This window comes from Cannabis sativa, chromosome 2, assembly GCF_029168945.1.
Source record: "Cannabis sativa cultivar Pink pepper isolate KNU-18-1 chromosome 2, ASM2916894v1, whole genome shotgun sequence".
Classification (NCBI taxonomy): Eukaryota; Viridiplantae; Streptophyta; class Magnoliopsida; order Rosales; family Cannabaceae; genus Cannabis; species Cannabis sativa.
Window position 1 is genome coordinate 7,425,458 of NC_083602.1, and position 117,057 is coordinate 7,542,514.

The window sequence follows — 117,057 nt, forward strand, 5'->3', positions numbered from 1 at the left end:
ATATATATATATATATATACGTTAAAATAGTATTATAAAAAAATCTAAGGTGGTGGTGGTATCATTGTGTGTAGGGAAGCACACGGGGCGGGGAATTAGCGGGGAGTGCTCTCCCCGTCTCCATCCCCGTTAAGGATTTTAATCTCCATTCCCGTTTATTTCCCATCAGGGACGGGGCGGGGACGGGGCGGGGAATCCCCTATTGTAAAAATAAAGTTTATTTTAAAAATTTAAATGTATATTTTTTTAAAATTACATAAAAGATAAAATATTACATATTATTTACAATTCAATATAGTAACTATTATACAAAAACACAACTTCAAAAATTATAAAAATGATATTAATATACTAAACAAAATACAAACGCATATATAAAATATAAAATATTAATAAAAAAATAATTAATAAATTAAACGGGTCCCCATCGGGGCGAGGAGTGTCATCCCCGTCCCCGCCCCGTTTAACATTCGGGGACAAAATTTAATCCCCGTCCCCGTCCTGTCCCCCATTTAGACAGAGAATCCCCGCCCCATTAGGGGCGCGTTCCCGCGGGACCCCATTCCCATGGAGAAAATGTGTATCCCTAATTGTGTGGGTAACAAAATTAATAATAGTAATTGATTCTCGTGCTAGACTTGTTTGTAGAAATAGTATAATAATTATGGACTACGTGTTAATAGTGTATTTTGGTCAATTCACTTTCTAAGATTATTGTAATAATATAATTTATTTATTAAAATGTAAAATATATATTATAATATGTTTATATTTTTTGTGTGTAAAATATATTTTATGTATAAAAGTTATCTCAAATTTAAAATATTTTTCAAGAAATAAGTTGAGTTGGGTTATATAGAATGTGTCCAACCCATAATTATATAGTCTATCACTTTTAAGCTCAATGAACTATGATATACTCTTTAACACAATTTTTTGCTTAAAAAAAATAGTATTTAGCCCATATTTTGTGCACCTCTAATTATAATTCTAATGAGAACTCATGAGGTATACGATATGGGTGTCATCACTTTTCTTTACAAGAGTTAATTACAACAAACAAAACATACCATAATTAGGGTGGATTTTTTTTTTAATTAGATTTTGACATTATCTATCACTCAATCCAATTACAATTAACTATCTAATTTAAAATCAAACCTAATCCAATTATAATTAGATATCTTTGGTCACCCTAAAATTTTATTAGTAACTGCATATTAGAAAATTGATAGCAACCTTTCAAAAAAAGAAAAAAGAAAGAAATTTGATAGCAAAGTTAAGAATGGTTAGTTAAGTCAACAATTCCTTCTTTCCAATTCCCATTGCTCATTTATAGCATTTGACAGCGTTAGTACACGTTTTCATTTATGAAATAATAGTAAATAAATAACTGTTCATTCAAAGCCAAACTTTAGGTTTTGTATTTTATTCTTCTGCTATAAATGTACATATAGAAAACAAAACTCTCACATTTCTTCTAAAAATAAGTAATAAGCACAGTGTCCCATGTTGGGTTAAGGTCAGCTGGCTGTTAGATTCTTTTTGACAAAAATACAAACAGTGTTATTAAATTCACAAGTCAAATACAGTACACCATTCTGTGTTGTGTTATGCTGTGGTTGGGTTGGCACAACACAACCCTCCATGTGTTCAGATCCAAATAGTGACATTTTGCTCAATCATCTTCCTTTAACAGCCAGTTGTTCACAACAAACACTATAAATAATAACACTAATACACTTACACACACACACGTGTCCCCATAGCACTATAAACGTGTTCTTTGTTAATAAGCACAACAGTACTAAAGTGAGATAGAAAATGTAATTATGGTGAGAAACAGAAAAATAACTCAATAAATATGCGGTGGAATGAAAGAAAGAACACTCGTCCGTGACACTGTACAGAGAAATAATTAATATTTTCATTTACTCTCAAAGAAAGAAGAAGAAAGAATTTTAACAACGACAAACGTGCTAACATCTAGGGCAAATCCAAGACATATTTTTGTATTTATATAATAAATATTATCGACATTTTAGTGAACATGACATGCAACCTTACATATATAGATGGGCCACCACAACTAAAAAAAAAACAGCCTTGGTGGGTAAGCCTACTGCAGCCATTGATTTATATGGAATAATAATACCTCTTTAAATTGTCGGCTACCAGCTCATGACTCTTTTACATCCACTTTCTTGGCAGATTTTCCCGGTAACTTTTTTTTTTTTTGGTTATGGGGTTGGTGAAGGTAATAGCAATATGAAGATTTTAAGTGGGAAAATGAAAGACAAGAAAATAATATATGTGAAAGAATGAGCTTCAACTTGGTTTCTTCATTAACCCTGTTCAAACTTCAAGGCCAACAATGTTCACTTACATTGGTTTTAAATGTTCTTTTTCCTTTTTTTTTCTTTTGGTTTTGCTGTCTTGTGAAGTAAAGGGAATGCAACCAAACTCCACCCTTATATATGTACAAAACACCCTTTAACAAAAGTCTAAAAAATAAACCTACTTGTGCTACACCATCCGGATATCTAATCTAAGGAAAACAAGAAAAGAATACAACTTTAACAAAAGTAAAAGGTAACTCACTTGGTTGCTTATGCTGCCTCTTCTTAATTCTTGCCTTTTCTACTTCCCCCCTATTATCACTGTTCTTTTAATCCCACCATTTGGTTTTTTCATAAAATCTTATCTAACTCTCAGTTGAAACTTCTGGGTTACCTGGTTGTGGGCACCTCTTTATGCCTCTTCCAAACTAGATTCCCAGTTTGAAGATCCAATTTTCTTTCAGCTCCACTTGCTCCGCAGAGAAAAGAACCAATATAAATATGCACAATTGACTTCTTTACCTGAAGGAATAAACGAAAAAACATAATTCATTCTTTGAGTTGATAGAACTACAATAAGGATTAATGATTAAAACAAATTTGAAACCACAATGTTAGCATTCCCTTGGAACCTAGGCAGTAACATGAAAACATGAAGATAAAGCTAATTTAAAATAAAATTGTGATTCGAGATGGAAAAGATAAGGGGAATTCTTTGAGTGACAAAACAAAAAGGGCTGTTGTAGAATAATGGGGTAAAGCATGTAGCTCTTCCACCTAACATTGCATAGACACTAGAATTTTCAGTAGGCTACGGCTATCAATTTGCAGGCAGAATAAACAGAAAAGCACATTTCACATTTCTGCCTAATAGCAACAATGCTTCCCAATCAACAAATAATTCAGATATTTTTAAAAATCTATATACTCAATGAAACATATTATACTCAAATTTACAAGAAAATTGGACAAGAAAAAGAAATGGTATTTATATTTTTCTTGGCTTAAAAAAGTTTAACCAACAATAACATAATCCCTTATCAGAAAAGGGTGCCCTTAGTTACTTCAAAATGAGACCTTGGTAAGATTCTGGCACCATATTGCATACTAAATTTAAATTCTTTCAGCAAAAATCATCTAGTTATGGCCAAACACATGTATCTTTCTTTTAAACTAAGAATTCTCATTTGTAATACTACAAAGAACTCTGAAAGAATCATCAAATTTATTGACAGATTCCTGTGCCTCTTAATTAATAAGATCTCTCAACTTAAACTAAACCAATTTCATCCATGAATTGTTAAAGATCAAACAATCACAGTTTCTGATAAAAACAATTCCCATTTTACAACTTTTTCAGCTTGAAACATACAACAAGAAATCCAAATCAAAAAAGAAAATGCAGAAAGTGTAAAGATTTTCACTTACCAGTTAGCCGGGAAAAAAATTCAATCCCGGAAAATGGCTTTCTTGGCTATATCCATCAAGGGTTTCAAGCAATCCGGCGAGAATTTACGAGCAAACAAGTAAGATTCAGAGTGATTAGATTCTCGAAGACGATGAATAAGCTCCGGCGACACCTCAGCCGCCCCGTAGGTGTAAGGGTGGCCCTTGGTCGTACCGGTCCAATTGACTCGAGTCAATGTGTATTGAGTACAGCCATTCGGATCCGTCATTGACAAAAGAGTCGGAAAATAGTGTTCTTCTGGGTAACATTCATCTTCCTTATAGCACGGCGATCGAAACTTCCTCCACAGAGTCCGATCCTTGACCACAGCCAGAGCGTGCCGACGAGTCAGAACGAAGAATTGAGATCCGACACGGAATTGGTCGTAGGGCACTTCCGGCATCATCGCAAACCTTCCTCTAGCCGTGTAACGCTTCCAGAGATTTCGTGACTTTGAGAGAATCTCAATGAAGCTCTTGTACTTGGCACGTACGCCTAGCCGAGTCAACTCAGCGTCGGTCTCAGCCGACGACGAATCGAACGACCTGGAGACCAGTAGGGAGTGGTAAACGTATCTGAACGAGTGGAGAGGCACGCAGTACTGGGACAACACAGCGAAAAAGACATTGGCCGGATCATCGATGATGGCGGTGGCAAGTAAACGGCGCGTGGCGGATATAAGTGTGGCAGAGGCGCGGTATGTCCGCTTGGCGGGAATGAACCGACCCTCGAAAACTCCATGGGGACGCGTTACGTTGACGGTTGGATCGGCGTGGACATAGATATTGTAAAGATGAGAATTTCCTTTGAAGAATTGATCCCAAAGAGGAGAAAAATGGAGGTCGGAGTTGGTAAGGAAAAGAAAAGCGATCTTGCGCTTTGGATTAGAGCCTGTGGAGAGGTGAGAAAATCTGGAAGGGTTATTGTTATTGATGCTGTTAATGGCAGAACCCGAAGCCCGATTGAAGAGAGCAAGGTCATCTTGTTCGTCTGAGGGAGATATCAAGACAGGGCTCTGGGGTTGTTGCTGAAGCGGAGAAAGGAATCTAGGGGCGAGGAGGAAGAGGATTGGAAGAGAGAGCAAGAGAGAGAAGGAGAGAACGAATGGGGTGGAGAACATTGAGCCCGTAGCGACGAATCTCGACGCCCAGGCGGCAAATGTGCATGTGGGTTTCACGACTCTGGTGTGCACGGGGGTAAGCGGAGGGTCTGGAATGGTGAAAAACGGAAGAATGAGAGACAGAAAGAGAGGGATAGTAACTGTCTGTGTGGGGGAAGAATGGGGAGAATGGTTATGGGTGATTTAAGGAGAATGTTTGGATCGAGGGAAAATTTATGAAGGAAAGAAAAGTTGGAGTGGGAAAATTAAATAAATAATAATAATAATAATAATAAGTAGATGAGACTTCTCAGAGTTACAGATTTCAGATGATGAAGACGATAATGGATTTTTAGGGATTTGGGATTTTGATTCAGCTTTGGCCCTAACCTATTCTTTACTTTCGCCGTTATAATTGACGCCGTTAAATAACTTTTCTTTTTCTTTTCTTTATGCTAACTGTACTTTCCCTTTTTTAGATTTTTTTGCCCTTTTCTTACTTTTCAAAGGGATATTATGTTAGTATTACCCTATTTTATATGCAAAATTCATGAGTAAACAGAAAAAAAAAAGATTATTAAGAAAAAAAATTGGCAAAAAAAAAAAATAACAACTATTGCGTGTATTATGATGAAGCCAAGAGGAGTTGGTTCTATCTATTTACCTAAATAAAAACTAAATCAAACTATAATGTTGTTACTTAAAAAACTATAAGGTTGTTTTTTAAAAAAAAAAAATCTATATTGTTGAATTAAATTGGATTTGTTTTTCTGTTACATTTGGAGAATTTATCATGTAAACAAAATCCTAGAAAACGGTTGATGTTGATTCAAATTCCTAAGAAAAAGATAGTTGATGTTCCATTCCATGCATTCTCAAATTAAAACTATTGATAATGTTGATCGTGTTAGTGATATTCTTTAGAGTTATTTGCTGGGAAATTATTTTATTTTTTAATTTTTTATATTTAATATTTTTATTTGTTTTTGTGGTTATATTTTTATATATGAAATACATGGATAGAACTGATCTAATCCAACATTTAATGGATATTGGATTGATTGGATAACTGAAATTAATTAGATCGGATCGGATAGTAAAATCTAACATCCAATATATAATTGGATCGAATCTAGATAGACCTTAAATATATTAGATTGTCGTACTTTGTGCCCTAAATAAAACTATTTCAATTTAATCTTTTTTATTCAATTATGAATAAAGAAGCAAATTTAATTTTATTACTTGTTTAATGTGTTATTTGGTTCATGTGATCATTTATATTTATAAATTCATCTAAATCCTTATCACACTGATATTCTTGTTTATTGTGTTGTCAACACAGTGAAAAGTAATCAAGATCGTGTGATTAAATGTAATCCTATGATTTATCAGTACACAGGGTTTAACTGATATGATAACTACAACGTAGTTTACTTGCACCTTGGATAAGTGCTATGTCTTTTCAGGGCATTGGTTAAAGTAATAAGTTTGGGTTTGATGTATGGAGTATGCATTGGAAGGGACCGATATTGAACTTGAACTAGATATGATAAACTTACCGTAATATCTATTCAATTCAATATCACCTAGTTGATCCTAGATCAAATGATCTCAATCTTGAGATGGTTTTGCATTATTTGTGTTCTTTAATCTATTAGTTAAAGTCGACCAAATGGTTCTTCCCGTGACGTATAGGTTAAGAACATGGTAGTTCAATTGAGTGGGAGCGCTAATCATAGATACGGAATCTATAGCTTTTATCCGAACATAGAAGTGAAATGATAATTTTCTTCGAGCTTACCTAAATATAGATAAATGATAGAGCGCTCATTTTAGTGATTATATTAGCTCACTAAAATATCATTTATAGGTTGCTAAGTATTTTAAGAATAAAATACATTGAAAGCGTAACGGTAATTTTGTCCCTACTTAATGTAAATCATCTATAGAGGATCATTAATTATTAAGATTATAAGATACAATTGACAGCAACTACTCTTGTCATCTGAAATCTACAAAAATAAAGAAACTTGAAGACTAGAATGAGTCACTATGCCATCAATAGCCATTTCAAATACAATGTGTATAAAGTCATGTAAAGTTGATTATGTCATTGCTTATTTGGAAAGAAATTGCAAAAAAAAAGTATTACTATTACGAAAAATTTAGTTCATTTTGTTTTAATTTTCTTCCATAAATATATCTAGATACTTTAAAATCAATACTTCCTTTCCTTCTAACTTTATTTTTAAGAAATTAATTATTTTTATTTATTTATTTATTTATGATACAAGTATCTTATGTGTCAAATTAACATAATATAACTAATTGTGACACTCTTAGGGCCAGTTTGATACAGCTGTGCTGTGGGAAAAAGCAGCTATAGCTGTAGCTGTGCTGTGAGGAAAAGCAGCTGTACCAAAACTGTGAAAAAAAACTGAGCCGAGTGTTTGGTAAATTATAATTTTTAAAGTGCTGCGACTTGTTAAGATTCTATTATAATAATGATAATATTTTAATCTAGTTCATTATAATCACAAATATATATATAAAAAATATGTTTATAAAATTTTTATTTTTTATATATTTTTAATTATTTTTTTCTATATTATAAATTTATATGTATTTGATAAAAATAATTTTTAATATTTTTAAATTATATTTTTATCACTTGTAAAAGATAAAATTACAGTTTATAAGAAATATAAATTGATATTATTTGTTAATAATAAAAATATGAAATATGAAATATTTTTTAAAATACAATAAAAATTTTGAAATTTAAATATTATTTATTTTTATATATTTTTTAATTTTAAAAAATATTTTAATTTTTTATAATATATAATATATAATTAAATAAATTTTTAGTAAAAATAATTTATTATAGAGTCTTTTAATCAAAAGAGCTTTTTCTAAAAGTTGGGTTGTGCCAGCTTTAGCTTTTAGTTGTAGTTTTCTCATAAATTCTTCAATAAGCTATTTCTTAACTGCTTACCAAACACCTTTTTGTCACAGTTTTTTTGAAAAGCAACTTTTAGCTTTTCCAAAAGCTGTGCCAAATGGGCCCTTAGTTGTGGCATTTTTACACATATATTCTAGATTGCTCACTATATTATTATTTAGAAAGGTATTAATTTCCAATATGAAAATTTGATATTATTATCTAACATTTGATATTCAATCTATCATATTATTTATGCTTATTTTGTATAAGATGATATTGATTGTGACACTTTCAGTCTCAAAAATTATAAGGTGGGACAAAGTTTGGTTCAAGTTATGTAGAGTTGTTTTAAATTTTTATTGTTTAGTTTTTGTGCCACATTTATATCTTTATTTGTTGTAACTTTATGATGTTTATTAATAAACAATAGAAATTAATAGTAAAGTAGTCATTTATTTATATTTATTTACTTTATTAAAATTAAAAAATTAAAAACTTAATTAAATAAGGGATTAAAGAAAAAGAATACTCCTCCCACTATTTTTCTAAAGAATGTCATTATTAATAACTTCTATTTATTTTTATTTTTAAAATTAAATATACAATGGCAATTTTATCCATTTGGTACACCGTGTTGCATTGTAAGTATTGTGTTGAATTATTGTTTTAGTATTATTTAATACAATACTATATTTGATATTAACTTGTACTAATAAGTTGTGTAAAATTATAAATTCCTTATAATAAACTCGACCCCAATCCAAACCACGATCTGGACTTGGACCTAAACTCGAACTTGGATCCTGAATCTCGAATCTCGAACCCCAGACGCAGGTCCATGATCTAAGGCCCGGGTTCACCGTGTAACAAAACTTAATAGAATAATCACTTTACAACACTATGACTAGTTCGATGACTAATTGTAACAAAACAACCAGAAAATAAACCAAAGTTTGTTCACTACACTATATTACGTCGTATTACAATGTATAATATTATATCAAATTATTATGTCATATTTTTATATATTACTAAATTTGGTATTGACTTATGTGTATAAAATATATAATTTTTTGATAATCATAATGTAACATAGTATTATAGTATTATGTAACAATATGATATAAAATATAAGTATACATAATATTATACAATACAATATAATCTAATTCAATGTATTAAACAAATCTTCAAGGAACGTGATAATACAAAAATTATAGTTAGACAGATAAAAATATTAAATAGCCTATTTATAGTGAACTTTTTAGGTAGAAGAATCATTTTTTAACCGCTAGTTTAAGATCATTTTTTATTTATAGTACCTAGTGAAATTATGTACTAATATCTTTTATACGACAGATTTACATTTACATTATATTTAGACATCCTATCGGTTTTTAGAAAATTTTGAAAATTTTAAGTGTTAAAAATAAAATTTAAAATAATAAATTACACGAATATACATGTATAACTCACTATTTAAATTTAAGACCATAAATTATTTATAAAATTTAAAAGCAAATAGGATGCATACTCCGCCATATTAAAAAAAGAGTAATTTGCGGCATAAATACCTAAGTTTTATGCCGAGTAGCAGATAAGTACCTAAGTCATATTTTTGGCGGTAAAAATACCTTCCGTCACTAGTGTGGAACTTCCGTAGGTACCTCGACGTTAAGTGTCAGATCAGTACCTATATGGCACGTTGTGATTGGTCCAGGTAGATTTATTTTTATTTTTTATTTTAAATAATCATTTAATATTTTCAAAATTAATTTTAAATTATAAAAAATAAAAAAAAAAATTTCTCTCTCTCTCTCTTCGTCTTCTTCCTTCCTTCTTCATCTTCAGTTCACTGCTCTCTTTCTCTCTCATCGAAATCAAAATGCAGACCCCCTCTCTCTCTCTCTCTCATCATTGTCGATATCATCAATACCCGTAGTCCTCTTCTTCTTCTTCGTCTGGTTTCTAGACCCCATCAAGTCGCACACCCAGATCTGCCCAGGAACGATGGGGTCATTGCTCTTCTCCCTCATCGGCGTTGGCCTGCGAACACAGTGCACCCTCCTTTTCCTCTCTTCTCAACAACTTGCGAGTCAGAGGCTTGAGCATGAAAATCCTAACCCCGCAGCTCAAGTTCCCTCTGCTCAATTTCTCCCTCTCTTATCTCCTTGCCGGATTCAATGGCGGAATCGCCATCGCCAAACTCCTCTTGCGAGAAGACGAGGTCTATCACAGAATAGGTCAGATCTGGATATGGGTTTGGCTAAATAGAAGAAAAGATTATAGAGGTATTCGTTGCTTGATTTTCTTGGCCATTTTTTCTTCTGTAAATAGAATATTGAATAATGATGAACATATGATGAAATGTTGCTATTTATTTGTGTATAAATCTGAGTATAGTCTGTGTAGTTGTAAAAAATTTGTTTGAATGCAACAAGTTTGAATCTGAAATTTATTGGTTTGTTTGTAATTTTTGGGTTTTAGATATTTATGGATTTATTTAGATTTGAGATTTTATTTGTTTATATAAATTTATTTTATGAATTTTTGAAAATCGATGATGAATAGGGAAGGAAAATAGTGAGTTGATAGAGATAGGGTAAAATTGGTTTCTGCGTTTGAAGTTGGATATCAGGTTTTGGGTTGAAGTTGGATATCAGGTTTTGTTCTTTTCTGTGTTTCCATTTTGATTTCGATGAGAGAGAGAGCAGTGAAGATGAAGAAGGAAGGAAGAAGAATAAAGAGAGAGAGAGAGAGAGAATAAAAGAAAAAAAAATATTTTTTTATTTTTTATAATTTAAAATTAATTTTTAAAATATTAAATGATTATTTAAAATAAAAAATAAAAATAAATCTACCTGGACCAATCACAACGTGCCATGTAGGTACTGATCTGGCACTTAACGTCGAGGTACCTACGGAAGTTCCACACTAGTGACGGAAGGTATTTTTACCGCCAAAAATACGACTTAGGTACTTATATGCTACTCGGCATAAAACTTAGGTATTTATGCCGCAAATTACTCTTAAAAAAACAATTTCTAATTTTTCTATATATCTATAACTAAAAATGTCTATACAGGTCTTTCAAAAAAAAAATATCTATACGGATACATAGCTTAATAATTCTACACTTTTTATCACAAATAGAAAATCTCAAGTTCGAATCTCCCCTCTAAAATGTATGAAAACAAAATGTGTATACGGTAGTGGCAAACGTGATACACCAACCAAAGAATTTCTTTATGTATTTATATATATTTATATATGTATATATTAATATATATAACACTTCTCAATTAATTACCACTACCACTCTCATCCCATACAAAATTTTGTCTAGATGAAACATAAGTACAAAAATAATACTACCAACTTAATTAATACTGAAACGGACAGCTCTGAAATTTTTACATTTGAAAAACAATAATAATAATATAATGCATAAATATAATCACATAATTAACACCACAAATATACCTGGTCATCACACACCAATACTAGCTATTCTTGTTCCCTTTGACAAGCTTAATCCTCTTGACACCGCTGCACCTTAACCACTTAATATATTTGTACAGAAGTGAATGTAATGTGGTTGAATATCCTCTTATGGTAGGTAGCTCAATATGTACAGCCTCAAACAGCGGCATCAAAACCAAGAAATAGCATGAGATTATTTTTCTGGGGGATATTTTAAGCTACGCATCCATAGTTTGCAGGACAGGTTTAGAAGGAGTTAGTTCCTCTCTTCTATTCGGTTTCGATCTTTCCTTCCCGGCCTTCTGAGAATTGGGTGTGCCTTTAACAGCACCTCTATTGATTTGCCTGGCTGCTTGAGCGCCGGAACCTCCCCCTGATCCAACCAAAAGCAACAATTAAACGGACAATAACAAGAACTAAAAAGGTTTGACTCTATTACAATTATATTCTAAAATTTTTTTTTTGAGTTTTAAAAATTAAAAGTACTTATTGCTTTTAACTATCTCATTTGCAGGTTTTTTTTTCAGTTTTTTAGGCAGAAGCAGTTGCTTTACTAGTAGTAGGTTTGCGTTGGGCTCAAGATGTGGGACTTCCCGTGAAGAGGGTTTTTTCTGATTCACTTTCTTTGGTCTCAGCTTTGGAGGGTCAGATAGTGTATTTGAATGAATTGGGAGTTATCTTTTCTGATATCAAAGTCATATTGTCTAGTTTTCCTAGGTCTCTCTCATATTACTTTAATGTTGAGGCCCATAAATTGGCTAAGCATGCTCTTAGGATAGACAATGAACTTTCTTAGATGGAAGAAATCCCCACCTACTATGTAACCTTTGTTACTTTTGTTATTTTAACTTTTATCGGTTACCCAAAAAAAAAAAAGTAGACTACAATGTTCTCGAGTAGGTGACTTGAGAAATGGGAATATGGAACCGTGTCTGTTATGATTGTTATGTTCTAATTTGGAGACTGCAATTGGACATAATGTATGTATGTATGTATCTGTGTGTAAATATATATAGGGAGAGAGGCAGGGAGAACAAACTCACTGTTATTTGGTAGAGATAACCTCTTCTTTGCTTGTTTATCAGCTTGTGTGGATCTCTCTTTTGGATTGCTTTGAGATCTCGAACTGACAGCAGGTTTTGAGTTTCCTTCTGCAGTTTGATCTTCTAAATGTGGCTTGGATTTTGGCTTGGGATGTTGTGTGTTGGAAGGCTCAACTATGGCTGCTGATTTGCTGGGCGATGAACTGCAGCCATCAGAATGAGCAGCACCAGTTTTCTGTTGCAAAAGATTTGAGTGCATATTTGTTGTAATTGGCTTTTTCCCAGCAGATTTTAACTGGGATTTGGTTCCATTTTTGCCCTCAGCTGATCCATTCTCTCGTACCATAACTCCATCTGTAAGATTTATATCTAAAAATCGGTTTTCCCAAGGGCGAACCGCCATCCATCTCTCTAACCAGTTCCATCCCCAGCTGCTTTTATCTGGTTCAAATCCAGAAGGAGCAGCCTGTTGTCTAGATCCCGCTTGCCACTGCAGGCAGAATGATTTAAGCTCAATGATATACGGTATACTTCAAACAATTATTGCAAGGGGTAAACAACTCTAGTTTTTTAGCTTGCTTAGAATTATTTATTCTAATTGATCCCTATACTAAGCATGAAGAAATCATTAGTTACACATCAAAAAGGTAAAGTATTTCATTTATAATTCTTATTTCTATTTCAATCTAGCCACAATACTATTTTACAGCATTTTCACTTATGTAAATGAAACCCCAATCCCAAATCTTCAGTTAGAGACGCACATAGAAGCCTGATGCCATATCCTACAAACATTCTCTGTTATCCTTCAAAATTCATCTACATCAGCTATAAGAATGATACTAAAGTCTAAAGTATAAATGCATATAATTTCAAATCACCCACAGAACCTAGTAAGTGATAGTAACCAAGTAAAACCATGGGAAGGTATTTTAACTTTCAAACTGATAGTTTCTTAATTCAAAAATGTAGAACATTGTGATTTAAAAGCCTAATACAACAGATCATACTGTCAAAAGGAAACAGCTGGCTACAGAGTTTCGTTGGTACAGCAAAATAGCAGCACATTTGCTGCTCAATGTCTCAACATTACATGAATGTGCAAGAATAACACCACATTCATAATAACAGCATAAAGAGAAAACATGTAACTATACATATCCAAACCATGATATTCGCTAAATCAATTTATGCACATTACAGTAACATTTAGCAAGACTATTAAACTGCTCATACAACTGAAAAAAGATTGGTCTTCTCACCTGGTGAGCCAAAGCATATGCCATTGCTCGTTCTCGCTTAGCAGCAGCTTCCTGTCTCTTTAGCAATTTCGTTTGAATCTGTTCAACAGATCCTACACTGTCACACCAACCTTCCTGCACCACAGAGTGATGTGTAAAATGATCAACTGATAGACCCATCATTTGTTTCAAATACACTAGAAGGGAGACTCAGTTGAGTGTGTACTTTGTACTTGTCTCGTGCTTGTGTAAACTAATAGATAGTGGCTTACTGTGTCTGTTGGGGGTAGTTAGTTCATTCGTGAGCTGGCATTAATTGTATTTTGTATGTATATAGAAAGTTGGTTGGCCTCAAGGGAAAATAATTATACAATACTTGAGTTGTTAGTTTCCACTTGTTTGCAAGTGAGGGAAGGGAACTCTCAAATTAACATGTACAACTCTCAAAAGAAATGTAATTTGTTTCTAAAAGGTTTGAAGTTTAAGTCACAGTTTTCTAGTCTCAAGAAAAATATAAAGAATTCAATTTTTACATAATCTTAAATTAACATTACAATTGTTCCAAAAAAAAATTCTTATCTTACAATTAGAAGTGATGGAGTTACCATTTAAACTATCTATAACTAAATTAAATATACATTATTGTGTGTAGTTTTAGTGTCTCTAGCATTACTCAAATATAAATTCAAAAGTAAATTGTAAATTTATTAGTATTTGCTTCATTTTTTTGTTCTCACCTGAAATCTTACAATTTTGATAATTAAGATAAGCATGTTTTTTATTTTGGTCATGTTGTTTGGTATTATTGAAATACATAGTACTTGTGACTTTTAACTAAGGGCGAAAACGGACGATTTGATAATAGTCAAAAGAATTATATGACAGAAAACATAATCAGGTTTTGCTAACATTTTTCAAATATGCAGTTTTTCAGTCAAAATTTTACAAAATACAAAGTTTTCTATGATATAATCTAGCATGTTTTTTGTTCTTATGAAATCAATAAAGTTACCAGAAACGAGGTAGGTAGGAACCTTCCGTAGTCACTACTAATGACAAGTCAAATAAATTCAACAGTTAAATAGTTTGAAACCAAATTGAAGAAAGTTGGTGTATAAAAATTCCTTACACATGTACATACAGACAAACACATACATACATATAAATGTTTCTTACATGTGCTGCAATATTTTAGTTTTAAGAATATAGTTCGAAGCAGCAAGTTGTTATACAAAAGTTGTTGTTTCTATCTATTTTTAAATGAAATTCAACTATTTATATATATAAATATATATATTATATAGAGCCATGAAATGTAAATTTTAACTCAAAATACATATTGACACTGCATACTTTTTTCTCTTTTATTTTAATGACTTTTCTAAGATGCATTTGCGAGCAAATGAATGAAGGAAAAACTAATAAAAATAACATAATGGTTTTCACTAAAACAATGAAAACAACTAATATATTATTAAGTATAAATATCAAAAATATTTTACTTAAGAAATTATCAAGAAATATTGATAAGATATCATAACAATGAGCATGTATAAAAATTTTAATAGGTAAAAGAACATGAAAGTATATAAAAGATTTATAAAATTTTAAAAAGCCAATAGCATGTTATAAATCTAATTATATACTTTTAAATATTATTGGTTTTTAAATTTAAGTATCTACTTGCTTACTTCATTCAAAGAATATATTCTTAATGATGGCAATTTCAAAAGTAAGCATGCCTGACTATGTAACAAAATTTGTATATATTTATGCACATATGCACACACATTCGAGGAACAAACCAATAGTTTGAAATTAAAGTATCCTCTTACTAGATTTAGTCATAATAGAAAATTATCTTTAGTCAAGAACAGACCATGAGACCTCCCTTTCTTTCAATAGATTATATCATAAATGTAACTAATAACACAAGAATAAAAGGTTACTTACTTCTATTTCTCGCACATGTGCTTCATTTTCAAGTTGTTGCTGAAGTTTTTGTTGTTCTGTTTGGCTTTCCAATGCCATACGAACACGCCTTGCTCGCACACGAGCTTGTACTCTCACTAAAGCTTGCATACAGCGAAGAGTTATGGCCGCCTGTTTTCTCACTGCGTGACCTCTAACAAGAGCTTGAAGTCTCACCAACCCTTTTAAAGCTCGTAAAGCTCTTCGAGCCTGAATTATTTAACCAAAAGTTCACAAGAGGATAACAACTGTAGCACAGTTTTTCTTATAGCGTTTCAATGATTCGTGTTCCACTATAAAAGCATTCTTGCCCAAGTTTATTGCCAAAGAGAAGCAAAACAACAATCATGGAAGACAGTTTCTTGGAAGTTTAAAGGAAACATGCGTTACAAGGATCATGATGAACGTAGTAGGAAAACATTTAAAAGAATGATTTCAAAACAAAGGTTAGTCATAAATAAACTCCAAATATTCTGTGTGATAATAACAAACTTTTGAAGTTGAACTAGGAAACCAAATGTTGGAAGAAATAACAGGCACATTTAACGTAATGTAACTGAGGTAATTCTTTCAGTAACAGGAATACTATAATTTGCAAATATGAAATTCACAACAGAAGGAAAATAATGCTTAACACATTTGATATTTCAACCTGTAAGACAGATTTCACTTTATACAGTCTCAAGCACAGATTTCACTTTCAACATCTTCTGATTTATGTACCTATACATGTGAGTGTAGAGCCAGGCCCCACTTTAATTTTAAATATATTTTATTTTTTATACATTATGCTTATTCATCCCTCACATAATGTCATAATCACATTATAGAATATCAACTTTTTTATTTTCAAATATTTTAATAAAGATGCATCAACAAGAAGGAAAGATAGAAAGAACCAGATGATATAGAGTAAGAACCTCATACCAGAAAACCGCGAAAAGCTGTTTGAATTCGTACTGCAGCCCATTCTTCCCTTACGTTCATCTGACTCTGTGCTGTTTCATGTACTGGAAGCGAACTAGAAGGGGAAGCAGCTGTATCGGGTTTCATTTGAGTACTACTGTCTTTAACTGCCGGAGCAGCATTTGGATTTGTATCACATTGAAGTTTGTCACAGTCAAATTCAACAGAATTCTTTCTACGATGACGAGACTTGCTAGCAGCCCTCTATAATAAAGGAAGAACAAGATAATTAAATGGAATCACAAAAATAAAGTAGAACTACAGTAACACCACATGTTTTATAAGCAAAGACGTGTTTAGCCAAATTAAACAAAATTCTCAGTAGATATCATCACACTTCTCATGTCTTGTTTAGCAAAGTACTTTACCAATAAGTTGTTCTGCAACAAACCCTGAACATTAGTCCACTGGATAATACAGTTATTGAAAAGAAACAATCATTCTAAAAATAAATTGTTCGCTGCCATTGGTGGGGAGTGATGAACTCCTTCAGTTTCTAGTTCATGCTACTCTTTATTTATTTATTTAATTATAATAACGGTAACTGCATTAGAGAAGGGGGGACAATTGAAAAACATGGTGCTAAAAATCCAAATAGCTACCCAAATTAACTTTTTTCCTAAGTTTCTTCATAACTGCTATTATGAAAGATCGTATATGTGTAAATTATTAAAGTCAGACCGAGGAATGGTAACCCAGTAGGGATTTGGAACCATATATATTTATATGGAATGCCACTTTTTTTTAGTCCAATAGATCAAAGTTTTGGGATAGGTAGCAGGATGACTAGTAGATTTGAATAGGATTCTTAAGCTTGATAAATTTGAACAAATCAAGCTCATTTTCTAGATTTATGTGTTGATTGAAAAAGATTATGGGACAGTGAATCACATTTTTGTGCATTGTGACTTTGTAGCATCCTATTGTCAATGTCTCTTCAGAGAACTTAGCTAATGAACCTTCATGCTGTTTTTGTAGAAATTCTAAATAGAGCTTTTGTCAGATATATTTGGGAGACACAACTCTCTCAAGCATGAGTAGCCTAATGTAAGCATTATAACAATTGTGGTTTCAACTAAATTTCTTAGCATAATAAAAGCTCAGAAGAACTAGTTAAAGCAGAATGTGTTGAAAACAAGTAAATGTTATACATACATAAGATTTATTCATTATACACTGTATGAAGCAATTAGAGCTAGAGACAAAATGATACATACATTTTCATCCTTCTCTGAAGACTGGGATTTTTCTGTTTTCTTCAAACCAACCAATGCTCTTATCCATTTCCCTGAGACACCCATATTGGCAATTACTTAAGCTCAATGGAATAAAGATCTGCCAGAGAAGAATAAAATCTGTTTCAGTCATACTCCAGAGCCAAAGGAGAAAACACAAGAGGAACGGTTAAAAGGTGAAATAATTATCCTTCATGATTGTTTGCTAATCTTATTATTAAAGTATTAAACGTTGTAACAATATTCCACAGAAGACGTCCTCAACAAATGACTGTTGAAGAAAAAAAAATACTAAAAAAGTATCACACACACCCTAAAATGTTCATTAGGACAGGCTTTGGTTCTAGACAGATCTGGTCCAGAAACCTAGAACAACTATTTGACAATTGCTGAAAATAATTCATACTCGGACATGAAGTAAGTGAATCAATATGAACCCATCATAGAATAAACACATAATTTCATAATATCAAAGTCAGAGAACAAATTCTTCTTTGTCATTTTATCACACACTACATTTTTTAGAAAAGAGAAAGGATCCATAAGTCTACATGTAGTGTGTGATTTTATCACACACTACATGAACTATATGGAATAACTTCTTCTGAACTAGTAGCAACAAATCCACATTGGATAGGTAAAAAAGAAGTAGAGTTTGCAAGCTATGTAGCTCTAGAGAAACTTTACAATGAGATGGGCAATGCCATTCAACCAGAACTTTTACAGACGTTTCCCTAGATCAATTAAATCTTTATTTAGTTGACTTAAAAATGAACTAAAGTTGGTTACCATGGTAGGTTCCAGCTATTAAGATTTCACAACCTGCACTAAGAATTCATGACTTCTGTAATTAGCATTGAGTGGCCTCAAAAAATCAGTTCAGTGTCACATTAATTAAATGCAACAACTCTTGGTTTGATTACATATGTGGTACATTGTCTGCAGCTTGATCAAGTGATCATTGAAGATAACAAATCATTTAATAAGGTGGCAGAATCTTCATTGCAGGACAGAAGAAGGTTATTTAACATGCTATTATTAGACTAGAGAATATATCTTGAAGTACTAAGTACACTTAATTATGCTTGTGGGCCATTTCATTTACTCTATTAATGTTAGCTTAAACATATCGCAATATTAATTATAGCTTTCAAATATGACCATCAATTACTTGCCTATTAAATACCTCTATTGTTCTACCATTCAAAATTTGACAAATCAACAATAGTTACATAAATTTCCCCTCTCAATCTCATGTACTTATTTAAAAGCACATCTCCATACATAAATGGAAATGATGATTCGTCAAATGTTAAGTGGTGAGAGAAATTTGGACATTGAAGATTTCTTTTTATTTATTTATTTATTTTGAATGGGAGACTGAAGATTTCCATCCATTCTATTCTATATGTGCATTATGGTATACTTCCTTTCAACATACATACTTAAAGAATTAATAATAGTAAGGCACTAACCGATGAAAACTCAAGCATGGCTCTCAGGTGTTTAGGCGTGAGTTGTGTGCAAGGAGTGTGGGCTAATTTAACAAATTGATGACTGCTAAGTCTAGGAGGGTTCATGGTTTGGTTTGGTCTGGATTTTTATTTTTTTTCGAACCGAACTAGACCAATTAAATGCTCAAACCAATCCACTTAAGAACGGATAGGTTTGTTTCGAAACCGTAGTTTGTAATTCATAAATGTTTTCATATTTTTTACTGCATTATTTTTACTTAAAGTTTATAATACGTAAATAACAATGAAAATAAATATTCTTAACACAATGTTAAAGTAATTATCAATATTATACCTAAGATTATTCATAAATATCAATATTCAATAAGAAAATCATATCAAGTATGTATCAAGAATTAGGTGGTTTAGTTTGGTTTTAACCACGAGCAAAAATTTTAAAGTTGTGACTGAACCAGAGAATTATAAACAGTCAGGATTGACCAAACCATTGACACTGGATTCATTTGGTCCGTTCTCAAATAGTTTGGTCCGGATTAATTGGGGTTTGGAACCACGAATTGCAAATTATACAAACAACCCTAGAGTGCTAACTCTTTCTTTTAAAAAATATTTATAGAAAGCTATGAAAACATGTAATCAAACCTCAAAAATTGGAGTACAAAATCCAATTGACTGATTTACAGATTGTTCCCTTATTTTCCCTCTGATTCTACTAGGAAGAAAAAGTAGTGCAGTTTCCTATTTCTGAAATTTTCCATTTTTATTTTATTCTCCCCTAATTTTGCCTCTAAATCAATTGGTTAGTTTCCTTTTCTTTTGAGCCGGAGTTTTCCCCTCAACACTCTACATAATCATTGTAGCCCAATTTTCACAAGTTCATAGAATTAATTATCTTTTGATATTCCTTCTATCATCGCAATAATCAACACGCAATGCCCATTATCAAAATCAATCATTAGTGAAAAAGTTATACATGAAGAGAACATGATGCCATAATGTGCATCCAAACTGCTGGACACACAAAAAGAAGAGTGAAAATAAAGATTACCACTAACTAGTTACCTATTTTAACATTAAATCAAACAAGAGGTAGAGAAGAAATGCGTATAATTAACTTAAGACTGAAAAAAGTTGAAATAAAATAATAATAATTATCTTTATTCAAAGACAAACCTCTCAGTAATGACATCCAACTGAGTCTGGGTACTGTAAAGCAATCACTTCCTCTACAAATAGCAGCCAGGAGCACAAACTCTCTAATTTCTTTGCAACCCCCTAATATCTAACAGACTGCAAAAAGAGAAAATAATGTCATAAGATAACACTGCTACAAGAGTCCAAACAATTCAATTATTCAAGGCCCAAGTGCAGCCATGAAATGCACCAGAGCAAAATATCAAAGACAAATGAGTCATTTCATATTGACAGACATTATCCTATTAATTCATATTGAGAGAAAGTTCCCAAGTAAACCACGTGTGTTTGAACTAGGTCCAAAAAATTAATTCTACAGAATATCACAAAAAAAAAACCTTTTCGAATCCAATCATGGGATGCATGCCACAAGACCCATCTACAAGCATAATCCAAATTACATAAATAGAGAACTACAGATCTCATAACTTCCAGAAAAAATATTAATTATAATAAGTACAGAACAACTGTATAGATAAACCATGAACAATTTAAGTCAACAAGAATTCAGAAGAAAACAGAGTAAAGAAAAGCTTCAATTAACTCACATTATGGAGAAAATACAGTTACCACTATGAGAAACCCATATGGAAGATTACTTTAGAAACCAAGATAGATCAATGAAAGCCATTTCAATATACCAAACTATGTAAAACCCATGAAACCTAAACTCAACACTATAAATTTTAAAAATACAACGAAATTCAAATTTTTCTGAATTTCCCACTAAAATGCCTCGCTCAAACATCGAGAAAACAAAAATAGGAAAGTCGCAACACACTTTTAAAGAGACTTTATCTAAAAAGAAGCTCAAAAGCAAGTTATAGTGGACTGAAAAAACAATGCAGATCCATGGATCAAAAGGTGAAAAAGCAAAATTCACCTGAAACTTTATATGTATATACAAAGAAAAAAAAAAGGAGTAAAGACAGTGTGGTGGAAGTGAATCAACAGTGAACCAGAAAACAATGGTGAGCTAAAGGCTAACCTCTTGAAACCGTTGATCTACTTATAAAGTCAACATCTCATTCTCCAACTTTCTTTCTTGAACAAAATTCAAACTTTGAGGATCAGAATTTGATTTGATGTGATTCAAAGCTAGCTGAGGAAATGTGGTTATGAAGTTTATGAGGTGATAAAGTTGAAAGAGCTGAGAGAGAGAGAGATTGAAGACGGTCATTGGCTAACGTGCGCGGCATGTGTATATAACATATACTTTTGACTAATTAGAATTTTTACCATATATGTGTCAAATTATGTTCTTATTATCCTATATTTTTTGGATTACGAAACGACATCGTATGATTTGCAGACTGACGTGTCGTTATCACGCATGAGTCAATCACGGGAATGCCTTTTCGTTTCACCCACCGAACGGTATTTTTTTATGATTGATTTAACCCACGTAACACGTGTTGCTTTGCGCATCTGGCGCATGTTAGCACTTACCTGAACATTTTATTTATTTATTTTATTGAAAAGGCTTACCTGAACATTTTTATATAGGGAAATAGAAATATTTTTTCATAGACAGAATTTTAAAAATAGAAATGTTAAATAGAACAAGACAAATTAACTTTCTTTATACCAAATCAAACAAAAAAAATAATATTGACAAAATTTAGAAGCACAACCTAGTGGTACTAAATAAAAGAATCAATTGTTTTTGTCTTATTAATTAAATAAAATAATATCTGGCTATTTTTTAAAAAATTATTAAACATTAGGTTAAGCAGCATTATTATTGAGAGTTCTTTCTTTTGCTTTCTCTATATTTTTTTTTTTGGTTGGTGGTCAAAAATTAATAATTAAATTAACTGCTCTTATCGTAATAATATATTATCTTTTTGTTCTAAATTAAAAAAGAAAAACAATATATTCTATTTGACCCAGGACTAATACAATTTCATATATTGGATATGTAATGCAATAACTTGAGAAACTCCAAATAAATATAGCAATCATTGTTTAAAATCGATTAGACATTGCTTTTTCTTTTTTTTTTCTCTTTTAAAAAAATGGATATTGTTGGTAGACTATTTTAACAATATCTTTCAGTTTGATTTATTAGTTGTCATAATTTAGAAAAATAGGATAACCTCAATAATGGCTTATTCAATTTGCTTGTTTCAATTAATATTCAACTCAAGAGTTATCAGCTTATTTATTATTATTATTAAATTCGATTGACATATAATTTGTGTTATTACTTATTTATATAGTTAAATATTATTTTGGATTTAATAATTATTTTGGTTTTTTTTATTTTTGAGAAATTTTTAATATTATTATAAATCAACAGTCATTTACAATAATAGAGAAAATAAGATAAAGAATTTATCTTATCCAATATACATCTTCATCCAATTCTAGAGTGTACTTTGCCAAGCCATGGGCAGCTTTATTAGCCCGCCTACGAGCATGAGTAACAGTAACCTTAAGAAAAGAGGATAAAAGACAACGAACATCATCGATTAGATCATTAAAACATGATAAGTCACTATGAGAAGAGTTCAAAGCAGATGAAACTTTTAGTGCGTCTGTTTCCACAATAGCGATTGACAATTGGTATTGCGAAGCTCAATTGAGACTATGAAAGAGCGCCTTTGCTTCCATTTCATCACTTCGAAAGCATCCCTGAACTTGTTTGGAGAGTGTAGCAATGACGTCTCCTTTGTAATTGCACACCACTGCTCCAATTCCTAATGTCTGATTCTTAAAGTTTGTTGCAGCATCTACATTCATTTAAGCATGTTCATATCAGGAGGCTTCCAAATGATATCATCCAGGGGCTGTTGAAGTTGGACAATGTCATCTGCAGCTGAGATGTTCGGCTGGTGCCTCATTCCAGTTGTTGTCTGCTGGTGTTGGTTAGCATTAAGTCGAGCCTGTCTATTCTGGAACTCTCCAACTTGCTGACAGTTAATTCGGCCAAGAGGAATCACTGAATTTGGAGTTTGTAACCCATGTGACATGTGAGTTATCAGCAGTTTGGTTTTGGTCATGAAATCCCTGTTGGTGTGGAATCTGGTGCGTGGGATCTGCTTGGTGAGATTTAGGGTGCTGCAATTTTTTGCAGGAAATGCCTTTAGCACTTCTATAGTGTTCTACGTAAGTCAATGCAAAAGATGCAATTAAAATGGGATCTCTTTGTGAGCCACCATGAAGTACTTTGTTTATATCATTCAAAATGCTCCACGTTACACATATTAGTGCTTCAACATCTGCTTTTGATGCCAAATGTATCAGATAATTTCCATTAAACATACATTGAGCATGGTGATAATCAATTAGAAACTTAGTATTTTTCCAAACAGCCTTGGCAGATTTACATGAGAACAAGGCATGTCCAATTGATTCCCATGCGTATTTACACCGAGAACATAAAGCTGAATCAATGACTTTTCTTTTGTGTAAAGTCGTGGCAACTGGTATGGCATTTTGTATGACTTTCTAAGCAAATATTTTCACTTTTGGTGGGATTTGCAATGCCCAAAAGAATTTCCACCAGGTTTTGTAGTCATCTGAAGACGATTCCTGGTCCTTCTCCGAGATAGAGTTCGCAAGGTGAAAGCCTGATTTAACATTGTATAAGCCATTTGTGTTATGATGCCATATAAGCCGATCATTTGACTGGTAAAAACTCAAAGGGATAGTGAGGATTCGGTCAATGTCAATTTGAGCAAAGTCTTCATGTAGTAGAGGCAAATTCCATTCCATAGTATCAAGAATGTAAGTCGATACAGGCGTAGATGGATCACTAGTATAGTAAATTGGCTTGAACTCATCATGTCCTGGGATCCAAGGATCGAGCCCACTTCTGACATGAAAGCCATTACCAATCTTGTATCTAAGACCCTTAAGAAGTAGCTATCGGCCCCAGTGTATTCCTTGCCATGTTAAAAATGGTGAGTGACCTTTGTGAGCTTCCAAAAAAGAGTTTATTGGGTAGTATCTGTGCTTCAAAAGTCGACCTAATAGTGAGTTCGGATTGTCGAATAACTTCCATGCTTGTTTTGCAAGCATAGCTTGATTAAAATCAACAAAAGATCGGAAGCCCATTCCACCTTCAAACTTTGATTTACAGAGTAATTTCCATCTTTTCCAATGTATCTTGGATCCATCTTTGTTAGTGCCCCACCAAAAATTGGCCATCATAGATTCAATTTGATTGTAGAAACCCATTGGCAAGCGAAAACAACTCATGGAGTATGTAGGAATAGATTGTACCACAGCTTTCAAAAGAACTTCTTTTCCTCCAATAGAAAACAGTTTTTCATTCCAAGCATGTAGGAGTTTCCAAATTCTTTCCTTTACATTGATAAATAACTCCTTTTTGTTATGACTTGAATATGTAGGAAGACCTAGGTAAGTCTCATGACATTCACAGATTGGCATTCCCAAACTTTGGCTGAAAAAATTCCTTACATCATTTGAAGTGTTGGAGGAGAAAGACATGATTGACTTGTCGGTATTAAGTAACTGTCTTGAAGCTTGATGGTAGACCTCCAATATTCTTTTGATGGCTAAAGCATAACTATTATTTGCATGACATGGGATATCGACGGGCACGCCTTGTGAGCTTCAGTCCCAACAAATTACCCAGCTGCTCTTCATGGTGAAGTAGCCTTGATAGTCCTTCTGAACAAATTAAAAAGAGATATGGTGACAACGGCTCGCCTTGCCGAAGTCCTCTTGTTGGCCAAACATTATCCACAATTTCTCCATTCAGTTGAAATGAGAAGCTATTGGACGATAAACATCGCATAATGAGAGAGATCCATTGTTGAGCAAAGCCCATCTTTTCCATTACCGCAGACAGATAATCCCATTTAACTCTATCAAAAAGCTTTGCTCATGTCAAGCTTGAGTGTTGAGTAACCTTTATTACCTTGTGTCTTGTGTTTGAGATGATGAACCAACTCAAAAGCAGTAAGAACGTTGTCAGTGATCAAACGGTTTGGAAGAAAAGCACTCTGATTTTCAAATATCACCAAAGGTAGAACATCTTTAAACCGTAGTAGTAACACTTTAGAGATCAACTTGTAGATCACATTACAAAGACTAATTGGTCTATAATCCCCCATTGCTTTCGGCTTCTTGACTTTTGGTATTAGAGTAATGATTGATTTATTTAATCTACTCATATCATGGCCTTCATTCAATACTCCAAGAACTACTGTAGTGACATTCGAGCTTATATGATCCCAATAATATTGATAAAACATTGCAGACATACTGTCACTTCCCGGGCTTTTATCCGGACTCATTGAGCGAAGGGCATCCAACACGTCTTTGTCAGTAAAAGGACGCAGCAGTGAGAAGTTCATTTCATCAGATACTGTAGTGGGAATAGCATGAAGTACTTGATGTTACGAAAATTATGGTTACTACGCAAGTATACGCAATCAAGTAGTATCTCACGCAAGTGAGGTCGAACCACAGGGAATCGGACTAAGTACTACTAAATTATACTTATGATTCTATTTGGTAAAAACAATACTTTTTGCAATTTAAAGAAAACAATTCAGAAAATTAAAAGAATAAATGAAGATTAATCAAGATGAGAGATTAGGGAGGTGAATCCTATTGTTAAGTTACCAATGTTAATACCTAATTGCTATCCTTTTCTCAATGTGAATGACAGATTATGAATGAACCTAACTCTTTTCAGATCTTTTAGGTTCTAAATCTCATGTTCTCTAATTAACTTCTTAATTAAATCAACATGAAATCAGCATTAAGCAATAATCTTATTGTCAATAAGGCTATGTAAATACTTTCGTTTCACATCAAAACATAGACTATCAAATTTTAGCATTCTCAATTCTCACTTTTCAGATTTCGAATTGAGATCATTAAACATGTAAAAGGTGATCAATCTTGCACATGGAATTAAACACAAATATAGATAGTATTCACAACCAAGATGGAGGAATGGCAATTATTTATTAACTAGGCATAAACTTAAACAACATTCATCATCCTCCCTTAATGGGAAATTTAGCTCATAAAAACAATAAAAACATCCATGATTAAATCTGAAACAAAACTAAACATAAAAGAAAGAAATAAGGGTAAAAGAAAGAAACTAGAAAGTGATATCGCTCCGGGTCTTCAAGATAGCTTCCTTTCCACCTTCATCCACTATTTAGGTCTATTTCTGCTTAGGTTGACCTTCTGAGTCGTATTCCTTATATAAGAATGAAAGGTGTGCCTCCAATTGAGAGAAAAATCAAAATTAGGTCAAAAACCACGATGTCCGTACCTAGTCGCGACTAGCCTTTAAGCTAGTCGCGACTATAGTCAAACCTCGAAAATCCAGGGTTCTGCCAAAATGTCGAAGTCGCGACCAGAGTCGCGACCACAGAAAAGGGTCGCGACATGGCTCATTGGTGGTCGCGACTACTGACGTCTCTTGAGCAGATTTCTCTGATTTTTTTGCCAATTTGTCCCGTCTTTTCACCAGTTAACTGGATTTGAACTTTGATACCCCGGGAACCTGAAACAATGAAAATCAAGCGTAAAACCGCTCCAAAAGACACCAATAGACGAGAAAATGCTTACTTTTCAGACCCAAAACATAGGCTAAATATAACCTAACACTTGCTGCAAGGCTGCTACATTGGTACCCGAAGCAGTGAATAAATCACCAAAAAAGGTGCAAATTATTTCAGTCATTCCTTGCTTTGAACCTACTGCAACACCAACATCATTGTGCAACATTTTAAATGTATTGTTGGACTTCCTTGAAGACGCATAAGCATGAAATTCTTTTGTATTCTCATCTCCACATTATAGCCAATCAATCCTAGATCTTTGTTGCCAATATACTTCCTCTTGTGATAACAATTCATCCAAAGTATCCTCCATTTTTTTCATATTGCACATGGACTCATTAGTTCGGACTTGTTGGTTATTCAGGATTTCCACTTCTTTGTGAGCAGCTTTGATTTTCTTCTTGATGTTGCCATATTTGTTGTGATGCCACTGTTGGAGAGAATTGGAACAAGCCTCAAGATTAGTGCAAAAGTTGTCTACGATTGTTCCAGTCAAGTTTTTTTTCCAATTTTGCTGAATGATTTCAGTTGCTGCAGAGTCGGACAACCACATTTTTTCAAACCTGAACCTTGACAGTCTTTTATCTTCATGCTTTCGATAAGCCAGGGGAACTACTTCAACAGAAATTGCTCTATGATCCGAGTTGTAGTAGTCAAGGTGTTTTGTTGTAATCAGCTGAAAAGAATCTTGCCATTGATCACTAATGAAACACCAATCAAGTCGTTCTTTGATAGCAATGACATTGTGGCGCCCTTTAATCCAAGTGAATGGATCACCTTCGAAAGGTTGCTCATAAAGATAACAAGAATCCAACACTGATCTGAACTTGTCCATTTGTTGCTCGTTTCGTAAAGCCCTACCAAGCTTGTTTTGGTTAGAAAGAATTTCATTGAAATCACCAATCACTAGCCAAGGCATCAAAGGTGCAACATCCTTACATCTCTCAAGGAGTTTCCAAGTATGGATTCGTTTGTGAGTTTCAGGTGCGCCATAAAAGGCAGAGAAATGCCAAGATTGCCCATTATCACACTTCATGTAGCAGTCAAAAATATTTATATTATAATTAAGAAGAGTTACATCAACATTGTCTTTCCATAACAAAAGTAAACCCCCACTTAACCCGACCCTAGGTACTTCTAAACCATTAGTAAAACGTAAAGCTTGACGATAACGAGTAACTACATTACAATCTAATTTAGTTTCCATAATAAATAATACATAAGGAGCTTGCTCTTTGACAAGCAAACAGAGTTGTCTAAATGCGCTAGGATTTCCCAAGCCACGCGCATTCCAGCTTAGAATTTTCATGGCTGGTTGCGGGGCTGTGAAGCAACCTCCGCAAGGTTGTCAAAGGAATCAGATGGATCTGCAGCAGTACCAGAAGCAAATCGATTCATCTCAGCATCAGTAGACAAATTTGAATTTGAGGAAGTAGGTTTGGGACCCCTACAACGCTTTAGAGCCTTTCGCATTGACATTTTTTCAGGAAGTCTCTTTGAAACTCGATTTGGTGACTGGTTTTCTTTACCATATGGAGCAGCAGTAGTCATGCAAGTGGTGGAATCGGACATGATAGGAGCATTAGTTGGTTGACAAGCCATGTTTGGTGCAATGTTGAAAAGGTTAGTTTTGTTTGCATCAGGTGGATATGTAGCAATATATCCCAATGGTTGTCCAATGTTTGGCATGAATATTTCAGACAGATCACTCTCATTTGGAGATGCTGGTAATGTATTGGGAGATGGTGGAATGGTGCCAACCTTATTTTTTCCTTGAATCAGTGAAGGTGAGGCTTCAATAGTTGTTGCAGATGGTGAAAGAATAGGCAACCCATGACTTTGAGTACTTCCCTGATTCCCAAGAGCAATTTTATGTTTATTTTTTGAACCAATAAAATCAGAATCATTCTTAAGAATAGGTGGATCCATGCCCACTTTTGTCTTATTTTTTCCTACAACATCAGTAACAGTTGGTGTCACAGCCATTCTAACATCATTATGAACCAGAGATTCAGTGTTCAAGGTTGTTAAATAATTAGATAACATGATCGCCTAAGAAAAAATTGACTTGATTTATGATTTTCTTTTCTTCAACTATTTATGTTTTTAGTGTGAGATTTATATCTCTACTTGCTATTTGTATCATACATATTTATCTAAATATTTTTTTTTAATTTCTACTTGATTTGATTGCAATAATAAAAAATAAAAAAAATTGAAGATTCAAGTAAACAACTTATTTTTTTTATCATACATTATAATAATAAACATAAAGTAATGTATAGAGAGAACAAGCCAAGTAACTAGTTATTTTATACTATTTCCTCATATTTTTAACTTTTTTTTTTTTAAAAAAAAAATTTATAAAAGAATTTTTTTGAAAAAAAAACAAACTTTCTTGCAAAATTGTGCTTTAAAATCCATAAAATTAAAAATTCCTCCAAAAAGTTGTGCATTTATCAAAAACAAAAAAGAACCTACATTAATAATAGAGATAATTACATGAAACACTATTTTTTGTGAAAATAAATATATTTTTACGTTTAAATATTTTTTTTTACATTTTTACAGTTTTCTATAGAAACAACACGAAAACATTAAGAAAATTACATAAAAGTAACATGAAAATAACATCTAAATAACAACAAAAAATAACAAAAAAATCAACAACAAATTAACAAGAGTACAATATAAAAAGACCGTATTTTCTAAAAATAAAATCAAAAAAATTGTAAAAGTATTTTAAATTCCGTAAAACCGTATATTTGTAATTATTTTTTTTGTTGTTGTTGTTTTTGTGTATTTATGAAATAATTTAATAATAGTCCAAATGAAGCCCAATATGCTACAATAGAAAATAAAAATATTTGAAGATTCAAGTGGACAACTTATTTTTTTATCAACAGGAATATTATTCATTATACATTATAATATCATAAACATAATAGCTTACAATAAATGTATAGAGGGAACAATCCAAGGTTAGGGATATAAACAAGATGGGAAGGGGTGGGGATTGCTCTCCCACCCCCTTACTCATTTCCTAAATTCACCTCCATACCCACTCCAATACCCATTTAATTAAAGCAGAAGCAGGACAATTATTACCTAGCGGGAGAATGATTCTCATCGAGTACTCATTATATTTATATATATTTTTTTTTAAAATGATGTCTCAAATAGATTTTTTCCTTAAAAAATATCAAAATTACTAATTAAAAAAATAAATATAAGTAGAATAGTGTGTATAATAAATGAAGTTAGTAAATATAAAATTGATAATCCAAAATAAGTAGTTAAGTGTCATTTTTTTTAAAGCAGTTAAGTATGATTATTAATATGCATCACCGCAAACATTTTCATGAAAACTGAAATGTCTCATTAATGTAATCAATAAAAAACCTAAAGTATGAATTTTTTTTTTGAATGAAAAATATGAATTTATTTTAATTGTAATAGTTAAAATTTTAAAATTTAAATATATACATATATCAAATCGGAGCAGGTTCGGGACGGGTATCTATTCTCCCGCCCCCGTCTGGAACCCGACTTGAGTATGAACATTTAAATCCATACCTGCCCCCAAATTCGACCTCCGCCCCTGCACCATTAGGGGCGGGTAACCGCAGTTACATGTACCAGTAGGTATAATTGCTATCCTAACTAGGATAACTAGTTATCTTATACTGTTTTTCTCGTATTTTTCTTTTTTTCTTGAAAGAAAAATCAATAAAAGAGCTGTTTCGAAAAAAAGACTTTCTTGTAAAATTGTGCTTTAAAATTCATAAAAATAAAAAACCCTCCAAAAAGTTGTGTATTTATGAAACAAAAAAGAACCTATGTTCATAGTCCAAACAAACGAAGCCCAATATGCAGCTAGGTCTTCATTTCACGGCCACACTTTCAGTCTTTCACTCTCCCTCTCGCCACCACCTTCTCTGCATCGTCCTCATTCCCTGATACTGAGTTACACTCAGAGCGATGTGGAGGTCAGTTGTGGCTGCAAGAGCCTCTCTTTCTAGATGCTCAGCTCGTAAGTTATCTTTCACTAATACCCACACCTCTAAAACCCTACTCCAATCTCCTCCACCCTCTCTTCCTAGACCCACTAAACCCCAAAACCCTAGATTCTTCTCCCAGCTTTCTCAATCCTCCAATGGCGATGTTCCTGTTTCTCCAGATGCAGAGGAGTCTCCAGAGTCTTTTGGCGAAAATGATAGTGCCCTGGCGAACGATTTGCAAGATTCAGTGAGTTCTGATGAAATTAGCAGTGCCCTCTTGAATGGTTCTGCAAATGATGAATTGAATGAGCAATTTTCAGTGAGTAATGAAGAAAATGGTGATACCCGAATGGAGATTGAAGAGGGAGTACGTGAGATTAATGTGGAGCAGTTGGAAAATCTTTTGTCTATTCTTCAGAGCAGCTTTGATGGGTCTTTAGAATCGATTCTTGAGGAAATGAGTTTGGATCTAAATGAAGAGTTTGTGTTAAGAGTGCTTGAAACCCCCAATATTTTGGGTGAGAATCTGATTAGTTTTTTCAAGTGGGCTTCGAAGGAAGGATCAGAGTTTAAAGTAACTTCTCGTGCTGTTGATGCACTTGTTCAATCTGTATGTTGCAATCTAAGGAAGAAAGATGCATATGCATTGTGGGATTTGGTTAAGGATATTGGTGAGAAGGAAAAAAATGTCATCATCACTGTTGAGAGTCTCAATGAATTGATTGGGTTGTGCTCAAAGTTGGGTAAAGCAAAGGCTGCTATGGAGATTTTTAACAAGTTTGAAGATTTCTATTGTGAACCAAATGCAGATACGTATTACTTCACAATTGATGCACTCTGCAGGCGCTCCTTCTTTGATTGGGCTTTGTCCATTTCTGAGAAGATGATCGATTCAGGGAAACTCCCAGATGCTGAGAAAGTTGGTAAGATCATTTCCTGGTTTTGTAAAGGTAAAAAGGCTAAAGATGCTTACTTGATTTATACTTTGGCAAAGGAAAAAGAGCTGTACCCTCCTGGCTGTTCCATTAATTTTTTGATCAGTTCCCTTTGCCGTGAAGATGATAACGTGAAATTAGCACTGGAAATATTAGATGATATTTCTGGTAAAGAAAGGAAATACGCTATTAAGCCATTTTCTGTTGTTATTAGAGGTTTGTGTAGGACTAAAGATGTTAAGGAGGCCAAAAATTTGCTTCTTAAAATGATAGCATCTGGCCCACCTCCTGGAAATGCAGTTTTCAATTCAGTCATTCATGGTTTTGCTAAGGCTGGAGATATGGGAGAGGCATTAGACATTATGAAACTGATGGGAAAGAGAGGCTTAAAGCCAGATGTCTACACTTACACTGTTATTATTAGTGCTTATGTCAATGGAGGTCAGATGGATGAGGCTTGTAAAATCTTATCACAAGCCAAAAGAAAGCATTCTCAGCTTAGTCCTGTGACTTACCACACTCTTATCCGCGGTTATTGTAAACTGGAAGAGTTTGATAAGGCTCTAAAGTTGCTGGCTGAGATGAAAGATCATGGGGTACAAGCTAACACTGATGAGTACAATAAGTTAATCCAATCTCTTTGCCTTAAAGCCTTAGATTGGGAAACAGCAGAAAAACTATTAGAGGAAATGAAAGAGAAGGGCTTACATCTTAATGGGATTACTAGAGGCTTAATAACAGCAGTCAAGGAATTAGTGATTGAGGAAGTTGAGGCTGCTAAGACTAGTAGTATAGAGGCCTAATTATTCTCTGGCTGCTGGAATGGGAATGGCCAAGTTCAAAACTACAGTTACTCTTGTGTGTTTAGTATTACATCTCTCAAATGCCAAAAAATGAAGTCTTTAACTTTCTTTCTTCAATGTAATGGCTTTTTTTGCTTGAACTGTATGGGAAAGCTTTGTAGGTATGTGCCCAGATGTTAGTAGTTGGGTGGATGTCCTTGCAAGGTGCAATTTTTTTCCCCCTACCTTTTCTTATTCATTCGTTTCTTAATCAGACTAAGAAATAATTGATGAAGTGCTACAATATTATCAAACCTTTTACACAAGATTTAGTGTTTTAGCTGTTAAATAACTTAATTGTTGATTTTGTTAGTGTATAACTTGCTTCTGCTATATCATGAGCAGTTGTTATATAGGTATATGCATTTTCGTGGGTGAATAGAGTCATGGATTTTCTCAACATATATTGTTTTGCGGTTACTTGAGAAAAATAGTGCTTGGGGATGTAATATGTTTATCTCAAATGGTAAAGTGTAAGAAAAGGGTTACATGTTTCTTAGAAATGTAGATTGCTCTCTATGCTTATAAGTCGATAGATATACATTTAATATTATTAGTTAAATCGGGTTGGATAAGTAGTAATACTAATCAGATCAGATTATACAATGTTATTCTTGTAAAGACTGACTGCTTAATTTTAATTTAATGGATTAGCTGATAATTAGGGTTAATTATGAATTAGAATATTAATTGTGAGGTTATGCATTTGTGGAGATCTATTTGAATTCAAAATGTGCTATTTATGATATGTGTGAAATTTTTTGTTTTTCGTATTTGTGTCTAGTAACAATGGAATGCGATGTTGGACCATTAGATTAGAGAGTCACGCTTTCATATGGTTTAGAATTTTTGCAGTAGCGAGCCAATCCTTATAGACATCGAAAAATGTTGGGAATAGTCAGAGTTTTGGAAATGACCAAATTACCTTTAGGTGTTATTAAGCTTTTGGATTATGTTAAGGGGGCAAAATGGTCATTTTGGAATGGAACCTTTTTGTCTTTTTGTGGGCATTAGTAATTGGCTAATTATGATTTTTGCTTTCTGAATTTCGACATATACCAAATCATGCCCCCTGAACTATTGAGATTGTTGGATTTAAGGATTTTTTTTCAATTTTAGTAAAAAAGTCTAACATGAATGAAAGTTCAAGGGCCATAATTTAATACATGTCAAAGTTCGAGGCACATAATTTGGTAGATATTAAAGTCTGGGGAGCATGGTTTAGTACATAAACAATTACTGAAATAGTAAAATTAAATGAAATTAGACAAAAGTCCTTAAATTTAACAATCTCAATAGTTCAGGAATATTTTTAACGACCTTAAAAGTTCTGTGGGCATAATTTGGTACATGTCAAAGTTCAGGAGGTAAAAATCTTAATTAGCCTTAGTAATTTGATTTAAGAATACAGAAGAAAAGAATGCTGAAAACTTTATTGAGAAAGCCTCCAGTATTGATTTTGCTCTCTAAAATTCGTACTCCTTGATTGCTTGTTGAAAATTAGGACTGAACATCAGGCGGGTTTACTGAATTTCAGGTTCGTGGGTTTCGGGTTTAAAAAAATAAAATCGAACTCGGACCCAAATAGGGGTCAGGTTGGCGGGGTGGCGGGTTTCAGTTAGTTGACCCGGTCAACTCTTTAAAAAAAAATTAATATTTTATTCAAATAATTATTTTTTTTATTTTTTTATTTATTAAATTAAACATATATAATATAACAATTTGTTCATTAAATCAACTATTGAAGAAAAGAAGCATTAATGAATCCAAACAACTAACAACTTGTTCATCAAAGTAAACTTCATCTGTATGTTCATGAATCATGATAAAAGTGAAAACTAAAATATTTTAAAATACAGCCATATCCATAGTAAAAGGTAAAAGGAAGTTGAGGGTTTTTTAGTTTAATTCTTTTTATTTTTTAATTAATATATAAAATGTAATAAAAAATTAAAAAATATGTATAATATATGAAATATGCAGGTTGGTGGGCGGGTTTGGATTCAACCCGAAACCCAGTGGTCCTAAAAACTTAACCCGCAAACCCCCCGAAAGGTACCGTGTTGAACCCGACCTGCCTGAATATTTTTTTAAAAAAAAATTGCGGATTGACTGGGTCTGGGTCGAACCCGCTCAAAATGTTCAGTCCTATTGAAAACTATTGAAGTCCACTTCTTTTATAGCCAAAGAATGATAACAAAAAAAGATATAAGACCCTGAAAATCTATTTTTTTTTTCAGGATTAGGAGGGGTGGGCCGCGGCATGAGATTTTCATGATTCATGCCTAGGCATGACCCCCTTTTATTTGGGTAGTGGGTTTTCTGCTGCATCGACTAATAGTATTTTGACCATAATTCTCTCGATATTGTTCGGAATTGGACGATTCAAGATGTTTTGGAAAAATAAAAGAGAGATCTAGAACTTTTATGCTTTGATTATCTCCAAAATCTAATCAGAACGTAGTTTAATTTAAGCTTGAAGTTTCAGCTTTATTTTCTTGTACAATTTTCTCTATTTTATAGATCATCTTTTTGTGAGATTTGACCAATTTATACATTCCAAGTGTCGAAACCTGAAATAAACGAAAACAAGCGTAATTCTATTCCAAAAAATGATAACAAAGAAGAAAATTAACTTTTAAAATAACACAAATAATAGGCTAAAAATATCCTAATAACAGACTTTGATATATATCAAATCATGCCTCTCTAACTTTGAAATGTACTAAATCATACCCCCTGAGCTTTCATCCATGTTAGACTTTTTTTTTTTACTAAAATTGGACAAAAGTCCTTAAATCCAACAATCTCAATAGTTCTAGGGGCCTTTTTAACAACCTTAAAAGTTCAAGGGGCATGATTTGGTACATGTCAAAGTTCATGGGGAAAAATTCCTGATTAACCTATTTTTTAAAACAAAATATAAAAAAAATTATACTTTTATTTTTGTGCGTAAAAAATTAGAAAATATAATTGTTACCAAACGTCACCTTTACTTTTTTAATTTTTTAAATCACAAAAATGAAAGTATTTTTTTTATTATTTTTTGTTTATGATAAATTAAAATGTGTTTAATAACTACTTTTATTTTTATTTTTGAAAATAGAAAAATAAAAATGTGTTTTGTAACTACTTTGCCCCTTGAACTTTCGACAATATTGATTTTGGCCCCTAAAATATACGATTTGTTAAGAATCTCCCTGAACTTTTACATTTACAGAAATTTAGTCCTTCTGTTAGGTTCTGTCCTATTATTCCGTTTAAATAATGACGTGACTTTGTCAATTGGCAACGTTGCCCTCTAAACTTTGACAACTATCAAATCGTACCCCCTTAAAATAAAAAAGAAAGAGTCAATATTTTTTTTTAGTAAATCTTAAAAAATTAATTTAGATCTTAAAAAAATCATTTTGAATGATTAAAAAAAAATAAAAAATAAATTAAATTTTAAAACTAATTAAGCGATATAAAAAAATTATTTATATTTTATTAGAAGATTCATTTATATATTAAAAATTCAATTCGTAAAGATTAAATTTTATGGTAAAAAACTTGAGTATATTTTATTTTTATCAAAAAATATAGATTTGTTTAAGTAACCATAACATTTTTTCAGTTTAATTTATAATATTTTTTCAAAATAATTTTATATTTTATTGAATTTTAATTATTTTTTATTTATTAAGATATGAGTTTATAAATATAAATAAGTTTGATTTTTTTCTTCAAAAAATCTTAGTTTATTTAAATTATTTATTAGATTCTTAATAATTTTTATTTAAATTATTAATTAAATACGTGTTGATAAATAAAATAAAGTTTGAAAATAATTTTTTAAGTAAACTTAATATTTTTATCCGATTTTTTAATAATTTTATTATTTTTTTTTGAATTAATAGAATTATAATGGCTTTAAAGAAATAAAATATTACAATTTTTAAATTATTCTTTTTAATAAAAGGGGGAAATTTTTTGTATTAGTTAAAATTTAGGGGGTAAAACTACTAATTTTAACGGTCAAATAAACAGAACATCATAGAAGGGGCATAATTATGTAACTGTTATATTTTAAAGAAAATTTTTAACAAGTCGTATATCTTTAGGGGTAAAATTAGGTAGTGCCGAAAATTTAGGGGTAAAAATACTAATTATTTATTTTAAAAATAAAAAATAAAATTGTGTTGAGTTATGAGGCTAGGATCCTAGGTAAGGAGTTCAGGGTTAGGTATAAGGAAGGAATTTAGTTCGAGTTCGGGAGGTGGACTTGAGTCCAAGTCGGGGTCAGGTTCAGAAGCCAGAGCAGGGTCCAGGGTCATATTTATGCATGAGTGTGACATATATATAGGTTTTTTTTTGAAAATATGATTGCATGTTACAATAGTACAAAACATACTAATGAATATTCCTAAATTTATTTACAAATTTCAACTCATCACAAGTATTCATATTCATGAGGAATAAAAAAAATGCCTAAAAGATATCAGTGGTGCTAGACACTACCTATATCGATATTTGAGTCTCACATAATTTAATATAATAAATTTTATGAAATATCACTAACTATTTTTAAGACATTTTTCATAGTGGTATTAAATACTACTAATGTCTACTAACAATCGCTATTTGCTACCAAAAACGTGTAACTCCTTTATAATGAATAGGTAGGATTGGTACAACAATACCACACATTTTTTTTTTGGAATCATTGAACAACATACTATCACTATTTAAAAAAGAGATATTATTAGAATGCGGAAGTGTATGATTAAGGTAGTAGAATAGGTGAGTGTAAAATAAGGTGCATGATTCCATCTCAAAATCAATTGACAATAAAAAATAGTCCATACATATATATAATTTCAACGTATTATTAAATGTGAAATTCTCTAACACATATTACCATCTGAATAAATATAAGGACAAAAATCATAATAGTTCATAAACTTTTTGTAAACATATATGTCATTTTCTTGTAACTGTCACCTATGACCTCCATATGTCAAAAATACTAAAATCCTTCCAAATTTATGCTTTTTGAAAAGTACATCATCAATATGAATTACAAAAATTCAACAGATCAATCGATACACGTTTCATGCTTGCTTGCGCCTCTCACATGTTTTCTATTTCTAGTAATTTTATGTACACAAAAATAGGAATAAAAAAAAAAATAAAAAGCAAAAAAGAAAGAAAGAATGAATGAATGTTATGAAGATGGATAAGAAGAAACCAAGTGAGAAGGAATACATTTAGAACTCTTCCAAACTCTAGAATGCAACTTGAGAATCTCTTTAGCTTTCTCCTTAGTCTTCAAACTATTCTCAACTTGTAAAACCAAGCACAACTTTGCCACAATGCCCACTTGAAGCATCTCTTGAAGAACCCTACAAGTAGCTGAGAATCTACAAACTGAAGAAAGTATTCTCACTGCTCTATCACTCGCCACGTGCGAAACCCGAAGAATCTTCTTCGAAACCACCGCCATCCCCGCGCCATGTCGCAACAGCTCGGCCCGGCCCTCAGCACAGCTGCAGAGCTGATCCAAAACCACAAGTGTCAGCTCACAAACACGCTTTTCCGGGGCATCAAGAAGAATCTCAATCAAAACCGAAACCGCCCCGCCTTCTACCGCCTTGATCCGGTTCCTACCCCATGGACAGATCTCCATTAGGAGCTTCAAACTAGCCTTGGACGCCTGTTGTGATATCCCATCTCTTAAAACGCTCACAACCTCCTTGAACAGTTGGGATCCAATGCTCATGATTCGAATCGGATCAACCAAATCAAGAATCGATTTGAGTAAAACTACTGCATTAGCTCTCGATTGTTGGTTCCCACATTTCAAAACACTCACCAACGAATCAACAATGTCAGTAGAACTATCGTTCGTTACAAGATGTTTTAATAATGTGTGAGAGCTTTTGATAACGAGAAGGAAAAGAAGATCGACGGCGGCTTCTGTTACCGCCATCGAATCGGTTCGATTCTTAACTAAGAAAGCTAAGAATTGTACCGTTCCTGCTGCCTCTAAACACTGCTTGTTTCTTTCGCTTTGAGAGGCAATGGTTTTGAGGTTTTGGAGGCATTTGAGTTGTGAATTTGGGGTGTTTTTGGCTTCTTTAAGGAGTTTAAGGATTTGGGATTTATCGATTGGTGATTTTGGGGTTGGAATTCGTTCTATGCCGTATGATGCGTTGAAAGTGCACCATGATTGGATCAAACGGCGGAGAGTGTGGTTGGGAGTGAGAATTAGATCTTGATCGATGAGAGGCTGTTTGGTTACAGGGCAAGTGTTGTTGTTGCATGAGAATAGCCAATGCTCAATGTTTTGTCGATCGTAGGTGATCCCTGTTGAAACGGTGACTGGATCTCTCATGAGTTGGAATGAAATGGGGCAAAGAAAATCCGATGGAATTTCAACTTCAACTTCAAATTCATCCATTAGTGGTCTTCCTAGTTTTGAATTGTAAGGAACAGTTATGTTGAAGATTGAAATATATATTATGAAGGAATAAGGTAAACCATAGTTCAAGTTGTTGGAAACGATAAAGTCAACACACGGAAATTGAGAGGTAGATAGAAATTAAATTAATTAATTATAAGGGAATAGCTTTGGAAGAAGAAGAAGATGGGGAAGCTTAATTCGAGGACTTTTCATTATTCAATATTAAATTAAATGAAACAAAGTAATAAAGAGATGTAATTGGGGTCAGCGTCGGTGTTGCAAAGCCTCCAATATAAATATATATATCTTCATATTTCATTGGACCATGTTGACTTTGATTCTTATTCTATTGAACCTATTAATTAATTATATTTGTTAAATATCAAACATTGTATTGCTTCCTTCTTCCTTCCTTTAATAATCTAAAAATTATTAAAATACCACATACGTGGTTCCATAGTTGGATGGAGTGCTAATACATAATTTAGCTCATTTTTATAAAAATAAACTCTAATAATAGTGTATTAAATGGTCCAATAAATATAGCACATCCTAAAAATTATACTAAATTTAACATAAAATATAAGATCATCTCTAATAGGAGATATAAAAGCGGAGCTATATTTCACTAAGTAATATTTTTATATTAATTTTTACTATTGTGCTCTAATACATAATTATAAATCTTAATATAAAATTTAATATGTCATTTAATGTTCATTTAATAATTTATTACAAAATTATAAAATAATACTAATAATGCAAAGATAAATAAAAAATTTAATAATAATAATGTAAGTCATTTAATGTAAATGAGTTTGTTAATTAAATATTAAAAATGACATAAATATAAAAGCATAACATGTATTGTGATATAAATTTTATATCATGTTATGTAGTGATCTAAATTCGAATAACTTTTTGTTATGTGATATATTTACATCACAATTTAGTACACTATTGGAGTAAAGTTTTAACAAAATGAGCTATATTATTTTGCATCTGCATCACTCATTTGCATCTCTATTGAAAATGCTCTAATATGAACCAAAGTTTACACCATAAATATTATTTTTGTATTTACTCTTTTACCACTTATTAATGTAATTAATAATTATTTACATTTTATTTATATATTTAATAGAATTTTTATACACTTTAAAACTTAATGCTTTTGTTGACTTTTTTTTTTTTTTACATTTTTTTTATTAAAAAAGCTAAATTTTAACCCTAATTATATTAGGAGTGTTCATAAAATTAGTCGATTCAATTCAATTCGTACGATTTAATCCAATCCAATTCGTAAAGTATGGATATCCGCACGTGTGCTGATTAGATTGGATTAGAAAATTTAAAATCTGTACTTGTGCGGATTGGATGTCGATTGATATGTCAAAGTAACCGATCCAATCCAATAATCCACACATATTTATATAAAAAAAATTATATATATACAATTAATATTTTAATGTAAAGAAAATAGTAATTTAAAAGTTTAATACATATAATACAATTATGTTTTAAAATTTAATAGATCAAATGTATATTCTACTCATATATATAATTTTTTTCTACATAAAATTTCAAATATAATTAAATATTTCCTTATATATACAATTTTTTTTCTTCCTTTAAATTTATTATTTGTTATTTTATTTATTTTAATTTGTTATTAAAAACATAAAATAATAATAATTTATTTTATTTTGTTGCTAGTTATGTGAAAAAAAATATTTTTTTTTTATAAATATTAAATAATTTAATATTAAAAAGTAACTAATCCAAAAAAATCGATCCAATCCGTACTTTTATAGATTGAATTAGATTAAATTTGAGCTATTGTGCGAATTGGATTTGATCTAAAATATGAAATTCGCACTTAGGTGGCGTTTGGTTGGAGGTAATTAATGAAATGGAATGGAAATAGAAATGAAATAATTTTCTTCTATTCTTTTGTTTGGTTGCATTTTAAAATATTGGAATATCATTCTAATAGGATGTCCTTTCCACTATTTTGGTAGAATAACTATTCTATTTTAAAATAGAAGGAAAGACCATTCCAATGTAAAATTTGAAAAAAATTTAATAATATTTTTTTGATCAATTTTTTTATGCATTTTAAATTTTATTCTATTACATTCTTATTCTAATTCTCATTCTCATTCCCATTCTTCCCAACCAAACACTACCTTATTAGTGCGGATCAGATCGATGCACTATGAGCAAAATTGTGCAGATTGAATGGGATGAAGTGCTCAAGTGCACCCATGGTGTCTTGCCTAGCACCCTTGCGAACTGTACTATCGCTAGTGGTACAACTCAATATCGGGTGTTGTAATTTGTTTACTTTAATAAATATTATATAAAATCATCAACTAATTATTATAAAACAACACTTTATCGTAGTGTTAGACACTATGAGTACCTCATAGCAATGTTCTAATATATTAGAATCTTATTGTAAAATTTAGAACATAATAATGACTCATTTTTCAAGCTAAATTTAGGTCAAATTATACACCTTGAGATGGTCTAAGTTCTTTTCTTTTCTAATAGTAAACTCTACGATGCATCACATGCAATGTATATTAGAAAAAATGTACCTTTTTATTTATTATATAATAAAAAGATATAAACAAATTAAGTAATATGAAAATATAACATGCCAACGTCTACTTTTGTATATACATAAAATCCAAATTTAACAAGAATAATGAGCACGGCCACCAATGATGAAAAAATAGAAATTTAGTATATTAATGTGTTTTGAATATTTGTTAATATATAATAATATTGTTGCATTGAAAATTAATAATAGTTTGTGTGTGTTGGTCGTTGTGTTGCATGGGCTGTCGCCGACAGCCTCTCAGAGCAGCTCATGTGGACTCTGCTGCCCTCACGCATTTCTCGCCTCCGCTTCATCATTTTTCATTAATTAAACTAAATTCAACTAATACATATACATATTTATTGTTATATGTGGATGTATGGCTCTTTCAGCATTAGAAGAAATACTATCCCAAGATAAAATAAAAAATATTAATAAGTACCAATAGTACCTAATATAGTTAGTAAAGGCCTTAGAATTTTTACTTTGTGATCACTTATTTATTATCAAAAAATATTTATACATATATTATAATCACTCTAGATTTATTTAATTTTGTGGGACTTTTTCATTATTTTAGTCTATAATTATCAAATTAAAAAAAAATTGAATTTAATTTTTTAAAAGGTAATATTTTTATTAGTGGGGCCATAGCCTCACATTAACACAAGTGGTTCTGAGCATACTTTTATTGTTATTGGTCCAATTTAATATCAAGCATAATATAATTTAATGTAATAGCTTATCACATGTCTAGAAGATACTAAAAGCTACTAACACTCAATAACAAAGTTAAAAAAAATAGTTCCCACTACCCCGAAAATTTTTTCACCATTTACAAGAAATTTTTACACCATATCAATTATTTTTACAGAAGACTATTATATCGGCGAGTGGGGATATCTTAATGCTTTTACAACTTTCGAACATTTATCGACTAATTACCTTTCATTCGTTAAAAAAAATCAAATCCACACTTTGCAATAATTTTAGCAGCACAACAGTATTGATTTTTTTTTTTTAAAGATTTTATATATCTTTCTGGATTATATCTCATTTTTAAATATCTTTTGTGACTCAAAAAGACTAGATCAAAGTGGACCTTAAAAAAATATTAGATTATTTTTAGCAATATGTAAAAGTGAAATTTTCCTCCATATCTCTTGACTATATCTCACTTTTAAAGACCTTTTATGGCTAATGAAATTTAAATCAAAGTTAACCGAGAGAAAATTCAGTAGAGAAAAAAAAAAAAAATTAGAGTGAAGAGCAAAAAAATAGAAATTTTTACCTATTTATCTTTATAGAATCTTCTGCACAAATCTTTCTCCCTCTTATTCTCTACTGTTTTTTTTCTTACCTTCAATCAAAACTACTCTCCAAAATAAAAAAATTCTGCTTCTTTCCCTTTTTATGGAGACTTTTTTTTTTTCTTTTTGTTTTATTATTTTTTATTTTTAATAAATACCCATTTAACGTAGAAGTAATTTAGGTAGAATGAAAGTGAGAAAATATCACCTACATTTGCTCTCACTTTGAGACCCTTTTTTTTTTATTACATTATTAAGTGAAAATTACACAAAATATGGTTTTTTAAAATTTTATTACAAAAATATGGTAAATTTAGGTTTGACCACTTTGTATGGCATATTTTAATTTTTTGACTTTTTTATGGTATTTACTATACCATACATATGTAAACTTATTTTTCAAACTCCATATTTAATATTTAGATTTACCATCTCTTTCTTTCTTTCCCGTACCCTACCTCCCTCTCGCTCTTGATTTGTGCGGCACCCCTGTCCAGGCTCCGATGAGCCATTTTTGGTCAGCGATGGTGGAGCAAAAAATCAACAAGAAAGTCGAGCTTGTCTCTCCTTTGCCGAAGAAAGATGTTGGAGGTGATAAGAAATCGGAAGAAGCTAAACCGGCGGCGGAAAAAAAACCCGCCGAGGAGAAGAAGCCTCCCGAAGTTCAAAAGCCAAAACAGGTAATAAAACATCACTTGAGCCACACCAGTATTAGAGTCAATAATGAAATTTCCTGTGTATTTGGATTGGAACTCTTATATTCCTTTCACTGAGTTCCCATGACTTTTTTACTCACATTAAAAAAAATTAAAATTAATTTTATTTATTTTGTATTTGTGAACAGATTATGGTGGTTTTGAAGATCAGGTTGCATACATAAAATAAAGAAAATTATCTCTGAAACCCAACCCCTCGCTTTCCCAAAGTTTCTTTCTCTCTCTTTTAATATATAATATATATATATCTATATATATAATCATCACGATGACCAAGCCAAGCCCGACGGGCTTCCTCCGAACGGCGGTCGCTAATAAGTTTGAAATCCCGAGCCCTAAGATTTTTGAAGCTTCCCTCGCCGTTCGTTCGTTTTCCATTTAGGTATTTAGGGTGTGTAGGAGTTAAAACTCTTTGACTCCGATCTAGTGCTTAATGAAACTGGTTTTTTATATTTATTTTATACTTAAGTGAAGTTATTTTTTTATCTGTATATTTTGTTTTCATTTATATAGACAAAAATTGAAACTGGTTTTTATACAGATAAAAATTAGTTTCACTTTAAGTATCACACTTTTATATTTTTGTTGTACATTGTATATTGTTTTTATTATATATCTGTGAGTATTTTGTTGTGTGTGTGCTTTTTTTCTTATTTGTTTCACTAATGAATTTGGTTTCAACTATTTTTACTATTTATTATTTATGTTTTGTTATGATTTTTATAGGGTTGAAACTGATTTTATAGATTTATTGGTTTTTGTTATTATTATAATTGATTGTTTGATATATCTGGTTACTTGTTTCAATTGTTTAAGTTTATAAGTTACTTCTTAAAAAAATTTTATGGTATGTCTTAGTGTTTTTTTTTATAATATATATATTTATTTTAAATTTATCATATTTTATTTATTTTTTATATGAGGAAAAAAAATATATATTTTGTCATATTTTATTTATTTTAAGTTTGTCATATTGTATGAGTTTACAAATTTATTTTATGATTTCACAGGTTTTGTTATGATTTTTTATAGAGTCAAAACTGATTTCATAGGGACTAAGCAGTAAATCTTTTTTTTTTTCTTTTTTGAATTGGATTTTCTTTTAGAGATTCTTGTAATCAAAAGTTACATCATTCAATGGAGCTAATGAAGTGTGTTCTGCAGGGACTAAAACCATTCCATCGATTCAGTGGAGCTGATGAAGTGTGTATTATGGAAGACTCTTATTAGGTGATATCACATTCCATCTGTGAACGGGCAAAATGTATCTAGTGGCAGTGACTTTTATAGAGTTCTAGACCAATGTAAAGTGGGTGACAGGATAAAGTTTCATTGTGTTAACTCATATTAATCTACATTATCTTCTTATAATGATAGTTTTAGAACAAAGTTAGAAAAATCTTAAGAGAATTTCAATTCTTACTCCAAAAATTTTTGAGTGCATAATATCTTTCCCATTTTAAAATATATATTTTATCTTATTAACTTATTGATTGAGCTAGTCAAACTAATAAAATATATCATGAGTACCATGAACTGTAAAACAACTGTTTATTTTTAAGACATATATATATTTACTTATGCCTGTAGCATATAGTAGAATATGTCTGTATCTTTAGTGACTTATTTGTTTAGAAAATGAACCAGGTCTAGCCTCTTATGTTTAAAAATTGTTTAGATTTAAAAGGTATTCTATGATTTTTCATAGAGTCGAAACTAGTTTCATCGGGTTTACAGGTTTGAAACTGGTTTCACATGTTTTGAGAGTTCTGCAATGGGGTTGCTCTATTTTATTATGTTATTGCATATTTTTAATTTTAAGTTACTTTGTTATTATTTTGTTTCTAGGTTAAGAACTTACACTTATATTTAGTTTTAAAATTATTGATATGTATTGTGTGTTGTTTTGATTTTATTTGATTAGTATTTTTTTTTTGTATTTTTGTGTGTGTGTTTTTTTATTTGGTTGTTTGATGAAACTGGTTTCAACTAGCTTTATTATTTAACATTTATATTTTGTTATGATTTTTCAGCGTCAAAACTGGTTTCACAGGTTTTAAGTGTTCTGTAAAGGAGTTGCTCTATTTTTATGATGTTATTGTATATTTTTTAGTTTGTATAAAACTAATTTTATTATTGTCTGATATTTGAACAAAAATGTCCGCTTTATTTTAAATAACCAGTTTCTGATACATTTATTATTTTATTATTTTCGTAATGATTTTTTTTTTATTATTATTGTTCATAATTGATTTTTAAGTTTCATTTTTTTATTTGGTAATTCCAAGAAACTGGTTTTATCAGTTAATTTTTATTTTGGTTGCTTTATTAATAACTGGTTTCTCCCTCCCACTATTTTTTGTTATTCTCTTATGATTTTTATTGTATTTTTGTCTCTTTAATATAAAATTTATATGCTCGAAACTGGTTTTTAAATTTAGTATCGTTTTTAAAAGTTTAGTTATTAAGCATTGTGTATTTTTCATTGCATTGTTGATGAAACTGGTTTTTTTTGTGCTTCTTTTAATAAAATAATTAGTTTCTTTTAATATTGATGAAACTGGTTTTTAAAGTTAGTATCGTTTTTAGATTATAATTTTTTTTTTCATTATTTTATTGATGAAACTATTTTTTTCTTCTTCTTTTAATGAAATTGCTAATTTTTTTTAATGTTGATGAAACTGGTTTTTAAAGTTTATATCATTTTTAGATTATAATTTTTTATACTGTGTTTTTTTTTTGTTCATTATGGTGTTGATGAATTGATTATTTTTCTACTACTTTTATTGAAATAATTAGTTCATTTTAATATATAGAATTAATTAGTTTATTAATTTATTACCTTGATAAAATTATTTTGGTATTGCATCAATTTCTGTTAAAAAAAAAAACAAAAACAAAAACAAAAAAATAGCTTCAGTTTCAGTAAAAAAAAATAACTTCAACTGAGAATTTTTTTTAGTGTTTCATTTTTTAAAAGATAAAAAAGAAAAAAAAAAGAAACACAATTTTAAATATTTTTATGGCATTCTTTTTTAAATAAAATGAACTTTTCCCATATTTTTAAGTTTTTTTTAAAAAATGCCATATTTAGTATAATTAAGTTTTTATGCCATATATATCAAAACTTATCTTTCATTTCCCATATTTTTGTAAATTAATTAAACAAATCATTCCTTTACATTTTTAAACACTTTTTCATTCGTTTAACAACTTATATCTAAATTACTGAAATCATTTCCCATAATAACCTCAAACTTATCAATACATATATTAAATTTAAATCATTATATACCTGAGTTAATACTTTAGCTTAATGAAACTATTCACAATATTTTGAGCAGCAGAGCAATCAAAAACATATATGGGAAATGAAAGTTAATATGAACTTTGTATAACTTAACATAGCATTACCAAAAACATTGGTGAGAATGAGTATGGGAATAAGTTGAGGAATACTTTTTTTGTATCAATTAATTAAAAATACCTTCATATTTTATTTAATTAAAATCTACCAACTTTTATGAGTGAATTGTCTAATATATACTTACCTTCTACTTAAGTGTAATACATAATTTACATTTATGTAAAGGGTATAATAGGCACATCTATTAAAAGTGAATATATCTTAAAGAATATGGAAATAAAGGTAAAAATTAAAACAAATAAAATAAAATGGGTATAAAATGTAATTTTCTCATGAGTATCTACTCAACATAAAAATGGGAAATCAAAACCAATATAAACTTAAAGCTTCAAAAACAAATAATTGCACAAACTCAAATAATAGCTCAATAGCTCAATTCAACCAATGCTAAATGTGAGGAAATCATACTTTTGAGTCATTTTATCAAACATAGAATCACTCAAATATCATTTCAACCATCTTTTGAATTAAAGGGGAAAAAATGAATGAAAAAGAATTATATGGCATACAAACCTAAAGATCAAGCTTGAGATAGTATCAAGTGAAACACAATATAGATATAAATGAAAAGGAAATCCTATATAATAGTCACTGAAACAACAAAACAAAACATAAACTCAAAAAAGGAAAAGCTAATCTAAATTGAACATATCAAAAGAAAAGGGACAAAAGAAAAAAAACTTACAAAAAAGTGTATAAGAGAATAATGACTCAAAATCTATACGAGTGGTTCGTTCATAGTACAAACAATAGTACTGAGCTTCTTTATATGCTTAAACCTTTAGAATCAATTATATCTGGTTTATAAACTTTAAAACTGATCCTTCACTTTAAAAGTTGATTTCCTAGAAAATTATCAAAACTATAAGACCACTAAAGCTGTAAACCACAACTTATACAATACTAACAAAATGCATAGGCAAACAAACTCTAGAATAAACAGCGTGAGAATCAGTAACAAATGCTAATATCAGATTTATGAACATTTATTTGGATGACAAAGGTAGAGCAGTGAGTATTGTAGTCTCATAAAAATATAGAGGAATTCAGAAAACACCATTTTCACTCATTATCATGTAAAAATTAGAAACATATTGGTAATGCACCACAGTATAAGCTCAATCCCCTCAGCACAAAATACAATGTGTAAGTAAAGACACAAACAGATTCCATAAATAATTTAAGGCTTCATCAAAACACAACACATGGAAAAGCAAAAGCTAGGTTTCATCCGTAAATTTATGAGCATTTTATTTTATGATCAAGCAAAACTAATTTACTTTTAACAACTAAATGTAGTATCAATATTAGCATATCATCATTCAGTAATAGTCTTCAAATTACGTCACATTAAATTCTTGTTCATTTTATTGATGAAATGTGTACCGATTTTTTAAGTCTTCATCTTGTTCATTTGATCCAGAGGCAAAATTACCATAGCTTTGCTTAACACTCTTTCACTTGCATATTTGGTATAGTCTTCTCCACTATATTTCCCATCATTATAAAAAAACAAGCCACGCCACTGCAGAGAATGAAATACTTAATTCTGTCAGCCAAAATACAGTTCACACATAGATATATATAAATACTTTTTTCATCCAACAAACCTTTATCTCAAAACCACCTAAGAGTATCAAAATATTCTGACTTCATTACTTGGGACTACTCTGAAAAAGTTCTATATGAAAATGAGAAGAAAAAAATTTAACAGGACCTACTTAGCAATGGTAATAAGAGTATATACAAAAAGAAAATCCAATAACCAAATAGTAATATAATAATCTCAAGAAATATGAGAGCATTTAGCACATTTGACATCATATCAGCCTCAATTCCACTAACTCGTTGTTTAGGATATACCTCTACCATTCAAAATGTTGTATCAGTTTTTTAAAGCCTGTAAAAGACCTGCCACGAGTACTAAGCATCAACAGATCAAATGCATACATTTTCCATTTTAAAATGTTCAATTAATGCATAAATTCTAGAAAAGTTTACCTTATCTTTACACTTCCTTCTCTCATATCTTGAATCAATTTCCCCATAGCTCTAGATAAGTATTAAGTATCCACACCTAATGGAAACTCTGAAAGAAAGATATATTGGTTAGTGTCCACAAGATAAATGAGAGATGTAAAGTTTTTAAATACCAATGTGAAACTATGTATCATAGTATAAATACACGTATCGCATTAATGTAATTTGATAAAGATAACCAAGAAATTGTTACATACTCTTATATCCTAAACAACGAGTTACTCTTATATCTATAGATCTTTTTCACTTTTAATTTCCATTTTTGTTTCCTAATATTGGTTCTATTGGTGTTGATCTATTGGTTAGGGCCCTTTCAGAGAGAAAGCTAATGTTTCTTTCAAAAATCTAAAAGGATGGTCTTGCTCTCTGAAAGGGCCCTAACCAATAGATCAACACCAATAGAACCAATATTAGGAAACAAAAATGGAAATTAAAAGTGAAAAAGATCTATAGATGCAAAATTGAGGATCAATTTACCTTGAGAAAGCCATTAATGTTTGAAGGTTAGATCAAAAGGCAAATAATAGAAATTTAACATACCCATTTCGATTTTGAGTCAAATACTTCATGAGAGGCCGATGTTGTTTCCTGTATTCTTGGCAAACTCTTCAAAAAGTTTTAATAAGTAATTTAGTACTATTGGAAGGGCTTCCAGAGACATGTTGACATGCAGAAGTTTGATCCATAAAGCATCATTTGCAAGAACAAAAACCCTAGAGAAGAATAGTTTTGAGATTTGAGACTAGAATCTCTTAAATTGCAATAAAATAATTAGATTTGTAGGTGTATATATATTTAACAGAACTGTAAAGTTTAACGAAAGGAGAAAAAACACCGCTAAACCAATTTTTTTCATTAGATAGCCACTTTTAATATACAAAGACTTGTTGTTAGATAGTGCAAATGCAGTTGTTGAAAACTCTCAGCGTTCAAATCATAGGTAACAGAATAGTCGATAAAGAACAAATAAAAGAAAGAAAACAAAATAGCTTCAATGACTCAAGTTGCAGCCTAGTTACTGGACTATTAACTCCCACAATTGCTCTGAGAATTATTACACTCTTCTATATTGCATCTTAGACTTCTCCAAATCCCATCTCTCCATTATATACTAACAAAACATCTTCACCTCTATGATGCTGTACATTTTTCCTGCTAATTACAAACACATATTCAGCCAAATAGAAGCTTAGCCCCATTATGCATACTCTATCTTGATATTTGTGGCATGAGATATGTCAAAACTAATTTAATTCAGAAATGACTTGATCATCAAAATAGCCTTTTAAAAAGCATCCGCATTTGATATCAAACACAAAACAGTGAGGCAACTCCATAACAGTTTTTTTATTTTCTACCAAAGGTATATAAGAGAATGTTTCAAATAAACTGAACTTACTGTTATGTTCTGAGAATATGTGCATGTTTGTACTCAGAACCAGCACACACTGAAGAGAAGATTTTCAAAGTTGTCCCTTGCATGCTCTTCAGTAAGTGCCCTTGGTTTAATTTCTCCTCAAGACAAAGACTTCTCATAAACAAATGACAAACTTCATTTTCTTGCTAGAGAAAGCCCTAATAGCTTCACATTAATTTCTCATCAAGCATAATGAAAATGTATACTTGAAAACATGTAAATATTTTACCAAGAAAAAAGTTCAAGCTGAAGAATGAGTTGTCCTTAACCATGAAAGTGCAGCTGTCTCATGTCTATCATTATCATTGAGAGTACAGCTTTAATATGTTCTATCTCCATATGAGATTGATCTCCTGCAAGAAACAAATGAACCTTATCCTTCACCATGATCCAGCTACAACCTGGACTCTTCCTTATCCTCTTTAATCTCTTGCTCATCCTTAGCTGCTCACCATCTTTTTTCCCAGAAACAAAACACAAGTTAGACATGACCACATAAGGAGTTGCATTATCAGGTTCCAATTCAATAAGTTGTTGAGCTGCCACTTCTGCAAGATCAAGACGTAAATGTGTCATGCTTGCTCCAAGAAGGGCACCCCAAACTCCAGGATGAGGCTCAAAGGGCATTGAGTGGATCAACTCCATAGCTTCATCTAGTAACCCTGCTCGACCAAGGAGATCGACCATGCAAGCATAATGGTCAGCCACTGCTTCAATATTGTATAAAGATTTCATCAATTTAAAGTATTTCCACCCATCTTCTACTAATCCCACATGGACGCAAGCTGAAAGAACACCAAGAAAGGTAACTTGGTTTGGCTTGCATCCTTTATTCTGCATTTTGCTAAATAAATTTAGTGCTTCTTTGGCAAGACCATTTTGTGCAAGTCCACTAATCATCGAGTTAAAAGAAACGGTATTTGGTGAATCAATATTCATGAAAACCTGCCAAGCATCAGGAAAGCTTCCACATTTCATATACATTGAGACTAGAGAATTTTGGATCCGCAAATCGAAATCCATATTCATCTTTATTACTACAGCATGGATTTGTAATCCTTGGTTCAGAGTTGCTAAACCAGCTGATGCACTGAGCATGCAGCTCAAAGTAATTGGAGTAAGCTTGATAGCATTGCCTAGCATCTCAGTAAACCAACGAAAAGCTTCTTCATATCCCTCATTATTAACAAAGCCAGAAATTATAGCAGTCCAAGAAACAGTATCTTTTATGGGCATCATTCCAAACAATTGGACGGCTTTCTCAGTCAGCCCTTCACTAAAAAATCCTGAAATCATAGTCGTCCAAGAAACTACATCCTTCTTAGGCATCCTCTCAAAAACTTCAAAAGCTTTTTCCATTTCAGAACATTGAACATAACCACCAATCAAGGAATTCCATGATACTACATCTCTCTTGGTCATCATATGGAACATCTTACTAGCTGCATCTATACAGCCAAATCTGCAATACATGGTAATGATAGAATTTCCTAAGAAGACTTCAAACTCTAATCCCATTCGTGAAACTAACCCATGCATCTGAATACCTTCTTCATATTTTGACAAACTGCCACAGGCCTCAAACATTACAGTCAAAGTAATGGGATTAACTTCCACTCTACTTTCTCTTTTCATATTTAGAAACATTTTAAACCCTTCTTCAAAATTCTCACTCTTCATATACCCATCAATGATCGTTGTCCAGGTAACCACATTTCTATCAGGCATCTTATCAAATAAATATCTAGCATCATCAACCCTTCCTGCTTTGCAATACCCATCAACCATGGAGCTCCACGAAACCACATCCTTAACCAACATTCCATCAAAAATACATAGTGCCTCTTCTAACCTTCCCAGCTTCAAATAGCCACTGATCAACGCATTGGAACAAACCGGATCTCGCAATTCAGTTGGCATCTCAAAGTACAACTTCTTCGCCTTGTCAAACATCCTCGCTTGCACAAAACCCGTAACCATAGCAGCATAAGAGATTGCATTCCGCTCAAACATCCCAGAAAACAACTCAAAAGCTTCATTTATCATACAATTCTTCCTAATATAAGCTGTTATCATCGCATTATACGAAGCAATACTTCGTTCAGGCATTTTATCAAACATCTTCCGTGCATTGTCAATGTCTCCATTTTGCGCATAAGCAGAAAGCATGGCTGTCCAAGATATGATATTTTTGTTCGGCATACCAAAGAAAACTGACTCAGCTTCTCTAATATCACCATTTCTTCCATGTTTCGTGATCCGGGCGTTGAATGAAACAAGAGATTTACTGGTTCTGTGGCTTTTTTCAGAGTCCAAATGGGCTTTCGGTGGAGTCCCAGATGAAACGGGGGAATGAAAATTTCTATACTTTATGGGTTGATAGAAAACTCTAGTTGTGGGTTTCAATGGCGTAATGTTCAAAATTCGTAACTGATATCCAAATGTTGAAACATGAAATCTCATTGTCCAACAATAGAACACTCATGCAGAGGTTAATGGAGCAACAATACTCATTTTTTCTGGAGTCTCCGACAAAATCGAAACGGTATTACCTGTCCCTAACAGAAACTATTACAATACAACTGTTCTTGTAGCTCTCTCTTTTTTATTTATAATAACGGTAATTGCATTAGAGATGGGGAATTTTTAGAATAGTAAATGCAATAAAATTATAATTTTTGTTTTTAAAATTTTTATTTTTGAAAAATAAAAATATATTCTATAACTATTTCTATTTTTTTCAATTTAAGAAAAAAACGAAAATATGTTCTATAAAATTTATTTTTATTTTTATTTTTATTTGTTTATTTTATTTAATTAATAAATTTTATAAATGATAATTTATTTGATAATTAGTTATAATTATTAAATAAATAGTTTTGACATTTATAGAATTTAATTAAAAAATATGGTATTATTGAAACAAAAATAAGTTGTTGAAAAAAGTGGTAAAATTGTAACTAGAGATTGATTCTTTGTTTGGCCGGCCTTAGAAATGAATTTTGCCTAATATTTTATTCTTTTTTAATCCATATAATTCATCCCTAAGTCCTAGTTGAAACACTATAAAAGGTTGCTCTCATTTTATCCTCTTGTCAACTTTTGACAATTTGACTATTGCCTTCAACCTAGATGAGAGAATAGTGATTTCAATCTCTTTCATTGTTCTTCACCATATTTGAAACCTTGATTGATAGAGTGTTATGCCCACACATAGCAAGTCAAGTAGTCAATCATAGTGAGTAAGACACTGGTAACTGTTGCCTTGAATTTTTCTCAAAATACGTGGTCGCGGCTGCGAGTGACACGTGGATCTCAAGGACACCTCACCCACGAAATTAGCTAAGTCATATATAGACGAGGAAGTGAGCCCCCGGAGGGGCACATAAAGCGTGTCTCTCCTCTCCGGGAGCTAGAAATACACTAAAGCATCTCCGGGCTAAGGAGAACCTGTTCGAACAATCGCTTCGCATTTAATGCGGCATGAGGGAAACGTCTTGGAACGCCCATAAAAGGACATGACAGATGGCGTAAGCCTCATTTACAGCGATTACACGATAATCAATTGGTCTAGTGATGGCTCCATTATGAAGAATCACATCAATCAAAGGAGGATAAAGATTACTCTCACCTAATCCCTATGATACCTACGGTATAGGTCATGGATACCCTTGTGTACATCTCATGGGAACTTGTGCACACACATTCCTGGCACTCAAAGACAAGTGATCCCTTTTTAGCTATCCTTACAAAATTCTATAAATACCCCTGAACAAAATGGGAAAGGGGGTCGATCGAAAAAAAATAAGAGAGAGAGAGAGAGAGAGAGAGAGAGAGAGAACTCACCAAGAATATTCTCTGTACAAGAACTCTCATTAATAAAAAAGACGCGTGGACTACGGCTCATTAATGCCCGAACCACGTAAAAAACCACCTGCATTAATTATTCCAAAGCTCTCATCATTATCTCATTTACTTGGTTGTCGAAAACCTTGATCAATAGTAACCAAACCCGAATGAGAGAAAGAGATCCAAGTTCAAATCTTGATAATGCTCTGCTACAGAAAGGAATCAAGGGCTAGAGATCTTGAACGGGAGGAGTCATTATATTCCGCTGCAACCAATGTAAGGTTTTCTTAAACCTTTATGTGTTTAATTTCATTGTTTTAGAGATATTCATATTTAGGATGTTAATCAACATACTTGTTAGTAAATTAGTTCAGTGAACTTTTTTCTTTTAGTATTGCGAACAACCTCATTATAATACTTGGCATTAAATAAATCCCAAAATTCTTTCCAAGTTGTCGTAGTGATGTCTCGAGTGAGGGATACCATCTCCCACCACATGAGTCGTCTTCCTGGAACTGAAATGTAACGTCCCCGCTTCAAGCCTTTATTGGGCCTTACACTCACGGAATGATGACTCTTATACACGAGTACCTCACTCTGGTTGCTTCATGGAATGACGACTAACCCTACAAATCAACACGAGTATTTCCAGCGTGTTTTGTCCTCACTCGCACACAACCTGAGAAATTACCCCAGAAATTAACCCAGATCAAGCATGCTTGACCGTGATGGGCTACTGAAAATAAAGATGTATCTTTTTTTTTTATATAGGTAGTATTAATCAATCCATTTAAGCCCTCTTCAACTATGTAGTCTCATACCCACATTCTCAGAATCATCACATATGACCTTCCCCAAACGTTGTGCGATTGTACAGCTACCGGTCTTTCCCTTTTGGATCACGGGCTTTGACTGTCACAATAACAAGGTGCATCTTGTTTTTCGATAGCCCATCACGAAAGAACTCCACAGTTAAGTGTGCTTGACCTGGAGTAATTTTAGGATGAGTGACATTTGGGAAGTTTTCTTTTTAAGTGTGCGAGTGAGGACAAAACATGTTAGAAACACTCGTGTTGGTTTGTAGAGTTAATCGTCAGTCCATAAAATAGACAGAGTGACGTATTTGTGTATAAGAATTATCATTCTGTAAATATACATATTATACGAGAAAGCAAGGAAAACTTCTAGAACTAAATCTTTGTATTTTATTTGATGAACTAAATCTTTGTATTTTTAAATGGGAAATTTGAAATTATATGCATATTAGGGATTAAAATTGGTATCCTAATCTAAAACTATACATAATTTGTAAAATGGGATAACTTTTACTTAAACCTAATTTTACCCCCCTCATTTCTAAACTGACTCTCTCTCTCTCTCTCTCTCTCTCTCTCTCTCTCTCTCTCTCTCTCTCTCTCTCTCTCTCTCTCTCTCTCTCTAGCGTTTGAAATTGCACCACCACGATTCCCCACTCGAACGAAGAACCCACCGAACCCACCACCCCACGGAGGGAACCCATCCACTGAGCACGCGACGAGCCTTTCCCCTTTCGGTTTTTTAATTTTTTTTTCTTATTGATTATGGTGAAAATGTTGTTAGTTGATAGATTTAGGTTGGATATGTGCATTCTTGATTAGATCTAGGGTTAGATGGAGTAGATCTAGGGTCTGTGATCTTTCTGGGCAAGAAAATCCGATTTTCTGGTTTGATATGAGCTTGAAGATGAAGGCCCGATGCATGGCCCGATGGTCCGATGCATGGCCCGATGTAGGGCCCGATGGTCTGATGCCCATTTTGGATTTTTTAAATTTTTTTTTATTTATAGGATTGGCCCGATGGGCCCGATGTAGGGCCCGATGGTCGGCCCGATGGTCAGATGCCCATTTTGGATTTTTTTAAATTTTTTTTCTATTTATAAGACTGGTCCGATGGGCCCGATGTAGGGCCCGATGGTCGGCCCGATGGTCAGATGCCCACTTTATTTTTTTTTAATTTTTTTTCATTTTATAGGACTGGCCCGATGGGCCCGATGTAGGGCCCGATGGTCAGATGACTGGCCCGATGTAGGGCCCGATGCCCACTTTAATTTTTTTTTTTTTTTATAACAAAGAGAGAAGAAGAGAGTGGGGAAGCGGTAATGTAAATGGGGGTATTTTAGGGATATTCTAAAATATGTCATATCCCACAAATATTAAATGTTATGTGTTTTAAAAAAAAAATATTAAGTATATGTAAGTATAAAAAATCAAATTTGTCTTTTAAATCAAAACAAACATCACAGTTGGGGGAAGTCACTGGATTATTCCAGATCATTCTTAACGACCCTCTTAAGTTAACCACAATTGATCTTTATAATAAATGAGAAAATGCCCCATATATAAAGCCCATCGTGCTCTTTTCTAAGGACAACCAAAACAAAATAACCAATTATAGTATAACTGCTCAAGTCAAAGAAAGACTACTCTTTCTTCCTTTTCTCTAATTCACCGAAAATGTTCAGAAATGCTTCAAAGAAGAGTAACCACAACAACACTCGTCTCTATGACGTTCTTGGAGTTTCAAACAACGCTTCCCCTGATGATTTGAAGAAGGCATACAAAAAAGCTGCCATGAAAAACCACCCCGACAAGGGTGGTGATCCTGAAAAGGTTCTTTCTTTATTATTAAAAAACTAATTATATTTCATTTTGTTTGAATATCATTACTGATATTGTACTTGGGAATTAATAGTTTAAGGAGGTGGGTCAGGCATATGAGGTTTTGAGTAACCCTGAGAAGCGTGCATTGTATGACGAGTATGGTGAGGATGGGCTCAAGAACGGAATGGGTTATGATGATGACTTCATGAACGATGCTGACCCTTTTGATCTCTTCAACAGTTTCTTTAATGGTAATGGATTCAACAAAAGAAGTGGAAAGAAACGAAGTGGAGATATTGTTAAGCCTCTGAGAGTTTCTTTGGAGAATCTTTACTTGGGTACTTCCAAGAAAATCTCCATTTCAAGAAATGTAATATGCTCCAACTGTAATGGGTATGTTTGTCTATTAATTTTTCTAAACAATTCTTCGGTTTAACTTCTTGAATTAACAATGTGTTTGTATTTTAGGAAGGGTTCCAAATCGGGAAATTCAATCATCTGTAGTGGGTGCCAAGGGAGAGGAATGAAGGTGATGACAAAGCTGTTGGGGCCCAACGTGGTACAACAGTCTCAGAGTGTATGTAAAGATTGTAAAGGGAATGGTGAAATAATTTCTGAGGATGACCGTTGTTCCACTTGCAAAGGGGAAAAAGTTGTTCAAGAAAAGAAGATTAAAGAAGTCATTGTTGATATAGGCATGCAGAATGGACAGAAGATTACATTCTCTGGTGAATCTGATGAAGCTGTATGTATATTTGTTTCTTCTTTCTTTATTAGTTTTTACTGAGTTGGGTTTTGATGAATTCTATTAATGGTTTGTTTGGTTGTCGTTTTTTCAGCCTGACACTGAACCAGGAGATGTCGTTTTTGTCATAGAACAAAAGGAACACCCTAAGTTTAAGAGGAATGGGGTTGACCTTTTCTATGATCATACTTTGATTCTTGCTGAAGCATTGTGTGGCTTTCAGTTTGTATTGACTCATTTGGATGGTCGTCGTTTGCTCATCAAATCCAACCCCGGTGAAGTTGTCAAGCATGGTAAGTAATATCAATACATATTTATAAATTTATATAGAGATAATTGGATGATTCCTTTTTATATTTGGTGTTAGGCGTGTCGATCTTTTGACTAGTGTTAAGCTAGTCTTATCGTATTTCACCTGTTTTTCGTGTCAAGTCGTGTCAATCTCTTTGACCCGCGTTTAGTTTTTCCCATCCTAACTCATAAAATTCGTGTCGGTATGTATAGCAATGCTTTTAACAGAAATTGTGTGTATGGCAGATTCGTACAAGGTAATCAGTGAGGAGGGAATGCCAATGTATGGGAAGCCATTCATGAAGGGAAATCTGTACATTCATTTTAATGTGGAGTTTCCAAATTCCATGAGCCCTGAACAGGTTAAGGCATTGGAAACTATTCTGCCTCCAAAGCCATTGTTGTCTCAACAAGTTTCGGATATGACGATAGAGGAGTGTGAGGAGACAACACTGCATGATGTCAACATTGAGGAGGAGATGCGGCAAAAGCAGAATTTTCAGAGTGAAGCATACGAAGAAGATAATGGCCGATTTGGCGGCCAGGGAGTGCAGTGTGCCCAACAATGAGTATATTTTACAAAAAAAAAATAAAAAAATAAAAAAAATGAATGCAGTGTACAGTGCTGTATACAGCAATGAGATAAGGAATGGTTTTTTTTTTTTTTTGTTGAAATATGTAATTATGTACATTAAAGAAAAAAAAATAGAATTTGAATTTGAATTTTCCTTAAAAAAATTATTTTTTTATAGTTCTATTTTTAAAAATTATTTTGTGAAAATAATGTCTTTTTTTTATTTTTCTGATATTTGAAAATAAGGTTTTTTACTTTTGTTGATAAATATATATATATATTTTACTTTTAAAAACAAAAACAGTATTTAATTATAGTGTCAAGTAACCTTGTAATTGGAAGTGATTATATTATTTGAATTTTTTATTTGACTAAGTAATTGTAATTGAATGTAATTGACGGTTTTCACTGTACTCTAATTCTCACTCTCCTTGTAATTATAAATATGTTGGGAAAGTTTACGAATAAATTAGAATTAAGTGTAATTAAAAGTAATTATCTAGTATAAGGGACATTATAGAATTAGTTAGCAAATTATATGCAATACTAAGATACTTAGGCACTAATAATATTTTTAAGGGTGCGTTTGGAAAGTCACAATGTAATTGGATTTGTGTGTAATTGGAGGTAATTATACAATTTGATATGTTTGTCTGACCATGTAATTACACTGTAATTGTGTAATTAGAAGTAATTGAGGGATTCCAATTACACTCTCCAATTCTCATGGCCCCCATGAGAATTGAATGTAATTACACTGTGTAATTATTAAAAACTTTTCATATTAAACATTAGCTATTAAAAAATATTATTTTCCTATGTAATTACTAACTATTTTGCCAAACAAGATATTAGAAATTCATATGTAATTACCACCTCATATCCAAACACACCTTGTATTTTAAAATATAGTGTAATTACTACACTGTGTAATTACCACCCTAATAATTATCCTATTTAGTAATTACACAAATACTTCCAAACACCCTAAATAATTCTCATGTTTAACTCACATAATTTACACGAAATAATTGAAAGTTCTCAATTATACTCATCAATTCTCTTACTGTGTAATTACTAGTAATTAGACTAAATGCTCAATTACTTCCAAAGCACTAAAGTAATAAAATACTATACTTCTGATTCGGTTTCAATTGCTGCATTAAAGTAATAGTTTGCAAATGATAAGGATAAACATTATTATATTCAACAAAAAAATATGTGCTTTTAATAGAAAATAACAGATAACGTAAAAAAATATACATATATTATTATTATTTCTGCTTTTCTCTTTGAATATTGTCAGGTTTCCATGAAGATCCCACTATTGTGTCTACAGTCTACTACACAAATATTATAGAATGAAACAACCAATGAATTGAATAAAAAAAAAATCACTATAAAATTTCCAAAAAGTGTTGCTTTGAGAGTTAAATTTATTCACTGTGGAATTTCTACCTTCTTCTGAAAATACCGAAATATTTGTAGAACTGAAAACGTTGGTTTTTCCCGAGATACAATGCATAATTTAGCTACAGCCAGAAGACTTCTAAGCTCTCTATTATCATAGGTATTGCCCAGATCAGGATCTATCATGTTATGGATGGAGTTTCGGAATCGAGACTCCTGGATCCATTGCACCAAATCAGCATCACCATTATCTGAGGATTGACCAGTAACCAGCTCCAAGATCAGCACACCAAGTTGGTATATAATGTTACTACATTCCTGATCCATACTATCTACAAATACAATGCAGGAACAGAGATAAACCGAAAATGTTACAATAAAGAGAAAAAGGGTAACCAAAATGCCCGGTATGAATATGATGAGTAAAATGAACCTACCTTTTGAGCATGAGGTATGAGGCACTGTTTCATTATCTCCAGTAGAAGTAACAATGCCAATATCAGAGAGCTGTGGAAAGAATAGGGAAGCTTTAACTTGGATTTTGAAAAGTGAACTACAATAGAAGTGTGAGTGTATAGGAATGTAAAGATTCTACCTTTGCGTTGAAATTCTCGTCTAGCATGATGTTACTTGAGTTTATGGAGACATGGTAGATTGGTGGATCATTGAAGAGAAGCAAGTATTCCTGCATTCAAAATAACAATGGTCAAATTTAAAATGCAAAACAAGACAAAACTCTAATATCCAGCGTTAAAAATTAGTACATTGAGCCTAAATTGTTAGAGAAACAAAACCCAGCATAGACATATTATTTGAATAGTCCCAACGTTCATAAGAGAAAAAAAAAAAGTTGTCATATCATAACACCTGCTTAGATATGGACAGATTGAGAGTTAATGACACAAAAATGTTATAAATTGGACAAATATGTCAGCTTAAACTTTGTACACATTTGTTGAGTATCTGTTTAACTAAACCTTCTACAATTATTTCTTCTCACATGTTTTGATTTTTCTTTTCTAGAAGAGAGTGAATGAGGTTCCCCATTGTTCCTACACGTTAAATTATCCCGAATCAATGCAAGCAAATTGGTGAAAATTGCTTGAGAACCTTGATTATCCTTCCCTCTAGGGAGGAAAAAAAAGCTAAAGACGAGGTTCAGACATAGAATCATCATGAAGACACAACCTACACCTTTTGAAGATAAAGTTGTATATTACAGATTAGGCAAAGGTGTGTAATTATTCGAAAATTTTCAGTACATCCACAGTTATTTCAAGTCAGATGCCATAGTTTTGTTTATTTAATATTTTATCAACTTTAGAATTCTGTATGCATGATAAGACTTGTTATCATTTGTCACTAGAATAATGGTACAAGTATATAACATACCAATGCAGCTACTACTCCCGTAGCTATTTGTAGCCTAGTCCTCCAATTAAGGGGAGTTCTAAGAGGATCTGTCAAAAACCAATGATAAGAGTTAAATTTGTGTTACACATACACAATTACAAAATCTAGAAATGTATAAATATATATACATACATACCATTAAGATGCTCCTTCAAGCTCCCATTTTCTACGTTGTCAAACACCAACAATCTGCCAATAGGAACAAAAGTTATAATTAATTTGACAGGCACCAAATAATATATTCTCCTTCAAAGATCGTCTTTAGCCTAAATAGTTAAACATGCTGTCAATCCATAGAAAACATCTCAGTTTTAAAGAATGTATATTTATACTATATATTAAGATGTGGATAGTAAGGTTCAAGAATCCATTTAGCGGACACATAGATGTACTCTGGAACAGGACACATGAAAAAATAAGTGCCATCATTTATCTAACCAAATATTAAAATGAACAGCATACTCATTAAACTATTCAAGGTTTTTCTAATTCACAACAATGCAAATGTATCAGTTCACAAGACTTATCGTTACAATTCTATCACTACAAGTAAACATCTTACTCCAATTAAGAGAAGAAAAGAAACTTTGACAAAGCCAGAATTCAAATTCCCTAAAAAGAGTGAGATGATAATTGAATAGCTTCAAAAACACAAGAAGAGAAGAGGAGAAAGATGATCACAGGGCAGTCCATTTGCAATTCATGTGTATGCAAGAATCCAACAACTTGTTATTTAGGGAAAGAAGGAGATGGGCCAATAAAGAGAAAATCATTAGAACCACAAACAAAATACAGGAAAACATTAAAAGTCTTCAGTATCTATCTAAATTGTTTTATTTATCACAATGTAAAATAGAACAATTTCTTGTATTTAAGGGTAAGTACAAACTAAACATTCCAATGTTTAAGCTTTGATTGAAAAAAAAAATAAAGAAATAAGATTACAAAAGAAACATTCTCAGTACTTTACTTCATCCATGTGATAAGTAATGCAACATAACTACAAATCACACCAAGAGTGTGCCATTGAACAAGACACCACATAACTATCCAAGTACATAACTATCCAAGTAAAGAATCTGTAAAAGAACAAAATTAACAGAAATATGGCAATGCTAAAATAGTAAAACTAATGTCAATCTCTGAAAATAGGTGTTCAAATCCTTTATAAGAATGGCATAGTGTCATCCTCTTGCAACATTCACAGAGTGGTAAACTATTTGGAGCCTATTTTTTTTTTTATTTTCATTTAAGATTAAAGACTTGCTTTTGAACAAAGATTTAAGTACATTAATAAAACATACGTGTTAATTTAGCTTATGCAATATCATGAATGACAAAGAGATTAGCATCGAACCTCTTCTTATGACCAAAAGAAAAACCACGGAGAGTAAGGAGGTGGCGGTGATGCAAACACCCCAAGAGTTGGACTTCTCTGTAGAACACTTCCTTTTCTTGATTTATGTCTGTAATTTCTTTTACTAATACAATCCCACCATCTCGAAATTTTGCCTTATATGCAGCGCTGTGATTATTGCTATAAACAATTCTGTGAAAACCATCTGTTGCTCTCTTTATATCTTTATATGCATAGCGCTTGATAAATGATAGACGCCCTGAAATGACAACTTATTAGAGATATATTCAAGTAGATTGGTTCAATAAACATCTAACAGAAAATTTTAATTTAAACCAAACTAATGGGAAAACAAATGGGATAAAATGATTTTATGTGTTGGCTGTTGCAGCAAAGAAATAATCTATAGTTAAAATTTTCAAGTAGTACAGTGGATATGTAAATGCACAAATTTACGTATTGAAACGAGCCACTCCGTGTAAACATATCTAAGCCTAGAAATTCTTTATAACGTTTTCAAAACTTGATAATGACCTTTAGATATGTTTCATCAATGCAATGACAAACCAAATGTAATTTTCTCCACCCTAAATATAAAGTAAATGTAACTCCAATGTATTAATATTTCTTGTTTTCACAAGTCGCAAGAATATCTCCAGGGTCTATGCCTCTCCCAACTTATGCCAAAATATTATTATTGGCACAGGGAAATTTTTACACTTCAGTAAGCATGGCTGAAAAAGCCATATGAGTGAAAATTTCACCAAACTGAATATATATAATCAATTCATGAAGGAGCAGCACTCATGTAGGCAGTGACATAAGTAGCTAACCAATTGGAATCGTAGGCTAATTTACTCATTAGAACTCCAAATCAGAAGTGAAACCAAATGATTATGAAAATCTTTAGCCCTCTGATGTACCTTGAGAATCAGCTAATTCTTGTGCATAATTGGGCAGATTTCATCAACACTAAGAAGCAATTTTGATATTAAATATAAAGTATCTGCTGAAAACCCAGATGGAGGAATGAAACAGTCAGAAATCTTGGAGCTGTTGCCACTTGCCACCACACATCTACTCCCCCTTTTGACTCTTATATGCTACCAACTTAACTCTCTTCTCTGTATGAATATCCTAATGAAAGACAGCCTCTACAGTTTATGTAATCAATCTAAGAAAATCATATTTTGTAATTGATCATCAAAATGGGATAGGCCTACCTTCATCTTGTATTCAAAAGAAACATCGACACATATTGGAAACATTGGAAGCACCAACCAGTATGTCCTTTGGCAAAATTAAATCTTGAATCCCCTTCTATCTTCTTAAAATCTTACACCAGGATGTTTTACTCTTGCCCTCGATGGAGAGTCATATAGTGAAGCTTCAAGTCTAGAATCAGATGTTTGGCAGCAGGAAGCGCAGCCATTCTAGCAGCTTCTTCTATCTTCAATGTCCTTATAGTGTTAGTAATCACTGTTGTTGTTAGTGTCAACCGAGATTTGCTACTGGTTTGTGGTGACACATATCAACTGTCACTGCCAGACTAGACAAGGTCTTTTGAATGGATTTAACCACTTGTTATAGGCAATCATAAGAGGTGGAATGATAATCGAAGCTCTGCTTCAGAATCCGAATAGACCTCTTAAATTTGCCTGGGGGTGACAATTTCAGGTCACATAGGCCATCATAAGAGGTGGAATGATAATCGATGCTCTGCTCCAGAACCCGAACAGACCTCTTAAATTTGGCTGGGGATGACAATTTCAGGTCACCAGGAGCCAAGAAAGCAGAGAAGACAAGCCTGCTCTGATACCACATGGTAAGGGCAGAAGGTTAAGGGAGAGAAGAAAAAGGGTGAAGATTAGGCTCCTTTTCAGCTCTTACTAGAGAAACCATTTGATCTGTTAACAGGTGCACCACTTATATAGGTTCTTACATCCAATTGAAATCCTAAACTAATTAGAAATATTACTAACATAAACTGAAACAACTACAAATGTACAGTCAAACAGAAATGCCAAAAAGTTATACAATTTGAAACCAAAATATCTCATTATAACATGCATTATAAAACACCAGCACCTTCTTATGTCATATAAAGTGCTTAATTATGTACACGCATAACTACATTTCCCACAAATGACTATATTCCAACCAAAATCAAAATCCCAGAAAACGAAAATTCACAGTTTCTTAATATAATGCGATAATTAACTATATTTCCAGATATAGTGAGGCAGTACAGAATATGACATGTTACAAAGTGAAAATTATATCACAAAAACACAAATTTAATGCAAAAACAATATTACCCAAATTGGTTCAAACATTTATTATTAAAGAAACCCCAGAAATAATAGTTCCTAATTCTGAATTTTACCATAATTGAGTGTATATATATAGAAATACTTACGGCGACGAGATCGGTGAAGCCAGGCGAGAAGGTTAAGGCTGAACTTGCGGATCGGAAGGTCCATTGGAAATTGGGTTGACGTGAAGTGTAATTCTTTGAGATACCAAAGGTAGTTATGAGTAGTAGTATAGAAGTGGATGAACTCTCCATAATAATTTTCATATTAATTATTACTCTTTTTTTTTTCTCTCTATTATTAACGATTTTTTCTATTTTTATTTAGGTTAATTAGCAATTTTTTCTCTCGAATTTTTACATATACTAATTCTTGCCCTGAATGTTTTTGGCCGTTAAAAATTATTCCTAAACTATTAAGATTTTAACATGGATGAAAGTTCAGAGGCATAATTTAGTACGTATCAAAATTTGAGGGGCATGATTTGATAGATATCAAAGTCTGATAGATATCAAAGTCTGGAGAGCATAATTTAGTACATAAACAATCACTGAAAAGTAAAATTGAATGAAATTAGACAAAAATCCTTAAATCTAACAATCTGAATAGTTCATTGAAAAATTTTAACATGATCTGATACATGTTAAAGTTCGGAGAAAAAAAATCTTAATTAGTTTTTTATTTATTTACTTTTTTTGGTGGGCCTACCCCTAAAGACAGAGACAGATAGCATAGTGGGGGTAAAAGGGTCATCAAATAAAGTTGTTAAGACTTAACTAATTGAAGAGTGTGTCAGATGTTGGCTGCAGCCATTACTACACCACACAGCTTTGGACGTTTCTTAATTTGGTTCCCCATTTATTTGGTTTCTTATTATCATTGCTGTTGTTATCATCCAAAAGAAAACCACATGTGTCTAACTTTTATCAAATTTTTGACTCAGAAATCTGTGTTAATTTTGACACAGAGTCTTTTTCAGAAATCAATACAGAGGGTTGGTTTGTACTTAAAAGAATGTATCCTAAAGTGATTGCAATCCACTCTTTTCTAATTATATTTTATTCTAACTAATTTGAATTTAAGTGGATTGGTATTTTTTTTTATTTAATGGTGTCAAAAAGAGGATTAGTGGTGTCTTAAGCTCCTAGACTCTAACTCTATGTTTGGTAGGAAAGAAAGAGAGTACAATTGATAAGTAAGCAGTATGGAGAATCTAAAAAGGATTAGGAATAAAGGTAGAAGGGTGGAAAAGAAATGAGTAAATACTATTTTAAATTCTCTATTGTCAAAAATTAAGTTCAGGGTTCTACTTTTACTATTTTAGAAAATACAGAGTTCATTTTGTCATTTAATAAAACAGAAGGTCCAATTAATAACTTTTGTAAAACACAAGGTCCAAAAAAATATTTACTCAAAAGAAAAAATTAGTTATTAAAATCTCTGTAATATCTTTTTTAGTATGAATATTTTTTTAAAGATAATTTTGATATTTGAAGTATTTATTTTGTTATTTTTTCCAATCTTTTTTTAATATGAAGGGATTGAGATCTCGACAAAGAGTACACATCGGCCACTACCTTTGCAACCCGAGATCACCTAACAACAGACAATGGTACAAGGCGCAAGACCACTTCCTGGACTTGCAGCTCACAGTACCATGATGTCAACTTGTCCCTTGGGAACCACAAGTGTACCTAAAGCTATTAAAGCCTATAAATTTCACATTCTCAGATGTAAGAGGGGTTAAAAAATCATTGTAATACTTCCCTCCAAGGAATACAAATATTTATCTTTCTTCATTGTTGCTCTGAATATTTCTTTAAGTCTTCATATTTTTATCGTTATTCTAAGTCTCGTGTTTATGTTTTGATTTTTCGATCATAATTTAGTTGACGAGATTCCACCGTCAACACTTATCTTCAATCAATCTACTTTTGGAGAGATTGAAAATAGTATATTCGGAGGGAGACCAAATTCATCCATCTATCCTTTCCTTTTTACTTTCTTTCATGTGAAACAAGTAAATTTGACCTCTCACTCCTCTCCTTCCTAGTGTTGTAAATATGGACCGAGATTTTTGACATGGCACAAAATTAACACGAGCCCGAGAGGCACAAGCACAATCAGGCACGAAAGAATATAGGCTTGGGCATAATACAATATAATGCAACGAATTAGCACGACATGACACGATGTTGCAAATTGACATGATACGATACAAAAAATATGGGCCTGAGCACGACACTACATGAAAAATATGGGTGTAACGCCCTATTCCATAGGGACGCCACGTGTGTAATTTTGTAAATTATACTAATACTAATATATTGATTAATTATTAAAAATTATGAGAATATTAAAAACTTGACTAAAATAAAAGACTGGAAACGGACATTATAACGGCAATAAAAAAAGTGTTTCGAGGATCCCTTTTATAAAAGATTTACCCAAAAAAACTATGGACAATAGCAGATACAACCAGTCTAAAATAACTCCTGGCAACTCGGCACACAGGCCAGTGGGGTCAATATGTACATTTTTGGAGAAGGCAGTCACCTCATGACAACTCTAACTTTTCATTGCCCTTACCTACACCACATAGCACCCGTGAGTCACAAGGACTCAGCATGAAAAGTAATAATAATGATTATACAGTTTATTATTCGAATATTATCATTTATACACAATCAGAATCAAACCATTACGCATTGTTCATAAGATGAAATCTAAATCATTAATGGCATCTGCCATGAATAAGCATCAATATACAAATATTTGTACAAAACTATTATACCAATAATAGGAATCATATTCATTTAAAAATATAATTTATATATGTATGTTACCTCATAAAGTAACCATCTTCATTACATTACATTGCCTAATCAGACAAGTCGATGCTTTATTCTAAAAATCATGTATTGCCTAATTAGGCAAGCCCGTGCCATAGCCTAGCACCCATATATCGCATAACTAAATCACATAATCAGGTGAGTCGTGCCAAAAACCTGCACCCATATATCATATCATTGCATCACCTAATCAAGTGAGCTCGTACCTACGTTTGGTACTCATCATATATCACTGACGCTCGTACTTACGCCCAATACGTCGCCAGAAAAATCGCATCACCTAATCAGGTAAGCTCGTACTTACGCTCGGTACTCATCATATATCACTGATGCCCGTACTTACGCCCAGTACGTCGCCAGAAAAATCGCATCACCTAATCAGGTGAGGCCATATATCACATGCATAATATCATCACATTATCGATACTCAACCAATCAACCTTTTCATTATATAGCAATATTAGTTATATCTCAATATTAATCAATTCATTGCAACATTTATTGTATTACATACAACGTACAATGCAGTACAATATACTTTTCTTACCTCAAACACCGGTTCAGGTATGTTGGCCGACCTACTTGGAGTACGATCAATGATCCCAGTGTAGGATTATGTTTTACCAGGATCTAGATCTACTACCATGTATGTTGTTTAACATCCTAAATATGAAATTCTAAAACAACGTAATTTAAACACATATAAAGTTTGAGAAACCTTACATTGGGTGCAGCGGAATCAAATGACTACTTCCGCTCAGATCTCTAACCCTTGTATCCTTTCTGTAGAAGAGTATCACCAAGATTTGAGGCCGATTCTCCTTCTCTTGAATTGAATTCTTCACAGTCTTACACATTATGATTGAGTACCACTTGATGTGTGTGGGCACTTACTCTATCACTATAGGGTTCGAAATAATGAAGAGAGAAAGAGAGAGGAAGGATTCGAATAAGGTAGAGAAGATGGCTTAAAATTTTGACTGAAGGCAAGTGTATTCATTATTTTTTAATTTAAGGCCATCACTATCTATTTATAGGAATCCAACTAGGTTTAGGTTAGAATTATTTGGTATTAAGAAAATAATAAATAAATGGTAAAATAGGGCATAAGTGGTCGGTCATGGATGTGGGCCCCCACTTTGCAATTTTACTATTTTTTTTTAACTATTTATCTTATTTTCTCAAAAATGTCATTTTTCCAATTCAACCACTTAAATGCCAAAACTATTTATTTAATAATTAAAATTAATTATCAAATAAAATTGCCATTTAAATATTTATTAATTAGACTTAATAAAGTCTTTTAATCAACAAATAAACCCTAGAATATCTTTTCTTCACAATTAAGTCATAGCTTAGTGAAAATTCATAAACTAGACATAGTCTAATTTTAGAATTATAATTGATTAATTAAAATCAATTAACTGAGTCTTACAAGCAGTATTGTCTCAACTAGTATGGGGACCATGGGCCTATACAACTGAGCTTCCAATAAGGAGAACTAGAATTTATCAAGTAAATTCCCTAACTTATTAATTCCTCATTGCATCCACCATAGAACTTGGAATTGCACTCTTAGTTATATAGAACACTCTATATGTTCCACGATATAGATACGCTATAAACATTTAATCATCGTTCTAATCCCAATAATCAAAGACCCGCTATAGATGATTTACACCGAGTGGGGATAAATTTACCTTTTGACCCCTCAATGTATTTTATCCTTAAAATACTTAGCTTCCTACAAATGATATTTCATTAAACTAATATAATTACTGAAATAAGAACTCTTCCATTTATCTCTAAGCTCAAAGGAAATCATCGTTTCATTTCTATGTCCAGATAGAAGCTATAGATTCCATATCTATGTTTAGCGCTCCCACTCAATTGTATTATCATGTTCCCAAAATGTACGTATCACCCAGACCAAAAGGTAGGCTTAACTAACAAATTAAGGAATACAAATAACACTCTTGAGATCGAACCTAAGCATGTCAAGAATAAGATATTTTGATCTAAGATCAACCAGTGATATTGACTTAGAAAGATACAACGGTAAGATTATAATATCTTTACTAAGATCAATATCGGTCCCAGTGCAATGTATACTCCATACATCTGAAACTAGCATACTTTGCCAATATTCTGGAAAGAACATAACACTTGTCCAAGGTGTAAGTATACTTTATCGCTGACTATCACATCAGTGTAAATCCAGTGCATTGATGAATCAAGGAACATTATCTTTTGAAGCATATAATCACAATTACATTCCACTGTGTTGACATCACTGTAATTATGAATAACTATATGTTTTGGACTTAACAGATTTTGTACACATAAAACCATAAGCATGAAAACTACATGTAAACACATATGACTTCTAATCTTCCATTAATAACAAATCAGATTATATTGAAATGAGTTTTATTTAGGGCATAAAATCCCAACACATGGGTCCTATGTCATAACAATAATAAACTAATAAGTGTTTATCCCAAAACACTGCATAACAGTTGTAAAGGACAACCTAGGGTTTCCTAACAAATCTCGTAGTTCAAATACATTAAAATAAAACTTATATTTTGGCTCTAAAACATACACCATATAGTAGAGCTCGTCGCAAGCTTTGAAACAGTATATAGAATATCTAAAACGGACACCCGAGTCAAAAGTTATGGCAAAAATACAATTCCCAAGTTCTCGAGGCAGCCCGAAACGGTAAACAGGTTGGCCAGAACCGGTTGACCGATTTTTTAGGGGTAAAAATGTGATTTTACAAGTTTACGCACTCACCGAAAGGCTACCAAAACCAATACAAACCACTCCAAACTTCATAGGGCGCATATATACCATACTTACGCAATAGAAACTAAAATCAAGCCCTTGATGGCAAACGTCACTAGTGTTCAGGCTTAAGTTATAAAAAAAGTTCTAAACTCAATTTCTAACCCAAAATCTTATCAATTTCAGCAAGAAAACATCAAAACTAGTCCATGACTACCCGAGAACAATTCTATAAGGTCATAACCTTTATAACTATTCTAATTTGCAAAACCACTATATAAAATCAATTGTGCTCGACTTAAAACGAAACAAATTCTTACTTTAAACTCTCCCTCTTCAAAGATTCACTATTCTACTACTACTAGAACTTAGATCGCTAGGTTTCGGGTTAAAAATTGAAAAATATGGATATAAGAGGAGAGAGAATTTTGACAGAGGATGAGGATTTTGTTTTGTTCGTAAATTTTGTTTATAAACTTATTTTATATGAACTTTTACGTTTATATATATACTAGTGTGGAGTATGTGCCATAGGCACGTAACTCCTGTTAAAACATGTGAGTTATAATTACATATCTTATTTTCATCAATTATATTTAAAAAAATGTTAAAAAAATTATGTTTAAACAAAGATATAGTGTGTTATAAGTTCACTTATTGAAGCTAAGATCATCAGTTGTCATATCTAAATATCAGCTCATGTGATTTTCTCTACTATTACCTACTAATAAGTAAAGTTTATAAGAAAAATAAAATAATAATTAACAAAATTAAACTATAGGAAAACCTCACATAAGCGGTGCATAACAAGTGGGATGATTCTGAGACTGTGTAGGTATGGGACTACACACTTGAAGAGAGCTTAAATTGATTGGTAAGTACTACCTATATCAACAAGGTGCATCTTGTTTTTCGATAGCCCATCACGAAAGAACTCCACGGTTAAGCGTGCTTGGCCTGGGGCAATTTTAGGATGGGTGACTTCTTGGGAAATTTTCCTAAGAAGCGTGCGAGTGAGGACAAAACACGTTGGAAACACTCGTGTTGGTCTGTAGGGCCAGTCATCAGTCCATGAAACAGCTAGAGTGACGTACTTGTGTATAAGAGCTATGAGTCTGGGTGTAAGGGCTCAATAGAAACTTGAAGCGTGGACGTTATATAAAAGTGTGGTGTATCTATACATATTTTAGTCAATTTTCATAAATGTGAACTCCAATGTTAGTGTATAAAAATTTAGTACATAGTAAAATTTATGCCAAATTTAACACAAAATATATGATGGACCAAATTTTATATACAATAAATTTTACATTTTTATTTACTCTTTTACCACTTATTAATATAATTAATTATTTTTTACATTTCATGTATTTATTTAATAGAATTTTATACACTTTTAATAATAATATAATACTTTTGTTGATTTTTTTTTTGAGAAAATACTTATTGGTTTTTATACATCTATCAATAAAAAAGTATTAATTCTACACTAAATGAGTTGGAGCACTGTCATAAAATTTTGATCAAATATAATATTGACTCATTTTTTAGCTCAATAAAATTAACAAAAAAATGATAAGGAAAATGGCAAGGGAGATGCTAAACACCATAAATGGTGGCATATGTTATTATTGCATTTCAGTATCAAATCTCACAAATATTAATTTAGTGAATACTATAGTAAACTGCTAACTAATTATTAAATGTCATATCTCTAAAGTGTCAAATAATAATTTTCTAATAATAATAATAATAAAATAATTCACCCAAAAAAATATTATACGTAAAAAAAGAAAAATTTACAATTTTATATACTTTGTAGTACTTAATTACAATATATTTATTAACAATTTATTAACGAGAAACATATTTCAAAAATGTCACAATTTCATGTGTTTGGGCCACATTTTTGCCATTTTTTTTAAAAAATGTAAGTAAATTACCCTATTTTTAACTTTATAAATAGTTAATGTCCATTTTTTAAAATAATAAAGCAAATGTCCTTTTTTACTTTTTAATACCTAAAATACCCTTCATTATATAAAAAGTATTATATGTTTTATTCTTTTAATATAAATTATGAAAAACAATAAATCAAAGTCCTCTACTGAATTTTTGTCAACTATTTTTTCATTATATAAAAAGTATTATATGTTTTATTCTTTTAGATTTTGCTCTTGTTGTTGCTATCTAATATATTATTTAATCATATAATTAGTTTTTTTATTAATATATCGTATGATATACAAACAATATACCTTAAACCAATATACATATATCACAAATATACAAAAACTTATACCACAATCATAAGCAGATATACCATAGTCAAAATTAATATACCACCAGCATAGTGAAAAAAAAATTATACAAAAAAATTAATTTAATATTCCACAAGTTTTCTTTTCTTGCTCTTTCCTTCATGAAATACCAATGAACATAAAATCAACATACCTCAGTCAAATATAACTATACCTCATACTTAAATTAATATTTAATAGTTTTTTTTTCCTTTCTATCCTTCACGATATACATATCACATACAAACGATATACCTTAAACCAATATAAATATACCATAAACTTATACTAATATACTATTAAATGATTTTTTGGAACAGGAGCTGGCCTACATCAAGGCCCAGGCGGCTACCGGGAGGACTCTTCGCCTGGAAGCTCCGCCGGAGCGGAGGACCCCCAGGCCCAAGCCTGTGGTCCCGGTCCCCAATACTGGTGCTCCCGATGCCAGCACTTCGGGTTCAGGTAAGTCTCCTTTAATAATACATTATGTTCCTCCCGTCCAAGAGTATACCCACCTTAGACCTGTAGGGTTCGATGGGCGCCTTCGTAGGTTTAGAATGCCTTCTACCCGGTGGGGGAATCACGCCAATGAGTATTATTTTTCCCGTTTAGGCCATTTTTCAGGTCGATCCAAAATGGATTCTGGACCTCTGGCGCCTATTCCCTTAGACCATTCAGCCCACTTATCTTCCAGCTGGTTTCTTCCCTCGGACAGCTTTCTCGGGGATGATGAAGCCAGCGTTATGATTCGAGACTTTGCTAGGGCTGCATTAGAGAGTCAGGGTAAGACTAGTTTTATTGCTTTTTTGCTAAGTGTACGCCTTTCTCATGAGTATCCTAACACTTAGCTTTTTTCTTTGTTGCAGCAGCCAGGCATATGGAAGATCTCTTGGCCACTCTTGCTGAGGCCTACAGTCCCGATGCCTCTCTTCCTCTGGCTCCCTCCCAGTCGGTCACCCCTGGGAGGTCCTCCTCCAATGCCCCTTCAGGCGCAATCGTCTTGATAGACGAGAAGGAGGAAGTTGAGGAAGGCGAGGTGGCGGACGCGGCTGCCCTTGAGCGTAAGCGAAAGGGCAAGATGGTGGAGGCAGAACCTTCCAAGTGGACCCAGAGGGGGGACACTCCAGCGCCGAGCAATGACTCCGGGATTCCTTCCGAGGCGGAGGAATACACTGTGCCGCACGGCATAGTGTTGACCCCAGTTCCCGCAGATGAGGAGAGGCAGAATCTCCGAGTGGCCAAGCACAACTACGCCCTTGACGAGTACAGTCGGGGGCATGCTGAGGTGGAGGCCTTGAAGAAGATTCTGCGGGAGGAGCAGAAGAACACTCTTCACGAGGATGCCTTCCGGAATCCGTGGGACCTGAACATGGATCCACTGACGGACTGGTTCAACCGTTTCGTCGGGCCCACCTTGGCTCCCTTTGCCTCAGAGATGACCAGCCAGTTCGTCTCTCACCTGACTCAATTCCCGCCTAAAAGATATGCTGCTTGCGCCTCTCTGAACTCTGTTTACCAGGTCCAAGATATCAGCTCTGCCACCCTCCTTTGATATTTTGTTTAAGGCATCTGATCTAACTTTTGTTTCTTTTTTTAGATTACTGCCGAGACTAGCCGCCTTTCCAAGACTTTAATTGACCATGGCTTCGTCATGTCTGAATTCGGGGGCATAGACGAGGCCGTGAGGATCCTACGGGACTTTTCTGCCGAAAGGCGGGCATTTCAGGAGGAGGCTCAACGGAGGGAAGCCCTTGCGGAGGCGAAGATCCGAGATGAGGCCAAGCAGAGGGAGGCTGAGGTAGAGGCGAGGCACCAGGAGGCGATGAAGGTGGAGGGCGAGGCCGCAGCCAGGGCCAGACGCGAGCTTCGGGAGGCCAGGGAAGCTATGGACGAGATGGCCGCCAAGGTGAAGTCCTTAGAGGAGTTGCACCAGGCAGACTTGCAGTCTACGGCCAACCTGACCGTGGAGGTGAAGGAGCTGAGGGACTTCAGAGACCAGGCCTTGAAAAAGGCCAAAAGAGATGAGCTCCTGACCCCCGTCTCCTACAAGCATTGCGCCAAGCGCTTTGATGACGACGTCTACATGGCCTGGCAATCAAATGGACAGAGTATTAAACTTGACTTCTATCCCAAGCCTGAAGAGGCTCTTGCTAAGTTTCGAGAGAAGAAGAAAAGGCTTGATGCTTTACTAGAAGCGCGTCGGGGCCCTCGTCTTCCTCCTCGCATCGATTAGGCCGCGGAGTCCAACCCATTTCAACATTATAACCATATATCTCTTTTTTATTTACAGTCTTTCTTCTTTCCTTTAAGACAATTTAAATTATCTTTTAAGGGGAGACAGTTATTGCGGCCCGTCCCCAGGCCCTTGGCATGTTATATATTTTTTCTTTTTGGACCTGCCCTTTAGGTCAGGATATTTTAAATATATATGTTCACTTTGATACATATTCTGTTTGACTTTGTTTTAACTTTTGGCCTGTTTTACATCTATCCGTGTGGTATGCCTTAGTACCCCCCTGAGTGGCATGAAAACTTTGTTTTTAAGGCACTCAGTTTTATTTGAAATTTAGAGGTTGCATACACTTTTACGGTACAAATTCTTTTAACAAGGCCTAAGTTTACATATTTGGACTATTAGTAATACTTCCGGAGATGATCGGCGTTCCAAGCCCTTGACACGATGGTTCCGTCCATCCTTTTTAGCTTATAGGTTCCGGAGCCGATCTCATCCTCAATTTCATATGGCCCTTCCCAATTTGGCCCAAGTACCCCCACTCCGAGTTCTTGGGTGGCTGGGAAGACTCTTCTTAAGACCATATCGCCAATAGTAAATTTTCTATTTTTGACTTTAGAGTTAAAGTACTTAGTCACCTTCTTTTGATAAGCTTCTATTCGCAGTATAGTGGAAAATATATATATATATATAGAAAATTTCTATAGTACCCACTCTACTTTTGTCCTTATACTATAGGAACATCTTTTTAACCATAGATATTGATGACTTTTGAAGGTATAAATTAGTTATCATGTAGTGTAATGTATTTAAGTAAAATGCACAATAATTAGTAATGTTAAAGAAACTTTAAAAGTAGCAAAAGTCAGAAGAATAAGAAAAACTTCCACACGCCTCATATGACAAGTGGCTTAAGTATATATAAATATATAAATTTATATTTTGAAAGAAATGCTAGATTTTATATTAACATTGTGTATAATTTGCATTTTGTAATAAAAATTAAAATTAATTTTAAGTAATCATGTAGAAAGATTAATTGAATAATTATTTTTACATTTTTTTATTTACTAATAAAAAAAATAAAGAAACACAAAAACCAAAATCACATATTATCATAGGAAAAAAAAAGAAATGAAAAGAAAATTTTACAAATAACATTAATTTTCAGCAAAAACTTATAGTTTTATAATTATAGACTTTTATTTTTATTTTTACATTTTCTTATTTATTTTTTCAATTTAGGACATGTTTTCGAATGTTTTTTCAATTGAACATTTAACCTATAGTTATATCTATTAAGCCTTTGCTGCTCACTCAGTGAAAAAAATTAAAAATAACCATAAAATCTTTCAAAATAATTTTTATAATATTATGAACAACTACGAAATTCTTCAAAATTAAGGTAAATAGTATTGTCAACTAAATTCTGTAATATTTATACAATTTTTGCGACCTTTTGCTAATATAAAAGATATTTACAGCTCTTATTATTATCGATGCTCATAAATCCTGCAATTGAATAATTGGGTAATTTATTAAAAAGAAAAAAAAAAGAGCATAGATATCAAGTATAGTATATATTAAAGTCTTTATGAAAAATAAAATATTTATTTTATGAGAAATTATTAATAGTTGGATCTTACTCGCCCTTTTTAAGTTTTTATTCTAGCTTCAGATGACTAACAAAAGTTATGACATTGAGTTACAATTTACAAAGAAAATTTGAACAAAAACTATCACTACTACAAAAATAGGTTTTCCTGACGTTTTTAAATAGTCGTTTAAAGTATTCTCGTCAGTTTCTATAACCGTCGCCTATACGACCGTCGTAAAATAGGCATAATAGGCGACGGTTCAAAACCGTCGCTAATGTGGGTTTCCCGGCGGTTTATAACCGTGCCTTATACTATAGGCGACGGTTTAAAATCGTCGCCTATAGTATAGGGCACGGTTTAAAACCGTCGCCTATACCCTGTTATAGGCGACGGTTTTAAACTGTCGGGAATGTAAAAAAAAAAAGAAAAAAAATACAGATTTTTCCCATTTTTTTCCTCCATTAGCTTTATAATTTTACCTAAATTAAAATAAAACAACTAATTAATTTTGTTACAATAACAACTAACTTTAAAGCACATTAAATTTATACAATAACAAGATTAATATATATAATAAATAAAAAAGTATATAAATAAATAAGAAGAAGAGAGTAAGAACTAGGAATAATAACATGATAAATAAACATGAGTTATTGATGGATTACAACTCATAAAAAATTAATAATGATAGAATATACATTGTTGACGTTAAAAAATGGTCAGCTCCGTATATGATAAGTGATAGCGACAAACAGAAAAAAAAATAATAACTAAAGAGAGAACTCCACAATTTATAGTAGCTCACTTCCTATATTGTGATGGTAATGGAGCTACTTCTACTTCGAACTTTTATTATCGTAAAACAAATTGCCTTACAAGAGAACTAGGGACAAAATAACTAAGTCTAGCTTCTCTTCACAATTTCTAGAGTGAGAAAGTCTAAAGAGAGAAGCTCTGATATTGTAGAGAGAATGAAAAGTTGTGAATTCAAGCTAGGGGAGCTATCCTTTTATAGGGAATAAGATCCTATTAAATTATAATAAAATAATAGAAAAATCGCACTAAATTTGTTAGAAAATCCTACACGAGCTCGCGACTCAATTTTGAGGCATGAAATGCCAAAATCGTGGCAAGCGTGTGAGACACACTTAGATCTGTTTTGAAAAGAGCTTTCATATGTCACATGAACCACATAATTTGGATAAAAATTAAGTGAGTTATGAACATTTTATTGAGCAGTGTGCTCTGCAGAAAGTGACTGCGAGTATGCATGTCAAAAAGATCCATTTAGTTGGATCGGGTCAAAGCTCCGATTCGATGGATAATTTTTTATCCAAAATATTTGGATACTTATTGGATCTTGGATCAAATTCGCTTCGCCCCACCTAATTTTTTTTTCAAATTCGATCCGACCCGGTTTCAATATATTAAAAAAAATAATTCAAGCCCCGGACCTGGGACCCTGTTGGGATTTTATGCCTTAAATTAAACATATTTCAATATAATCATATTTACTAATTAATAAAAGATCAAAAATTATTTATGTTGCATGGTTCACATGATTATTTTCATGATTATATATTTAATATATAAATTCGATTAAATCCCATACATATAGTTATTCATGATTATAGTATTGTCTACACAATGGAAAATAATTATGATTATATGCTTCAAAGTATTTAGTCCCATGATTTATCAGTGCACTGGATTTACACTGATGTGATAATCAGCGATGAAGTTTACTTACACAATGATATGTGGAATGTCATTTTCAAGGCATTAGCAAAGTATACTAGTATCGAATGTATTAGCTATACATCGGGCTGGACTGATATTGACAGTGGAAAAGATATCATAAACTTACCATTATGTCTTTTCTAAGTCAATATTACTTAGTTGATCTTAGATCAAAAGATTTTAATCCTGAGATGATTAGGTTTTGGCTTAAATGTATCATATTTGTTCTTTGACTTGTTCGTTAAAGCTGACCAAATTGATTGGCCCAATACTTACATCTTGAGAACATGGTAGTACAATTGAGTGGGAGCGCTAGTCATAGTAGTGAAATACATTTGATACTAGTATACTTTGCTAATGTCCTAGAAAGGTCATTCCACATATCATTGTGTAAGTAAACTTCTTCGCTGATTATAATGTCAGTGTAAATCTAGTGCACTGATAACCCTATTCCCCACCCCCATTCCCACGGTCATATCCCCATTCCCCCAGACACACCCCCACCCAACCCTCATCCCCTAAGCCCCAAATATCTCCCTCTCGTTCTCCCTTTCCTTGACCGTGTCGAGGTTGGGATCTTCTTCCATCGCCAATGAAGCCTCACCGTTAAAATTGGAGGCCACCATGAACCTCCTTGTCTGTTAAATCCAAAACCAGAGAGTCCCCTGACCCTAGCGGCACTACTAGAAGTCCCCTCCCTCTCTTATCTTCTTCTTCTTCGTGGTTCAAGAGACGACTCATGGTAAAGCCTTGCCAGAGCTGAGTGCTTGTCGAGTTCAAACACAAATTATGAGCTGTAGCAGTCGAGGTCTAACACAGACCATGAGCTTCGTCTTTCGGCGGAGGCGAGCTGCGTTAGACCAAGAGAAATGTCTTGGGAATGAAAACAGAAACAAACAAGCAAAAAATCCTAAATCCAAGAAAAAGAGATGATTATGAATGTTGAAATTGAAAAGTGAGAGTATTAGGGAGTACGTTAAGTTGGAGAAGAATCCACTCCTTGGTGTTGGTAGCAGTAGATCAATGAGGATCGGGATGTGGCACTGGCTGGGTGAGAAGACGAAGAAGAGAATAATAAAAAAAAATTTATGATTTTAAAGTATTTTTTTTTTTAGTTTTTTTTTAATTATTTTTAATTAAAATTATGATTTGGATTAATAAAAATTAACATGTGATAAATTATTAGCATCTGACGGATCCGTTAGAAAAAAGAGTGATAGACTTACAAAAAACGTGACCTTGGGGACTATTACTGTCAATTTTTAAGGTTGGAAACTTATCTGCATCAAAAATAAATTTTAGAAGATTTATGCTGTAATTTTTCTTATATATAATAATATTTTAATATATAACCTTTTATAGGATATATTTTTGTTTTTTTTTTAAATTTATTAACAAATAAAAGGATAAGTAGATACTAAAAAAAATAACTCGATTACTTAAAAATAAAATTAATAATTTTAATTTTGATTAGCTCTTATTACTAGAACATTTAATTATTTTGTTTTCTAACTTGTTGGTTAACAAAATATTTAAAAACACCGAAATAAAAATAAATTTGTGAGTTTCTTAATTTTGTGGTTAGAAATGAGTTTAATGTGAGTGAACAGGAATAAATGAAATATACTTTTATTTTTTTTTTTTAAAATAGACTTGTAGTATAATTAATAAACATTTCTCGTTAATAGAAGAATAATAAAGCATAAATATGGAGAGAGAGATGAGAATTTTTTATAAAAAAATATTAAGTAAAAAAATCTGAAAAAAAAGAAGTTGTGTAAATTAAGTAAAAATAATATTATTTATTAAAAATAACATAAAATAATAATTATTAAAATACTAGGGAGATATGTTAGCATGTACTAAACTCTATCTTTACTATCATATTCTCCAACCTCTTATCACCATTGGATCAATAATCAAGGTACAATAAAATGTCACTACCCATAAGGACAAAACAAGTGTCTCTACCATAGAAGTGTCCTATATATATATATACCAAAAACTTAATTGAATATTCCACATGTTTTTTTTCTTTTTCTTTCTTTCATGATATACTAATGAATATAAAGACAATATTTCCTAGTGAAATATAACTATACCTCAAACTTAAACTAATATTCTACTTTTTTTAATTTCCGTCTTTCGTTCATTATGTACCATAGCACATTAAAATAATATACTACAATCTTAAACTAATATACTACATTTCAGTTATTTCAATATATATATATATACTACCTTTCAAATTTTTTTAATATATTATTGCACATAAAAACGATATACTATTGTGCAAAATAACTATACCAAACACTTAATTATTCAAGATTATAATTGTAATTTCATTTTCAAACTTTTAACAGAATGGAGATTTTCTTAATTTTTTTAAAAAATGGACATTTATTAACTTAATTGTTGGATTTAGGACCATTTTGCATGTTGGCCCTTTTTTCTTTCTTTTCTTTCTTTCACAATTATTGTTTTCTCAATCAAACACAAACAAAATATTTTCAACATAAAATATATCACAATAATTTTAATGAAAATATTTATTTAAAATCAATTAATTTGTAATTCTTTTAATAGTATTTTCTTAACTTTTTATTTTTTTTCCATTATGACATAAATATTAATTATTATTTAAAAATAAAAATAAAATTAAACTTAAATAAAATATTTCAACATAATAATATATTGTATTAATTTCATGAAAATATTATTTAAAATTTATTAACTTTATATTTTAATACTATCATATATGTAATATTTTAACATGCAATAGGGTCGTTATTAGAGATCGCGAAGGCAGGTGTGTTGCTTCGGTGACTTGTCCGACAGTGGGGCTACTTTCTCCACAGATAGTGAAAGCGATGACTATTTTAGTTGTACTTCAATTGTGTTATCGGCTGGGTTACCATAATATTGAGGTTGAATTAGATTGTCAAGTTGTTGTGAAGCTTTTGACTAAAAAGGATTTTTGTATGACAACTTATGGTTCAATTTTGAATGATATTAGTTTAATTTGTAGAAACATTAATATGTCTAACTTTTTATTTTATACTCGCTCTTCGAATATTATTGCTCATAACATTTATGTAAGTTCGAGGTTACCGACATTTATGCAAGTCCTTTCACTTGTTTTTGTTTTTTGCGTTGACCTAATAATAAATGGGAAATTTGATTTTTTATACTTAAAAAATTTTAATATTTTATTCTTAAACCAATACATTTCAAACTAAAAAATATATGACACTTTTATCTAAAACCCAAAAATACCCTTCTCATAACTCAGCTCCATTTTTTAGCAACCCGTATATGCATCAGACCCCCCCATTGGGCCCCATCGGACCTCCCATCTGACCCATCGGACTCCATCGGGCCCTATCGGACCCCAACCCAATTTTTTCCCAACTCGCAAGCATCGGACCCCCATCGGGGTGCTCATCGGACCCCATCGGACCCCAACCCAATTTTTTTCCCAACTCGCAAGCATCGGACCCCCCATCGGACCCCATCAGACCCCCCCATCGAACCCCATCGGGCCATCGTCTTCCCCAAACTACAATTTTCCCAAATTCCAAATCTGAACCTAAAATCGAACCTAAATCTAACAAAACTCACGGTGCACACATAAACACATACATTATACATTATAACCTTAAAATCAATACCTATCAATACTCCAAAACATATATCACACAAAAAAAATCACAAAAAAAGGGGGCCGGCGGTAGGAGATCGATTTTGGTTTGGGAGGGGGCCGGCGTTGTGGACGGTGGTGAAGGGGGGTTTGCGTTGTGGACGGTGGTGAGGGGGGGTTTGGGTTGGGTTCGGTTTGGGTTGTAGACGAGCAGAGAGAGAGAGAGATGGGGTTGAGTTATGAGGGATATTTTTGAATTTTAAATAAAAATATCATATTTTTTTTTAGTTTGAAATGTATTAGTTTAAGAATAAAATATTAAGGTTTTTTAAGTATAGAAAATCAAATTTCCCTAATAAATATCATTCATTCATTCAAAAAAAAAAAAAAATACCAAAAGAATAAAATTCTAAAACTAATTTGTGAAAGGAAATTTGAATTTTTATACTTACATATACCTAATATTTTTTCTCTAAACTAATACTTTTCTACATTGAAAATATATGACCACTTTTCCAAAACCCCAAAAATACCCCTCTCAAAAACTCAAACCCTTTCTCTCTGATTTTTTTTTTTAATTTTTCTGGGCTTTCAAGGGGTTAGGTCCGATGGGGCCCGATGCCCGTCCGATGGGGCATTTTTTGGGGTTTTGAAGTCGGGTCCGATGGGACCGATGCCCGTTTGATGGGCCCAATACTAATTTTTTTTGGGTTTTAAGGTCGGGCCCATCATCGGGCCCATCGGACCCGACCTTAAAACCCAAAAAAATTGGTCTTTGTGCTCGCCGTGCGTGGCCGGTACCGTGCGGGTCTCGATCGGAGTGGTTCTGTGGGTCCTTGTGCCGTACGCGGTGGTGACGGGGTTGGGTCGGGTCGTACGATGTGGTGAGGGGGGCTGGGTCCTTGTGTCGTACGCGGTGGAGAGGGGCCTGGGTCGGGTCGTACGCGGTGGTGAGGGGGTGATGGCGCGGTGGTGTGTTGGGGTTTGAATGGTGAGGGTTCGAATTGATTTTCGGGTTTTAATGGCTCGACTTGGATTGATTTTTGGGTTGGTTTTGGGTTTGATTTGAGAGAGAAAGGAGGAAGAGAGAGAGATGGTTGAGAATAATGAGAGGGGTATTTTAGGGTTTAGGGAAAAGTAATCCTATTTTTTCAATAGTTATAAGTATATGTTTAGAGAATTAATTTGAGTATAAAATATGGATAGAAATTCAAATTTCCCTTTGTGAAAATATAATTTGAGGATGAAATTGCAAAAATTTATATAATTTAAGGATATGCTTACAAATAATATACTTTTAGGAAAACAAGTTTCGCATTAATGTTAGGTAAAGTTGCGGATAGTAATGATTTATCTTCTTCTAGTATGAGTAAACTTGATTTTTTGTTTTATTTATTTATTTTTAACTCATCTCCAATCCATAAATTTTCCCCTAAAACTTAATTAACTAATATTTGATTTGCAACTTCAAATCGAATATAGTGTAGTAAGCTAGTTAATCCAATTTCTCATTCCAAATCCCTACAATTTGAAAATCAATACTCAAATTTCAATTCTCTAACGCCCAATTCCTCGTATCCTTTTTGGATCTTGGAATTCAATGGAAAGTTTCACCGCCGAAGATCTGTCCACCATCGGAGGAATCGCAACGGTATCGCTTCTGCATTCCTTCATTCCCACGCATTGGCTCCCTTTCTCCATTGTCGGCCGTGCTCAGAAATGGACTCTTTCCCGCACTCTTCTCGTTAGTACGTTCTTTCTTTTACTTCCAGATCTATGCTATCAATTTTAATGTACTTGTTCTTATAAGCATTTTCACGAATACGTTGTAAGCATTTCACGGTTTATGGGTATTGATTCAATTGTTAGTAATGTTCAAGTTTACTGCTTCATATATGGAAAGTTTTCTTTAACTTTTCGCCTTCATTACTCATGTTTCTGTCTTTCATTTATCTTTCGCTAACTTTTATGAAGCAAGTACATTACATGTGGTTTTTGTATCCACAGTTTAAGTTTTTAGAGGCTATAGTTTATGGATGTGTCATCTATTCTTTTAACTTATTTTCTTTCTTTTATTGTGATGATGTGAAGTTCTGACTCCATTAGCGCGTTATATTTTGTTTTCTTGTGTTGCTTCTGGCTCAGTTGCCTGTTTAATTGTCCTGCATTGGTTTGAATTCACTCAAGCTGGACCATTTGTAATTATTCTTTTCATAACATATAATCTCTTCCAAAACAAAAAGATTTAGGCTAATGGGTTGTTTGGGTTGTTAATTAATATTTGCGAGTATATATTTTAATTAGAAGATGAGATCATTTTCTTCCTTTTTCAGATTGGAAGCATTTTATAGTTATATTACTTTTGCACTTATCTTTACTTATAATTTTGTTTGCAGCTGCATTCGGTGCTGTGTTGCACGTAATATCTACTTCAATTCTTGGTATAACAGCAGTAACCATGGCAAACACCATTGCTGGTGAAGAAACAGTACACAAACTTGCTTCCCTTTTGCTTATAGTTCTTGGTGGTAGTTATGTTCTGTTGTTTTTAATGGGAAAGGGTGGTCACAGTCACTCTCATAACCAACCCATGGAAAAAATGGCCGTTGCTGGTCTAGTTCTTGTGCCGGCGCTGTCTCCTTGTGCAACTACACTTCCAGTGTTTCTTGCCGTTGGAAATTCGTCTTCCATGATGGTTCTTGCTATCATAGTACTGCTATTCAGGTATTGTAACTTCCACTTTTGACTGATTATCCATTGACTTTGTTAAAGGAATTCTGGAAATTAGGGCCAAAATGATAGTAATTTCATGAATATCTAAGATTATGCTCTAATCTGACTATTTTTGTTCTTCACAAAAGGAATCATTTATCAGTCATTCATATTTATCAATTTGTAGAAAATTTGTCATACATGATTTAAATAACTATAGAAAGCTCTAACGTTATACCATCCTCGGTTTTTCAAGCCCGTAATATCATGAGAAATATAATTCTTGGCAATTCTTGAAAGCATTTAGTGTACATTATGAATTTCCTTCCAATTTTTGTCTCGTGTTCCCTACAATCTAAATGTATATATCTCTGTTCATCAAACTGTCAAGCGTATCTGTGATCTGTCTATTTCTTTTTACAATGAAGCTCATCCATATATCATATTATCATGGCCACTAAAACAACTTTATGGAATTTACTTACACCTGATGAAATATTCAAATCTGGGTGAATCTATTGTTTAATTCTCATAATTGATAAATGCAGCACCATAGCCGTGATGACTTCTCTGGTTGCTCTGTCATTCTATGGTGCGAGCCAGATCAAGTTTCACTGGGTGGAGCGATATGACAAACTTCTTGTAGGTTCGGTGCTATGTTTAGTAGGAATCTTGACACTCCTTTTCCATGATCATGATCATCACCATCATGACAGTGGTTCTACTGGAGAGAAATTGCATAGAAAAATAATCGGTCTTTGAATATTTGGATTGGTCCTGCAAGTGTTTACTTGTAGAAAGCGGTTTTCAATACGTATCAGCGTAGAACTGTTTGTAACATGTTTGATGTGCTACAATGATCAATTGAGAATTTGTTTTGTTCAATTTACTATATCTGCTGTAGCTGAACATAGCTTGCAGAGTGGTTATAGTCTTATACCAAGAGGAGTACTAAAAATGTAACTTCTGTAACTTTTCTTTTTCTACATTAGTGTTACAAAAATTCATGAAGATTGTTACCTAATTTTCTCATGAATGGAGCTTAAAATACATGGTGTGGTGGATAGAGCTTTTGCAAGTAGAATCCACATGTCCCAAAGTAAGAGTTAATATATGCTCATGTAATTTAGAATATTTGTGTAAATACTAAACAGGGCATCTGTTTATTATATTTTAGATAATCTCGGGTTTTATGTCCCCTAATATGTTTCAAGGGAATGATTATAGCATTGAGCAGAAAAAGTTTGGTCCCCTAATATGGTCCTAAGCCTCTTCTTTATGGTCCATTTCAGCTCAATTTTTTTTTTTAAGATAATTAGAATTTTTGACTCTTAAATTTTGAATGTACTAAATTATATTCTCTGAATTTTTAAGGTCGTTAAAAATGTTCCATGAACTATTGAGATTGTTGGATTTAAGGATTTTGTCCAATTTTAGTAAAATGGTTTAACATGGATGAAAGTTCAAGGAGTATGATTTAGTATATGTCAAAGTTTAAAGAGCATGATTTGGTAGATATCAAAATTTGAGTAGTATGTATTAGTACATAAACAATCACCGAAATAGTAAAATTGAATGAAATTAGACAAAAGTCTTTACATCCAACAATCTTAATAGTTCAGGGGCATAATTTAATACATGTCAAAATTTAGGGGCAAAAATCTTAATTAGTTTTTTCTTTTTTTTTTTTTTTTTTTTTTATATTGAGGAAGGGGAGAATTTTTGAAACCTCGTAAGGTATGAAACTACCAATGACAACAAGTAATTTTTATTTTCTTACACAATAATAGAGTTTAAAAAATTGATTTCTTATTGTTTTTTTATTTTTTTAAAAATGTTTTCTTATTAAACATATAATTCAATTAGATTGGATTGAATTTTTTATAAAAAAAATTAATCTAATTTTTTCTCGTATCCGTTTACATTATAGTTATTTAAGATATCTTACAAAACTTTGAGAAATTCAGAATAATTTACAATATAGAAAGTAATGTTTAAACAATTTATTTCACACGCGTATAAAATAAAATAGTCACGTGTGCAATACACTTTCTGAATCTTATTTTCGGCGTGTTAAATTTTTCTAAATTTCTTAAAATTTTGTAGAATGTCTTAAATAGATATAACGTACATGAGTATGAGATAAAATTTGACTAAAAAATATTTCAGATGCTAAAATAAATAAAAATACATGAGTGTATTATAGAATTTTCGTAAATTTTAAAATTTTACAAATAATAATAATATTATAGTCTCTCTAAATTTCTCGATTAAATGGGATTTCCAATATAGGGGCCGGTCCTGATGAAGTATGGTTCTATTATAGTCCCTTTTTCTTTCATACTGGTTCCCGCCAACTCAATGGTAAACCCCATTACTCACTTCCCCCTAACCCAGAAATATCTCCAAATTCCTACAACTTTACAACTACTCTACAAGCCTACAACAACAAAAATTAGGGTTCCGAAGAACCATCTAAGATGACGGAGTTGAACTGGAAGCATCAGACGCTGATTCAAGCTTTGCTTTCACGTGGTCCTCTCAAGCGGGACGACTTCCATCGTATCTTCAAGGGCCTAACCGGCAAAACCACAGGTCTTTCATCTTATCAAACTCCCACTTTCTCTATTTATTTCCTTTCGCTCAATTTTGGTGCCAAAATAATATGATTATAGTTTTTAGGACCATAGTTTAATCCTCTACTCCATCATATCTCACACACTTAAAAGATACTCAGCTACCCATTTGAGCAAGGTCGGATTTTTACTGTTTATGGTAATAAGATTAGTGGTGATGATTTATTGAACAGTGATTTTTGGATTGGTAACATAGGGTTTAAAATCGTACTCCAAATGTGATATTTCTAATCAACCGGACAATTAGTACGAAACCCTATTGAGTATTGTGTTTCATATGCATTTTATTTGAGTAAAATTTTAAAGGTGTTTCCCCTTTTTTTCTTTTCCTTCTTATTTTGGTAAAAGTATTTTGGTAGTTGCAATTATGGGGATGAATGACAACTTTTGGTACAAATTGTTCAGAGGCTCAAAATGTGTTGGAAGCAAATGAGTAAGAATTCGTTAGTAGATTACCTATGAAATGCGAATAGTAATAGTAATAGAAAAGGAATGGAATTAAATTTAAAATGCATAAAAAAATTAATAAATAGAACATCTTGCATTGGAATGGTTCCTTTCATTTTAAAATAGAAAATGATAAATTATTTCATTGGAATGAATACTTTAAAATACAACCAAACAAAAAAATAAAATAAAAATGATTTCCTTTCCATTTCATTTCATTACCTCCAACCAAACGACACCATGCCGAAGTGGATTCACTTCTCTAACATTTATCATGAGTCTTGAATATGCTGTTTTCTGTTCTTGAATTCTCTGATAGTGTTGTGTTTTTTTACTACTTGTCAAGCGGTTTTTTTGGTCAAACATTTTTCCTATTGGTTTTATGCATTGTATGGAACTATTTGAGTTTTTGGTTGTTGCGAATTCATTTATTTGAATTGCCCTGCACACTTGCAATGAATTCACAGAGCCTAGTGGTAGTTTACTTAGGGTTGAATTTTTCTTTTTCAATTTAATAATTACTCAAACAAGGTTTTACACTGTCCAAAATACTTCAGGAGAATTTAGCCTTTTGTTTTCATTTCTCGTGTTTTAGATACAATATCCTTTTGTGGTTTTGACACATTTGCAATACGACACAGGCAGTCATCAACAGCTATTTGATGATTATCTTTTGAAGATAAACAAGGCACTCTCTTATGCCCAGCTTGAGTTGCGGGCTTGCAGACATCAATATGATGGTGAAATTTACTATGGAGTAATCAATAATGTCTCTGATGAACAGTCCAAGTTAGGAACAAGATATTCACATCCTCAGATTGCTTTCTACAAAGCTATTGTGAGTATCTCTATGCTATTTCCTTACTTTGTACCCCAACCTGTTTTGTTCTGGGGATATTTTTCTTGTTAGAAAACGTAAGAGTAAGACCATAATTATAAACTTTATTGTGTGAAAACTTATTTCTCCAGAGTCCAGAGCAATGTTATGATAGTATCCATGACATCCCTTGGCTCCTGACATTTTTTTTAATAAATATAGGGTGCTGGAACCAATGTTTGAAAAGTCCAATTCGCGATTTGTGGTGTGTTTGCTTAAGGCGATGCATAAGCCTCAACACGTACATAAAATATTAGGATAATAGAAAATCATTATTGAAACCAGTCTAACTTTTACTGGAAGGAATACAACTGTGCCCCTATATTAGCAAGAATTTGCAGTTGTCATCTTACTATAACTTAGGCATAAAATTCGTAAAGTGGTTCCTGTTGTATGATATTGATTTGGTTTCCGGCTGTGATTGCCGGTTACATGAGGATGACCACCTTATGAATGAAAGATTAGGATTTAACTAAGGTAGAATTGATGAATTGATTATGTTGGGTTGATAGAAAGTACTGTAAATCAAGATTTCCACGGGTAATCTTCTCCCAAGATTCTCTCCAGTTCTGCAAGAATTGCTCACTTGTGAAGTTGTGAGTCATCAACATGTCTATGGTCGTTACAAGATATATTATAGTCATCCAAAATTGTACACAGTACACAAAACCCACTGTCATTTGGACAACATCTGAAGGATAATGCAATTTATATGCTCTTCATTAAGCAGTCTTACTAGTAATCAATGTGATTTATCAATTCAACTCTCTAATATTTTTATAGCAGCATGAATGATAATTTCATCCCAGTATTCTTTAACTTAGAACCAAAGCATTGAAGCAAAAATACTATCCCAGGTTATGCAAGAGCAAACGATGGTTGTACAATTGAATAAATTTTGCTATTGTCTTCCTTTATCATCTTAGTCTCCAGACATCCTCATTTCTGCTAGGAAATTTTTTATAATTTTTTTTGTACATGTAAAGTTTTTTTTTTTTTTTCTAAAAAAAAATGAAATATAAATTATATTATATACTATCCTTATGATCAATCTTTGAATACTTATGTATTTTCTTCTTGTGGAATATCAGATAGAGGCAATTGTTCAAAATGGTCCAGTTGACGGTAGCATATCCAACATTGAAGCTCTTAATTTGCGATTGGAGACTCAGGTTTGCTTGCTGGTGGCTTCTTTATTTATTTATTTTGGTTTGCTGTGTAAATGCCCTCCTTGTTGCATTAATAATTAATGTATTCTATGCAAACAGTACTGCGAAAAAATTTGTTGATGCCACTTTGATCATATTTGACATTTCTTCTTTTACAAAATAGGGCTCCTTTTTTAACCCCAATGGGTGGTTTAGCGGTAAGGAGTGTTAGAAAGTTCTGATAGGCATTTGTTCCAAGGTTTGAATCCCCGTAGATTGAAAAACCTTGGGGCCACGAGAAGTTCTCTCGATTGAACTTGCTAGGGCCAAAAATTTAAAAGAAGAAAACATGGAACCCCTTTTTTTGGGGTAAAGAAGGGGAGCCGATAGCAGCACCGAGTTTACCTGAAGAAGGAAATTCAAATAGTGGTTATGTATCTTATTTTCTTTGATGTATTCTCCTTGATGTCTCAGGTGACCTGAAGCTTATTGCAACTCAGCAGTATAAGAACGTGTGTATGAAAATACTAATCATTTAGAATAACACCATAGCTATGAGTTATTCTCATGGCTTTCATAAAATAAGATAGTTAAAACATGTAAATTGTCAGGTGTGATGTTTTGTCTACTTTTCTTGACAGCTACATATATGACTTTAAACTATCTATAGGGTTCCATTTCTGAATTTTATTTTATTATATGCAATATTTGTATTGGTCAATCTTATTCATTGTTATATGCAATTTGATAATTTGTGTTTCTATATTAGGCTCAAACTGGGACAGGTTCACTATCACAAGATGGTTATTACCCTGCACTGAAAAATTTCTCATTGAGTCAAAAAGAAACTGCTCTTCAAGAACTTCTGCGTGACCAGTGGCTGTATCGTACCCCAGATGGTAACATTGGACTTGGTATCAGATCTTTCCTTGATCTACGAAGTTGGTTCCATAATAATGAGGTTCCTTTATGTGAAGTTTGCAATGAAGCTGGAGTGAAGGTTGTACCTATGTTTCTTTCCGTGGAATGGACAAGAGTTTTTCTTTTCCATTATTAATTCGTCTTTTGTTTTTGTCATTATACTGGACATGCATGACGATAAATGCAGCAAGAGCATTGGTTGTCTGTGATTCTCTCTGTGGTTTGTATGTGATGTTGAATCTAACTCTTGGCTACTTTTGACAGGCGGAACTCTGCCAGAATGAAGCGTGCAGTGTTCGAATTCATCAGTACTGTTTGAAGAAAATGTTTTCCAAGCACAAGGTATCAATCTTGATGCACATTTCCATCGCTAAAAGAAAATTTCTAAAATCATAAATTGCTTAAATTTCAGGGTGCAAGAGTTTGTTCTGGTTGTGGCACACAATGGCAGCATAAAGGACCCAAAGCCGAAGCTGTTGAGGAAGACGAGAAGCCAACTGTAGAATTGCAGAGTCAGAGGAGTCAGCCACCTCCTGCACCCAAAAGAAAGAGGCTACAAACTGATGATGCAGCTGAATCGAGTGCCTCTCAACCTACAATCCCAAGTTCAAACCGTAGAAGAGTTACTCGAAGTTCTTCCCACACTTGATAAATATGGTTACAAATATTCCTAGGTGAAGATGAGCATGCTGTATATTTTAGCTCAAATGTGCATATATTACCTCTTGGTGGAGAGTTTTTTGCTACGATTAGAGTAACATTAGAGTTACTAACAATACATCTCCCTTAATTTAACATTAATTAGTGAATTTGGTTAACAAAGGGGGCGTTTGGTAACACTTTTGTTTTTTAATTTTAAAAACAAAAAACAAAAGTAAAATTTCTGTTTTTAAAAAATAAAAATGTGTTCTATAACCACTTTTATTTTACAATTTTAAAAACAGAAAACAAAAGTGTGTTCTATAACTTTCAATTTTATTTTTAATTTCTATTTTATTTAAGTTAGGTCCAGGTCCGGGTTTGGGGCCGGGGCCGTAGTCCGAGTGTAGGACTGGGGCCGGTGCCAGAGTCCGGGTCCCAAGGTTTAAGTTGGGGTCGGAGTCCAAAATATTAATTAAGAAAAATACTGTTTAAAAAAATGTTAAAAGTGATTTTTTTTTGTTTTTAAAATTTAGATTCTTAATTAAAAAATTGAAAAGTAAAAACAGTATTATAGAACATGATTTCAAAAAAATATTTTTACTTTTTTACTTTTAAAAACAAAAAACTAATTAAAAAAGTGTTACCAAACGCACCCAAATTTAATGGCACTAGTTCACTTTCTTTGTACGCACATACACCACACCACCTGGTGGAACTACTGAGAACTGAGGAATCTGAAGAGAGAATGGTGTTCATCAAATCTTTTTGTTTGCTAGTGATAATATGTTTTTATTTTTATTTCATATATTTTTATCAAAATGTGTGTTCCTTGTGAATTCATTTCTTACAAATATCCTTACATTTGGTTATACCCAAAATAGAACTCCATAAAACTGAGTTATGTCATGAATGGGAAGCTTTTCTTAGAATTAGTTTTGCTTAGATAAGTGAAATCCACACAAAGTCTTATTATTTTTTTTTTTGGCTTTTCACCAAGTCACCATTGGATTTCTAAAATGGATTAGCATAAAAGTTTTTGCTCCAAGCGAAATTCTAGAATCTCGTTTATGTGAAGTATCACCTAAAATATAATAATCATCTTACTTGCATGAGTTAACAACATTCATAGTGATTTTCTCGTGTTTATTTCATCTTTAAATATTTGGTAGTGATGATCAAGATTTATAAACCACTTCTAAAATACACATTAAAACAATACTAAAACTAAATTGATACTAGAAGGTGAGAATTCAGAAGGTGAAAGTATTGTAAAATGCATGAGGTTTCATCTCAAAATCAATTGACATGAGAAGTGTAGTTTATAGATCTTATACATGGTGTTATATTTTTATAAATTAACAATGTGAGACTCTTTAACATAATCATAAAATATAAGTACTGTTTTATTTTAGGGTGTGTTTAAGGTGAAGTTTTAATTTATATTGTTAGTTTATGGATTGGCACTAAAATTTAGGGCCTATCATCAAATCTAATATCTAATGCTATCATTTTTCTTTTTAAAATTATTATTAGTATATTTGTGCAAAATTGAGACCCTAAAAACTCAAAGAGCATATTAGCTCTAGAAGATGCAAGGAAGTTTTAAGTCTAAAATCAAAATAGAGTTATTTTCGTCAAGTTATGGCTCAATTAATTAATATCGTCAACTAGGATTTGATAACATCAACATTGAGTTCGATTGCCAAAGAGTGGTGCTTAAGCTTAGTAATTATGTTCCTTTTGATTCCTCTTTGAGGTTTGTCCTCAAAGACATCATTCATACTTGTAATGGCTTCAATGATGTTGTAATAATAAGGTGTTCATCATTATTTTTGGTCGTGCCATTTGGGGTATCAACTTTTACCATTTTGGTATGATCTTTAATTACCTTAACATTCCACATTTGAGAGCTCCCAAACACAAGTATACATAGTTCACTAATATTTGATCAACTATCATATTTATATTAAATTGCTTTTTTTTTCACCTTTATTTTTATTAAATTATTTGCAGCAATTATTTCTAGTTTGATTTCCTAACAAAAATAGTACGTGTAAATTGTTGTAAGACAATGCATTTACCGCTGGTCATAATTCTTTTCTGGTAAGAGAATAAAGTAATTAGAGCTCTGTATTTTCACATATATTTAATGAAAAGGAAAAAAGAAAAGAAAAAATTGGTAGAGGTGTATAGGATAGGAGGCATAACGTACGTAAAGACACATGGTAATAATAATAATAATGTTGTTTGGTTATTTGGCTGTTTTTTCAGTAGTTGACAATACATGAATCCATTTAAAGAGTAGAAGCCAAATAAAATAAAGCTGTTTCAGATTTGTTTCGATCTTAGTCACATGTGTTTCCTAATTTCTTTTTTACTTTTTCTTTTTCTTCATACAAATTATAAATAAATATGTCATATTAATGGTCAATTCTGTACGTTCCTTTCTATTAATTCCTTTTTAACGATAGATCCATCTATCTTTCTTTCCAGCCTAAACCAATACATATATAATGAATTCTGCTATTATATATATACAGTTGTCTTTCAGCAAAAAGGCCAATACTAATCTAAAGTCACTTTTAAGTCAAAGTAAAAGGAGTTACTATATGATGACATTTCTTTTCATTTGTGTAAATATGGCCTTAATATTATAATATTATGAAAAAGGATCCAAGGAGAGGAGTTCTGTTTCTTTCTAAATCTCCACCTAAACATAAATTTTTCCAAATATAAAAGCTAAATTTTTGCAGTTTATATATAATTGTAAACGAAGAAGAAAATATGTTAAAATGGAATCATGCATATTAAGAGAAAAAAAAAAAGGTATTAATTTTATGAGCAATGCTATTAATACAAGCATTAGTACTCAATTTAATTTATTTTATTAAGAATAAGAGGACAAAAAAATAAACATATGCATGCATTGGTGTCTTTATTTATTATTAGTAATAATATATACAATTCAGAAATGGAATAAGAAGACAAATATGTTATATGACCAAGTGACTTGTATCGATCTTACTACTGGCTAGTACAAATCTAACAAATGGAATGCGAACGTTAAAGAAATTAAAAGCTTTTTAGCTTCATAATATAAAAATTATTTTCAGTTTTTAAAAATAAAAAATAATTTTTAAAAACTAACAAGAGTTGTTAGACTAAATTTTGAAAAATTAGAAAATAAAAAATATCAAAATGTTATTTTCTGTTTTCAAAAATATTTTTTTGTCTAACATATTATATTTTATATTTTTGCTCACATACTTGGACCCTAGACCCAAATTCGGACCTGGACTCGGCTCGGACCTGGACCCCGGACCCAGACCCAGACCCGAACTTGAATGCCGGACTTGGACCTGGACTCAAACCCAAACTTGGACCCCCAAACCCGGACGCAGATCCTGGACCTCAGATCCAATATTGGACCCAGACTCGGACTTGGACTCGAACCCAGACCCGGACCCCAACCCCAAGCCCAAACCCGAGCCCCAGATTCAGGCCCCAAACCCAGACCCGGACCCCGGACCTAAAGCACGGACCCGAACCCAAACCTTGACCCGGACCCGGTCTCGGACCCTGGATGCCAACCCAGATCTGGACCTTGGATGTCGACTCGGACCCAGCTCCCTGACCCCGACCCTAGAGCCATAACCCCGACCCCAGACCCTGGACCCGAACGCGGACTCCTGACCTCGACCTGGAACCCGAACCCAGAATCGGACGTAGACCCCTGACCCTGACCCTGACCCAGGCCCAAAATTGGATGCCGTACATGGAACCTGACCTAGACGCAGACCTTACACGCAGACCCGAACTCGAACTCGAACTCGAACCCGAATCTGAACCCAAACTAGGACCTCAGATGCTGACCCGGACCTAAACCGCTGACCCCGATCCCGAACGCGAACTTAGATCCGAACCCCAGACCTAGACACGGACCTAAACCTAGACCCTGACCCGTACCTAGATTTGGACCTTAGACCCGGACCTGGACCATGGACCAGGACCCCGACCCAAACCCTAACCTGGACCTAGACCCTGACCCGGACCTCAATGCGGACCCCAACCCTCACCTACACCCGGACCTCGAACTTGGACCCAGACCCCAGACTTGGACCCGAACCTGAACTCGGACCTGAACTCGTACCCCGTATCCTGACCCAAACTCAGACCCTGACCCGAATTCGGACTCGGACCCTGGACCTAGACCCCAGAACAGGACTTGAACCTCGACCCAAACTCGGGGTTCGAGATCTGGTGTTTGGGTCCGAGTTCGGGTCTGGGTTCGGGTCAAGGGTCCGGGTTGGGGTTCGGGGTCCCAATCTAAGTTTGGGGTTCGGGGTTCGAGATTTGAGTTTGGGTCCTGCTCAGGGGTCTAGGTCCAGGTCGGGGTTCGAGTCCGGGTTTGGGGTCTGCAGTCTAGGTTCGGATCGGGGTCTAGGTTCGAGTTCGGACTGGGGTCCGAAGTCTGGGTTTGGGTCTGGATTTGGGTCCGGGGTAGGATGAGTTCATGTCATGGTATGATGTAGAATATTGATTTTTTTATTTGTAAAAAAAAAATCTAAAAGTAGTTTTAAAAAATATGAACCAAATACCATTAAATTTTTAAAATGACAATAAATTATTTTCTATTCTCATCTTGTAAAACGCAATTTTAAAAATTAAAAACTAAAAACACAGTCAAACAATTATTTTTTTTTGGTGGACTTATAAAAATTTGGCAAATAAATGTTGATCTATAAAAAATAATGTAGTGTAATATATAATTATTACAATATATGCTACCTAGTACTGAAATTAACAAGTTCCTCAAATCGATTAAAATATAATTGTTTTACTTAAATAATATTGGAATCTAGAGTCATGAACTAATTTAAATTTTGAATTTTATATTTCTAATTTCTATGGATCGGAGCCAAGGTTGCACCTGTAAAGCTTAATTATATATTATAAAGTTACCATGAAAGTGACCTTTATTTTTGCTCATTATTTTTTCCGTTTTGAAAGGGAATAATAAGGTGAGACTAAGAAAGAATCTGCCATTATTTATTTGTTGACACTCAAAAATCTAACTTTCCAATGTCATATAAATTAATAAATTAATCCAAAAACAACTCTAAAGAATATATAAGTGTAGAAGAACCACATATAATAATTTCCTTTTTCTTTTTAAATTATTTATATACATACATTATATCATAAAAGATTGTCGTTTACTTCCAACTAAACCGACACAAAACTCACTTTTTTTTTGATTTGGATCTCTTTTGATCATTTCTTATTATAACCCACGCTAGAAGGTCCTAGCTTAAACTTAAAATAATAGTGAATTAATGCTTTTTATCAGTAAAATGATAGAGAAGAGTAGAAAGAGAATACTCAGTATATTGATTTGTATAATGAATTGCAATGATTATTTATACAGTAAAGAAAAGCTACAGTAAATGGTAACAAATTAGTAACTAAAAACTATTACCGTTAGTAACAGATTTATCTAATCTCCTAATCAACCAATTATGTTAATACTTCCTCGTCAAGATGGACTATAAATCTTTCGTAGTTCCATTTTGTTTTTCAGATTTTTAAACTGGTTTGCAAACAAAATTTTTGTGAAAATGTACTAAGTAGTTGATCTTTGTTAAGGGTACCAATTCAGTTAATACAGTTAGAGATGGTAGTTAGTACTTCAGTTAGTTTGTTACAGTTTGTTATGACTCTAACTGATTCTCTTCTCCTTCTCTTTCTGTTGTAACATGTATATAAGCTCATCTGGTACTCTTTGTCAATAGAATACAATTCACTCTTTCCCTTTCTTTCTCTGTTTGATTCTTTCTCTTTCTTTCTCTCTCTTTTGTTTCTTTGTTCTGTTGCAATGTCTAGGAAAGTTAACATGGTATCAGAGCTTGAGTTTCCGCCATTAATGGCCAATGTCGTTACTGGCAATGAGAAAAGAGTTACTGCTGGAGATCTCAACGTGCTGCAGAACAAGAATCCTCCAATCAGACACAGAGTCTTCAACGTCCTAGAAGGAAAGATCCTGATGATGCAACCCCGATTTACTTCAATCATAGCCTTTCGATCAAGCTGAATGATCACAACTTCTTGCTTTGGAAACAGCAAGTCTTAGCTGCCATACGAGGGAATCGCCTTCAACATTTCATCACAGGGTCCGACCCTCCATTGATGTACCTCACTGATGAAGATCGAACCAGGAAACGCTTCAATCCAGCTTATCTTGATTGGGAAGCTCAAGATCAGCTGTTGGTGTCATGGCTCTTGTCTTCAATGACTCCGAGTCTTCTTACTCGAATGGTAGGATGTGAATCTGCTAGTCAGATATGGTCTACTCTTGAAAAGTACTTCACCTTGCAGGTCTCTGCTAAAATTCTTGAGTTTCAGACGAGGCTACAAAATCTCAAGAAAGGTTCTTTATCCCTTAATGACTATCTGCTCAAAGTCAAAGAAACCGTGGATCTTCTTGCTTCTGTTGGTGACACTCTTTCTCCACGGGATCATGTTCGTGCGATCTTCAAAGGCTTACCAAGTGAATATGACACTTTTGTCATATCCACTAACACCAGACTTGAGCAATATTCAGTAGCAGAGATCGAAGCTCTTCTATTGGCATCCGAGTCCAGAATTGAGAAAACGGATCGAGAAGGTGATTTGAGTGCTAATATGGCTTCCATGGAGTCGGATCCTACTTTTGAAGCCAATCTAGCAAACTATGGTCGAGGGGGCTACAAGCAATATCCACCACAATTCAATCGATTCAACAACTATGCGCATTCTGGCAGAGGTAACTTACCTGTTAATCTCAATAACTTCAGTCCTTATGGCTATCCTTACTTTGCTCATCCTCGAGGCAACTTTAATTTTGGAAGAGGAGTTCGAATGCCTTCCACCAACAATAAACTCCAATGCCAACTATGTCTCAAACTTGGACATACTGTCCAAAATTGTTTCTATAGATTTGACAAGAACTTTCCAGGTCCCTCAACAACTGGCAGTACACTTCCAACTCCTGCAGCACCTCAAGCTAATGTTCTTACCACTACAAGTGACTGGGACATGACTTGGTATCCGGATTCAGGGGCCACTAATCACTGCACCCCAGACCCTGCAAATCTTGCTCAAAGCTCGGACTACACTGGACAAGAACAACTTTTTGTAGGTGATGGCTCTGGTCTATCCATTCAACATATAGGTCAGACTTTTCTCACTTCTAATTTGTCTTCACAGCCACTTGTTCTTAATAATTTGCTCCATGTCCCTGCTATTACTAAGAATTTACTAAGTGTATCTAAGTTTGCTAAAGATAACAAGGTTTTCTTTGAATTTCATCCTGATACATGTTGTGTAAAGGACCAGGGCACCAAGCAAATTCTGCTGCAAGGGAGACACAGGAATGGCCTCTATACTTTTGAAGGTCTCAACCTTCTTCCAACATCCTCTGTCACTCCAAAGTCTGCACACATAGCAACACAGGACTCCATAAAATCCCCTTCCATTCATAGTACTTCCCTAGATTCTTGTATTCATTGCAATAATCCTAGGCAATTTTCTGAGTTTGATATATGGCACAACCGGTTGGGGCACCCTTCCAAACCAGTTGTCCATTCTGTACTCAAATCTTGTAACCTCTCTATTGATAATAAAACTTCTAGTTTTGTTTGTCCTGCTTGTTGTTTAGGCAAGATACACAAGTTGCCCTTTCCTAAGGTTAGCACCACTGTCTACAATGCACCTTTACAACTAGTTGTCTCTGATCTATGGGGCCCCTCTCACACTTTATCTAACAGTGGCTATCGATACTACATCCATTTTATGGATGTCTATTCCAGATTCATCTGGATTTACATGCTCAAAGATAAGTCTGAAACACTTAAAGTCTTTCAAATGTTCAAGGCAGAAGCTGAACTCCAATTAGGAACACAGATTAAAATGATTCAAACAGATTGGGGTGGGGAGTTTAGAACATTTCCTAAGTATCTTCAACAGTTTGGGATTCAACATAGACATCCTTGCCCAACTACCCATGAGCAAAATGGCCTAGCTGAAAGAAAGCATAGGCATATAGTTGAAAATGGGTTAACCTTGCTAGCCCAAGCTTCCATGCCTCTCAAGTTCTGGGATGAGACATTTAGGACTGTTGTGTTTATTCACAATAGGCTTCCTACACCTGTGCTCAATAACAAAACCCCATTAGAGATACTGTTTCATAAACAACCAGATTACACTTGGTTTAGAACCTTTGGTTGCCAATGTTTCCCTAACATCCGACCTTATAACAAGCATAAAATGCAATTTAGGTCTGAACCTTGCACGTTTCTGGGATATAGCCTCAATCACAAAGGCTATAAGTGTCTCTCTTCAAATGGCAGGATGTATATTTCTAGAGATGTCATCTTTGATGAACATCAATTTCCTTACTCCAAAATCAATTCCCAACCTGAACCTATTGTCCTTGAGAATTGGCACATACCTGCTAAAATCCCTACTGTTAGACAGCAAGACACCTGTCCCACTGCTCCACTCACCATAAATGAGTCATCATCTCAGACCACCTGTCCCAATGAACCACTCTCAGTTCATGAGTCATCATCTACACCTGGTTTTGAGGTTACAACAATGCCTAACCTTGTCTGTAAACTTCACAAAGCCCTATATGGGCTCAAACAGGCTCCAAGAGCCTGGTTTGACAGGCTGCAACTCTCTCTTTCCAAATTTGGATTTGTCTCATCAAAGTCTGACCACTCTCTTTTCATACAGCACTCACCCAAGGCTACAACATTGGTGCTAGTTTATGTCGATGACATTATTATTACAGGCAACAACAGTGAAGTTCTGTCTCAACTTGTCACTAATCTAAACACTGAATTCTCTCTTAAGGACCTTGGTGAACTGAACTATTTTTTGGGGATTGAAGTTCAGCACACTACAGATGGTTTGCATCTTTCTCAAGGTAAATACATTAGAGACTTGTTGGTCAAGACTCAAATGCAAGGAGCCAAGCCTGCATCTGCACCCATGACCAGTGGCCTCAAACTTTCAGCCTATGGGAGTGATCCTGTCGAGGATGTTCAACTCTACAGGTCCACTGTTGGGGCTCTTCAGTATCTCACTATCACTCGGCCTGAAATCTCATACAGTGTAAGCAAAGTTTGCCAGTTCATGCACCATCCTTTGCAAGCTCACTGGGTCGCTGTTAAACGAATTCTAAGGTATCTCAGTGGCACCATGAGCTACGGTCTTCATCTCACAAAGCCTCCACACACTGAAATAACAGCATTCTGTGATGCTGATTGGGCTGCAGATATTGATGACAGGCGGTCCACATCAGGCTATGCAATCTATTTTGGCTCGAACCTTGTTGCTTGGTCCTCTAAGAAACAACACACTGTTTCCAGATCAAGCACAGAGGCAGAATTCAGGTCCCTCGCTAATGTAGTTGCAGAAATAACATGGCTCCATTCACTACTCTCTGAGTTGCATGTTCATCTTCCCAGGACCCCTGTTGTGTGGTGTGACAATTTGAGTACTGTGTTACTCACTGCAAATCCAGTTTTACATGCCAGGACCAAGCATATAGAACTCGATCTATACTTTGTTCGAGAGAAAATTTTGCAGCATGTTGTTGACATTAGGCATGTTCCAGCAGTCGATCAAATTGCTGATGGTCTTACAAAGTCCATCTCTAGCAACAGGTTCAACAATTTTCGACACAAACTTAGAATTGAAGATGCTTCACTTCTAAGTTTGAGGGGGAGTGTTAAGGGTACCAATTCAGTTAATACAGTTAGAGATGGTAGTTAGTACTTCAGTTAGTTTGTTACAGTTTGTTATGACTCTAACTGATTCTCTTCTCCTTCTCTTTCTGTTGTAACATGTATATAAGCTCATCTGGTACTCTTTGTCAATAGAATACAATTCACTCTTTCCCTTTCTTTCTCTGTTTGATTCTTTCTCTTTCTTTCTCTCTCTTTTGTTTCTTTGTTCTGTTGCAATGTCTAGGAAAGTTAACAATCTTAAGTAGCAATGTGCATTGTTTTGATAATGTGATAATCAATCTTTATGGTGTCGTTCAGTAACACTTTTGTTTTCTAATTTTTTAATCACAAAGTAAAAGTAAAATTTTTGTTTTTAAAATTTTGATTCTTTATTAAAAAATTGAAAAGTAAAAACAGTTTTATAGAACATGTTTTTTAAAAATATTTTCACTTTTTCAATTTTAAAAACAGAAAACTGATTAAAAAAGTGTTACCAAACGGCACTTATATGTTCCATTATTTTTTGAAGAAAAATAGGGTTAGTTAAAATGTATTAGCAACTTAATTATTACAGTATAGATCAGGGCTGGTCCTGTGCTAAGACGAAGGAGGCCACCGCCTTAGGCCCCTACCGCTCAAGACCTCATTTCGAAAAAAAAAAATTAAAATACATTTGGTAATAAAATAAATAATAATACTTTTAATGTTAAATATGTATATTGTAGCCTAGTGATAATTTGATTAGTTTAACAATTAAGAGGTTGAGAGTTCAAATTCCAATAGTCTCACTTATTTACTGGGCCCCAATTTTTATTTTTGCCTAAGACCCAAATTAACATAAGGTCGACCCTAATATAGATTAGTTGGTTTTTCGTGCTTCATTCTTAGCTCTCGTAGTATCGAGTATAGCCACACTACTTCACATATTGCATTAGGCATTCAAATAGTTAATGTGACTGCCAATCATTAACAAAATATGCTTTTGAAATTTTATTTTTATAATTACCAAGTGAAATTAACAAACAATTTAATTTATACATAATTGTTATAAAATTGTTTGAATAAAATTGAAATTTGTTCTGTTATAAACCAAACCTGATACATCCGAATCATATTGCAGAAATTAAAATGACACACAATACTTTGTACGTGGTATCAACAATCTTTAGAAATTGATACTAGTCTACGGGATCATGCCTAGAAATAATATTCATTAGTCAAATTTTAACAAGCATAAAGTAATTGACTTAAACAAAACATAGACTCTATCTAATGATTTTGCCGCAAGCTTGATGTACTCCTCTTTACTGAATGAATCTCCTTAAAACACCAAGGTGAACTTCGTTCAAATTATGTGATGAATGCTTGTTTCTTCCCGATGCAAGACTTATAGAAATCATCTCCCAAAGGTAGCAGTGCTTGCTTCCTCCCATGCAAGACTTGTAGAAATCTTCTCCCAAAGATAGCAGTGGTTGCTTCCTCTAAATCTTCTCCCGAAGATAGTGGTGCTTGCTTTCTCTCGATGCAATACTTGTAGAAATCTTGTCTCGAAGATAGTAGTGCTTGCTTCCTCCCGATGCAAGACTTGTAGAAATCTTATCGCGAAGATAGCGGTGCTTGCTTCCTCCCAAATTATGACTTGTAGAAATCTTCTCGCGAAGATAGAGGTGCTTCCTTCCTCCTGAAGTAAGACTTAGATGAACCTTCTCCTGAAGGTTATTCTTTATGTTCTTCACTTTGGAATTTACTTCACATAAAAATAATTACAATGACACAAAAACTCACCAAGGAATAACAAAACAACTATCCTTTGCAAGAGAAACACTCTCTTCTAAAAATATAAGAAATTAAGAAATGGGAGAGTTCAACATTTTGCTGGTGGTTTAAATCTTATTTATAATGATAAATGACACTCAAAATGGAGCTCAAAAGGTATGAATACAAAGAGAAAATATTAATAAGTTTCCTTACAAAAATTCATTAAATGACAAAATTCTATTTGAACAGATATGGAAAGTGTGTAGACGAAATCCTAATTTAGCTAGTCAGTATTATGAATCTAGACTCCATCAAAGCCGACAAAATTTTCCTTGGAAATAACAAAACCTAGCTGGAGAGATTAATGAGATCATATTAGAAAAGGAATAAAATAAATCAATTACAAAGAAATACTATATATAGGTATAGTATTTATTACATAATAAAATATTTTATTCTTTCTATATAAAACCACAAAATCTAAGTAACAATATATTCTCAATTAATACACCATAGGTCGTGCTTTACAAGTAAAGAAATAATCAAACAATAAATAAAAAATATTCCCAAAAAACAAAGTCATAATCTGTTCAAACAGACTGTTAATTCGTTCAAACAGATTCACTATACCTAGATAGATTTTCAACAAAATTTTCTTATATAAATAAGAAAATAAAATATACATTAAAAGCACACTTGTACACGATTTCTTGACTAAAAAATTAGCTTTTTTGAGAAACAATAAATATAAATACTTTCCTTAAACATAAAAAGTCAATCATTATAAATTAAATAAAAAAACTCTATATTTATTTAACAAGTATAACACAATCTGATTTAAACTTTTCATACCAAAACAAAATGTCAACCTTAGTTAAAAAATATCACACATAATTAATTTTATCATCTTTACCAAATACGCCAACTAAATTTTTTACAGCTTTGATTGCTAGTACTATTTGGTAGTCTCCTTTTCTTAATTTTGTGAGGAGCTACATTTTGGCAAATGTTATTTATCAATGATGTTTTTAATCTTGGACCATTTTTTAGTATCATGCTCTTTAAGTGGTGATATTTATACCTAAAAAGCCCACACTAAAAAAACTTAGTTTTGATACTTTAAGGTATATTAGGGGTGTTAATTTGTTGTGGAGACATAAAACAAAAATAATTTATTTTATATTGTTGTTAATTATATGAAAAAAGAATATTGTTTTAACAAATATTAAATAATTCAACATTAGAAAGTAATCAATCCAATTCGTACTTTTATAGTGTAAGAGTACTACATTTCTAGTACTCGAGCTTGAGTTAGAAAGAAACAATGGGGGAGAGAGAAGAAGAAGATGAAAGATGGATAATATTACTCAACTGAAAATAGTTGGCCTAACTTGACATTTATATATGGAGAGGCAATACAAAAAACCTGAAGAAAAACTTTAACTAACTTCTAACAACCTCTAACTAACTCAAGAATAGTATAGCTAAGAAAAGCCAAACCAGCAATAACAACAACATGTTGCTTAACCATTTTCTATTTTAATAGCCCCCTTCAAATGACACTGGTGAAAACCAAGTGTTAACTTGCTAAGAAAAAACTGAAATGACATTGTTGGAAGAGGTTTAATAAATAGGTCTGCTATTTGATTTTCTGTCTCTACATATCTTTTGTCAAGTTGCTTGGATACTACTCTATCTCGAACAAAATGAAGATCCACCTCAATATATTTAGTTCGAGCATGAAACACAGGGTTGGAGGCTAAGGATCCTGCTCTCAAGTTGTCACACCAGAGAATTGGAGGTTGTGGTGAGTTGATGCAGATTTCAGAGAGAAGAGATTGGATCCACATTATTTTTTTACAGTGGCTAGAGCAAGGGCTCTATACTCAGACTCTGTGTTCGATCTAGTAACAACAGTTTGCTTCTTATAGCATCGACTAATTAAAATACCTCCAAAGAAAATGCAATAGCCTGATGTTGATTTTTTATCATCAAAGCACCCTGTCCAATCTGCATTAGTGAAGCTGTGAATATCAAATCTGTTAGCAGGTTTGAAAACCAGTCCAGAGTCTATTGAACCAGCAAGATATCTGAGAACTCTTTTACATGCTCCCCAATGTTCAAATGTAGGAGCTTGTATATATTGACTTAATTTGCTTATTGGAAAGGCAATATCAAGGCTTGACATGGTGAGGTACTGCAAGGCACCAATGACACTTCTGTAGTGTGTTGGGTTTTCCATGAGAGTGTATGTTGTTGCTGAGAGTTTTGTGGTGGAACACATAGGAGTGGATTGGGGTTTTGAGTCAAGTAACTGTGTTCTAGCCAGAAGGTGTTGGGCTTTGTGCCCTAAATAAAACTCTATTTCAATGTAATCTTTTCTATTCAATTATCAATAAAGAAACAAATTTATTTTCATTACTTATTTAATGTGTTATTTAGTTCATGTGATCATTTATGTATTTATTTGATTTATAAATTCATCCAAATCCTTATCACACTGATATTCTTGTTTATTGTGTTTTCAACACAGTGGAAAGTAATCAAGATTGTGTGATTAAATGTATTCCAATGATTTATCAATACAGAGGGTTTAATTGATAGGTTAATCTACAATGTAGTTTACTTGCACCTTGGATAAGTGCTAAGTCTTTTTCAAGGCATTGGTTAAAGTAAGCTTGGGTTGGATGTACGGAGTATGCATCAGAAGGGACCGATATTGAACTTAGATCAGATATAATAAGCTTACCGTAATATCTATTCAATTCAATATCATCTAGTTGATCTTAGATCAAATGATCTCAATCTTGAGATGTTTAGGTTCTAGTTCAATTGTATTATTTGTGTTCTTCAATCTGTTCGTTAAAGTCGACTAATGGTTCTTCTCGTGACATATAGATTAAGGGCACGGTAGTTCAATTGAGTGAGAGCGCTAATCATAGATACATAATCTATAACTTCTATTTGGACATAAAAGTTAAACGATGATTTTTTTCGAGCTTGGCTTAATAGAGATAAATGAAAGAGCGCTCATTTTAGTGATTATATTAGTTCACTAAAATATCATTTATAAGTAGCTAAGTATTTTAAGGATAAAATACATTGAAGGATGTAGCGGTAAATTTGTCCCTGCTCAATGTACATCATCTATAGAGGATCATTGATTATTAGGATTATACCAAATGGATAATTTATAGCATATCTATATCGTGGAACATATAAAGTGTTCTATATATCTGAGAGTGCAATTCCAAATCTATAGTGGTGTAAGGAGGAATTAATAAGTTAGGAAATTTACTTGGTGAATTCTAGATCTGCTTATTGGAAGCTTGGTTATATAGGCTCATGGTCCCCATACTAGTTGAAACAAATTGCTTGTAAGACTCAGTTAATTGATTTTAATTAATCAATTATAATTCTAAATTAGACTACGTCTTATTTATGATTTTTCACTAAGTTATGGCTTGATTGTGAAGAAATAAGATTTTAGGGTTTATTTGTTAATTAAGAGACTTTGTGGAGTCTAATTAATAAATAATATAAATAATAATTTTATTTAATAATTAATTTTAATTATTAAATAAATAGTTTTGGCATTTATATGATTGAAATTAGAAAATGTTACATTTATGAAATAATAGAGAAATAGTTGAAAAAAATTGCAAAAATGTAACTAGTGTTGGGCCCACTTTGTGGCTGGCCATTAAGTCCTATTTTTGCTATTATTTTATCATTTTTTATTCCATATAATTCAATCATAATCCTAAGTGAATTAGTATAAAAAGAAAAGAATGGTCACATTTGTTAGACAATTCATATGTATAGACTAAAACATATATGTTTATGTATAAATTGCGGAATTAAATCAAACATATATACACTATGAATAAGGATCGAAATACCTCCAGCCATTGATTCTTGAGCTTCAAACCCACATAAGCTTTGATCTGCAAGGGAAACTGGTTGATGTGGGTAATCGGGCTTCCTCGCTCTCTCAACTCTCTTTAGATGGATTTTGCTGTTATGAACAGAATGAGTGAGGAGCTCGGGGACCGAGACCCTATATTTATAGGTGAGATACTCCATCGTGCTATACGCGCCACATTAATTGTCAGAATATTTTGACAATTAATTCAGGAAATCAAATCAGGTAATGAATATAGAAATCTGACCATATATAGAATATTACGTAATTGATTTTGTCCAGATTCAATGAATATAAAATATTCATTTATCAGAAAATCAATTATTTATTTATTTCCTTAAATAGAAATTTATTTCTTTATATAGAAATAGATTTCCTTAAATAAATAATATTCTTACATTCTCCCACTTGGTCAGCATTTAGACTAAAACATTCAAACCCAAACGTTCCTCATTATATAATAAACATACGAATCATAGCGACATGTCCTCATTATAAGTCGAGTATTATCTTCCATGTATTACGATATATTTATTATATAACAATGTACTTTATGTGGCAATGTACTTAAGTGAATAAACCCTAACCCTTATGTTTATTCAGGTCCTCTTACGATAATTTTCTCAAATGAAATTAAGGTGCACATAAATATGAGAAAATATCGAAATTAGAGTTTCATTAAATAATTTTTAGTTGTACAAATAAAAAAAAACTGCATATGGGTTAACTGAATCCCATCTTTACTTTATGATCCTTGAATTTGTGTTGCGGCATGCCTTTAGTCAAGGATCTATGCGATGACCTAATTCGGTTGCGTGATTAATGACCACTTATCACGCCTTTTTATGGCTAAATACTTAATGTCGATATGCTAGCTTCGACCAGTACTCTTAGAGTTATTAGCCATAAATATTGTAGCTGAATTTATCGCAAAATTTTCTTAATGGCCTAATGAAACGTAATTCGAACTCACAGGCCTACTATGAAACTCTATAATACATCATACGAGATGTATCCTCAAAACAATAAATGAATCTGACCTCTATAGTGGAAATAGCAATCAAGATTCTCTACAATATAACTTACTGGTAATCTTAAGGTCGTAATAAAATATTGATTTACGTGAATCAATACAACCAGTGAAGTACGTTAGAATCTAATTGGTTAACTATATTTCCAGATGGTCAATTCATCTTAACAAAATATGTATGAATATAATTTCAGTATCTTAAAGACACCTCATCACTTTGTATGAAGAATAAAGTGGTCTTAACTTTAGTTATTCTGATACTACTTAACGATCCTGAAACAAATGTAATGCAAAGTCTTATTCAGACTTTTAGGCATACATTAGGCTTCTAAAATAGAAGCTAATGAATGTTCTTAATTTATTCTCACTGAGATCATTTTTCGAATCTTTGGTTCGAGTTGAATTTATCACACTTAAAGATAAAAGTTATATCGATGAATAATACATAATTTTATTTAATCGAGATCTTGTGGCTACTCTCTAATTAATTAAAATTATATATATATATTATTTATATTCCTTATCTCAAAATAATAATTTGAGATATGAATTATTTCAACTCATATAGAAAACTTTTATCATCATTTGCAAGTAACATATTGTCTACGTATAAAACAAATATTACTCCCACTAACCTTACAGTATATAATTATTTCCATAATTCTCTTTTCAAACCTAAAGGAAAAGATGATTTAATACCAATTTGTGAGATGTTTGTTTTAATCTACAGGTAGACACTTTAAGCTTGCATATGTTCACCACTATTAGAGGAAAATCTTTATGGCAGTCTATATACCTTCTCCTCTAGTTCACTATTTGGAATTGATTAATGAATTAAAACAAGCAATAAATGCCAAGGTCTATAATAGAATCATTTATAAAAACAAGTGAGAATGTAAATCTCCTTTGTTATTGATTCTTAGTTCAAAATGAACTTCTTAGTAATGAATATTCTTTTATATCTTTATGTTTCTCAATGTTGCCTAATGAATATTATTGGTGGAAAAAATCTATGCTTAATTAATGTTCTCCACCCCATTAGGCAACTTTACTAAAGATAAACTTTATTACTCTTTAAGATATTTATTTCTTCATTCATGGCATATTGTACTACAACTTCAATTCCTTATCATTCTATAATTTAATTTATGTCTCAAATTAATATTGTAGTTGAACTCTTATTGTACAAAATGTAATCACTAGAAAACATTGATCTTGCTGATTACAATAAGTCATCTTAAGGATGGACCAACAAACTCTTAAAAGAGCAAATGGTTCAATATACATGTTATTATAAGCAATTACTAAATAACATAACTTATTAGAATTTTATCAATGACTTGTAGATTATTAATGATTAGTTATGAATTCTCAATAACCATTAACCTTAAGGGTTGTTGTGAATCATAATTAATCTAGCACTTGAGGTGGAAGTTTGAGAAAATATGAATGATCTTTCTTAGAAACTAGGTTCCTAGATTGATCACTCCCCTTTGATCAAGTCAATTCTTAATTCCACAGTTCTAGTGTTGTGAGATGGATAATAAAATATGTAACCCTTAAACCTTATAGCTTTTCAAATGAAATATGCTCATTTATGGTTTAGGGCCTAGATCTTTTCTTTGACAATTGTACTCTAACTATATATGGGTGTTTATAAAATGTGTACATGTCATCAAGTCGGTTTTCAACCTTATCACAACTCAAAATATGTTTGAGAAACAACTTTGGTTAGAACACGATTCGATATGTACACCCATTGTTGAGAATCAATAGACAAAGATTTAGGAAAGATTGGAGTTTGCTATGTAGGCTCCACCCCATGTCCAAAAAATGCTTAGTTTCTTAAATCACATTACACTATAATTTGGGTGTACCAAGCATATGTATCGGGCAATGAACCCATGCTTTTAAAGAAACTTTGCAAATGGACTGAGAGTTTATCCATACTCGTGAATTTTAATGTAGTATTCTCCATTTTATAATTGATCTCACTATCTTAATATGCAAAATGCACTATTTCTCTACTTAAGATTTAAATGTCTTTGAAGCATATAAATCTATACTTTTGTAGAAAAATAATTTATGTGAGTAATCGTTAAAAAAGAGATGCAAAATTTGAGTCCATGTCTTCAAAATTAATTGACTTGTATGATTTCTAATATGATAGAATTCTAATATGCACCGATTTTAACTTGTTGGAATACATATTCTTAATGAATTTCACACAAGTTCTAAATAAAGTTAGTAAAATCAAGTGTAATGAATATCCCCACCATTTACTAACATTTATTCTATTCATGGATATAAGTTCCATAATTTTTAGTCTTTATAATGTATAAGAATTCTTATTAATAACACATTTCTTATTGTCAGATTGAACTTGCATATCTTTATGAGTGACATCATTTTATAGTAAAGACCTTTAAATATGTCTAAATCAAGTTTCAAAAGAAGCTTGGAACATAAAGATCTTTGCTTAATTTTTAAAACAAAGTCACTACTTATATTGCTTGTTCCTTAAACTTCTAAATGTGAGAACTTATCTTGTACGTGGATAAGATTTGCTCACGCTATCTTGACTTTCTTAGGTTTATTTGTAAACCTTTGGAAGAAATTATGAATGTGGAATAACAATCTAAAATAATCCACTATGTGTTAATAATCACATTAACTATATTAGAATGAATTCATACACAATAAATTAAAATTTATTGGTGATAATTAAGTGTGATTTATTTTTCTTAATTATACGGTAAAAATCTTGTACATTTTAGATTAAGTTATCAGAGTAAATTTTTGGAAATTTCTACTGGTATGGAAGAAATTTATGTATAGTGATGTAATAAAATTACATATAAAGTTTTGAGGTTTAAATGAATCATGTTTTTACCAATGTATAAACATGCTTAAATATGAAATTTTATTAAATAAAAATTGCACGTGGGCTAAATTTTTAATTTAATAAGATTAGATTTAGATATAGATTATGATAAATTTAAGCAATTTATGAAAATCTTAAGGTTTAATATTTTATCTCAATGAAATGTGAAATATTTAATAAATATTTTAAAATTTTATACTTTATGATAAAACTATTAAATTAAATCTACATAATTTCTTATGGGATAAATTAAGAGAATTTAATTTAACATATTAATTATGTAAATATAATAAAAGCCCTGTAGGGTAAGATTATTATGTTCACATAATTCATGTCCATTATGTGATCTTGATCCACTTAATGTATATAATTTTATATAATTAAGGATGCTGTGGCTACTCCCTAATTATTTAAAATTATGTGGTTCACTAGACACCAAAGTCTAAACTGAAGATTAAAATTTTACTAAATCCAAAATAGCATGTGGGCTAAATTTTAAATTTAATAAAATTAGATGAACTTTATGATAGATTTAATTAAACAATTAGTTTTGGAAAATGAAGGTTTATTATCTATCTTTAATTAAATTTGTGATAACACTATTAAATTAAATCCCCATAACTCCCTGCGGGGTAAATTAAGAGAATTTAATTTAACATATTATCCTAATTAATTATACAAATATAATAAAATCCCTGTGGGGTAAAATTATTATACCTATATAATTAATTACAAGTTATGTCCATTAAGGTGAATTTTAATTAATGTATAATTTTATACAAATAAGGATGCTGTGGCTACTCCCTAATTATATAAAATTATATGGTTCACTATGACATTAGGTATTGGGCTCTACCTAAAAGTAATTTCGTTATTAACATAGTAGACAATCACTGAGATTAGTGCTCCTAGTGTGGTCGTCCGAAGATCATTAAAAACCGTTCTAGATATGAGCATTTGTCCCAAGTTCATGTTTTCTTATGTCAAACCACAAAATTACTTACATTTTATTCATATTTTATTCATTTTAGGAAGTTTTATGAATATTTTATAAATAATTTTATGAAGTTTTATGAAACTTAATGTGCTAGATAAAATATTCAACCTATCTTAATGTTTGAACATTTCTAAATATATCTAGCACTATAAAAGGAATTTATATACAGCATTTAAATCATACAAATCCAAATTAATTGCATTAAACATAAATTTGTCAAATAAATACAAAATAAAACAATTATTGTATGATAATTTATTAAATGCTTAATTCCATGATATGTAATTAATTATGCATTTATAACCATATAATATCTTAATTATTTGTACTAATAATTAATTTGTATAAATAAGGTAAATATACAAATTAGTACAATTAATTATATGAAATGAATTAAATGCAAAATTAAAGAATATACTTAATGGCAGATTATCAATTAATTTAATCAATAAATTACTTAATTGGTAAATAAATATAATAATTGCGCACTTAATTGTAGAATAATTAAATATTCACATTCTTAAAATATCACAATTATTGTAATTACATGTAAAAATATAGCATGTAATTAATTTACCAAGTTAAAAACTTTCAATAATAACTTATTACTAAATAACATATAATATATGAAGATATAGGTTAAATAAGAATGAAAAGTTTAAACAAATGTAATTTAATTGACTAAATCAATAAAAATAAGGAAATAAAATAAAATTCCAAAAATAAATCAAAATAATAAAATTTCGGAATTTTCTTAAATTTTTCTTAATTTTCCTTTTTTTTTTTTTTTTGAAAAATCTGCCCTGAAAAACGACACGTCGTTTTTTAGCTATATGAAAAACGACACGTCGTTTTTACTACAATGAAGGCTGGCTGCTCACACGGGAAAACGACACGTCGTTTTCCACAAGAGGGAAAACGACACGTCGTTTTATCAATCTGAAGGTTGCTTCTGAAGACAAAAAACGACATGTCGTTTTCCACAAGAGAAAAACGACATGTCGTTTAAACAAACGACAGCAACAACAATACGTAAAAACGACACGTCGTTTTCCACAAGGAAAAAACGACATGTCGTTTTAGAAAACGACAGCAGCCAAAAACACTTAAAAACGACATGTCGTTTTCGAGAAACGACACGTCGTTTGGGTCGTCTTCTTCAGACAACCCGGGTCATTTTGACCCGTTTTTCTGCACGTGGGTCCGACGGACCCGACCCAAACCCGATCAGTGAAGAGAATTTTGACGACCAAATTACGTGTTTTTAATCCCGAAATGATCCAAATGAAAAAATAAAGAGATCTATGTGGATTTTATGCATATAAAACACGTAAAAGTCGATTTTAATTCCAATGAAGATGAGTTGGGTCCAAAGGTGTTCTTCAAAAAAAAAAATTTCCAGATTTTGATGTTTATTCAAATCTTTTTCATGCACGAAATCACTCTGTAATTTTATATGAATGTGATATTGCAATAAAGATTTAAAATATACACCCAAAAAAGATATATATAAATATATATATAGATATATTTTTTTTCTTAACGAAGAACGAAACTTAAAACTTTATGTATATATATATATACATATACAATATATATCACATAAAATTATCAATCCAATATGAAATATATATAATGAAAATATATATAATTATACATAAATATATAAATATATATATGAAAAATGTATATATATATATGAATAACTTTTATGCATATGGATATATATGTATGTATATGAATATTTATATATATATATGAACTGAATATGAATGTATATATATAAACTGAATGTATATGAATATATATATAAACTGAATGTATATAAGTATATACGTATAAAAATGTATATATATAATATGAATATATATATATGAATGTATATACGAAGAACAAATATATAACATATATATGAATATCGAGTGTATATACGTATATATATGAAACTCAAATACAATCAAGGCAGAGATAAAACCGCTCTGATACCAACTGTTAGACAATTTATATGTATAGACTAAAACATATATGTTTATGTATAAATTGCGGAATTAAATCAAACATATATACACTATGAATAAGGATCGAAATACCTCCAGCCATTGATTCTTGAGCTTCAAACCCACATAAGCTTTGATCTGCAAGGGAAACTGGTTGATGTGGGTAATCGGGCTTCCTCGCTCTCTCAACTCTCTTTAGATGGATTTTGCTGTTATGAACAGAATGAGTGAGGAGCTCGGGGACCGAGACCCTATATTTATAGGTGAGATACTCCATCAGTATCTGCGCCACATTAATTGTCAGAATATTTTGACAATTAATTCAGGAAATCAAATCAGGTAATGAATATAGAAATCTGACCATATATAGAATATTACGTAATTGATTTTGTCCAGATTCAATGAATATAAAATATTCATTTATCAGAAAATCAATTATTTATTTATTTCCTTAAATAGAAATTTATTTCTTTATATAGAAATAGATTTCCTTAAATAAATAATATTCTTACAACATTATCCAACTAATGACTCTAAACCTAGTTTTCATCTTGTCAGACAACTGGAGAGTTTGAGATTTCTTCTTCTTCTTTTCTCTTTTCTAATTTCGAAATCCTATAGTCTTCTTCACAAACAAATTCGAGTCTTAGTGATTGAGTGCATGTCCACCCATAGCAAGTTAGTCATCAATCATAGTGTGTAAGACTGTGAAGAATCCAAACAACTGAAGGATTTTTAGGCTCAGATCTTGATTATACTCTGTGATAGAAAGGAAGGGTTAGAGATCTGAGCGGAATGAGTTATTTAATTCTGCTGCAACTAATGTAAGGTTTCTCATACTTTATATGTGTTTAATTTTATCGTTTTAAAAATTCATATTTAGGATGTTAAAAATATACTTGTTAGTAAATCTAGGTCCTGGTAAAATATAATCCAATAGAAGGTCCCTTGTGTATTTTTGTTGTATCAAGCATATCTCAGTAGCTGTTTTGTGAACTTCAAATCCCAAGAAGTATGTTACTGGACCAAGATTTTTGATAGAGAAACTATTGTGCAGAGAAGAAATTACTTATTGAACCTCAGATGTGTCTGCACCAGTTATGAGAATGTCATCTACATACACCAAGATTAGTAGCAGGTTACCATTTTTTATGGAAAACAGAGTCTGTTGCTAGACTTGCTACTGTTGTATCCCCATTGAATCAGAGTATTTTTGAGAGTGTCAAACCAGGCTCGAGGAGCCTATTTGAGACATATATGGCTTTGTGGAATTTACACACATGGTTGGGATAGGTAGGATCCACAAAGCCTTGTGGTTGGGCTATATAAACATCTTCTTGGAGTTATCCATTTAGAAAAGTATTGTTAATGTCAATCTGTTGAATTTCCCAGCCATTGAGGACAACTAATGTGAACATGATTCTTATTGTGCAGGGTTTGATGACAGGGCTATAAGTTTCAAAGAAATCAATGCTTGATGTTTGTTGGAAACCTTTAGCGACCAACCTTGCTTTAAGCCTTTCAACAGTGCTATCTGCATTGAGTTTTATCTTATATACCCATTTATTTTGCACAATAATCATCTTTGAAGTTCTAGGAACAAGAGTCCATGTTTTCTTTTTCTTTTATGCATCCATCTCAGTGTTATTGTAGCATTCCATTTAAAATTGGTAAGAGCCTCTTTGAGAGAAGTTGGTTCCTGTTCATTATTGGCATATGCAAGAAATGTCTTTGGTTTGTAAAGGCCTAATTTGGACCAGGTCGCCATAGGATGGAGATTGGTGTTTTGAGAGGTGAATGGAATATTAGTTGTTGAGTACTGAACCATATGAAGAAGATATGGTGTTGAGAGATGGTGGACTGATCTGTGGAGGAGCCCTGTTTGGAGATGGTGGTGGACTAAGAGGTGGCTGATTTTGGTTTTGGGGTGGTGGAGGAATGACTTTGGAACAAGGTACGGGAAGAGCTTGCTGAGTGCTAGCATTAGAAGGGACATTGACAGTGGACTGAGTTGAAGGTAACAAGCTAGTGTATGGAAATTCTTACTCTGATACCATGTAAGAGTACTGAATTTTCAGTACTCGAGCTTGAGCAAGAAAGAAACAATGGAGGAGAGAGAGAGAAGAAGATGAAAGATGGACAATATTGCTCAACTGAAAACAATTAGCCTAATCTTGACATTTATATATGGAGAGCCAATACAAAGAAGCTGAAGAAAAACTTTAACTAACTCCTAACAACCTCTAACTAACTCAAGAATAGTACAGTTAAGAAAAGCAAAACCTGCAATAAACAACATGTTGCTTAACCATATTCTATTCTAACATATAGATTAGATTAGATCGAATTTAAGTCATTATACATATTAAATTGGATCTAAAATATGAAATTTGTACTTAGTGTAGATCGAATGCACTTTAAACAAAATAGTACAAATTGAATTGGATGAATATCGACACATTATATTTAGTTAGTAATTTTTTATAAATAGCGACATAAGTACTCAAAGTTTTAAGTTTGTAAGTGACATAAACTTAATGCTTATTTTTAGCGGTAAGTACTTAATATTTTTAAAACTATAATTTTCTTCTAATTTTGTCGGTATAAATTTCATTTTAAATTTATCGAAAGAACGTTTGAAATTAACTAATACTAAATAAACATTAAATTTACATTATTTATAAACTTAAAATTTTGGTTCTTATATAATTATAGGGACACGATTTTGTCCCGTAATGTACTTTCACAGAATGTATTCCGTGATGTACGGCAACCGTTAGATGGGGGAGTTATTTGATTTGAGGACTGGGGTTGATCTAG

At 32.5% G+C, this 117,057-nt stretch overlaps 9 protein-coding genes and 1 long non-coding RNA gene across 14 annotated transcripts; 5 read left to right on the forward strand and 5 right to left on the reverse strand.

Annotated features, from left to right (window-relative positions):
• Positions 1-2,310: 2,310 nt before the first annotated feature.
• LOC115718940 (glycosyltransferase BC10) lies at positions 2,311-5,563 on the reverse strand. The gene is made up of 2 exons (XM_030647767.2): positions 3,768-5,563; positions 2,311-2,861 (listed from the first exon to the last, which is right to left on the reverse strand). The coding sequence occupies exon 1, from the start codon at positions 4,904-4,906 to the stop codon at positions 3,788-3,790; it is 1,119 nt and encodes a 372-aa protein (XP_030503627.1). The 5' UTR covers positions 4,907-5,563; the 3' UTR covers positions 2,311-2,861; positions 3,768-3,787.
• Positions 5,564-11,130: 5,567 nt separating this feature from the next.
• LOC115719468 (protein IQ-DOMAIN 5) lies at positions 11,131-21,680 on the reverse strand. The gene is made up of 8 exons (XM_030648530.2): positions 21,432-21,680; positions 20,423-20,539; positions 17,757-17,874; positions 16,501-16,743; positions 15,556-15,783; positions 13,624-13,737; positions 12,362-12,851; positions 11,131-11,691 (listed from the first exon to the last, which is right to left on the reverse strand). The coding sequence occupies exons 3-8, from the start codon at positions 17,838-17,840 to the stop codon at positions 11,537-11,539; spliced, it is 1,314 nt and encodes a 437-aa protein (XP_030504390.2). The 5' UTR covers positions 17,841-17,874; positions 20,423-20,539; positions 21,432-21,680; the 3' UTR covers positions 11,131-11,536.
• On the forward strand, positions 11,610-12,918 carry LOC115719469 (uncharacterized). The gene is made up of 2 exons (XR_004012167.2): positions 11,610-11,742; positions 11,833-12,918. It is a non-coding gene; the product is annotated as an uncharacterized LOC115719469 (long non-coding RNA).
• A 9,173-nt stretch (positions 21,681-30,853) lies between the features above and the next one.
• On the forward strand, positions 30,854-33,047 carry LOC115719143 (small ribosomal subunit protein mS80 (rPPR6)). Its single transcript, XM_030648073.2, has one exon. The coding sequence runs from the start codon at positions 30,985-30,987 to the stop codon at positions 32,740-32,742; it is 1,758 nt and encodes a 585-aa protein (XP_030503933.2). The 5' UTR covers positions 30,854-30,984; the 3' UTR covers positions 32,743-33,047.
• A 4,731-nt stretch (positions 33,048-37,778) lies between these two features.
• On the reverse strand, positions 37,779-39,352 carry LOC115718583 (E3 ubiquitin-protein ligase PUB23). The gene has a single exon (XM_030647393.2). The coding sequence runs from the start codon at positions 39,221-39,223 to the stop codon at positions 37,988-37,990; it is 1,236 nt and encodes a 411-aa protein (XP_030503253.2). The 5' UTR covers positions 39,224-39,352; the 3' UTR covers positions 37,779-37,987.
• Positions 39,353-47,017: 7,665 nt separating this feature from the next.
• On the reverse strand, positions 47,018-53,373 carry LOC115718481 (pentatricopeptide repeat-containing protein At1g53600, mitochondrial). 5 transcript variants are annotated; one of them, XM_061110023.1, is made up of 4 exons: positions 50,727-53,373; positions 49,868-49,933; positions 49,289-49,376; positions 48,882-49,198 (listed from the first exon to the last, which is right to left on the reverse strand). In XM_061110023.1, exon 1 carries the CDS (start codon positions 53,205-53,207, stop codon positions 51,009-51,011), a length of 2,199 nt encoding a protein of 732 aa, XP_060966006.1. In that variant the 5' UTR covers positions 53,208-53,373; the 3' UTR covers positions 48,882-49,198; positions 49,289-49,376; positions 49,868-49,933; positions 50,727-51,008. The 5 variants fall into 5 exon arrangements, with proteins under 5 accessions (XP_060966002.1, XP_060966006.1, XP_060966005.1 ...); XM_061110022.1 differs by having other exon boundaries at positions 49,868-50,040; XM_061110019.1 differs by lacking the exon at positions 48,882-49,198 and adding an exon at positions 47,018-48,812 and having other exon boundaries at positions 49,868-53,373.
• Positions 53,374-56,925: 3,552 nt separating this feature from the next.
• LOC115718600 (dnaJ protein homolog 1) lies at positions 56,926-58,943 on the forward strand. The gene is made up of 5 exons (XM_030647411.2): positions 56,926-57,241; positions 57,324-57,625; positions 57,701-57,977; positions 58,072-58,270; positions 58,515-58,943. The coding sequence occupies exons 1-5, from the start codon at positions 57,086-57,088 to the stop codon at positions 58,835-58,837; spliced, it is 1,257 nt and encodes a 418-aa protein (XP_030503271.2). The 5' UTR covers positions 56,926-57,085; the 3' UTR covers positions 58,838-58,943.
• Positions 58,944-60,087: 1,144 nt separating this feature from the next.
• On the reverse strand, positions 60,088-65,613 carry LOC115721272 (probable receptor-like protein kinase At1g49730). Its single transcript, XM_030650537.2, has 7 exons — positions 65,442-65,613; positions 63,023-63,281; positions 61,802-61,854; positions 61,645-61,712; positions 60,848-60,937; positions 60,690-60,759; positions 60,088-60,584 (listed from the first exon to the last, which is right to left on the reverse strand). Exons 1-7 carry the CDS (start codon positions 65,503-65,505, stop codon positions 60,283-60,285), a joined length of 906 nt encoding a protein of 301 aa, XP_030506397.1. The 5' UTR covers positions 65,506-65,613; the 3' UTR covers positions 60,088-60,282.
• An 18,146-nt stretch (positions 65,614-83,759) lies between these two features.
• On the forward strand, positions 83,760-86,226 carry LOC115721112 (uncharacterized). The gene is made up of 3 exons (XM_030650357.2): positions 83,760-84,238; positions 84,887-85,214; positions 85,751-86,226. Exons 1-3 carry the CDS (start codon positions 84,091-84,093, stop codon positions 85,962-85,964), a joined length of 690 nt encoding a protein of 229 aa, XP_030506217.1. The 5' UTR covers positions 83,760-84,090; the 3' UTR covers positions 85,965-86,226.
• A 1,249-nt stretch (positions 86,227-87,475) lies between these two features.
• Positions 87,476-92,053, forward strand: LOC115721354 (uncharacterized). Its single transcript, XM_030650634.2, has 6 exons — positions 87,476-87,797; positions 88,927-89,123; positions 90,254-90,334; positions 91,080-91,310; positions 91,496-91,573; positions 91,644-92,053. Exons 1-6 carry the CDS (start codon positions 87,683-87,685, stop codon positions 91,878-91,880), a joined length of 939 nt encoding a protein of 312 aa, XP_030506494.2. The 5' UTR covers positions 87,476-87,682; the 3' UTR covers positions 91,881-92,053.
• The last annotated feature ends 25,004 nt before the right edge of the window (positions 92,054-117,057 follow it).

Bases quoted from the DNA above. Each gene is read 5' to 3' on its own strand.
- LOC115718940 (XM_030647767.2), bottom strand. From the start codon at position 4,906: ATGTTCTCCACCCCATTCGTTCTCTCCTTCTCTCTCTTGCTCTCTCTT.
- LOC115719468 (XM_030648530.2), bottom strand. From the start codon at position 17,840: ATGGGTGTCTCAGGGAAATGGATAAGAGCATTGGTTGGTTTGAAGAAA. The intron at 16,744-17,756 runs GTATGTATCATT...CCTTTATTATAG, and splicing joins CTTCAGAGAAGGATGAAAAT to AGGGCTGCTAGCAAGTCTCG. The intron at 11,692-12,361 runs GTGAGTTTGTTC...TGGTTGGATCAG, and splicing joins GTTATCTCTACCAAATAACA to GGGGAGGTTCCGGCGCTCAA.
- LOC115719143 (XM_030648073.2), top strand. From the start codon at position 30,985: ATGTGGAGGTCAGTTGTGGCTGCAAGAGCCTCTCTTTCTAGATGCTCA.
- LOC115718583 (XM_030647393.2), bottom strand. From the start codon at position 39,223: ATGGATGAATTTGAAGTTGAAGTTGAAATTCCATCGGATTTTCTTTGC.
- LOC115718481 (XM_061110019.1), bottom strand. From the start codon at position 53,207: ATGAGATTTCATGTTTCAACATTTGGATATCAGTTACGAATTTTGAAC.
- LOC115718600 (XM_030647411.2), top strand. From the start codon at position 57,086: ATGTTCAGAAATGCTTCAAAGAAGAGTAACCACAACAACACTCGTCTC. The intron at 57,626-57,700 runs GTATGTTTGTCT...TTTGTATTTTAG, and splicing joins ATATGCTCCAACTGTAATGG to GAAGGGTTCCAAATCGGGAA. The intron at 57,978-58,071 runs GTATGTATATTT...TCGTTTTTTCAG, and splicing joins CTGGTGAATCTGATGAAGCT to CCTGACACTGAACCAGGAGA.
- LOC115721272 (XM_030650537.2), bottom strand. From the start codon at position 65,505: ATGGACCTTCCGATCCGCAAGTTCAGCCTTAACCTTCTCGCCTGGCTT. The intron at 63,282-65,441 runs GTAAGTATTTCT...TTGTCATTTCAG, and splicing joins GCTTCACCGATCTCGTCGCC to GGCGTCTATCATTTATCAAG. The intron at 61,713-61,801 runs GTATGTATGTAT...GGTTTTTGACAG, and splicing joins CTTGAAGGAGCATCTTAATG to ATCCTCTTAGAACTCCCCTT.
- LOC115721112 (XM_030650357.2), top strand. From the start codon at position 84,091: ATGGAAAGTTTCACCGCCGAAGATCTGTCCACCATCGGAGGAATCGCA. The intron at 84,239-84,886 runs GTACGTTCTTTC...TTTTGTTTGCAG, and splicing joins TTCCCGCACTCTTCTCGTTA to CTGCATTCGGTGCTGTGTTG. The intron at 85,215-85,750 runs GTATTGTAACTT...TGATAAATGCAG, and splicing joins ATCATAGTACTGCTATTCAG to CACCATAGCCGTGATGACTT.
- LOC115721354 (XM_030650634.2), top strand. From the start codon at position 87,683: ATGACGGAGTTGAACTGGAAGCATCAGACGCTGATTCAAGCTTTGCTT. The intron at 87,798-88,926 runs GTCTTTCATCTT...AATACGACACAG, and splicing joins CCTAACCGGCAAAACCACAG to GCAGTCATCAACAGCTATTT. The intron at 91,574-91,643 runs GTATCAATCTTG...CTTAAATTTCAG, and splicing joins AAATGTTTTCCAAGCACAAG to GGTGCAAGAGTTTGTTCTGG.